Genomic DNA, 144,179 nt, shown 5'->3' with positions numbered 1-144,179 from the left:
TTCGGCCATCTCCGTCCAGGACAAATGTAAGTATAGACTTACTGTACTTTTATCCACAAACAGAGGAAAAATCATTTGGTGGCCCCTGTGAATATACTGGGTGTATAGTATACACGATGGAACCACTGTGATCACAGCAGCTGCACCTGCACTGGGGCCCGTGCGATGATGGGTCAGAGTTCACCTGGGGACGGATGACGCATATTTAATGAGCACATTGCCTGTAAAGCGGACAATTAGCATAGAGCGGTAACGGCTCATTTACTGATATAATTACATACGCTACAACCAATTAGACTTGGTGTCAAAATATTATTTACATATTCCCTGACCTCAGCTGGAAGCTCTGAGCCCCCCCTGTAATAAATCACCACGTTTATGTCCCCAGGCTGTGTAACAGGCGAGGGTCAGCGGAAACATCCGTTCCTACTTTACACGGGTTCCGCGCTATCCCGCCACACACACCGCAGTCTGCAAAGTGTAACAATATAGATGTCTAATGCTGCTTTCCCACTGCCTACCCGGGTAAAGACCCGTTTTTTTTAAACGTGTCTTTACCCGGGTAATAGCCACAAAGACCCTTTCCCACTGCAGCTTTTAAACGTTAAAATAACGTTTAAAAGCAGTTTTTGTCCCATTCACACTTACCCGTGTAAACCACAAAGCAACACGTTTAAACTCTCTAGTAAACCTTGCCTGTCATTAAAAACATCACATGCACCAATCATGTTCTTAACCTTTATTATTATTTCTAAATACCGTTTAAAACCCTTTCCCATTGCCAAAAAAACGGCTCTTACACGGTAAAAACACTGCTTTTTACCCGGGTAACAAATACCGGTATTTGTTACCCGTGTAAAGCAACCTGGAGCTTTCCCACTGCAGCTCTAGCCGTTTAAAAAGGCTAAAAAAACGGCATTTTACCGTGTAAAGCCTGCAGTGGGAAAGGGGCATAATGCAATGTTCTATCAGTCACAAGATCTAGCAATGGCCTCACTTCCAGTGTGTTCTGATCTGAGTTTAGACCTTTAGAAATGGTGTCTATTTGCTAGGCCTTGGGGAGAGATAAAGCAGGGTTGCCTTGGGGAGAGATAAAGCAGGGTTGCCTTGGGGAGAGATACTGTAAAGCAGGGTTGCCTACCCTCCCGGAATGGGATACAGTCACTAGGTCTACAAATATTCGGTTGACACCCCTAGTTCGACATGCATTAAGGTCGATGTGGCTGAAGGTTGACATGCAGGAATGTCGATATGACTGAAAGTCGACATGGTTAGGTCGAAAGGTCATTAGGTCAACATGGGGAAGGCCGACAGTCAAAAGGTCGACATGGGGTTTTTCGACATGTGCCAACAGGCGGTATTTCATGCCCTAGGGCGTGGTGGGAGAATAAAATAGTCTGCCGAGCGCAGCAAGCCATGCGAGGGGAAGCGGTGGTTCCCTTTTAGGGGCCATATCGACTGTGTCGAAATTCAGGAAAAAAAGTGAAAAACCCCATGTCGACCTTTTGACTGTCGACTTTCCCCATGTTGACCTAATGCTTGTGTCGAGCTAATGACCTGCCGACCTAACCCATGTTGACCTTCACTCATGTTGACCTTCCTGCATGTCGACCTTAATGCATGTCAACCTTAATGCATGTTGACCAAGTGGTGTCGTCCTAATACTTGTCGTCCTAGTTGCTGTCTATCTACCCAATGATCCATACCCCTCAGAATGGCTAAGAGGGTCCCGGAAATCGGGTCAACCTCCCTGTCCCCCGGCAAGGTAGACAAGCCTCCTGGAACCCCACCTGGCTGGGCACGAGGACGCGATGGCATTGGCCACACCCGCACCACACTGGTCATCCGCCCGCCACCCCGCCCCCATCCCACCCTGTCAGTGGCCCCGTGCCTCACTGAACTGGCTGCCCAGAGATAAAGTGGGCGTACAGTAGATAAAGTACCAGCCGCTCAGCTCCTAACTCCCATGTACAGATTAAGAAATGACAGTAGCTGCTTGGTTAATATTATATATATAAAAGGACCCCTACATCTATAGTTCAAATTTGCCTAAGTGATGTCTGTCCAAAGGTTTTAATAAGATGTATCAAGTACCCAAGCTGCGATGGACTAAGGTACAAGCCTAGCAAAGCTCAAACCACTTCATGTCCCTTCTGTTATTATTAGAAGCTCAGACATTTTCATCAGCAAGTCCTGTATTTAAACCATAAGGAAGCTGTTATGATCTCATTTTTGCCCAGTAAATACACCAGTGGCCAATGAGCCAGATATCAATCTCAGACCTTCTAGACATGGGCCCTTATTCAGATCTGATCGCAGTACAAATTTGTTCTCAAAATGGGCAAAACCATGTGCACTGCAGGTGGGGCAGATGTAACATGTGCAGAGAGAGTTAAATTTGGGTGGGGTGTGTTAAAACTGAAATCTAAATTTGCAGTGTAAAAATAATGCAGCCGGTATTTACCCTGCACAGAAACAAAATAACTCACACAAATCTAACTCTCTCTGCACATGTAAAATCTGCACCACCTGAGCACCCACGGCACGGGCCACGGCAGCGGGGTCCCAGCAGCAGATATGCTGTCATCAGCGGGGGTCTTTGCGGCGGATGGGAACTAGTAGCAGTATTAATACCGCTGCTAGTTCCCATCTTCCGCAGGGACCCTGCTGCTGACGGCATATCCGCTGCTGGGACCCCGCTGGATCCAGGATCCCCGACAGGTGAGTCCACGGGGGGGGGGGAGGGGAGCGGGGGTTGGGGTGGTAGTGTGTGTGGGGGGGTTGTTCTCTGTGGGGGGGGGGGGATTTTGTGGGGTGGGAGCACCCACCGGAAAAAATATAAATCAGCGCCTCTGTGTGTACGGCTACATCTAAGGGGAATCTTTTAAAATGACTTATATCCAAATGTGGATGAGCCCCAAAGCAGTTAGTAAGAGATACTATACTTGGTAATGTGCTGGGAAATGGTTGGCTAGGTGACATGAGGGAGATTGCTAGACTAATGAGGAAGAGAGGGAGATTGCTGCTATGGCAGGGAGTCTCCTGCAGAATGCAGGAGGGGAGGTAACTATGGTGTAAGTGTAATGTGGGCTAGGTGACATGAGGGAGATTGCTAGACTAATGAGGGAGAGAGGGAGATTGCTGCTATGTCAGGGAGTCTCCTGCAGAATGCAGGAGGGGAGGTAACTATGGTGTAACAGTGTAATGTGGGCTAGGTGACATGAGGGAGATTGCTAGACTAATGAGGAAGAGAGGGAGATTGCTGCTATGTCAGGGAGACTCCTGCAGAATGCAGGGGGGAGGTAACTATGATGTAACAGTGTAATGTGGGCTAGGTGACATGGGGGAGATTGCTAGACTAATGAGGGAGAGAGGGAGATTGCTGCTATGTCAGGGAGTCTCCTGCAGAATGCAGGTGGGAGGTAACTATGATGTAACAGTGTAATGTGGGCTAGGTGACACGAGGGAGATTGCTACACTAATCAGGGAGAGAGGGAGATTGCTGCTATGTCAGGGAGTCTCCTGCAGAATTCAGGAGGGGAGGTCACTATGGTGTAACAGTGTAATGTGGGCTAGGTGACATGAGGGAGATTGCTAGACTCGGGGGAGAGAGGGAGATTGCTGTTATTTCATGGAGTCTCCTGCAGAATGCAGGAGGGGAGGTAACTCTAATGTAACAGTGTAATGTGGGCTAGGTGACATGAGGGAGATTGCTAGACTAATGAGGGAGAGAGGGAGATTGCTGCTAGGTCAGGGAGTCTCCTGCAGAATGCAGGAGGGGAGGTAATTATGATGTAACAGTGTAATGTGGGCCAGGCGACATGAGGGAGATTGCTAGACTAATGAGGGCTAGAGAGGGAGATTGCTGCTATGTCAGGGAGTCTCCTGCAGAATGCAGGAGGGGAGGTAACTATGCCCCCCCCCCCCCCCCCCCCCCCGCACACACACACTTTGACCCTCCTACTGGTGACCATACTTATTAATCTACAGGGAACGCTAATCGACGCACTTGTATCACTGCCGGTCTTCCCGCTGCTGTGCACTGCAGAGTCACATTACTGCATTGGGGGTCAAAGGAGCAGTGCAGAACCCCAGTGATCGCCAGCACTCCCTGGAGCACCGATCAGCTGGCCCTGGGGAGGTGAGTATAAGTTGTTTTGGAGTTCTTTGTGTGTTTGTTTTTTTAACACCCAACTGATCACGCTGTCTCCATCCCTGCACAGCTTTCTCTGCCCAGTGCACACTCGACCTAGAAGTTGTCTTTTTTCTTTTTGTTAGAGGACAGGAAGTGGGCAGGGACAGCTCTGTTCTGAAGAGCAGTAGACACGCCCCTGAGGATCTCACATGGCATGTACTACCTGTTCTCCCTGTTATAGGGGCACTGAAAAAGCTTCATATGTGCAAAGCATGTTTTCCAGGCCAGCACATACATGTAAATAATCCCTCATAGGCCTTTAATAAATTCAACTATTTTGGACTTGAAGGATCAGATGAGATTCCGGCATTCCTCCCCAATGTAATATAATGGCAGTCATTAACAAGGCAAAACCAGGCATCAGTAATAAGGTCCAAATATCCCAAAACGAGAATAGGTCGATATAGGTCAACATGGTCGTTGTCGATACTGAAAAGGTTGACATAACCTTTTAACGTAATTTGACATTCGTTTTTTCAGATTTTTTGGGGGTAAATTTCGACACCTGAGCATGTCGACCCCCAATTAGTGTATCGGGAATGCTCACCACAATTCAGGTTACTTTACCCGTCTCAATTTGAGTCCATGTTGATGCAAATGTGTGGGAAAAGTTAAAAAATATGGAAAAAAATCATTGGTTGCCAGGGGCAACATCTCAACTCTTTTCACTGCTTGATAAATCAATCCCTAGATAAGAAGCAGAGCATCACGTGGCGACGCACCAAGGCAAATCCCAGGAGAGTAGCATCTGCTGCTTCTAGAACCCAAGTATCAGCTATGCACACAATGGGTTGGTATTGTTCTCCAGGCTTTGGGCGGGATATTGTAACATCGCCGGGCATTGCATTATTAATAATGGCATATGTTCTAACATATGCGGTTATTAACGCAAGGGACAGCTCCTGCAATAAGAGCTGTCCCTTGCGATGCGGCGCCGGTGCTGGACTTCTGGGTCTCTGACCCGGGTGTCCATCTGCGCATGCGCAGAGTGACGCGCCGACCGCAGGGCATGCTGGGAGGGATCCGTGACGGATCCCTCAAACAGCGCTGCGGTAAGAAGCCCATAGGCTTTTGCTGGCGATTCCCTCCGCAGCGCTGCCACTGCGGAGGCACAATACAGCATACAGAAATGTGGTAAAAACCCAGATAACGGGGTTTTTACCACATTTCTGTGTTCGAGAATCTCCCCCAATATACGTGAGATAGAGGCGCCGATTCAGACTAATCACACAGGACCCTCTTCCTATGGTGGGAGCTTGCGCATGCAAGTAGTCGGTAATGTATATGTGTAGGCCCCTTTGGCTTAGTTTTCATTTGCCGAGGCTCCCGCTGCCTAACAGACAGGGAGCGTTCCTGGGGGTGGACCCCCGGTGTTTTATGGGCGTGCCCACAAAGATGGTGGGTGCACCCATAGAAACGCTGGGTGGGTCCATGGCGAATTCACTTTGCAACAAGCAGCCACTGAGTGACTCCTGGGTCACGTGGCGGCTACGATGCCGGACAGAGGAGGAGAAAACCTTTGATGGTAAGTGACATCAAAGGATTTCTCCTCTGTGTGGGCGCTAGCGCACGGATGGGTACACGTTCACAGCCCTGCACATGGGTGCGTAAGGCGGGGTGGTCAGGCGTGCAAGCAGGCCTGAATGGGGCCCAGAATCGTGTACATGCTTCGGCCTAGGAGCTATAGGAATCTGCTTACGATTCATTCTACCAATTATCTGCAAATAGAAGCACTGAAGCCAGTTTACAAACCTCGGTTTCTTTTGGAGACTCCTAAAATGAGGACCAGGTGCTCTGGAAGATGTATGTGGTATTTTCTGTGACTATTTTCTGGAAATCATTTTAGAACTATTGAGGGTAATCGTTTCTCACAAAATAAGATGCACCTGCGACGCACAAGGGACCGTGCGCGCTCAGTCAGAGCTCGAGCCGATCCTGGGACGTGTGTGTGGACAGCATTAATGGGTAATTGTCTCACAGGAACCTCAGAGACCTACGGCTATGTTTCCACCAAGAAAATTTTATTTATTTTTTTTTACAAAAAAGTTTTGTGGTGTTTTTTTTGGTCGTTTTTTTAATTATTTATTTATTTAGCTATTGATGTCGATGTTGGTAAATGTTTAGGTTTTCAGTCAGTTGGTTCCATTCAAAATCCACTGCAAATATAAAAACCATAATTAGAGGAGAGGGCAGCCATATCCGCACAGAAGTGGGCGTGGCTTGCCAATGGGATTAAAACAGCGCAAGAGGCTGTGGGTCGAACCTACATGTTTTTTACCAGGGGTTTCATTCTCGTTGCCAGGGGATTACATGTTCATTGCCAGGAATTATATGCTCATTGCCAGGGATTACATGCTCGTGTCCGAGAGTTTCATTGTCATTGCCAGCGGCTACATGCTTGTTGCCAAGGGGCTTCTTCCTCATGGCCAGGGGCTTCTTTCTCATGGCCAGGTTTCATGCTCATTGCCAGTGGTTACATGCTCATTACCAATGGTTTCTTGCTCGTTGCCATTGTTTACATGCTCGTTGCCAGGGGGTTTATTGCTCGTTGCCATTGTTTTTATGCTGGTTTCTTTCTCATGGTCACGGGTTTCTTGCTTTTTGCCAGGGGTTTCTTGCTCGTTCCCAGTGGTTTAGTGTTTAAAGTCGTTGTTAAAAGTTATGCCACTGCTTATATATTATGTAGGGAGCCATGACAGTGATTGACAGTCATGTATGAAGGCCCAGCGGCAACACGATTAGCACCCAGGTCTGAATCAGGCACATAGTTGGTGAGTAGGACTCAGAGTCTTTGGTCTCCAGCATGCATTGCTATGTCAGAGATGTGACCACAGTTCCTACGCCCTAATACGGGTGACGCTTCCACAGCTTAGAACTATTTGTCCATCAGCAAGCTCATTAGAACGTACTTATGAAGCCACCTACTGAGCGTTATAATGTGGGACTGATCATGTGATCTGCTCTCTGCGCCACATCTAACACTGTATAATAGTGACCTGGAGGCAGAGGGCTTCTTATATGTTGTTTATCTTCCAATTAGGGGCATAATTATATATGCTAATGAGTTCCGGCAGTGGGAGAGGAATGCAGTAATAATATGTGGCAGCCCCTCTCACAGACTAAACACTGCGTCGGTCCCGCATAGAGGACGTGACAAATGTGACGTTTTATAGAACAAGTGCAGTAAATCCCAGATATCCAGCTCTGGGGATTGCAGCTCCTTCCACACGGCTGCTGGTGGACACTAGTATAAGATGCAGATGTGGCAAGGGTCATCTTACCCACAATGCTATGCACATATCACAGGTATGACTCATGGATGGATCATGGGTGTGAATATACCCACGTGGGCATCGCAAACAGCTAGTCATGGGTACAAATAGTCACCCTTTTGGATTAGCAAAGCTACAACTGAATGATCCTATATTTTAATATATCGGGGGAAATTTACCAATATGGATTCATGAAAAATAGGTGTATTCGTAGGCAGAAATACACCTATTTTTACACATTTGTATTTTCGGGATTTACAATCCCGAAAATACAACAATTCGTAGTCCTAAAGATGGAACATTCGTATTTGTATTTACAAATACGAATGTCTACACCATCGATAGGATACGACAGGAATCACCATTCAAAAGAATGGTGGTTCCTGATGTACTAAGCAGCCGTATTGATAATACGGCTGCTAAGTGTAAAACAGGCACCAAAATACGACAGGAAAATCCACCCTGATGTTCCTGTCGACGTAGTCCAAGGGGGTCTTGGCAAAAAAACAAACCGAGAAGCCGAACCAGATGAACAGCTGAGCCGCATGGGTACTCTGTGTACATCGTGCGGCTCCGTCCCCGAATGCCGCTATTGGCCGCCTTGCGGCCTAGCGGCCAATCAGGAGCCGCTAGGCCTCAAGGTGGCCAATAGCGCCATTCGGGGGCGGAGCCGCACGATGTACACATAGTACCGTGCGGCTCAGCTGTTCGTCTGGCTCGGCTTCTCGGTTAGTTTTTTTGCCAAGACCCCCTTGGACTACGTCGCCCTGGGACAGGTGAGTATGGTTTCCTTCCATAGGTTCCTCCATGGATTTCGTCGGACCCGGACGGCGACAGCGACGGTCGACATGGAGCCAGAAGACGACACAGGACCAGAAGACCAGGACATCAGGACCAGGGCTACCTACGGGCTGAAGATAGGTAAGTATCAGTATGTAAGGGCTTTGGATGTATTAAAGTTTTATTTTAAGTGTGTGTCAGTGTGTTTTATTTTACTATTTTTAATACTGTGGAACTACAAGACCCAGCGGGCCCTTTAATGCCCCGCAGGCTGGGACTTGTGGTTCTCCAAGTCCCAGCTTGCGGGGGAGGCTTGCTGGGACTCATAGTTCCCCAGTATTAGACAATAGTTTATTCTTTTTTTTACACTTGAATCAGCCCGATGCCCACCGCCCAGGGTCACTGGGGACAGCACCAGGCTTCAGCCTGGTCAGGTAAGTCCTGGAGGGGGGGGGGACCCCTTCATTGGGGGGGGTCCCCACTCCCTCAGGGCCCCTGGCCAGGCTGACTGGTCAGGGGGTTGATGTTTTGGCCGCGGGACCTTATATCATAAGTGTCCCCCGGCTGTGGCATTACCCTGCTGGCTGGTTTGGCCTGGGGCTGGTTCTTAAAATACGGGGGACCCCTAGTCATTTTGTCCCCTGTATTTTGGGAACCAGCCCCGGACCTGGAGCCTGGGGCTGGTTGTTAAAAATCGGGGAACCCCTATTTGTCGGGTTCCCTAAATTTTTAATTACCGGCCCCGGCTCCTTCAGCCTGGTGCTGGTTACGGCTGTGTGGGGGGGGACCCCACGCCGTTTTTTTTTTAAATTTATTTAATTTTCTATTTTTTTACACCTTGCAGCCTGCACGGATCTGACTGATCCGTGCAGACTGCCTGTACGAATTCGTATTAGCGGCCGTATATATGACCAGCTAATACGAATGGTTACACCATCGGAGGGTTACAAAGCAGTCGTATCAGAATTTGGGGGGGGATCAAGTGGGAAAAAAAAGAGTCAGATGTGGGAGAGGCAGAGAAAGTTACATATGGGAGGGGCAGATGTAAGATGGGCAGAGAGAGATTGTAGCAGGGGCATGTGTAAGATGGGCAGACTGAGTTAGATGTGGGAGGGGCAGATGTAGATGGAGAGAGAGATGTGGAAGGGTCAGATGTAAAATGGTCAGATTTTATTCTCCCACCATGCCGTAGTGGATGGCAGGGCATAAAATACTGCTACTTGTCAGCTCAAAAAAAAGCAAAAACTCATATAGATCTTTTGACTGTCGACCTTGCCATTGTCGACCTAATGTGTGTGTGTCAACCTTCCAACCCTGTCAACTTTAGCCCAGTCTACCTATTTCAGGTGTCAACATTATCCCTGTCGACTTTCCGTGGTCAGCCCAATGCGTGTCGACTTAAATAGGGTCGACTTATACCCCTTTCACACCAGCCTAAATTCCTGTGTTGGGTTTCAGGAACAACCCGGGACTAGCCCTGGTGTGAAAGGTTCCAGGGACAAATTCCTGGGTAAATTTTCCGGCATTTCAACCCTGCTATGTAGCTGGGTTGCTTCCGGGTCCTTCCCGGACTACTGGCTGGTGTGAATGGTGCAGGGACATGACCCTGCTTCCCGTGTTGCCTCCGCTGATGCTGATTGGCCAGCAGGGCAACTTCCTGTTGTGGTGGACGTTGAGAGACACGCCCAGAGACAGCATACAGCGTGCAGGGATGGCCATCGTTGCAATTGCCATCGATGGCAATTCTGCAACTGGCCATCGATAGTGCTAAACTATGCTATGGCTGACCATCGATATAATGTCTGCATTGGCAATCACACAGCATACAGGAAGGCAGTGTGCAAGCTCTGTGGCACAACAGACCCCAGCAGTGCTCTGTCACCCCTGAAAGCCTGCAATGTCTGCAAAGGCCCGCCCTCCCTCTCCCTTTACCCCTCTCCCTAATTACCTCATCTTTGTGGGCCTAAAAAAGGCCATTTTCAATGATACTCTCATAGAAACGCAGTTTCATCCCGGGTTCAGTGTGAAAGGTGCCGACCCAAATTGTCCCTGCTTCAAACGCATGTGTGAATGGGTCCCAACCCGGGAATGTCCCTGCTTGTCCTGGGAATTTAATTGACCATATCCCATACCTCCCAACTTTGCCAGTCTAGGAGGCGGGACGCTGCTGCTGCGCGGCTAAGGCGCGCCGAAATTTTCGGGGGTGTGGCCAAATTTAGGGGCGTGGTCTATACTCGCGACTCCCCCGCGAGGCCACGCCCCCATTGTGCCGCTATGGGGGCATGACCCAGAGGCTCTGTGAGCCTCTAGCCATGCCCCCTGGCTGCGGGAATAAACGCTGTGCGCATGCGCACAGCGTTTATTCCCCGCTGCTTAGCAGCTGACAGGGGGGACTCCCAACAGCCCCCCTCACCGCAGGACACTGCCGCCCGCGGGTGGGACAGCGGGACAGGCCCTGATAATCGGGACTGTCCCGCTAAAATCGGGACTGTTGGGAGGTATGATATCCCCCGTTGAGCTGTCCTGAAGCTTTCCTTTTGCCTCCGAAATGTCAAGCACAGAACCTCGTCACACCTCATTCCCAGGCCATGGTATATTCTGTGCAGAAACCTTATTGCGCGCGTATGGTGAAATATCGTGTTACAAACCCCAGCTTTGTATGACGTGACACAAGTGAACTCTGACTAGTTCTGCACTTCAATGGACTAATGATTTCCTCCTCACCGAGATGTTTATTTACTGATGATTATTCTGTATTATTTGCAAATGCGGTCGGAGGCTCAGCACAGCCTGTTCCACATTTCGGAGCGCGGTCCAACGGCAGTTTACATTAACACTGGAATAATTAAGTGACTTTGGTGGGAATCGGCTCGTGGCCTGTTACACTGTTTACACCATCGTTAGCATGCGAGATCATTAGCTAATATGACAAATAGGTTTTAAACTGCCTTCAACAATCGCAGCCCACATAAAAACCTCTCAGAGATGGGACGGTTGCCTTCCAAGCGCATATTTAAGGCAGGCTTCATAAAATTATGATAATAATTTTTCAAACAAATACACTAAACATGTCTGAGCGATGAGGAGACGGACGGCGATGACTGAGCTCGCAGCCATATGTGCCCAGAACGCCAGATTCATTATTTAAACACGATTTTCCAAACTATTCTCATTTATTTAAAAAAAAAAGTACAAAAAGTTTTTCCTCCTTTCATTAAAATCAGCTGTTCAAAGTAACGAGACTTCTCGTGGAGTTGATTTTATAAAGTGTGGCGAGCCACCGAGCCCGAAGGGTGGTGAGAGCAGCAAGCCCCGCGAAGGGGACACGGAATACACGTGAGGTAATCCGCGTCCCCTCACTGCGCTCGCCACGCTTTGGGATCACCACACTTTATAAAGTCAACTCTACGCCTTCGTGGATAGTGGGGTATGAACAGGTCGGGAGGACGCGTATTGCCACGCTTCGGGCTGGCGTGGTTTGAAAAGGAGGCATTTGCCAGTATGTACGCGTCCTTTATTGTGCATGAGACACACTTGCCACCACACCCCCTATGTGTACGAGACGCACGCGCGACCAAACCCCTAACCCTGACCGATTCCCCGAAGTGCTGTACCCTGCTGCACGAATTACTGAGATGCACTTGCGTATGAGACCCTCGTGCATCCCAGGCAGATGGGGCGCCTCTCCGCAGGCACCCGCATGATCACCTCTCTGCCAGCATCCGCCAGTGCAGGGGATCTGGCGGTTACCGGCGCTGTGTGAGAGGCGCTCACTAGGCTTGTCAGGGATGCCGGGGACAGAGCTGCAGCTTGTGGGGACAGTACGGTGACTAGCTGCCTGACAGGGACACTGCGCTGACTACGCTGGGCTGCCGCGGGGACACTATGCTGACTACGCTAGGCTGTCGTTGGCCTACACTGAAAAAGTGATGTTGCTTATATCAACCAATTAGATTATGGCCCTAATTCTGGTTGACTCACAAGGCTGAGAATTCCACAGCCTTGAGTCCACCAAGGGCCGCCCGCAACCCACACTGGCATTTTTTTTAATTTATTTTAATAATAATGATTGACAGTGAGAATGCACCTTAAGTATTCCTGCTTTAATTTGATTAGTAACCTAATTGAAGGCATTTAGGTTACACTTTATGCCGCTATGCCTCCCCTCCTCCGGTTTGTGCGGCCATATAGTTTAATGATCACAGTCACGGACATCCCAATGCCAGGAAAGATGATGCTTCGCCTCGCTTTGATTCTGGCGGGAAAACCTGAGTTAGCGCTTGGATTTACTCGGTTTAGTTACTACTTTACAGAAAACCGAATCCGCACATCTTCAGTTATTACCCATTCTTGTCATGCAAAGTGCAACAGAATATACTGGTGTCGCTTTATAAGGAACTAATAATAATTTACAGCGCCAGAATATTCTGATCTGCTTTATAGTTGGGAACAAAACCTTAAATAAAACACTCTGACACTCCATAGGGAAGTAGGAATGTGAAAAATGAGGATAAGTGCTACATATGGGGTGAGATTTAATAGGATGAGAGATTCAGAAAGTGAGAGTTTTGGTAAGAAATCTGCAGTTATTTTTTAAAGCGGCAATCATTTACACTGCAAAACCAGTTTGATTTTGCAGTGTAAAAGATTGCCGCTTTAAAAAATCTGAAAATTTCTCACCCTATGTATCCAATGATTTTTGGTGTGCATGGCATGTTACAGTATCAGCATGGTATAATCGGTGCACCTCCCAGCGGTCCCTGGTTAGCTGGAGATAACTGGCGCAACATCCTGAGGATAAGGGTATTTATTCAGATGCCAGTACGGTTGTAATTTTGCCCAACTACTAGCGCATGCCCATTTAATACCATCTAACAGTACCGGTGTGTTTGTGGCATTAAAGTGATATTTTCAGGGAGCAGTAAGAAGCTGGTAGGGTACATTGCTTTAGCTGGAAGGTACGTGTAAGCCCCCATGTAATGTGGCCATGTTCCCTTTCTCACGCTTTACACCGACACATCTCCAATGTTATGATCAGTAGAATGTAAAACCCGGAAGGTTTGTATCAGTGGCTGGCAGAGTATCCCATTATGAGACCCTATGGACATATTTACTTTATGCAGAATGCAACAGATACACGCGTGTGATTTCTCCGCCTGCGCACAAACACACAATCCAGGAATTGTGCTGGAGGGTGATACATACAGGCGCAGGTACGAGGACAGGACGGAGTGAAGGCCCTTACACACTAGAAGACCTGGCGGGGGGTTAAGGCATTGGCTAGTGCATACATAGTTGACAATGCCGCATGCGAAGGGGGGCGATGGCGCTGGGGGAAGACAACGCTCATGTTTGGACAAGGGCGTGTGTCGTTAATCGTTAACGATGTACAGTGTACACACTAGGCGATATTGTTCGCAATATCACTCAGTGTCCATGTTGATTGTGTCCAAATTCGGGACAAAAAAAATGCGAAAAACCCCATGTCGACCTTTTGACTGTGGACCTCCTCCATGTTGACCTAATGTGTGTGTCGACCTAACCCATGTCGACCTTCCTGCATGTCGACCAACTTGCTGGAGACCTAATGATCCATAGCCCTTTACACAGCAGCCTGGCTGTAACCCAGAGGTCGCGCTCCTTTCTCACTCTCCGCAGTCACATCAGGAGTTACACATCGGAAAATCTTCTCTCTCTCCAAGCTCAGGGTCCCCCACTCATATTCATACATGTAACGTGTAGCTGAAGGCCCCCGCCTGTGTAATAAATGGCCCCTTTGTATGATCCAAACACCACCTTGCAACGTGAGAACACGCCTGGAGCCTGACACACTGGCCACAAACCCTGTTTTTTTAGGAACATCCAGAACGGAAAGATTTTTACGTTATTTGAAATGAAACATTGCTGCAGGAAGTGTGAGCTGCTGGCGTGACACGCCGCAGACTATCGCTGCCATTAGGAACGTGCCGGTCCCCAGAGCCCCTGTGACCCTTACAGCACAGCTACAGACACTTGTGTCACTGGTCTGCGGAACGCGCTGGGATGCTTTATCTGCTTACATATTCATTTTATGTGATCGGAAGGTTTGTGCTGGTTTATCAGTTACAATGGAGATAAACATGACAGTTAATATTCTTCAATGAGTAATACCCAAGCTTGTTCCTGTGCAGGCCCACCATCAGAAATTTTGAGGCCCGAGACTTATTTCCAGACTGGGCCCCGGGCCCCCCTTCCTCATTTGACTTACCATTACCCGGCTCCAGCTCCCCCATCTCCTCTTCCTCTGAGCTCCAGCCCGAAGATCCTGGAGCGCAGGCTTCTTCGACTCAGGATGCCGACGGCCAATTAAAATGCAGCACCGACTGGTGAGCCAATCAGAGCGGCTACCGGTATGCGAGCATTTTAATTGGCCATCAAAGCCCTAGGTTGAATAAGCCTGCGCTCCGGGACCTGCTTTGTTCAGCTTAGCGGAGGCAGTCGGGGGGGTTGCGGTGGGCAAAATGAGCTGCCCGGGCCCTTCCAGAGGCCGGGGACAGCTGCACCCATAGGAACCCCCCTATTGGCGGCCCTGTTCCTGTGTATTTGATTGCATTGAATAACGTTGGAAAAATCTACTGTACATAACTAAATACAGGTCGAGTATCCCTTATCCGAAATACTCGGGACCACAAGGGATTCATCTGGATTTATTTTAAATTTCATACCCCCCGGCATCCACAGCGGCCTTCGGGTTCATCTTCAGAGGCATCCCTGGTCCCAAGGATGCATTGCGCAGTTGCAAGAGTGAAAACATGACGTCTCTGGCGCACCAGCGCAATGCATCCTTGGGACAGGGGATGCCTCTGAAGATAAACGCGGTGCCGCCATGGACGCTGTGGGATGTTGGCACATGTCGCGTCAACATGGACACCGAAACGTACCACCGCGTACGCTCGCCATGCATCGGGCACGGTGGCTTGCTACGCTCGGCAAACTATTTTATTCTCCCACTGCTCCCTAGTGCTCCCTTATATCGGGTCGTAAAACAGTAAAAAAAAAACATGTCAACTTAATGACCCTGTTGACCTAATGGTGTCCCAATGACCGTATCCCTGTAATAGGGTGTGAGAATCAGAAAGTAAAAGATTTTGGGAGAGTTTCCCCCCTTTTTTTTTTTTAAGCGGCAATCATTTACATGGCAAAATTCCCCCGGTTACCCAGTGTAAATGATTGCTGTTTTTATTTTTATTTTTTTAATGGAAAACTCTCCCAATATCCAGCTTTAGATGTAACAGTTCATGAGGTAAATTTACTAAGATGGGAGTTCTGTGGTAGATGGGATATGGTCTAATACAACAGCCAGATTCTAGACAATATTTTCTAGAAGGTGCTAAATAAATAAGTAGAACCTTATTGGTTGCTATGGGCAATGACCCGTATTCAGATCTGATCGCAGTACAAATTTGTTCTCAAAATGGGCAAAACCATGTGCACTGCAGGTGGGGCAGGTGTAACATGTGCAGAGAGAAATACATTTGGGTGGGGTGTGTTGAAACTGAAATCTAAATTGCAGTGTAAAAATAATGCAGCCAGTATTTACCCTGCACAGAAACAAAATAACTCACCCAAATCTAACTCTCTCTACACATGTTACATCTGCCCCACCTGCAGTGCACATGGTTTTTCCCATTTTTAGAACAAATTTGTACTGCGATCAGATCTGAATAAGAACCAATATCCCATCTTCCATAGAACTCCTATCTTAGTAAACTGACCTCTATGAATCAATACATCCAGTAGAACGGAGCTAAAGTAATTGTTCAAAAATGTTATTTAAAAAATGTCCTCGCTCAGCCTTAAACTTTTATCCCTCATCCTTTAATAAATAACCTTAAACTATAGCGCTATTCTCACAGGTGCCTAGTAATAAAACATGAACTTTTTAAACAAAAAAAAAAGGGGTTTTACAGTAATCTCCGATGAGTGCTGAGTAAAATGTTACAAGTGAAAATTGTGACTTATGCGGCAGGCGGCCATTTTTTTTATTTTACGAAACAAGACATCCGCGAACAAGAACCAGGATTAAGGCTAAGAAACGCCTGGATACTCTGCTTTATTTCATAGGCATACAGCGATATTCTGTGGCTCCAACAAAAACCTAAACGTTTCTGGTCCTTTGTGCGCGGTATCCGGTTCCTCTGATAATATTTTTCCAAGATATTTGTCTTTCTCCCTAAATCATTCTCCAAGTAACATGTGTAAGCCCATAAACACCGGGGCTTTAACTCCTGATCCTAGGCACATGGCATATTGCAGCACAGGCTTCTCTGCTGCAAGGCGGACAAGGTCTGCGTTCTTTGAAGAGTACAGGCCCACGCCAATGCACTTAGCACAGTCCATCCCGACACCAGGAACTGAGGTAAGATTTCTTGAAACATTCCCCATCTCCGGCTGCCAGCCTAAACAGGACACGGTATTTGTTCATCACCTCGAGAAAACAGTGCGATTCTGCTGATCTGACACAGGAGTTGCTGCGCGGCGCGCTAGGCCGCCGCAGGACAAAGAGTATTTTTACTAAAGCCATCGCCGTAGCCCCCAACACTGTACATTATTCTTCCATTTTCTAAATAAGGTCTGACAAGAAGCGTAAACAGCCCTGTCCTGAAATTTCCAGCACGAGGGTCCGGGACGCGAAGGGAAATTAATCTTTATTGTGGTGAACGCTACAATGATTGTACCATTACAGGAGGGGGGAAATGGCTATGAAAATGTCAACATGGATGAATGGTTATAGCAAATGTCTGAAGACCCCATATAACCTGGATTCTGCTGCTGAAACAAGCTCTTGACCTCTACAAGGTTAAACTCGTCCGAAACCCCCAAGAAACCAGTTTCCATACCAGCCCGGGTACTGGGAAAGGCATTTACAGTGTATATTTATTATCTAAGTCACTGAGGGTCAGATTTATTAAGGCCGGTGAAACGATAAAGGAGGTTATAACGCAGCAGCCAATCCGCTCCTGTTATTTTTCAAACCCAGCCTGTAACTTGACAATTAGGAGCTGATTGGCTGGTAATATATCTCCACCCACTTTATCACTTCACATCTGCCCCTGAATGCTCAAACATAATTGGCAATGGGGCAAGGCCTGATATACCACAAATATTTGGGTACACGGCAAAACAGGTAGTGTGGTGAATACATCCCTCGGAAATAACGTTTGGGGATAGATGGTTTAACCTCTTTGAGGTAATGATTTGGCACTTACTGTAATGTACCGATGTATCGCATGTAAAAAGTGCCCCCACAGGAGTTTGCTGGGGAAGTTGAATGTTGAAATGACTCAGCAGCCACCAATTTATTTGAACGGGAGTTTTGGTACTCCAATGAGCAGACGGACGCTGATTGGCTGAGAAAGCTCTCAGCCAATCAGCGGCTGTCCATTCATTTGAATGGGTGTTTCGAAATCTGCTGCCCAGTGCGCGACAGTTGAGGATACAGAGCAGGGCGAGCGCCGGGCACAATTGAGCATACACAAGTATCTCATGACATGTGACAAAAAGGACACCGGTTATGAGGAAATTCTCTGGATATTCAATTTTACTACAGCGCACAAATGGCACAAATGTGCTGTTCTGTGTGATAGGCAGAGACACAGGTATGTTGTGTAGCATGTCTCCTAAGTGTAGGTACGAAGCACATACACATAAGCAGTACATAATGCTGTGGTGATCAGTTGTAGGATAAAATAAATGAATCACGCCTGCAATAAATCAAGACTACAGAATCAAAACCAGCTCTACTGGAAATGGAGGGTTTTGATTGGATGGAGGCAAACGAGCATGTGAAAGCCAATAGAATAAGTTTCAGCTCCTTACTGTAGATGAGGTGAAAACTATTGATACTGTGTCAAACTGATGGCCCTCCAGCTGTTGTGAAACTACACATCTTAGCATGCCCTGCCACAGATTTTATATAATGGATTGCTAAAACTGTTGCAGGGCATGCTGCAACGTGTAGTTCCACAACAGCTGGAGGGCCATGAGTTTGATGACATTTTTTTGCCGATTTAATGCTTTACGATCTATGTGGACTACAATTGGGAATGGTAAAGTGTGCCGAGGGCAGCAAGGCATCGTGTGGGGGTACGCACTACACTCATTGTTCATCCATGTTGACAGGTGTCAAATGGCAAACGTAAAAAAAACATGTTGACCTCTGTGTCAACCTTTTGTTAATGTCAAACTTTTGGTGTCTACCTTTGATCCACACCCATGTGAGATAACTGCACCAGGAAGCTAACGAGTAATGGTGCCCACAGACGCATCGATCCCGGCGTGCCTTCTGTGCTTAACTAGCACACATAGCATCGATAAAAAGCTAGTACAAAAAGTATGTGCAGCACATACTTTTTGTACTGTGCGCAGGGCCGGCAACAGAAATCTTGGGGCCCGGTACACTGATATCTCTGGGGCCCCCTAGAGCAGAATATTTTAGTATACTGCATATTGAATGTGTTTTTTTATTATTACAAAATACACAATTAATAATCACTAATACTAGAGGGGTGTCTGGGTAAGTACCCTTACAGGAATCCAGGTGGGTGCCTTTATAAACCATTTCTAGGCACTGCACTGCCACAGCTATGCTTACAGCCATCAGAACTTAGGGGCCCCTCACAAACTTGGGGCCCTGTACAGGTGTCCCCTTTGACCCCCCCCCCCCCCCCCTGTCGCCTGCCCTGACTGTGCGATGAGGTGCCGCGGGAGCATGCACCTCAAAGCACCTCAAAGCACACATCGCACCGCCAGGATCGATGTGTCTGTGGGCACCTTAAGGGGGAGATGCAGCAAAGCTTGGAGAAGGTTAAAGTACTGGTCATGTTACAGGCTGTTGGGAACCAGTACTTTCTCTCTCTCCATGCATTAAACTGGAGAGAAGAGTGCTATGTTTCTTTGGTCATAACTGCTTTATAAAAGGATAAGGAGTCGTCCAGCCGCAGAGAGAGTGCTTTGCACCCAGGCTAGAGCGCCTGGTCCACAGGTAAGCCAGGAGTGGGTCTCTGCGGTATGATTGGGGGAAAGAAGGGTGGGCTCTCAAGCTTACAGCTGGTAACTGGGCTAAATGCAATGCAAGGGATAAAAACCTTACTACTGTATGTGTGCTACTCAGGCACTAATGCCTGGTAGGGGCCAGTTAGTAGGCCTAAGAATTGTAGCGCTAGGGACTCGAACTGCCAGTGCCCCAAGGCACACGGAGCGCTGCATGAACAAATATCTTTCTTTGCTTGATTATATGAAGCCTTGTTTGCTGTAAAGTGGATGTGTGGCTTGTATGTCCTTAAATACGTGCACAAATACTGAAAACTGCCTGCTGAATGGCAAACCTGTTGATACATACTGTACTGTATCTATCCATTTATTTATTGGGTACTTGTTTCCAAGCACGGCCACACCGATTTGCATCGGGGTGGTCGCGTCGGAAAAATCGCGTCGGTCGCATCGCATGCGACCAAATCGCATGTGATGCGACCGACCTGATTTTTTAATTGAATCAAATGTGAATAGGGTCCCTGGGACCCGCTTTTACATTGCATTCAATGTAAAATATCCCCTAGACCCCCAATTTTACACCCTCAACGCCACCCCACGATTGACGCGAACCCAAAGCGTGGCGAGCCCGCAAGGGGTGGCGGTACACGTCCTCCAACCTTTTCATACCCCTACTATCCACGTCGGCCTGGAGTTGAGAATATAAAGTGTGGCGAGCGTAGCGAGCCTGAAGCGTGGCGAGCCCCGCGAGGGGACGCGAATAACTTCACAGGTATACGCGTGCGCTCGCCACGCTTTGGGCTCGGTGGCTCGCTACACTTTATATTCTCAACTCCATGCCGACGTGGATAGTAGGGGTGAAAAGGTTGGAGGACGCGCACCGCCGCCGCTCGCCACGCTTCGGGTTCGCGTCAATCGTGGGGTGACGACGGGGCCATATACAATGTGAAATGGGTCATATTGGCCCATTTCACATTGTTTCCTATGTGAGATGGACTTAATCAAGTCCATCTCATCTTGTGCCATTATAATGGCACAAGACCGACGCGATGCTCCCGATTTCAATGTTAAAAAATATTTTAACTTTGAAGCCTATGGCAAAATCGCGGGCATCGCATTTTAACATTGAAGCCTATGGCAAAATCGCGATGCCCGCGATTTTGCCTTTGCCGGCAAAATGGACCTGATTTCAAAGAAAATCGGATCCATCGCGGGCATCGTGTACCTTAACTTTAAGGTACACGATGCCCGCGATTGTGGCCGTGGTAGGAAACAAGTACCATTTATTGATTTATTAGCAGTTTCTTATATAGTGCACACATATTCCGCAGCGCTTAACAGAATATTTGAACATTCACATCAGTCCCTGCCCCAATGGAGCTTACAATCTATATTCCCTACCACATGTACACGCACACACAGACATTCTAGGGTTAATTTGATGGGAACCAATTAACCTACCAGTATATTTTTGGATTGTGGGAGGAAACTGGAGTACCCGGAGTAAACCCACGCAAGCACGGGGAGAATATACAAACTCCGCACAGTTAAGGTGGCCATACACATGCAGATTTATCTGCAGATCTGTCTGGTTGGAACAAAAACATGGTTATGGATGAGAGCAAATGCTTGGATATGCTGGAAAACTGACAAACTGTCACTCATCCATAACCATGTTTTTGTTCCAACCAGCCAGATCTGAAGATAAATCTTACTAGTGTATGGGCACCTTTAAAGCCATGATGGGAATCGAACCTCAGCGCTGTGAGGCAGTAATTTTAACCATTACACCGTCCGTACTGCCCCGTATATATAACACATGATGGGAATCGAACCCATGACCTCAGCGCTGTGAGGCAGTAATGCTAACCATTACACCGTCCGTACTGCCCCGTATATATAACACATGGTGGGAATAGAACCCATGACCTCAGTGCTGTGAGGCAGTAATGCTAACCATTACACCATCCGTACTGCCCCGTATATATAACACATGGTAGGAAATCAAACCCATGACCTCAGTGCTGTGAGGCAGTAATGTAACCATTACACCATCCGTACTGCCCCGTAACCATTACACCATCCGTACTGCCCCGTATATATAACACATGGTGGTAATAGAACCCATGACCTCAGTGCTGTGAGGCAGTAATGTAACCATAACACCATCTGTACTGCCCCGTATATATAACACATGGTGGAGATAGAACCCATGACCTCAGTGCTGTGAGGTAGTAATGCTAACCGTTACACCGTCCGTACTGCCCCGTATATATAACACATGGTGGGGATAGAACCCATGACCTCAGCGCTGTGAGGCAGTAATGCTAACCATTACATCGTCCGTACTGCCCCGTATATATAACACATGATGGGGATAGAACCCATGACCTCAGTGCTGTGAGGCAGTAATGTAACCATTACACCATCTGTACTGCCCCATATATATGACACCTGGTGGGAATAGAACCCATTACCTCAGTGCTGTGAGGCAGTAATGCTAACCATGACACCATCTGTACTGCCCCGTATATATAACACATGGTGGGAATAGAACCCATGACCTCAGCGCTGTGAGGCAGTAATGTAACCATAACACCATCTGTACTGCCCCGTATATATAACACATGGTGGAGATAGAACCCATGACCTCAGTGCTGTGAGGTAGTAATGCTAACCGTTACACCGTCCGTACTGCCCCGTATATATAACACATGGTGGGGATAGAACCCATGACCTCAGCGCTGTGAGGCAGTAATGTAACCATGACACCATCTGTACTGCCCCGTATATATAACACATGGTGGGGATAGAACCCATTACCTCAGTGCTGTGAGGCAGTAATGCTAACCATTACACCATCCGTACTGCCCTGTATATATAACACATGGTGGGGATAGAACCCATGACCTCAGTGCTGTGAGGCAGTAATGCTAACCATTACACCATCCGTGCTGCCCCGTATATATGACACCTGGTGGGAATAGAACCCATGACCTCAGTGCTATGAGGCAGTAATGCTAACCACTACACCATCTGTACTGCTCCATATATATTACACATGGTGGAGATAGAACCCATGACCTCAGTGCTGTGAGGCAGTAATGCTAACTATTACATCGTCCGTACTGCCCCGTATATATAACACATGGTGGGGATAGAACCAATGACCTCAGCGCTGTGAGGCAGTAATGCTAACAATTACACCGTCCGTACTGCCCCGTATATATGACACATGGTGGGGATAGAACCCATGACCTCAGCGCTGTGAGGCAGTAATGCTAACCATGACACCATCTGTACTGCCCCGTATATATAACACATGGTGGGAATAGAACCCATGACCTCAGCGCTGTGAGGCAGTAATGTAACCATAACACCATCTGTACTGCCCCGTATATATAACACATGGTGGAGATAGAACCCATGACCTCAGTGCTGTGAGGTAGTAATGCTAACTATTACATCGTCCGTACTGCCCCGTATATATAACACATGGTGGGGATAGAACCAATGACCTCAGCGCTGTGAGGCAGTAATGCTAACAATTACACCGTCCGTACTGCCCCGTATATATGACACCTGGTGGGAATAGAACCCATTACCTCAGTGCTGTGAGGCAGTAATGCTAACCATTACATCGTCCGTACTGCCCCGTATATATAACACATGGTGGGGATAGAACCCATGACCTCAGCGCTGTGAGGCAGTAATGCTAACCATGACACCATCTGTACTGCCCTGTGTATATAACACATGGTGGGAATAGAACCCATGACCTCAGTGCTGTGAGGCAGTAATGCTAACCATTACATCGTCCGTACTGCCCCGTATATATAACACATGATGGGGATAGAACCCATGACCTCAAAGCTGTGAGGCAGTAATGTAACCATTACACCATCTGTACTGCCCCATATATATGACACCTGGTGGGAATAGAACCCATTACCTCAGTGCTGTGAGGCAGTAATGCTAACCATGACACCATCTGTACTGCCCCGTATATATAACACATGGTGGGAATAGAACCCATGACCTCAGCGCTGTGAGGCAGTAATGTAACCATGACACCATCTGTACTGCCCCGTGTATATATAACACATGGTGGGGATAGAACCCATGACCTCAGCGCTGTGAGGCAGTAATGTAACCATTACACCATCCGTACTGCCCCGTATATATAACACATGGTGGGGATAGAACCCATGACCTCAGCGCTGTGAGGCAGTAATGCTAACCATTACACCGTCCATACTGCCCCGTATATAACACATGGTGGGGATAGAACCCATGGCCTCAGTGCTGTGAGGCAGTAATGCTAACCATTACACCATCCGTACTGCCCCGTATATATAACACATGGTGGGGATAGAACCCAGGACCTCAGCCCACTGCCCAGTTAAATAGTTGTAACTCTGACGTGTTGGTAAAATGTATGCATGGTGGTGGGTCTGTACTTAACAATGTCAGGTAAAGTATACATACACTATATACAATTCACAAGAAAATCAGAGGTGAGATGCCCCTTGTCCCAGCCAAGCCCTGCTCAATTGCCCCCAGAACCATGGAGCCTCAAGCAGCTGCCCAGTGCTCCCATACGTTGAGAAGGTCCTGCCACCATCACCCACCAATAGCGCTCCATGGAAGAGGTTTTGCAGCTGTTTGGAGAAGCAGTGACCATCTACAAGGAAACAGAGTGTAATTCAACAGGAGAATCCTTTTCCAGGTGACAAAGGTGGGTCCTGGAGTCGGGGCACTTTCCCGGACAAATTCTACTAAGGCGAAAGCTCAACGGTTAAATACAGAGTGCAGGGATTTGTAATCAACTTCCAGGACTTATGGAAAGACCGGAATGTAGACAGACATACAAAACACCCCTGGAGTCGTTAACGCTGCACACTCATGAACATACATATGATCAAACATACATGCAGATAAAGGCACAGGAAGAATAACCCATTCATAGTTAATTAAGAAGAGGACAGCAAAAATAAATTTAAGATAGTCTTCAGTTTGAAAAGTACATTCAGAAACATGGGTAAAGTTTTGGGGTACATGGAACCTGAGATTTATTGAACAAAGTAAATACAATTGTATATTTACTGACATCCTCAGAAGAAAAAGAAGATGGCATGGAATTTAGCAGGGAGGGATGCAACCATTATAGCCTCATGCCAATTGTCGCGGACGTCAGGCGCCATTTTACTGCCAAGACAGAAAAATTGGATTTTGTCAAACCAAATAAATAATACACGCACTTATGGAATGTGATGTCCCAATCTGGTCCCCATCTGCACCCAGAAGCAGCAACATTTTGTGGCTGAAGAGCTTGTATTCATGAGGTGTCAGGTCACCATTTTCCAGTAAAGACAACAGGATATTGGCTTAGGCCACAAAATGGCTGCACTCATGATATCTAGGACAGGAAGCTGCTAAGGAAGAATATATATTATTTCTCTTTAGCATAATGTGCAAATCAACAACGCTCCTGTCAAAGATGTCTGCATGGAAAACCTCACGAATTAATATATTCATTACCTCATTTCATTTTGCCTCAGAATAAACAGAATTTCATCTCTCAGCGGCAAGAATTTAAATATACAGAAAAATACTACCCTCCACGCCTTACACCAGGCATGTCCAAACTGTGGCCCTCCAGCTGTTGTGAAACTACAAGTCCCACCATGCCTTGCCACAGCTTTGCTATTAGGGAATGCCAAAACTATGACAAGGCATGCTGGGATGTGTAGTTTCAAAACAGCTAGAGGGCCACAGTTTGGACATGCCTGCCTTACGCTGTACTGGAAGAGTCATAGGCAAACGCTCGACAAAGAAACAATCGTATTCTACCTTTACATATACATAGTAATACTGCGAATCAAAACTCTAAAAAAAAAAAAAAGAAAAACCACGAATGCTTTGCACGTTAATAAATGTATTTAAAAACGTAACGTCTGAGGGGAAAATCTTATGCACTTGGAATGAACGCCCAGAACTTCTTGAAATAAAACGAAAAGAAAAATATGAATTAAAAAAAATATACACTATAGCAATAAAAGGCTAATGAATAACTATCTGCCTGATAAATATGTATATGTAAGCGTATAAAGCTAGGGGAAGTGTCCAGATGATAGGTCGATAGAGTAGGTCGACAGTGGATAGGTAGACACCAAAACATCTACATGCATAAGGGTCAACATAGATATGTCGACATGAGCTCCGGCGTCGACAAAATGTGAATTGTGTCAACCTTTTCATGTGATGAACATTTCTATGTTGTCCTTTTGTCAATGTCGACCTATTGACTGTCCAGACATGGTGGGGTATGGGTCATTGGTCAACCAACATTAGGTCGAACACTGAAGGTCAAAATGGCTTAGGTCAACCCCTGAAATAGGTCGACAATGGTTAGGTCGACAGTCAAAAGGTCAACATGGGTTCTTTCATTTTTTTGTCCCGAATGTCAACATGGTCGACATGCTGCGCTCTCAACGCTTTTCTATTCTCCCTCCACGCACTAGTGGATGGTAGGGCATTAAGTACCGCATGTTGGCACTTTTCAATGTCTACCTAGCCATTGTCAAGCTAATGCTTGTGTCAACCTTCCATCCATGTCGACCTATTTCAGGTGTTGACCTTTGATGCGTCGACCTAGCAACCGTATACCACACGGTTAACCCTAAAATACAGAACCGCTAGGAAGACTGACCCATGTGTACATTATGTTTTTATCTTTTTTGGGGAGGGGTGGGGTGGGGGGTGAGGGTTTTTCGCTTTCAGGGAATGTAACAGAATGATTTTTAAAAAATGCAGGACTCCATCGCGGAAGTCCCACTGCCTCATGGTCATGGTCTCATGCGCTTCCAGTTGTGCAGGCCGTTACAGGTGGTGGAACGTCAAGTCAGGTCATGGAAGGGACTTTGTGAACCACCACAGCTGAGCGACGCCAGGTCTGTTCTCCGCTAAGACGATTGATCATTTGCAGCTACTAAACTTAAAAAAACAAACAAAAACGAAACAAAAACTAATGTGTAACATGTACAAAGAAACTAAACCGCATCAATGAAACATACACAGTCAGGATTAATTGATATTTAAGAGAGTGGTTTTTCTGTGTCGGATACAAATGCAGTAATGTGCAAAAGACAACTTGTCCTATATACGGTCGGTGGAACCGTCTACCGAAGCCGGCCCTTGGTTATTTGTCTGAACTCTTTCTCGGCCTGCAGAAACTGGACATGTTTTCATTCAGTGCATAAATTCTGCGGGAGAACTCCTCAAACTCCCCCAAGACCTGATCGTCACACTCCACCGCCACGGCGTGGTCCACCGGAATGCTGTTGAACGCCTCTAGCTGATCCCCTGAGGTGATGTCCGAGGCTTCGGTGCCCAGGATCTCCTCCGCCTGCTCCACCGCGCAGTGCAGATTGCAGGGAAGTCCATCACCTGTAAACTCTATACTTTCGTTCTGCAATAAAGTTCCGTTCACGGTGCAGGAAGAGTCAGAAAGTGTGTCGGCCGGGCCACGCTCCTGGTTATCCGTGGTCGCCGGGCTATCACCGTTAAGGCTCTCGCAAAAATCTTGGCAAAGGTTTCCTTTGGGTACATCTACGCGGGCATCTAGCAAAGAGGCGGACTGGCCTTTTTCGAATTGCGTTGCTGGAACCACGATTGCGATGGGATCTGCGAGCGCGGCTTTGTAGCTGGGAGGTGGCGTTCTGTATTGCATCTTTTCGTTCTCCGAGCTTGCACGTTTTCGCTGTTCCCTCTCCGGGGTCGAAGTCCGACTGGAGAAGCCAACATCGTGGCTACCAAACGCTGAGCTGGCCGGCCTTTTGGGTACAGGGATTGCACTTGACGTTGGGTGTCGATCACTAGAGGAAAAAGAAGGGGGTGGGTTATTACCGTTTGGGTGCAATACATCGCAAGCATTTTATTTTGGTCAATTGTTTTGTGTCAACTAATCGTAACTCGAAAAACAACCAACATTTACTAACACTTTCATGGTCAAATTATGTGGTGTGTCGACGTTTGCACTAATCATGGCCACAGACTGAAAAATGGACAAAGGTTTGGGCCCAAAAAAATTTCTTGACCACATCGACCTTTCAACATTGTCGACCGTAAGGAGTTGACCAATTGAATGTCTATCTAATTTACAACACCCTTAAAGCTTCAACAAAGCTCCAACAAAACCAAAAATCTGCATTTTGTTTAGGGGAAACTCAACATCCTACAAATATGCGCTCTTTATGCGCACGCCGCCTAGGCCGACAGCCATTAGGCGGACGCCGTCTAGGTCGACAGTCATTAGTTCGACACATGAAAAAGGTTGATACATATTAAATCGACATAGAAAAAGGTCAACATGAGTTTTCATGACCTAAGCTAATAACTGTCAACCTAGACAGGTTTGGCCATTAATGACTCATACCCATCCTATATAAGAAAAGGCTACCGCTATAGGGGGGTACTCAAGTGTTGTGCATGCTGGCAGCCACTAGATGGAGCAATTCAAATGTTGCTCCATTGGGGAACGCACAGCTGCCGGTGCTTATGTCATGGTTATGTTCCGTCATTGTTCTACCTAGCAGTCACAGAGGCTGGTCTTACATGTCAGATTATATCTGCGAGAACACAGGTTCCGCAGCTTCATGCATCTTTCCACAACGTCCCTGGCTGCAGACCGGACTAGAGCTGATCTCCACGGTCTGGAACCCGCCCAAACCCCACAACTACACAGGCTGGCATGAGTGCGCGCCTCTGCCAACATGCTTTCATCGTTTATGGTTTCAATCTTCCCTTTTATGGCAGGGCTGCGTGACATCACGGCAGCGAGAGCTGTAAATGCCAGTGTTTGACTTGGGCCCCGGCCATCTGTAAGGTTGCACACAGCTCCAAGCCAACGTCACGTCAATGCAACAAAAGGGAATCACAATCACTTCTCACCTTCCTGCCGGCTGCCTGAACAAGGGTGAAAGAAAGGAAAAGCTACAACAAGAGGGGCTAAGTGCTAACAGAGGAGTGACAGGAACAGGCACAGGGACAACACTCCTCTGATGACAACGTTGCTCGTGTTACTTCTGCCTATGGCTCCCGCTGGTCAGTCAGCGAAGTCTCCAAAAGTCATGTCAGTCATAGATCTGTCCTATGGACGACTCACCATCGGACCATCAGCCCGTATTCCATGAACGACTTGATGTTCGGGAGGGTCTGCCGTAAATCCGGGGTCCCCAATGAGTGTTGGTATCTCAGCTGGAAGACAAAGGGGAATTGTTAGGCGCGCTTTATATAAAGGGTGACAGATTAACCCCGCATTGCCTTCATGTTGACTACAGAGGTACTGAAAGCATTTTTATTAAGTGGGAATTTCGAATTTAAATAGAACTAGTAAAAATGGCAATAAAAGTGGAAAAACATCCAGCCTGATGGGGCCATTTGTGCAAGAAGCAGGTTCAGCCTGAACCGAAACCCTATGTACAAAACAGCCATTATGAGACGTCCTGCAATGTTCCACCAAACACCCCACATTACACAGGACGAGAACGTGTTCCACTTGATCATTACTGGTCAACAGACACCGTTGTGGTCACAGAGGCGAATTGTGTTGTAGTCATGTGTAAATTTACCATTTCGCTTCCGAGCACTATTTTGGCACTTTTTGGATTGGCCACCTTCCGAAATCAGTACCTGGATTTATTTTTACACGTAAGAGGGTTATGGCAACCAATTAGATTCTAGCTATAGGGGTTACTGTAATAGCCCCGGATCTGCAGACTGCAGAGGGTTCCGTGGGGGACTGCGTCTTAAAGTAGCAATCAATAAAAAGACAACACACAATTCTTTTAAAATGACTGTTCCTTTAAAACTGGGTCAGAATCCGGAACGTCCTGACAGTTGGAATCCTGGGCTGTTTTAGTGTCTTCCAACTGTAACTCGACAGCTGGAATTCAACGTTCTGGCTGTTGAGTGTCAGAAAGTCGGTAGATTCGCAAAAAGTCCACAAATTGTCTAAAAAATGGCTGTGACTTCGACAATCTGCGACCGTTTCCAGAAAAAAAAAAAACAGATCCAACTTTTTAAAATGTCGGATCGGACAGCCTTCAATACGGTCATTAATGGCCGCATTGAATAGGCGAGTGCCGATATTTCCCATCAGATTGAATACCCCCATTATCTTCTAGGACAGGGCTGGGCAACACCGGCCCTCCAGATGTTGATGAACTACACATCCCAGCATGCCTTGCATCAGTTTCAGCATGGCCACATAGCAAAACTAATGCAAAGCATCCTGGGATGTGTAGTTCATTAACATCTGGAGGACCGGTGTTGTACAGCCCTGTTCTAGGAGGTGCTAGATAAATAAGTAAGAAAAAAGGGGGTGTCGTAATTGTTGTATGTATTATATGTCATTTTTTATTTCGCTATTGGTTTTAAAATATAAAAATTAAAAGTTATATCTTACTGTGTCGTTTCTTAGGTGCACCACATAGTGACAATACTTTTTTCACCTTTGCTCAAAACTTCTTGCCTTCGATAAATAAGTAGAATCTAACTGGTTGCTATTGGAAACATCCCGCTTCTTAAAGCCTGCCCTTTAGTAAATTTATCCCTAAGGAGCAACATCAATGAGAAGATTGGGCTCTCCTTACTAAATGACATCTGTGATGCTGATCTGGTTATATGATGTAAGTAGCGGTATGCCTTGTCGATATGCTGGTGCCAGAATCTAGATAGGACACACCTGAAGACAGACATGCAAAAGGTGACTATGGTCGACACAAGAGTTGACATGACTTTTCATGATTTTAAGGGTCAGAAAGTGGTTCTCAAATGCTCCGCAAAAGTCCAGGTTTTAAGTATATATATGCTTAAACACAGGTGATAATTAGTACCTGTCAGTTTGATTATACCATCTGTGCACAAGCAGGGATATCCCGTTGAGGACTGTGCTTGGGAACCGGTTAAGGACTTGGGGGAAGGTTAGGCTATGGGAGGTTAGCAAATAGGGGATGGGTTAGGAAATCGGGGGAGGGGTACAGTTACTGCTATTGGAGTCTGTGGGTACCAGCATGGGGGCAATAGAGCACTCTTATGTCAAAATTTGGGAGAAAAAAAAAAAACTTGAAAAATGTTGAACTTTTGGACTTTCGACCTTCCCGTTGTCAACCTAAAGCTTGTGTCAACCTTAAGCATGTCGACCTAATGTATGTCTACTTTCATACTGTCTACCCCAGGGGTTCCCAATCTTTTTGGATTCACGGCACCCTAGAGAATCAGAATTTTTTTCACGGCACCCCTAGGTCCAAAATTTTTTAATTTGATTGGGTTTATATGCGATTCTTAGTGGCAGTTATGTGGTAAAGGGCAGGATTTGCTTCTGTTTGTACACATTCTATGATTGGCAGCCACCAGCACTGGTTTTGCTCATAAATAATTAACCATTAATAATTTGAGTTGGTCCTAGACCACCAACCCGCGGCACCCCTGCATGTGTCCCGAGGCACCCCAGGGAGCCACGGCACACAGTTTGGGAACCACTGGTCTACCCCATGACCCCTACCCCTCCAGGGTCTGAGCGGCAGGAAATACAAACGGTAAGGGCTTTCAGGTGAATCGCACTCTTCCTTGGCAGTGAGGGGGTTAAACGTATCTTAAAACCCCATTCAGCAACACAGACATTTATCTAGGGTACAGATTTGGGCAAGAGGTCCACAATAAGACAAGGTAGCGCCCATACATTCATCATGTAAATGGCTTAGGCAGACCTCTGGTGTTCTCATTGGGAGCCTGACCCTGCCAGGTCGTTTCCCGCATGATCGCATTCATATGGAACGGATAAAACGTCCCGAGGTACGAGATATTTATTAGTACTTCTAGAACGCAGATTAAGAAATTATACACAAGGTATTCATAAAAATAGTATTATTCGGGCGGTGTGTAATAGCGGCACAACGAAAGATATATGGAGTTCCTGGCTATAAATCAGCTCCAGAAACAGCTTATAAAGCATTGTTCTCAGAGCAATGACTCCACAGGAGAATGTTAGTGACCGATGCGTGTTACAGCCCCCCTAGGTTGCCTGTTCCGTGGTAGCGGATAGTGCGGTGGTACCGGAGATGATAGCGGTCTCTCTGAGCGATACACTGGTGTATCACCAGCGGTGTAGGAAGGTTCCTGAGAAACAGCAATGGACAATTACATTGAATACCTAACCCCCCTGGAAACAAGCAATTAACCCATACGGCAGCAAGCATGTATTCCCCTCTAGCAACAAGCATTTAACCCCTACAGCAGCAAGCATGTATTCCCCTCCCGGCAACGAGAATGAAACCCCTGGCAATGACCATGGAACCCTCTATGGCAGACATGTCCAAACGATGGCCCTCCAGCTATTGTGAAACTACAAGTCCCATCATGCCTTGCTACAGTTTTGCTTTTAGGGTATGCTAAAACTATGGCAAGGCATGCTGGGATGTGTAGATTCACAACAGCTGGAGGGCCATAGTTTGGACATGCCTGCCCTATGGCAACAAGCATGTTATCCCCCTTGGCAACAAGCCCACAAAACATTGGCCAGTGTGTACCCACCTTTACATATAGATATAGAGACAGGGGTTTGGGTACGAGGCAGCACTCAAACCGCTCAATGCCACGTGGTGCGGGTTAAATAATACAAGCACGCTTACCCCATCCATCTGGATAAAGCACATACCAGCACTCACATGGAAATTCAATTAGCCGTGGCAGATTACCGCAGACTATTTGAACCCATGGGGTGATTCTATTAGTCCTGAAGCCAGGAGATATTGGGGAATTTATTTCAACTGTCTACGACCTGCCAGGATGGTGTGAGCTCACGGATCCATGAACTGCTCAGGGATTCTGTGAGCCAACGTCCAATCAGGAGAAGCTAGAAGACCAAATGTGTGTACAACACTGGGCGATCAAATGAACGATATCGACCAGTGTATATGCTATACCCGAGGAACAATGCACACTCCTGCAGGTCGTTAACAACCCCCCCCCCCCCCCATTTAGAGATGTGGGAACATTATCGTTAACGAGACATGTGTCTATGCACTTGACACAGGCACCTGCCACCATGATATCGGCAGTGGTCAGTATCTGCAGGGTGTACGAGCCATTATTTAATAGCCTTGAAAGATCACGCGCAAGGCTACCACCAGTTTCCATTGGAACCACAAGAAAGCGGGCCCTGCTGTCACATCCAACCTTCTGTCACTTTATGCCAACAGTGATAAGCTCGGTCTTTCCCGTACTCCCATTAAAATAATATTCATCTTGCAACGGAGGTGATGTCAGACAGACACTTTCAGGTGCACATACATTACATTGGTTTATATAGGATAGGTCTACAGTGTGGCTCTAGCGTAAAAGGACGCTTCATTACAACACCAGGCCCAGGCTTTGACTCATGCCATGGATCGCTACGACCTTTAAATGAAAAACAAATGTATCACCCCTAAAATAGCACAAGAGTACAGCAAGTGAACCAAGATGCAGCTAAGCCTGCGAGGCCTCACTAACCACTGTGGCCATGTTTTACTACTTCAATGCAACAATTGCAGTTAAACAATAGGCATCAATAAAACCCCTATAATTCCCAATAAGCAGAATGAATTCACACAGGACAAAAAGTCCTTAAACACGTACAAGAAAGCAGGATATAGGCCCAAGCAACGACGATACCGCTGAACCGCGTCAGCGGGGAATTTGCAAGCGTACACTAGCGCTGCGAGTCATCCACCTCCAGCTGCAGGTAATATGGTTTTCATGCCTACATGAGGGCACCATGTCCACCCAAGTGTAGGTGGTAGGATCTGGCAAAGTGGTGCCACTCTGCTGGCCCGTGCAACACTTGAGGTGCGTTCGCCTTCTACTACAAGATTGTACGTTAAGGACTCCCTTTAAACAGATTAAGGCAGGCATGTCCGAACTATGGCCCTCCAACTGTTGTGAAACTACAAGTCCCATCATGCCTTGCCACAGTTTTGCTATTAGGGAATGCTAAAACTATTGCAAGGCATGCTGGGAGGTGTAGTTTCAAAACAGCTGGAGGGCCATAGTTTGGACATGTCTGGATTAAGGCAAAACAACATCAAAGCTGGAAATCGGAGAAGCTATTTAGAAGAGAGTTTGTCCTTTAAATCCAATGAACAACGATCTGTGCAACATTTGGCTATTTTACCAAATTCTTGGACAAAGATAATAGTGACAGATTCCTTCGTTTCCAAGGAGTAATTAAGACGGAGCTCAAGGAGTCATGTTCTTTTTGTACATAGTGAAAGTCATTTATTAAAAAAATCAGTTAAGAAAAACATCACCAAACGCCGTTGACGTCACCTCATCCAGATGCTGAGTTCTTTGGATATGTTGGAGTGCTAAAAGAAGAATTCAGGAACTTGTGGGCAAGGGGTATGGTATAAAAGTGTTTCGGTCGACCCAAAATGGTCAACATGATCAGCTTGGAAATGGTCGACACAAATGTCGATGTGGGCTTTTTGTGTTGTTTTTTATTTTTTTATTTAACATTGGTATCAGTCTGTAAATTTTGGCACAGAAACTAATTACTGCAACTTTGTTGTTTTTTGAAAAATCAGGTCAAGTATTTTGCAGCCCTTAAAAACAAAAAAGAAGAAGACTGCAGCAGATGGATAAATGACATAATAAAAAAAAAAATGGCTTTGACCCATGCCACGAGATCTTGGCCAAGGAACTCACATTTCTGTGTGATAATCTAATGTGTCAGGGATTGCTTTCCTTCTGTAAAGATGAATCGGTTCGAGCACAACATCAAGAGAAGTACTTGGCAAAATGTTTTCTCTGTCAACAACGGATCTGTGAAAAGGCTGCAACTTGCTCCAGTTATTCACGGAGAAACGGTTCCCAGAGAGAGCGAGTACAGACGATAACTAGATACCAGAGGGAGCGGAGAGCTGTTATTCTTGGCGCGGGAGAAGTCAATCGGACAGGACGGTATTAGACTGGTAAGTCCTGCAGGATCGCTCTATCTGACGGAGGGGAGATGTACCGAATCCGGTACAAGTCTGTGCGCAGGATGACTGCTTTCTGCCAGTGCGACTCCAATAGGACACGCTATAAAATGTATATATATATTAACAACTTAAAAGCACTGATTCTTTTGACCTTTGTGGCCTATGGGCTTCCAACAAGTAATGAGGGCCTGTGTCTGGTTTGATCGTTTCCCGGCATATTCGTAACCAGGGACCGATGTTTTGGCTCTGTGCATGCGTATACTCGCATATGCAGGACGGCTGCGCGGACTCCTTCGGTGACTTTCACACTTTTCGGCGCGTTTGCACAGGATGTGGTATTGAAGCCGCAGGTGGCTGTCGAATGGGGACGCCGGCCGTCCCCAAAGGAAGGCAGATGGGCAGCTGACGACACAGTTCACGTTTTCCAGGTCACCCAACAGGTGCACTCATTACACATTTTAAAAGATCCACAGGTAGAGCCAATTATTTCACTTGTGATTCTGTGAGGAGACCTGCAAAACATGCACCGTGAGAGGTGAGGTGAGGACCGACTTTGAGAACCCGTGAATTCGATTTTTTTTTATCATTTCTTTTGAGAAATATTTCTAGGGATCGTTTACGAACTTCAGAAACAAAATTTTATTTTCTGAATTTTTTTTATCTGTCGGTTTGTGCCGGCATCACGCAAAACCTGCTGAAATTTGGATGGCATTTTTCTGTTGCATGGCTTTAGTGACTGGGAAAGAAACGGCGGTCTGTATTATCTAGATGTGACATCAGAGAGAGGAGCAACAAAAAGGAGAATCAGAAAACGCTCAGGGCTGCTGGCGTAGACCTCGGGGCCAGATGCTTCTCTCGTGGGCAGCTTTACGTGGCTTTCCCACGAGTTGGTAGCCCCAAGCATCTTTGTGTGTCTGAAGGGAAAACTGCAAACAGTGCGGGCAGAGACATTTTGTGATGAATGTGTACAATATAAATCACAATGGCACGACTGTCTCTGTAATACCAGTTCTGCTGAGCAACAACAGGAATTCACATAGGCAAACGCTAGTGAAAGTATAAACTAGTCTTACAAGGGAGGTGATTCCGGTTCACTCGCAAAGCACATTTGGTTCGCTGATGGACAAAGCCATGTGCACTGCAGGTGGGGCAGATGTAAAATGTGCAGAGAGAGTTAGATTTAGGCAGGGTTTGTACTTCAAATTGAAAGCAGCCAGTATTTACCCTGCACAGAAACAAACTAACCTCCCCAAATCTAATAGCAAAGCAAGTGTTCAGGCCCAATGAGAGATGCGGTGGTAAAAATGATGAAACACATCTTGTAGACAATCAGAAAGCTAACGAGCAGCATGTGGTCCCCGGGACGCAGTCAATAGGATACACCCTTCGGCAGTAGACCGTTGTACTGCTGGTATATGTAATATACGGTATGCAGCATTTGCCAAAATCCTGCTACCTGCGTTCCAAGGTCCCTATAACTCTTACCAGGGGCTTACACATCGGCCATTTCCCATCAGTAACTCCAGTGCATAAATCCCATGTTATCATGTAAACAGTATAGTATTTAACAACATATTATATCATATATATATATATTTATATTTATTTTATAGGTTTCTGAAACACGTTCTTTCCAAACCAAGTGACCGCAGAGACATAGGAGGATAAAGGGATAGGATTCCAGGTTCTATCGGAGTGATAGTATTACAGTGTGTGGAAACCTTTCTAGACGGTGTTCTAGCTGAGAGCGTCCGTGTGCCAGGAAGCCGCGTCCTTCCAGCGCTCAGACGACAGGATAAAATACAGCGCAGAATTTACACGGTGCATTAGAGCCCGTTTCATCCTCCCGCAGCTGGTGTTTATTAGACAGCTCGATGATGACGGGAGATCGCTGCCAACATTCAGGACGATGGTTGGTTTTATTGCTGTCTTTTAACAACAAATAGTCCCTATTCTTAGCGCTCATAAAAAGTTATGGAGTAGATGGGGATGAAATGTGCATTAATCTGTCTCATTTAATGCATGGGATTCACTTGTATCAAGTACACGTTCCATCAAAACACTGCAAAGTCTGGGCTAGACCTGCGAAATAAGACGGGAGGGCCCTGCCCCACCAATGCTCACACTCAAACCAGACCTGTGCTATCCCCTGTAATGTACTACAGCTTGTTATGTAGAGCTATTGAAAAAAGGTTTCACAGTGCTTGTTACCCATTGGTGGATATAGTATAGGTTGTGGAATGTACACAGTGCTTAGTACCCATTGGTGGATATAGTCTAGGGCAGTGGTAGCCAACCCTAGCCCTCGAGAGCTACCAACAGTTCACATTTTCCAGACAACCTAGCTGCTGCACAGCTGCACTCATTAATCACTGACACATTTTAAAAGATGCACAGATGGAGCTAATTAGCTCACTTGTGATTCTGTGAGGAGACCTGCAAAACATGCACTGTTGGTAGCTCTCGAGGACTAGGGTTGCCTACCCCAGGTCTACGGTGTGGGCCGTACACAGTGCTTGTTACCCATTTGTGGATATAGTCTAGGGCAGGGATCCTCAAACAGTTTTGGGTACTTATGTAATATCTGGGCTCCTGTTTTTCTTAAGAGACCGCGTCCGCTCGCCACGCTTCGGGCACGGAGGCTCGCTGCGCTCGCCACACTATATAAAATCAACTCCATGCGTAGTTGGATAGTAGGGGTATAAAAAAATGGGGTCCATTTAACATGGGAGCACAGATAATACATAAGTATCCAGTTTTGCTCTGGGACCCCATTAGACAATAAAAATAATGACAGGACCCCAGCAAGTTACTGCAGAAGGTCATCACATCACATGTGTAGACAGCAGACAGTACATACATGGCAGCATTGTGGAGGCACAGAGTGATGGGAGGAGTCTAATATACCATAACCCATCACATCACGTGTGTAGTCAGCAGACAGCACATACATGGCAGCATTGTGGAGGCACAAAATGATGGGAGGAGTCTAAAATAACAGACAACACAACAGAGTTTTCAGACTCCTTGAATCACTGACTGATATTAAAAAAGTAATCAGCCTGATGGTCAGAAACATGGAGTCGCAACCCCATGCTGAGAAGGTCGGGACCCACAGTTTGAGAACTGCTGGCCTAGGGTGTGGACCGTACACAGTGCTTGTTACCCATTGGTGAATATAGTCTAGGGTGTGGACCGTACACAGTGCTTGTTACCCATTGGTGGATATAGTCTAGGGCAGGCATGTCCAACGTTGGCCCTCCAGATGTTTTGAAACTACACATCCCAGCATGCTTTGCAATAGTTTAAGCATTCTCTAATAGTAAAACTGTGGCAAAGCATGCTGGGATGTGTAGTTTCACAACATCTGGAGGGCCAACGTTGGACATGCCTGGTCTAGGGTTTGGACCGTACACAGTGCTGGTTACCCATTAGTGGATATAGTCTAGGGCAGGCCTGTCCAACCTGTGGCTCTCCAGATGTTGTCCAACTACAAATCCCATCATGCCTTGCCACAGTTTTGCTATAAGGGAGTGTTAAAACTGTGGCAGGGCATGCTGGGATTTGTAATTTGACAACATCTGGAGAGCCACAGGTTGGCCTGTCCTGGGCTAGGGTGTTGACCGTACACAGTGCTTGGTACCCATTGGTGGATATAGTCTAGGGCAGGCATTCCCAACCACGGTCCTCAAGGCACACCAACAGTGCAGGTTTTAGTGATATCCAGGCTTCAGCACAGATGGTTTAATCAGAATCCCTCAGATACTAATTAAGTCACCTGTGCTCAAGCCTGGATATCACTAAAACCTGCACTGTTGGTGTGCCTTGAGGACCGTGGTTGGGAATGCCTGGTCTAGGGTGTGGACCGTACACAGTGCTCGTTACCCATTGGTAGATATAGTCTAGGGTGTGGACCGTACACAGTGCTCGTTACCCATTGGTGGATATAGTCTAGGGTGTGGACCATAGATAGAAAAGGTGTAGCTCAACAGTGAATAGGTAGACACTAACAAGAAAGTGTGGACACATGAGAAGGCCGACATGAGTTTTTCAGCTTTATGGAAAAAGCCTAAAAATGTGTGAAAAACTCATATTGACCTTTTTTCTGGGCCCACCTATCATTTGGTTCCCTTGTAGAATGTGTCCATAAGGAATGAATGCAGTAATTGTTTAAAAATGTGACAGAAGGTAATGACTACACCTGTACACCAGCTAGGTGGTCCGGAAAACACGACCTGTTAGCAGATCTCATGGACTGCATTGTCCACCCCAGTATATATATGTTTATACTTTCCCGTGTACTTGTCTAATAGATATTAGAAAAGGATCGAAGAACTAGTTATTAGAAAGGTCTGCTTGCAAACAATAGTACAGGTGCCATTATCATCCAACCCCAATTCTCCCTCTCCTCCTAAAACTCGATCCTAAAACTCAATCAACAGTCAGGTGGTGTGACCTAGCACAGGTGCCTACTATACTGAAGTTTACAAATGCTGGGGGGGGGGGGGGGGGGGGGGGGGGGGGGGGGAATGACCCCTTAAACTGCAAGGTTCACAGAAAATTCAGTGGGCCTGCTGCATTTGTAGCGACCGCCGCCGTTTTGATGGCCGCACTCACAGTTTCCACCTCACGTAAAAGAACCAGCGAGGTGGAAACGGCAAGAGAAGGGGACGGCGTTGAATATGTTGATGGCGAGCGATCGCCAGTGCTTGCCGTCGGCATTGAATTTACCCCATTGTATTCTGGCTATGAAGTAATTGGGATGAGGACAATAAGACAAAAAGGCGGCAGACGTTAAACACCCAAGCTTGCTCATGTCCTGTAGAGGAATATCACGCAAATGCGTCTGAAACATTAATATTCAGGAGTAATCGGAGGAAAAATTAACTTCAAAGAAAGGGTAGTGGCCATGAGGACTAGCCTCCCATCAGAGGTGGTAGAGGCTAAAGGTGCCCATACATGTTGCGATTCTAGCATGCGTTTTGAACTTTTAAAGTTCAAAACACATTGCATGTGCTTATAAATCGCACTGTGCACCTGCGGGGATGTAATGCACATCCCCGCGGGTACAATATTGTATAGCACAAAAGTATGTGCAGGCAGTACTTTTTGTGCTGCATCGCATCACTTTCCTAGTACATGCAATGAGATGTCCATTAGGTGACTATAAACTTTAAAAAAAAAAAGAAAAAGCCTAAAATCGCATCACAACAGTGCAGTACATCGCATCGCATCCCATACAAGTGCCAAAATCGCACAGCACCAATAAAGTTCCAAACGCACAGCACACTAAAATCGAAACGTGTATGGGCACATTAAGGGCGGTAATCAAAAAGACTAAACGGTTTTGTAGGAAACGCGGTGGATTGTTGAATCCGCGTCCGTTTTTTCGACAATTCACGGACTTTGACACTCAGGGCCTTATTCTAGTTCACTCTTTCTGACAAAATCCTTCTTAGATGGACAAAACCATGTGCACTGCAGGGGGGCAGATGTTACTTGTGCAGACAGAATTAGATTTGGGTAAGTTATTTTGTTTCTGTGCAGGGTAAAAACTGACTGCTTTATTTTTACACTGCAATATATATCTCACTTTGAAGTAAAACCCCACCCAAATCTAATTCTCTCTGCACAAGTAACATCTGTCCCACCTGCAGTGCACATGGTTTTGTCCATCTAAGAAGGATTTTGTCAGAAAGAGTGAACTAGACTAAGGCCCTCAGTCAGAACATTGAGTCGAGTTAGTGTCGGAAGCCATTGAAAACAGTCGGGATTACTACTGTCAACGTTCCGACACTCGGAATCCCGTATTGAATACCCCCCAAGACCTCGCCCACGGATGGCGCAATTCTATCCTACATTCAGTATTTAATTCACCAAAGTCCTGAGCAAAAAATAAACATTTCAAATGACACGATCTGCATGTTAACGAAAATCCGAAATAAAATAATAGCAATAGTCCCTGCATATAGGTTGTTAGTGGAAATCATACAGTAACATATGGCACGGAACATATGGTGGGAATCAGAGAATTAATGTTTCCAATTATTGTGTTTCAGTTCCGACAAATCGTACACAAACTCGCAGCATCATAAATAACTTGTGTATATACTATGTGTAATCCTCCAGACTAATCCCTGTTACTGGGCAAGTGATCAGGCGTAGGCAATTAGCGGAGGTCTGTTCTGGAATCAAAAGGTGATCTGCTGGTAGGGTGTGCTGGGACTTTTAGTTCCACAAAAGCCAGAGACCCACAGGTACTGTAGCCCAATAATAATGCAAGATGTCCACTCGCCAGAAAGTCTTTCCTGAACCATCACAGCAAGAGATCAGTATGATAAAACCAGAGCAGTCTTAGTAACCTGTGGAACTACAAGTCTCATCAAACACTGTCAGCCACACGTTCAGCTTAACCACAACTGGAGGGACTGCCTGCCTATGGGTCACAGGTAGGGTGGCTAATCCCTGGATCGGCGGGATCTCGGTATTTGGCCCCAAAATGTCAGGGGTTTCAATCCAGGGATTGGAATATCCAATACAGGGATTTTGCATACCCAGTCTGATGTTGGGCAGCGTCTGAGCACTCGCTCAGACGCTGCCAGGCTGTTCACGAACCCAACGTACGGCTTGCGAGATAAGGAGATCAGGCTTCTAAAAAGCTGCACAAAATTTATTTGGCAGATGTTCTGGTAACACAAATTCAGGTCTAAGTTTTTACTTCTTTGAAACCTTAAATACATTCCACCTGCACCGGTGCAAATAGAGGTTACGGATTAACACCTGGTGACTGCTCCCATCATCTACCCAATGCAGAATAAGAGGTGACCCCTGAGTGCCTGGTGACTGCAGGTACAGACCTGGGCAATGTTCTTGTTGAGAAGGTAGACGCCATAATCAAATTGCAGCTTTTCACCTCCTTTGGGGTATAAAGGGAACCTAGAAAGAAAATGAAAAACAATTCAGCCTAGATATATCACTGAAATGGGGTTATACATGCCCTGGAAATGATCGCTATATAGACGTCATTAAATCACTGCTACACACACAATACAAAAGGCACCTTATACCATTCATTCAAGTTATTTTACCCTCTTGGAAACCAACAATCTACAATCCACATAGACTGTGAGCAAGGATCTCTGCCATCCTCTTCTCCATGCCAGTCCCTTCCGCACTCCCAACGCTCACCTGTCCAACATGACACTGGTCTAACCTGGATCGCAACCCATCTTACTGAACGCTGCTTCGGGGTCTCTTCTGTATCTCACTGCCATTATGGTCTAATAACAATGCCAGTTGCAGATATTGACTATTTTTGGCAAACAGGTTGGTTTTTGCACTTTGAATTATTGCCGATAGCATAATTACTTTAATTTGAATTATTTGGCCTAGCGCACACATTTAACACAGTTGCCTGCAACTCATAGGCCCATTCGATGTACACATACTTCCCTCTTTAGAACTCTATTCCCGAGGAGTTAATGTTTTCCTTCAGACTCCACCTCTACCACACAACCTGACCTTTCTACCACGGCCTCTCTCTGTTTCCAATGGGTTCTCTGCCATCTGCTCCTGGGTTTCACAATGCAACACAAAGCTGATTAGTCATCACCCAACCCACAATGCCTTGGTGCCACACGTAACCGTATTCAGCTTCGCGCCATGCATTCAGCTCGTTGCATGTTTGTGCCATCTCACACTGAGACATAGCCAGAATACCAGAGTTCATGGGGTACCCAACACCTCAGCCATTCTCGTCTATCCGGTTTCCACCCTCACCTATATATCCACACTGCTATCTGTGGTAAAGGCCAAGGCAAAATTCATCCACTTACAGTTACTGTACTACCTCTCTCCAAGACTTTTCCTGTCTAGTTCCCTAGTTCTGGACTTCATATCTCACCTTCCAACCTCCAGTCTGCCGAACGCTCACACCGTCCACCTCTTCTCTATAGCCTAAGGCTCACTGGTTACTATTCCCTGTATATGTACCATTGTGTCTGCCTAGTGCTACTCCCTCAGCATTATCCTCTCCCTCTAAAGCAGAGCCCTTCCACACCAGCATAATGTCTATATACCGTCTGCATCAGCCTCCCTTGTCTATGTACTGTTTCAATGTACAATTTGTGTTTCGGATGATCTTCTGTGACAGCGGTCAGTTGCCTCAGAATTTTGCAGCATCTTCTAAAACAGGGGTGTCAAATTCATTGGGGGCCGCATCAGCAGTTTGGTCACCCTCAAAGGGCCGGTTGTATCTGTAGGACTATGTGTCCACTCTTTATTATCATAAATTATTGTCACTGCATTCAATTATTGTAAATTAAGCAGCAGCATTTCCCTCCTGCTATTGCTGTGAACTGCAGTGCATTAGGGCACACGCTGCCTGCACAGGGGGGTAGCACTCAGTCTTAGGGTATATGTCCTGCTTATTATCATGGGACACAGCAATTAATGATGGGCTGCAATGTGCCAGTGCACACACACACATAGGCAGAGTTTGACACTTACCCGCTCTGATGCGTCCACTCCAGTCTGAGCTGCTCCACCACCAAGGACACAGATGCGCTCTCACACAGGCGCATTTCCCCCTCCCTCCTGTGAGTAGCGCTCCTCGCACTATCCAGGAGTGGGGGGCAGCGTGCTCCCGGTCACTGTGCAGTGCACACTCAGCAGTAAGTGACCTAGAGCGCACAGCAGCACCATTCACCATGACGGACCTGCTCTTTCCTCTCTGGCTCCTATACAGCAGGTGGGAGCGGAGGAGGGGTTGACGACCGGCGGCACTGCGCTAGAGGGCAGACGTTCTCTGGCTTGTAGGCTGCCGCACATGCGCTGAAGAGGCGGCTTTCTTGTTTAAAAAAAAAAAAAAAAAATCGAGAATAAAAGGTGAAGGCTGGCGGCGGCTGCGCGGGCCACATGAAGAGGTCTGGCGGGCCAGATTTGGCCCGCGGGCCTTGTGTTTGACACCCCTGTTCTAAAATGACAACGTTAACTGTAGGTAAACTTGGAAACGCAGATTGCAGCCATTGCTTTGAACTGAATACCTCCCACACACAAACACCAGAGCCTAGAATTCATAAACAGTCATATTCAAGGGTGACAGAAACTCCACTGCCTGGATGAGATAAAGGCTACGATGGAACCCAAAGGAATGATTCTACCTTGAATATATGGCCTGCAGGAAGCGGGATGCTGGCTTTTGTAAACTCCAGAAAACAAGTATATATTTTGCCAAAGAATCCGGTAACAACCAACATTCGAAGATGCCTGAAGGTAGCAAACCCCTCTAAACGACGATGGAACCACCAATGCGGATACTACACTCGGTGACCATACGTGAGACAGTTTGCGTTATGGTGAGCTGTAAAGGCTACATACAATTTTATTTGAATAATCTGGAGGTGTCTCTGTAGGTTTAAAACATCTGAAGATCTTTACAGTGATTTATAAACTGGTCTTTATGGTGGCCCCTCTCCAAGGGACTCCACTTTTATACGGCCGGCAAGAGATAATCAGCTCAGCTCGGCGTACTCCGCCGCCACCTGTCCGTCAAGCAGCCGTCACCGGAACGCAAACAATCACATCGCACAAACATAAATGCTCTCAGCTGGATTTAATTCTCCATAAAACATGTGGCTTACATCCTTTATGTCTCCAGAAAATCAGCCGTGTGCCAGCCTACCAGGATATCAGAGACTTCACAACACAAAATATCTGGTTAATTGGAGGCAATACAATGCTAAAGCCTATTAACGTCAAAAGCCTCGCAAGCTTTGGTATATCAAATACTATGCCAGCCGTGTCCTATTGTCCACTCAGCCAGATAACTACAGGCTGCCAAACTATAAAGTTTTACTATGTCTGCATTTCTTACTTTTATACAATGACTAATGCAGCCATTCCTTAACCCTTTCAGATGTGGGGTATCCTTGGTGTATGCCGACGTCTACTTACACCGACAAATCAGCTGTATTCTATGGCTGCTTCCATAACCGTCACAATCCAGCCTATCAAACTGCTAGGTCTAGCCACAGACCTAGCACGGACGGTGTAATGGTTAGCATTACTGCTTCACAGCGCTGAGGTCATGGGTTCTATCCCCACCATGTGTTATATATACGGGGCAGTACGGACGGTGTAATGGTTACATTACTGCCTCACAGCGCTGAGGTCATGGGTTCTATCCCCACCATGTGTTATATATACGGGGCAGTACGGACGGTGTAATGGTTACATTACTGCCTCACAGCACTGAGGCCATGGGTTCTATCCCCACCATGTGTTATATATACGGGGCAGTATGGACGGTGTAATGGTTACATTACTGCTTCACAGTGCTGAGGTCATGGGTTCTATCCCCACCATGTGTTATATATACGGGGCAGTACGGACGGTGTAATGGTTACATTACTGCCTCACAGTACTGAGGTCATGGGTTCTATCCCCACCTTGTGTTATATATACACGAGGCAGTACGGACGGTGTAATGGTTACATTACTGCCTCACAGCACTGAGGTCATGGGTTCCATCCCCACCATGTGTTATATATACAGGGCAGTACGGATGGTGTATCGGTTAGCATTACTGCTTCACAGCGCTGAGGTCATGGGTTCTATCCCCACCATGTGCTATATATACGGGGCAGCACGGACGGTGTAATGGTTACATTACTGCCTCACAGCACTGAGGTCATGGGTTCTATCCCCACCATGTGCTATATATACGGGGCAGCACGGACGGTGTAATGGTTACATTACTGCCTCACAGCACTGAGGCCATGGGTTCTATTCCCACCATGTGTTATATATACGGGGCAGTACGGACGGTGCAATGGTTACATTACTGCCTCACAGCACTGAGGTCATGGGTTCTATCCCCACCATGTGTTATATATACGAGGCAGTACGGACGGTGTAATGGTTAGCATTACTGCCTCACAGCACTGAGGTCATGGGTTCTATTCCCACCATGTGTTATATATACGAGGCAGTACGGACGGTGTAATGGTTACATTACTGCTGCACAGCACTGAGGTCATGGGTTCTATCCCCACCATGTGTTATATATACGAGGCAGTACGGACGGTGTAATGGTTAGCATTACTGCCTCACAGCACTGAGGTCATGGGTTCTATTCCCACCATGTGTTATATATACGGGGCAGTACGGACGGTGTAATGGTTAGCATTACTGCCTCACAGCACTGAGGTCATGGGTTCTATCCCCACCATGTGTTATATATACGGGGCAGTACGGATGGTGTAATGGTTACATTACTGCCTCACAGCGCTGAGGTAATGGGTTCTATCCCCACCATGTGTTATATATACACGAGGCAGTACGGACGGTGTAATGGTTACATTACTGCCTCACAGCACTGAGGTCATGGGTTCCATCCCCACCATGTGTTATATATACAGGGCAGTATGGACGGTGTAATGGTTACATTATTGTCTCAAAGATTACTGCTTCACAGCGCTGAGGTCATGGGTTCTATCCCCACTATGTGTTATATATACGAGGCAGTACGGACGGTGTAATGGTTAGCATTACTGCCTCACAGCACTGAGGTCATGGGTTCTATCCCCACCATGTGTTATATATACGGGGCAGTACGGACGGTGTAATGGTTAGCATTACTGCCTCACAGCACTGAGGTCATGGGTTCTATCCCCACCATGTGTTATATATACAGGGCAGTATGGACGGTGTAATGGTTACATTACTGCCTCACAGCACTGAGGTCATGGGTTCTATCCCCACCATGTGTTATATATACGGGGCAGTACAGACGGTGTAATGGTTAGCATTACTGCCTCACAGCGCTGAGGTCATGGGTTCTATCCCCACCATGTGTTATATATACGGGGCAGTACGGATGGTGTAATGGTTACATTACTGCCTCACAGCACTGAGGTCATGGGTTCTATCCCCACCATGTGTTATATATACAGGGCAGTATGGACGGTGTAATGGTTACATTACTGCCTCACAGCGCTGAGGTCATGGGTTCTATCCCCACCATGTGTTATATATACGGGCAGTACGGATGGTGTAATGGTTACATTACTGCCTCACAGCACTGAGGTCATGGGTTCTATCCCCACCATGTGTTATATATACGGGGCAGTACGGACGGTGTAATGGTTACATTACTGCCTCACAGCACTGAGGTCATGGGTTCTATCCCCACCATGTGTTATATATACGGGCAGTACGGATGGTGTAATGGTTAGCATTACTGCCTCACAGCGCTGAGGTCATGGGTTTCATTCCCACCATGGCCCTAACTGTGTGGAGTTTGTATATTCTCCCAGTGATTGCGTGGGTTTCCTCCCACATATACAAAAATATACTGGTAGGCTAATTGGCTCCCATCAAATTAACCCTAGAATGTCTGTGTGTGTATGTACATGTGGTAGGGATTATAGATTGTAAGCTCCACTGGGGGCAGGGACTGATGTGAATGTTCAAATAGTCTCTGTAAAGCGCTGCGGTATATGTATGCGCTATATAAGAAACTGTTAATAAATAAATATATTATCCATCTCTTCAGAGTTCCACGTAAGCCGCCTGCAACTAACTGGGTGTGTCCAGGCCTAAATGGGTGGTATGACATATGTACAATAACTGTGGCGTTTACAGATCTTCCCAAAAGATCCTCACTTGAGGTGCAGAATAATAGAATTTAAGAATTTCCAAAACAGTGTCACGCATGCGATGCGACTTCTCAGTCACAAAGCTCTATCGCATCGGAGAAGGAGTTTGCGCGTGACCCGGAGTATGTTCTGCGATTATCCAGCAATATGACCTGGAACGTTGTCAAAGCACGAGTCTAATTGGTTCCTCCAGATATTTGTGTTAAAGAAAAAAAAAAAGAAAAAAAACAAGGAAAAAATCTCAACTAAGAGCCAAGCAAAATATAATTGTTTTAATAAAACGAGGCTTTTGAAGACAGACTCTACCCATATGCAGCCATTTGCTGAATAATTAATCATTTTTAGTGAAAGATTTTTCTCGTTTGATGAGACGCACATGCTGGTGTGTTCTCGCCAACCCTACACATTGCAGATATACATTTTATATACTATATACACACACACACACACACGTTTATAGGATTGCCTTTCAGTGCCCAACTTGCATAAATGCCGCTTAATCCTCTAGAAATAAAAAGCGTTTATTTTTTAAAGGAATATTTTAAATTGTCCATAAGTCTTTATTCGTGCAACACATCTGGGTTCATATTCCTTTATATTAAATGCATTTTTTTGCTGCATATTAAGTGGAATTCACGGAACTTCGTTTGGAGTCTACAGGGCCGTAAATGACTGACAGCTCCCCAAATTGCTATATAAATGCGGTGCTCACAAAGTTCTCACAGTCCGGGCAGGTTATAAAGCGACTGTAAAAGGTGTTTCGGGAACCTTTAACACCAGGCAAGAACCCTATAAATCTCGGCCCCCTTTTCATATTTCCAGCTGCTTCGCCCCGTATTTTAATTTGACAAAGTGTTGGGCTCCGAAAACATCTCTGAAATCCCAACATATTAAAGCCATTATCAAATCACTGGAACTGAGGTAATTTTCATAGTTTGGCAGACGCGCATCACTTTCGGGAATTTTGTCTGGGAGGGGGGGGGGGGGGGCGACAATGAACACGATATGTGGGAATAGCAAACTGCAGCACGTTTACCAGGAGGTGGATTGAAGTGGTTGAAAGCGTTCTGCACTAGTGAAGAATTTGTGATGTGTAACATTGTAGCGGCTGAAAGAATGAGGCCGATTCAGTCCTGTTCAAAATTGGCCCCTGAATCAGGCACCAACGTGCTGTTCTATTGCCACAACAGTGAGCAAGCTTATGAGCCCAGGCCTTTGTACATTTCACATAGGTTATCTGATGGGCGCGCCGAAAATATTTTCTGTACAGTTTTGGAAGCAGGACTATTACTTACTTTGGACGGATGCCTCCTTTCTGTGCACCGCGCACACATCGCAGATCAGGTATTAATAGTTACAGTGCAGCTTCTATAAAACGCATTAAATCTTTCAGATTATGCAGAAGATCAAATGCTAGCACTTACCCTGGCCGGTTGAGGGTGCACTGGCGGTGTGACGTCACCACCGAATCACCGATTACCAGAGCGATGTAGTGCTGGTATACTCAGCCACACCAGTTTGCACATTGGCTCCTGGTCAGCACGGCAACAGCAAAGCGCAATTCAGCGCCCGATTGTAACTACGGGGCAGCGACACCACAGAATCATCTGTACAGCACCTTCTGGATTCGACAGAATGGGCAGGCATTGCTCGCTGGGTGATCAAGGAGGCCAAAACAAAACATTGGCGTGCAGAGGGGGTTAGACGTGACAGCAGGGAGACTGTACCATTCCTGTGACCTAACTTGCGTGTCCCCAGACTGCCCTGCAACCAGGCCCAGCCTTTACACTTCACAGACTGGTTCCTAAACTCTATTTAATTCTCCTTTTCGCACCTATGCCACGAGTGATTAAACACTAGTGCAGTGGTTCACAAACTTTTTGAATCACAGCACCCTAAAGTATCAGAATATTTTTCACAGCACCCCTAGGCCAGAAGTTGGTTACTAATTTCAGGAAAAATATTTAAAAAAGTTGTGATTTAAATGTTTTCTTTAGGTCCACTTATGTGGTGAGAAACAGGATTCACTTCAGTTTACCCACATGTTCTTAATTGGAAGCCACAAGCACTGATTTTGCCTATTTCATTGGCCTTAAATAACTTGAATTGATTCTGGATCACCAACCTGAGGCACCCCTGCAAGTGTTCCAAGGCACCCCAGGGAGCCTAGGCGCACAGTTAGGGAACCACTGCACTATGGTTACAATACTCAAACACACTGCACACTCCTCTCGGGATGATAACACTATGATAAAGGCGGCTGGCTCAGAGTCCTGTATAATAAGGTGACATCATCTGGTTGACCAATACATCAGTTATTTTGTATTTTTGTGCTGCATACAGCTCTGAGATACGCATACATGTGACCCGGGCCCTAAATAGTAACTGTATAAAATATATTCTCTTTATAGGACTGAAATGAATGATGGCTCTACCAGCACAGTTACCATGGTTTGTCTTCTCTACAAAATATTTTTTATTTTTTTTAACTCTCCTGTGAAAACTATACAATTATCTGGCCGATTTACCAACAAGTGGGTGATCGCCCTGTCTTTGGGAGTAGTGTGTAGGCATGAGAGTTTTGGCCTAGCGAAGATAAAACGTTCGCGAAAAAGACAGGAACGCTCGGCTTTGATATGTGAATCAGCCAGACTTACCAGCAGATAATGTCCAAAAGGTCCCCATATCGGGCAGTGTGTGGGGAATAATCTGCCTCTAGGTCTATGGTTTTGTTTGACTAAGACTGCCTCCACACACATGCACACGCACGCACGCACGCACGCACGCACACAATGCTGATATTGGAAGAAATGCAGAAAGAACTACAGATGGTCTGCTCAACCAAACACAATCGTATAGTGAGTACCTATCATTATCTTCCCAATATAGTAATATAAGATTTATTTTTGAAGGCAAGGTGCGTACGACCCATCAATGGGCACATGCATATAGATGGTGCCATCTGAAGAGTTAATGCATTGGTTTAAAGAATGAACGGTCTAAAAACACTAAACTATGGAATGAAGATCCAGGCTACTGCAATTTATTTAACCATTTATAAAACAGATTTGACCAATCCAAGGGCCTGATTCAGAACTACGCACAATAAAACGCCCGCGCAGATCCCAGGTTATGAGGAATCTGCACAGGCCCTGTTCTGCTTACGTGCACGCAGTCCCCTTTCTGTCTCTGCCTGACAAACAGGCAAAGGTGTTCGGTGGGTGGGGCGGAGGCTGGGATGGCAGTTATCACCCCCATTTTCCCAGAAGGGCAAAGCCAAGGTCTGCATCCCAGGGTGCATACATCCTGGCCTCGTAATCCACCCTGCGTCGGCCAGCCTGAGTGAGCTAAAGCTGAAGCGTACTCAGCTGGCCACTTGCGGGATACAGTTGATCCCAGGCTGCCACCTCTGACAGTACAGGGATCGCAAATGTAGTGGGCAGTGACTGATACCAAATTTTGATTGACAGCCCCATGGGAGAGTTCAGGTCCCAAGGGGGAAGTGAGAAGGGGAGAGTTGAGGTGCCGTCCCTTCCACTTGGATGAGGACACCATCCTGGTAATATGTCGTGTCTTACATAAGGATGGGCTGTAACCATTTCCTACTTACTCTCGCTCCTTCTCCGTGAGCTTGTCGTTGATATTGTCTTTGATGGCGGACCTGGATCCCTTGTGCAGAATGGGATACCGCAACGGTACTTGCAGGAAGAAGGAGATCATGGAGACGAGGTGAGCGGTGTATCCCAGGGCAACAGCCACGCTGCCGTCATCCTTAGCTGCAAACAAAGATAGTGTGCATAAACCAAAATGTTGCTGGTATTCTGTAGTATAGGAGGATGGGGAGTAATGTACATCTGTACGGCATTAGCACGTCTGTAAGTCAGAGATCAGCCGCTCACTGTTCTGTATGCAGGGAAGATGCCAACGTCCCAGGATCAGGACCTCCGAAGCACCACTAGCCCCCTTTCCCCGACCACATTCCACTTAATGCCTAACTCCACCCCACTGACTGTATGCGGGTAGCTTATCCCTTAAAATTCCAATTATGCTGTACATACAACCCACAGTAGGTCACGGTTCTGAATCCCACCATGACCCTAAGTGTGTGGAGTTTGTATATTCTCCCTGTGCTCTGCGGAATATGTGTGCGCTATATAAATAACTGGTAATAATAATAATAATAATAATAATATGCTGGGCCATCAATCTTAAGGACAATGGTAGCATAGGTGTGCGCACATTGAGTATTAGGGGTGCACAGGCACCCCCTAATGATGTGCCCACCCTTATGAACACCTCCCGCCAGTAGCAATACCTTTTACCAAAGACTTTTGCAATTTAAAGCTGTATTCTGTTAAAAGAAGCGCCCATCAATCAATTCTGTGTGTTTTGCATTGTTACTTGTACTAGACCATTGTCATATCACTCGCATGTACTGTTACACAGAGTAATTCGAAGTTTAAAACTGAAACAGGCCGGAGATTACGGTGCGGCTGAGAGACGTTTTATATTGTAGCGAGTGCAAATAGACAATGGTAGACAGGCCTGATTGGTGGTGTTAGACACACCCAATAGGTGGTACTAGACATACCCTTTTAACAGTGCACCCCCATGACTGGTGGTATAACATGGCATGCACTGGCTGACTGACTCCGAGATGGACTAAGTACCCGAATATGGTGACATCTGGCATCTAAAGGGTTTCCCTTAAAGAATAAATATGCCTGATGCCAGCTGGCAAAGACAGTTATGTCACAGGGCAACGCAAAGATCTAAAAGTACCTTGAAAATCCTCCGAATTTGGTAGTTTCACGCCACATATAAAGTAATCCTTTTGGTCATGCTGTGAAGAGAGATCTGTGTTACAGCAACGTCATAATCAGCACAAACGCACTTACACCGGAACGGAGAATGACTACTCTGCAATCCTTCCTCTCATCTACAGAGTTAAGCTGGTCATACCGCCTAAAGGTTTATTGTCTGATCTGGTTGGTTGAAACAAAAACCTGGTAACTTTGGGGCCGATTTATTAAGCCTTAACAAGAGATAAATGTAAGGGTGATAAAGAGATAAATGTCCAGCCAATCACATCCTAACTGCCATGTTACAGGCTGTGTTTGAAAAAAAAAAAAGTCAGTTAGGCAGTGATTGGCTGGACGTTGATCTCTCTATCACCCTTGTATTTATTTATCTCTTGTTAAGGCTTAGTACATCTGCCCCATTGAGAGCAAATGACAGTTGACCATTTGCTTGGAAAGGCTGGAGAACTGACAAACGCGGTCATTCAGATATTACCAGGTTTTTGTTCCAATCAGATTGGACAATACATCTTTAGGTGTATGGCCAACTTAACCCGAGTGTGTAAATGACACCTCTCCATGCCCTTTCCAATATTTCTGAAAGACTCTCACAGACAATGTCTAGGCTGACACTAAAAGGTCATTCATTAGGTTGACGCTGACAAAAGTATTAAAATGTCCAGCAACTTAATTATGTCTGTTAAAATGGTCAAATATAAAGCATAGGGTAGGTGAAAAGAGATGGAAATATTGTGTGTAATAAAATGTATCCAAAATGATCAGTCACCCCTTGTTCTGATTATATTGTTTAGAATTGCACAACGGCTCATTTATCATCAGATATTGTTTTGTTGCACTTCTCATTCTGGAGACCGCGCGCTTCTCACCCTGCTCATTGTGTAAACAAGGGAACATTTGTTTCAGATCATTCTGTTAATTGCAGTGTATCCAAACACATGTTTCCTCTATTACTCTGTGTGACAACGCTCAGTGTGCAGAACATGTATATTCATAGATCAGACGCAGCAGATGATATCCGAATATAACGGCAACATGTTCAATATATATATTATATTAAAGATGTTGGCAACCGGGACAAATAGCCAACGACCGTTTCACCAGCCGTTTCTTGCATCGGGCACAGCCAACCTACAGCTTAGTGAGCAGCGGGCACAGCCGACCTACAGCTTAGTGAGCAGCGGGCACAGCCGACCTACAGCTTAGTGAGCAGCGGGCACAGCCGACCTACAGCTTAGTGAGCAGCGGGCACAGCCGACCTACAGCTTAGTGAGCAGCGGGCACAGCCTACCTACAGCTTAGTGAGCAGCGGGCACAGCATACCTACAGCGTAGTGAGCAGCGGGCACAGCATACCTACAGCTTAGTGAGCAGCGGACACAGCCTAGTGAGCAGCGGGCACAGCCTACACCTACCTACAGCCTAGTGAGCAGCGGGCACCACCTAGTGAGCAGCGGGCACCACCTAGTGAGCAGCGGGCACAGCCTACACACATTTTTTTTTTAAAGTCTTAAAAGTGATTAGTTTAAATCAGGGACTCCTGACATGGGGCACTCCAGCCATTGTGAAACTACACATACCAGCATGCACTGCCATTCTTTAATAGCTTGTCGAGCACCCCTGGTGTAACCCATCTTGATCATTACTCACCGCGTCCACCGGATAAATATAAGAAAGCTCCGACAGTAACTGGCGGCAGCGAATGTTCAGCTGAGCGTTGGTCTTCAGGAACAGTTCCCTGGTGAAACACAAGGTGGCGACGATTACCATACAAAATCCAAGGACATGAAGGTACAGTACAGTATATAACACAGGGATGGCGTGTGATTACCTCTTTGCTGTACACTCTTTTCTCAGCTCATTCAGAGACTCGCTCTTTTTCTGTAACTTCTCACGCTGCACTGCAAACTTATTACCTTTAATGGGAGGGGAAAGATTTTGTTACCTACGGTACAGAAAGGGTGATTATAGACCAGTGATTTCATACACATTCGCCGCTCTGTGCAGCGTTAAGAACATGTGTCGTTTTGCATAATTTTTGCCTATGTCGGTTGCTGCCGGTCCAGCTGTGCTGGCAGAAGTCAGGCTTTTATGGTCAGCCGTAACGGGCTTTTGATGGCAGAGCCAAAAAGAAAATAAACGGGGGGCAGGTGTAGTGCAGTGTGTCAGATCTGCGCTCTGCGCTCCCTCAGAGTGTCAGATCTGCGCTCCCTCAGAGTGTCAGATCTGCGCTCCCTCAGAGTGTCAGATCTGCGCTCCCTCAGAGTGTCAGATCTGCGCTCCCTCAGAGTGTCAGATCTGCGCTCCCTCAGAGTGTCAGATCTGCGCTCCCTCAGAGTGTCAGATCTGCGCTCCCTCAGAGTGTCAGATCTGCGCTCCCTCAGAGTGTCAGATCTGCGCTCCCTCAGAGTGTCAGATCTGCGCTCCCTCAGAGTGTCAGATCTGCGCTCCCTCAGAGTGTCAGATCTGCGCTCCCTCAGAGTGTCAGATCAGCGCTCCCTCAGAGTGTCAGATCAGCGCTCCCTCAGAGTGTCAGATCAGCGCTCCCTCAGAGTGTCAGATCTGCGCTCCCTCAGAGTGTCAGATCTGTAAGTGAAAAAGATGTTCCAACATATGGCATCTAATTCAAACATTCAGAGAGAAAAATGCATTGCATGATCACGCTATGGGGAGATTTACAAGCAACGGTTTAATGAAAACAACCCAAACACACACACACACACACACACACACACTCACACTCACACCAGAGTAATGACTTCCAGCTCACACAATACTGGGTCCCGTCAGGAAAACCTGCCACTAGATTTGCACGTTTAATATGATCATTGAACTGCCGAATAAAGCAGATCACTGTAAGATTTTATGGTCACTTGTAATAAGCAACTATATATGGCCGTAACAATAGATCAGTGGTTCTCACACTCGGTCCTCGGGACCCCACACAGTTCATGTTTTCCAGGTCACCCGGCAGGTGCACTCATTACTGACTGACACATTTTAAAAGATCCACAGGTGGACCTAATTATTTCGCTTGTGATTCTGTGAGGAGACTTGCAAAACAAGCACTGTGTGGGGGCCGAGTTTGAGAACCTGTGCAATAGATGATGTGAAAATTAAAGCAACCATTATAGGGAAGGGGGGTACAGCAAATATGACTGTTGGAAGTGTAGAAGGGGAGCTGGATTCTGACCGTCAATACAGACAGACATCGGAATCCCAACTTAAGAGACTAGTCACCCTCATGGGGGTCAATGTCCCCCATAGAGGGAGAACAGAACCTGTGGCAAGCGCGGTGAGCCTTTGAAGCACTCGCTCTCCTGTCAGAGTACCAGCAGTAAGGATTCTAATGTCCGTATACTGACCATCGGAATGCCGACCGCCGGGCCGCTATACCACAACCGCTAAGCACATCCCATACTGCCCCTGTACTATAGACCTGAGGCTGCTACACAATTCCTTGCATAAGCCTGGTCTTACACGAAGACTACACTACAGTGAGCCTCTGCACTGCAGGCTACTAAGGCATAATCGCTACAAGATTTGTGTTCAACGATGCAAGATTCAGACCGACCAAAACGATCCATGAAAACAGCCAAAGAACCGCGCGCACACACACACACACACACACACACACACACACACACTACCCAATAATTGCAAAGTTGTAAATGATCACACAATTAAAAGTCGTCTCGCTGATACACTGCATTTTCCAAATGACCTCAAAACATCGACACAGCTGATTCTATGCGACAGTCAGCACCTTGTGCAGTGCACAAACTCATTTATTATCGGATCAAGGACCCAATATAGACAAAATCAGCCTGAAAATTCGATAGTATAAACCTAGCTTTAGGCTTAAAACCAACCGACAGTTCCTGTGTGACTTATTCATTCATTGGGGGAACTCTAATATGGCTCACGCCACCTGCTGGAAATCTATAGTAATAAAAGTCTATCGGAGCTATTCAATTGTTGTTCCGATCAGAAGCCCATTTCCCATGGAAAACACAGTTTTTTCCCTCGGCGTCAAAGGAACAATTGAATAGCTCCGATAGATGTCCATTAGCATAGACCTCCAGTGTGAAGAGAGAGGGGGGTGGAAAAATTGAATCAACATTTTACAAAGATGCAGGACCAACTCAATCTCATGTGCGATGCAATACGCAACACAAATGGGAGGGGCCTCTATTGTGTACAAATTAAAAGCCAGGCGGAATAATGGCGCAGCCCACAATATGGCCACTCTACTGCATGGGAGTCACCGGTACTTATAAGTCAATCTCACTAAGTGCCCACGTGGCATACTGTAGGCTACGCAGTAACAAACGGGGGCGACTCGGAGGAACTTACGTTTGACGCTTAGTGCATTGCGCTCCTTGTGTAACAACTCCATCTCCCGGCGCAGAGCTTTCTTCTGTCTCTCCAGCTCGTCTTGGAGCACCAGTATTTTCAGGCGTAAGCACTCACCCTCTTTTTTCTGGGGAGAACCAATAAGATGCAGGTATAGTTCACTAGAGCTTTCAGAGGAGTATGCTCCGCTATCCCTAGCACGCAGATTGCTATTCACAAGCTTGGATAGAACCAAATCCCTCCTCCCAGAAGCCCATTCAGCCCTGGGATATGGTCACCAAGGTGGTACGTCACACCGAATACTGGACACAAACTCATAAAAAGGTTACGGTGTTATTTAACCCAGTTTCAACGCCAAACAGACCCACTTCAAGGGTCCCATTCAACGCCAAACAGACCCCATTTTCCTAGCCCCGATTGTCGCTAAAGCATCGTTGCCGAGTAGAAAATAACGCTTACCAGCTCGTTGCTGGACGAGGACAGGCGCAGTTTCTCCTCAATCTCTTTCCCAATTTTCTGGACAGTCACTTGGGTTTGCTTGATTGCGCACTGGGCCCGGTGGAGCCTGTAAGAGAGGAACCGCGTAACTTAGGAATTGATTTTTTGTTTTCATTTATACATGCGTTACTCATGCAGTTCTAGTGTATATAATATAATATAGTATAGTATATATTATATAGCATTTGAATGAATACAAAAAAATAATAACAATAAAAAAAGAATAATAATAATAAAAAATAAAATAATAATAAGACCACAATGAAAGTGGTACTGAAAGAAATATTGGTACTTGTGGAGTATCACGGCTCCCACGATGTGCATCCTATGCTAAAAAAATCACATCGCATGCGATGCGATCGCATGCGATTTTGCACTGAAATGCATCCAAATGCATGGACATGTGTTGCAAACATGTTAAATGGCCCCAAATGTCATTTTTCAGAGTGTACCACCCCCACTATCAACGCCAACCCGAAGCGTGGCGAGCCCCGCGAATACCTTGACAGGTATACGCGTCCCCGCGCGGGCTTTACAGGTGTCCGCGTCCCCTCGCTACGCTTCGGGCTCGGTGCGCTCGCCACACTTTCTATTCTCAACGCCGACGTGGATAGTGGGAATATGAAAAGGTCGTAGGACGCGTACCGCTGCGCTCGCCACGCTTCAGGTTGGCGTTGATAGTGGGGGTGGTACACTCTGAAAAATGACATTTGGGGGCATTTAACATGTTTGCAACACATTTCCATGCATTTGGATGCATTTCAGTGCAAAATCGCATGCGATTTTTGCTAAAAATAGCTAAAAACTGTAAAAATCGCATGCCATCTCATGCCACTACATATGGCATGCGATGGGAGCCGTGATACTCCACAAGTACCGAAATATTTAGTGTTTCCACTAGGCTTCTTTTGCAGGGTGCCAAGCCCTGCCCGTTTTTTAAGCTAGTTAATACGCCTTGCCCTTCCACTGCCCCCCATCCACCACCCCACCCGCTGCTGCCAATGTTAGCTCTTCTAGCTGCTGTTTTCCTCCTCGCCGAGCTGACTCGCCGCTGGACGTGTGACAGCTCTTCGGAGAATGGCGCATGTTACAGTACGAGCAGTGGCTGCCAGGTGTCGCTGTTCTCCCTCCTCCGTTCCCACTCGGAGCCCTAGTAATAGCTGGGGTGGCGCAGCTGAGGAGGGAAAGCGAGATGCTGAACCGGGCTGTGGGGATCCGGGACAGCGAAGCCTAGGCTCCAGGGGAGGCGGAGAACAGGTGAGGGGTGAGATTCCTCGTATATAACATCTATGTCATATGACCCCTATATACTGTATCACTGTGTAGTATGTCTGTGTCCTATTACCAGCGTGTAGCGTAGGGATCTTACACGCATCCAGCGGTGAGTCACCACCCAGCCCTAGAGTGTCCTTCATCATCCAAATAGTGATCAAAAACAACATGCTTTAGGGCCGATTCCGGATCGCTTAGTGCGATCAGAATTCGGCCCCAGACCCGATTGTTGGGGTTTGTGGGCATGTGCATACCCCAGCAGCAAATGGCTTCTCTGTGAGTTACTCGCCGTGCTGTTCGCTGTGTGGAGGGAGAGGGGGGGGGGGGGGGGGCGGACACTGAGCCCAGTGTTTTATGGGCGTCCCCGTGAAACTGCTGACCAATCCCCTGGGAACAAAGGCTGACGTCGTATGACCTCAGCACCCGCCCCCCTCCTCTTTGGCGGAAATAAAAGTTTAGACCGACTTATTTCCAAAGGGGAGAGTAATCATACGATACGTTGACCTTTTGACTGTGGACCTTTGGACACTGTCGATCGTAGCCATGTCAACCTAATTTAGGTGTTGACCTAATGATCGTTTCACACACGCACAGCCACGGAGCACAAGGATGTACAGACTCAGCGTAACCAGGACAGTTATCTCAGGTGTAACGCCCGGTAACAGCGTACTAATTGCTGAAGATCTCACACAGATGTATTAAGCCCTAACAAGAGATAAATGCAAGGGTGATTGAGATAAACGTCCAGCCAATCAGCTCCTTACTGACTTTTTTCAAACACAGCCTGTAACATGGCAGTTAGGATGGGATTGGCTGGACGTTTATCTCACCTTAATCACCCTTGAATTTATCTCTTGTTAAAGCTTAATACATCTGCCCCAATATTACAGGCAGCGAGAGGGAAAGTTAACAGCTGAAAACGGATACAGAGATCGTACTCCGATACACCCTTCATACGAACCAAGCTGAAACATATGGTTACAGCAGCTTCACTCAACCGTCTCAGATTGCAGTGAACCATCAAGAAGCAACTTGCTGTTAGAGGGGGATCTCCTGCGAGGGCCGGGGGGCTTAGGGAAACCATCACAGGGTATTAATAATGACTGCATCAGTGACAGGCATTCAGTCAGGAAGTAACATTGCAAACGTCTAAGAAACATGCCTCCGGCAGCCATGCTCAACCGGCAGAGGAAGGCGCTCGGGCTCATGTACACGCAACACGCGGAGGTTCCTGGGCCGCCACAAACGTGAGACGGAGCCGTGTTATTATAGGGATTCAGCTGGAATTCCGTAGTTAGCACATTACACAAATAATTACTGTGCAGCTGGCAGGAGCACAAAGGCCAGTATTGCTTTATTCAGGCGCGGGACAGCGCACAGTATTCTCGCCCGGCATGGGGCCGTACGAGGGGTGCGCCGCTGCTGTGTATAAAGAGGCAGCTATTCCGGCTACACAATGGTCTACGGGGGTCACTGGTCTGCCAGGGTGGGCTAAGGAGGTGGCTATATTATTTTATCACTATTACCAGTTATTTATATAGTGCACACATATTCTGCAGCGCTGTACAAAGAATATTTGAACACTCACATCAGTCCCTGCCCCATGGAGCTTACACTCTATTATTTCCTACCACATGTACATGCACACATTCATTCTAGGGTTTATTTTGCCTCTTGCCTTTGGCCTTACTACCATCCACTCCAGGGGTGGGCAATTATTTCAGCAGATTTTCCAGCAGATTTTCGAGGGCTGCACTCCAGAAATAGGGGGTGTGGTCACTCAAAAGGGGGGTGTCTTTGAATGTATTGTAGCACACCATATACCCCTTTTACACATAATGCAAAACAATAGTAGGCCCCTTACATAATATGCCGTACAGATTGAGCCAAAAGTCACATTATGCCACACGGAATGAGTGAAATTTCACAATGAAGTAGTAAAAATTCACATTATTCCAAACAGAATGAGCCAAAATTCCACACACCAGCCCCCCCCCTTTAGTTATTCCACACAACTGCCCCCATTAGTTATTCCACAAAAATGCCCCCATTAGTAATGCCACACACCTGCCCCTCTTTAGATATTCTAAACACCTTGAAAAATGGCGCTGATTGCAGCCCCCCATGCAGTCACGGTGACGCACCCATCCTCGGCAGCGGCGCTGCGGCTGTAGTGACATGTGGCTCGGCGCTGCTGTATGTGTGTCCGATGGCGGCTGTGTGCGCACGGGATGTAGTCCTGTGGCCTTTCGCACATGCGCCGGGCCTGGTGACTGCTACACACAGGCTGAGCGTCGGCTACACAGGACTAGGCTGCGCACACACACAGGGGCCAGTCAGGAGCTGTTCAGCCCACGGGCTGCCTGTTGCCGCCGCCACCGCCCCCCCCCCCCCCCCCCTGCTCTACTCTATACTCTCCACAACAGCCCTTTAAATATTTAATTACAATCCCACATGAGACACCACTTCTGTTGGTAAAGGCATAAAAAAGGTGCGCTACCTTCAGATAACTTACTTCGCTTAGCCTGTACATGCCCTCTTGGTTTGTTTTAACTGTGTACTTTAAAATCTAGCCTTTAGTTTCATACAGAGCGGCGTCATTTTTGTCAACCAGAAGTGTAACGGATAACGGCGGATATCCTATTAACGCTGCCGCTAGGTTCGCCAGGGGGGCTAGCATTAAAACCCTGACGCCAGCGTCCATTAGCCTGATACTCACTGTTATTGGGTATTATGAGAATATGAATGATAACTTACAAACTTTTCTGTCACTCATGGTTAGTGGTTGGATGAAGCCTTTTATAGTCAAACAACTGTGTTTACTCTTTTTAAATCATAATGACAACAGAAACTACCCAAATGACCCGGATTAAAAGTTTACATAACCCAGTTCTTAATACCGTGTATTGCCCCCTTTAACATCAATGACAGTTTGAAGTCTTTTGTGGCAGTGGATGAGGCTCTTTATTTTCGCAGATGGTAAAGTTGCCCATTCTTCTTGCCAAAAAGCCTCCAGTTCCTGTAAGTTCTTGGGCGGTCTGGCATGAACTGCACGTTTGAGATCTCCCCAGAGTGGCTCAATGATACTGAGGTCAGGAGACTGAGATAGCCACTCCAGAACCTTCACTATATTCTGCTGTAGCCAATGACAGGTCGACTTGGCCTTGTGTTCTGGAACATTGTCATGTTGAAACATCCAAGTATGTTCCATGCCCAGCTTCCAGGCTGATGAGTGCAAATTTCCTCCAGTATTTTCTGATAACAGGCTGCATTCATCTTGCCATCAATTTTGACTAAGTTTCCTGCGCCTTTGTAGCTCACACATCCCCAAAACATCAGTGATCCACCTCCGTATTTCACAGTAGGAATGGTGTACCTTTCATCATAGGCCTTGCTGACTCATCTCCAAATTTAACATTTATGTTGTGGACAAAAGTTCAATTTTGGTCTCATCACTCCAAATGACTTTGTTCCAGAAGTTTTGAGGCTTGTCTCTGTGTTGTTTGGAGTATTGTAATTAGGATGCTTTGCGTAGTAACGGCTGTCTTCTGGCGACTCGACCATGCAGCCCAGTTTTCTTCAAATGCCTCCTTATTGTGCATCTTGAAACAACCACGCCACTTTTTTTTTTTTTTCAAGAATCCTGTATTCAGCTGAAGTTATTCGGGGATTTTTCTTTGCATCCCAAACAATTTTCCTGGCAGTTGTGGCTGAAATTTTTGTTGGTCTACCTGACCGCGATTTGGTTTCAACAGAATCCCTCGTTTTCCACTTCTTATTTAGCGTTTGAACACTGCTGATTGACATTCTCAATTGCTTGGATATCTTTTTATATCCCTTTCCTGTTTTATACTGTTCAATGACATTTTCCCACATATCCTTTGACAGTTATTTTGCTTTCCCCATGACTCAAAATCAGTTTGTGCAGCACTGGATGAAAGATGCAAGGGTCTTTCAGGAGACCAGAAACTCACTGACCTTTTATATATACACACACACTGATTACAAGCAAACAGATCACAGGTGAGGATGGTTACCTTTAGTAGCAATTCAAACATGTTTGTGTCAACTTGTATGCATGTTATCAGGCCAAAATCTCCAGGGTATGTCAACTTTTGATCAGGGACATTTGGGTAGTTTCTGTCATAATTAAAAAAAGAGTAACCACAGTTGTTTGTCAATAAATGGCTTCACCCAACCACTAACCATGAGTGACAGAAAAGTTTGTGAGTTATCATTCATATTCTCTGACAAATGGCCAGAAAAGCACAAATTCTGCTGGGGTATGTAAACTTATGAGCACAACTGTATATATCCCGTTTCAAACTGCAGACTTTCCGTGTAATCTTCTGTTGTCTTTAAACATTTACAATGTAAATAACGTCAAAGAGAAAATGAGGAAGAAATGAGGTTCCCAGTAATTGCTTACAAATTAGCGCATTAAGTGTTCTGTATTTACGTTTCACGAATCCCTTTGAAGGATCTGCAGAGAGCGGATCAAGCCAGCAGTGCATTCCTAGACAACGACTTTCCATACTGGCCTATTAAAGGTCTAAGTGTCTTTGAGAGGGAGAGATTCATCTTGTCAAACGTATCAAGCGATAGCCTAAATTTAATACAACATCAGATGTGAGTGACAGTCTGTATGGGCTGCTCTTAGGAGGCTCTTCAAACACGGGAAAGAAGAAAAACAAAAAACACGCAGCTGGGATTACCCGAGAACATAAACTTACTCTCACGCAAAGGTCAGGCGGCTTATTTAAAAGGACATTTCCATGCAGGCTAAACCACCAATAGCAGGAAGGCAAGGTTTTACTGAGGACTCTGTATTGCTTATAATCAGATAACACGAGGACAGGGATTAGTGCAATATACACTCTACAGCGTGTTACACAGTGTGGCAGCACCACCTTGTGGAGATTTCTATGTATGACAGACTATTAAATTATTTATTTATTAACAGTTTCTTATATAGCGCACACATATTCCGCAGCGCTTTACAGAGAATATTTGAACATTCACATCAGTCCCTGCCCCAGTGGAGCTTACAATCTATATTCCCTACTACATGTACACGCACACACAGACGTTTTAGAGTTAGCTTGTTGGGAGCCAATTATCCTACCAGTATATTTTTGGATTGTGGGAGGAAAACCAGAGTCCCCGGGGGAAACACACACAAGCACGGGGAGAATATACAAACTCCACACAGGGTCACGGTGGGAATAGAACCTATGACCTCAGCACTGTGAGTCAGTAATGCTAACCGACCTTTTGACCGTCAAACTTTCCATTGTCGACCTAATACTTGTGCCAACTTTCAGACCCTGTCGACTAAGGCCTGTGGACAATCAGTGGTCGACCCGATGTCTGTAATTATCATGGGAGACTTTAATCTACCGGATGCGAACTGGGAGCTGCCTGTTGCAAGTTCCACCAGAAGTAGGGACATTCTGAATTCCTTGCAAGGAGCATCCCTCCAACAATTGGTGAGGGAGCCCACTCGTAAGGACGCAATATTAGACTTAATACTTACAAATGGTGACGGAATATCTGACATAAATGTGGGTGAAAATCTGGGATCCAGTGACCATCAAGCAGTATGGTTCAAAATAAAGACAGAAACCGACTCATAGCACACAAAAACAAAGGTGTTAGATTTTAGGAAGGCTGATTTTGTAGAGATGGGGAAACTCTGTAAGGGATTCTTTGGCAGAGAGGAGGAACTTGGGAGTGCAGGAGAAGTGAGAAAAATTAAAAAGTGCAATACTAAAAGCAACAGAAATTTGGGTCATAAGAGTTAGGAAAAACACAAGGAAAAGGAAGCCAGTGTGGTTTGCGAAAGAAGTAGCAAGTACAGGTTGAGTATCCGTTATCCAAATTATTCCGAAAACCATACATTCCAGAAAGTGAAAAAAAAAAATCTTTCTAAAAGCAATATTGGAGACATATGTAACCGGCACTAAATATGTGCAAGATAAATGATTGCTTGACATTTAAATTCAGTATCTGAGATAGTATTTTGGATAAGGGATATTCAACCTGTATTGTGAAAGCAAAAAAGCTCGCCTTTAGGAAATATAAGCAGACGCAGAATAATGAAGACAAAGAGGTGCATCTTGTTAAACAGAAGGAGGCTAAAGCCCCGTACACAAGGGGGACATATATTTTGCACAGTGTCTCCTTTTCGCCAGCGACCAGAGATGGTCGCTGATGAAAGGGAACCCCTGCCGGCGGTGCCGCAGAGGTAATCAGCTGGTCGCAGGAGCAAGCTCCCGCAACCAGCGATTAGAATGGGGCTGAAAACGGGAGCGCACACCCGGTGATTTATCGCTGGGGCACACTCCCATCACTGGCAATATGGTCGCCTGCGACCATATTTCCAGCGATTTCAGCCCCTATCGCCCCCGTGTGTACACAGCTTGAGAAGGTAATCAGATGTGCAAAAGTACAGGCTGAGGAGAAATTGACCCAATCAATGGGTACAAGGGGGGAAACATTTTTTTTTTTTTAGGTATATAAGTGAAAGGAGAAAAACAAAATGTGGAGTAATAAGACAAAAGACAGAGAGTGGAAGTCTTCTTGAGGGAGACAATGTAATAGCAGATCATATTAATAATTATTTCTGCTCAGCATTAGCCGCTAAAAAGAGAGGGGGAAGGGGCCACAGTTAAGTTGCAAATATATTCAGAAATGAGGGAGAAACAGAAAGTCCTCACAGAACTCTCAAAACTGAAAGGAGACTAAAAGAGCTTAAAAGGGGAGCTGGTAAAACATTAACAGAATTATTCGACCAGTCACTAGCTACTGGTGTAATCCCAGAGGACTGGAAAATAGTGAATGTAGTCCCACTGCACAAATGTGGAAGCAAGGAAGAGGTAAGCAACTACCGACCTGTAAGCCTTAGATCAGTAGTAGAGAAATGAATGGAAACACTCTTAAAACAAAGCTGTAGAATATCTCAAAACCATCAATTTACAGGATCCTAAACATCATGGGTTTACTGGGCAGAGATCATGTCAAACAAACCTTATTGACTTTTAACTGGGTGACTAAAGTAATAGATCAAGGGGCAGCTGTAGATGTAGCTTATCTAGATATTAGTAATGCTTTTGGCACTGTCCCACATCAGTCAACTCAGACTGTTAAAAAGCTTGGGATTGGATTCTAAGATAATTGAATGGATAAGATCTTGGTTGCAGGACAGAAAACAAAGAGTTGTAGTAAACAGAGTGCAGGGAAAGGAGGGAAAGGTTACAAGTGGAGTAACCCAGGGATTTGTACTTGGACCAGTGCTTTTTAATATCTTTATTGGTTGATATTGCAAATGGAATTGAGGATAAAATGTGCCTCTTTGAAGATGACACAAAGGTATGCAACAAGGTAGACACACCAGGAGGGGTAAAACAAATGATTGAGGATCTAGGTAAATTAGAGGAATGGTCAAGAGCATGGCAACTACAGTTTAATGCCCAAAAATGCAAAATCATGCACTTGGGTCTCAGAAATCCAAAGACTAAATATAGTATAAATGGCACTATAATGGAAACTACTGAGGAAGAGAGGGATCTAGGTGTCACTATTTCAGGGGATTTAAAGGCAGGTAGGCAATGTAACAAAGCAATGAAGAAGGCAAGTCAGATGCTTGTTTGCATAGGGAGAGGTATCAGCAGTAGAAAGAAAGTAGTAATAATGCCACTGTATAGGTCATTGGTACGACCTCACCTAGAGTATTGTGTTCAGTTCTGGAGGCCATATCTCCAGAATGATATAAATACATTAGAGACTGTACAAAGAAGGGCAACTAAAATGGTGCATGGCCTACATCACAAAACGTACCAGGAAAGACTAAAAGATCTTAATATGTATACTTTAGAGCAGAGAAGGGAAAGGAAAGGGGGGGCATGATAGAAACTTTATCAAGGGTTTATTAAGGTACAGGTGGGAGACATTTTTCACAGGAAGAGGAGCAACAGAACACGAGGACATGCACTGACACTAGAGGGAGGAAGATTCAGGGGAAATCTGAGGAAGAATTACTTCACAGGAAGGGTAGAGGGTAAATGGAATAGCCTCCCATCAGAGGTGGTAGAGGTAAATACAGTAGTATAATGTAAACATGCTTGGGATAGGCATATTGATATTATTACAAAGAAATACGGATCAAATATGGTTTGAGGTAACATATTAACAAAGGGGCAGACTAGATGGGCCAAGTGGTTCTCATCTGCCGTTCTATACCGCTGTAAGACAGTCACGTAGTAATAGCAGTTTCACAAGGTTTGTTGCATAGCCATATGACTAAACTTTTCTAATCACAAAGACCGGCAAACACATATGCGCACGACCCTGAAGTGCGCCACATGCTGGAGAGCTACTAGTACTGCTGGGAACAGCACTTCCTCCATACGTGGAGCACTACAACACTTTCCTCCGATTCTATCCATTTCTTTCCATGGAAGCATCAGGTATACTAGTGTCTCTATTGTGTTCATTGTCCCTGTGGCAGGGAAATTAGACTGTAAGCTCCAGTGACCCACAATCTACAGCACTGCTCCACGTGGGAGGCAGACACTGCAAGTGCAAATGTAGATTTAAAAAAAATCCATTGCGCCACGTCCGCATTAATGTGTGTGCAGTCATGATCTGAGCAAAAAGAGTGGGGCCCCGGCTCATTTTCTGCTCTGGGAATCAGGGCATTAAATAGAATATACTGTTGTAGACCAAATTCTATATACTAAGAGGCTGATGCTGCTCCGCACCTCTATATGGGGGGGGGATTCAAGTATTCTGCGCATCAGCAGTCACTAGGTGGACTTCGACAGAGCAATTCTGTTTGTGCGTGCACAGCTGCTGACATTAATGTTAGGGTAGCTAGTATACTATAGGCCAGCGGTGGCCAATCCGGTCCTCATGATCTACCAATGGTACACTTTTCCAAATCACCTAGCTGGTGCACAGTTGTAGCCATTACTAACTGTCACATTTCCTAGATCACCTAGCTGGTGCACAGGTGTAGTTATTACTTGATGTCACATTTTCATACATGCTGCATTCATTCTTCCTATATATCCACAGGCGACTAGATGGTAGATCTTGAGGAGAGGTTTGGCCTATAGATATGTAAAGTTACTGATCATGTGACCTTGCTCTGCGATTTGAGTTCACCAACCAGATCAGCGCAGCTCACTGTACGGAGTATTCTGTAGGAAGCCTGTTACACCGGCGCTCTGTTACCATCAGTTATTTATAAAACCACTTTACTATTTTGCACGCTACGTGTTTCGGACAATTGTGAAAGAAACCATACATATTAACTGTGTGGAGTTTATACATTTTCCCACAATCTGCTGTGAATGGCCAAATATTCTCTGTCAAGTGATGTGGATTATGTGTGCACTATATAAATAAATGGTAATCAATAAAAATAAAGCTTATCCACATCAGAAAACCAAATACAATTACAACTGCACCCCCTGGTGGTGATGGACGGCACTGCTCCCCATACGTATTCAGATACACAAACACTGACAAGCTGAAAGATCACATAACAGAGTGAAGAGGCTTATCCGTAGGATCTTAGGAAGACTGTTCAACGTATAATTTATCAGGCACTTACTGCTATGTACAATAAAACTAGCTGCTCCATGGTATAAATGTATCAAATCTAGGCTTTAGTAAGGTATTTGATGCGGTTCCAAATTGCAGACCGCTAAACAAACCCAAAAGTGTGAGACTGGATAAGAACCTGGTTGCAGGATAGAAAACAGATGTAGTAAATGGAGTGCATTCGCAGGAGGGAAAGGTTACCAGTGGTGTGCCCCAGGGATCTGTATTGGGACCAGTGCTCCTTAAGAACTTTATTGGGGACTTTGCAAATGGTATTGGAGGGTAAGTATGCCTTTCTGGAGATGACAGAAAGGTATGTGACAGCGTAGACACACCAGGAGGTGTAACACAAATCACTGATGATCTAAAGCAGCGGTGGCCAACCCGCGGCTCACGAGCCGCATGCGGCTCGCTACGCTGTAATGTGCGGCTCCCGTCCCATCTGCGAAGCAGGGTTTTGAATTCGGCTGCCAATTCAAAACGCCGCATCGGCAGCCAATAGGAAACGGCCGCGGTGAGCCAATCAGCGCTCGCCACGCCGTTTCCGCCCCCGGCGTCTGACATCAGACGCCAGCGGGAGGGCGAAAAGTCGTCTCCACGCCCGCGGAGCGCTCCTGAAGACGCGAGAAGCCGGCGGCGGGGAGAAGAGTTCCGGCGCCGCTGAAGAGGCCAGAAGACGCCGGGATCAAGACAGAAACGCTGTCGGTAGGGTTAATGTTAATGTTTTGGCCGCGGGACCTTATATAATAAGTGTCCCCCGGCTGTGACATTACCCTGCTGGCTGGTTTGGCCTGGGGCTGGTTCTTAAAATACGGGGGACCCCTAGTCATTTTGTCCCCCGTATTTTGGGAACCAGCCCCGGACCTGGAGCCTGGGGCTGGTTGTTAAAAATCGGGGAACCCCTATTTGTCGGGTTCCCTGATTTTTAATTACCGGCCCCGGCTCCGTCAGCCTGGTGCTGGTTACAGCTGTGGGGGGGACCCCACGCTGTTTTTTTTTTAAATATATATTTTTTTTCTATTTTTTTTACACTAAAGCCTGCACGGATCTGACTGATCCGTGCAGGCTTAAAGCAAATACGACAGGGAAAGAAAGGTATTTTCCTGTCGTATTTGCGTGAGTGTTTTACACCACTTAGCAGCCGTATTATCAGTACGGCTGCTTAGTAAATCAGGAACCACCATTCTTTTGAATGGTGATTTCTGTCGTATTCTATCGATGGTGTAGACATTCGTATTTGTAAATACAAATACGAATGTTCCATCTTTAGGAATACGAATTGTTGTATTTTCGGGATTGTAAATCCCGAAAATACAAATGTGTAAAAAATAGGTGTATTTCTGCCTACGAATACACCTATTTTTTACGAATCCATTTTGGTAAATTTCCCCAAATGTCCAGTTCTGTATAGGTCATTGGTACGGCCACATCTAGATACAATGTCCAGTTCTGTATAGGTCACTGGTACGGACTCATCTAGAAACAATGTCCAGCTCTGTATCGGTCATTGGTACGGCCACATCTAGATACAATGTCCAGTTCTGTATAGGTCACTGGTACGGCCTCATCTAGATACAATGTCCGGTTCTGTATAGGTCACTGGTACGGCCTCATCTAGATACAATGTCCAATTCTGTATAGGTCATTGGTACGGCCTCATCTAGATACAATGTCCAGTTCTGTATAGGTCATTGGTACGGCCTCATCTAGATACAATGTCCAGTTCTGTATAGGTCACTGGTGCGGCCACATCTAGATACAATGTCCAGTTCTGTATAGGTCATTGGTACGGCCTCATCTAGATACAATGTCCAGTTCTGTATAGGTCATTGGTACGGCCTCATCTAGATACAATGTCCAGTTCTGTATAGGTCATTGGTACGGCCTCATCTAGATACAATGTCCAGTTCTGTATAGGTCACTGGTGCGGCCACATCTAGATACAATGTCCAGTTCTGTATAGGTCATTGGTACGGCCACATCTAGATACAATGTCCAGTTCTGTATAGGTCATTGGTACGGCCTCATCTAGATACAATGTCCAGTTCTGTATAGGTCATTGGTACGGCCTCATCTAGATACAATGTCCAGTTCTGTATAGGTCATTGGTACGGCCTCATCTAGATACAATGTCCAGTTCTGTATAGGTCACTGGTGCGGCCACATCTAGATACAATGTCCAGTTCTGTATAGGTCATTGGTACGGCCTCATCTAGATACAATGTCCAGTTCTGTATTGGTCACTGGTGCAGCCTCATCTAGATACAATGTCCAGTTTGTATAGGTCATTGGTACGGCCACATCTAGATACAATGTCCAGTTCTGTATAGGTCATTGGTACGGCCTTATCTAGATACAATGTCCAGTTCTGTATAGGTCACTGGTGCGGCCACATCTAGATACAATGTCCAGTTCTGTGTAGGTCATTGGTACGGCCTCATCTAGATACAATGTCCAGTTCTGTATAGGTCATTGGTACGGCCACATCTAGATAAAATGTCCAGTTCTGTATAGGTCATTGGTACGGTCTCATCTAGATACAATGTCCAGTTCTGTATAGGTCATTGGTACGGCCTCATCTAGAGTACTGTTCCCAGTTCTGTATAGGTCACTGGTGCGGCCACATCTAGATACAATGTCCAGTTCTGTATAGGTCATTGGTACGGCCTCATCTAGATACAATGTCCAGTTCTGTATAGGTCACTGGTGCGGCCTCATCTAGATACAATGTCCAGTTCTGTATAGGTCATTGGTACGGCCACATCTAGATACAATGTCCAGTTCTGTATAGGTCACTGGTGCGGCCTCATCTAGATACAATGTCCAGTTCTGTATAGGTCATTGGTACGGCCTCATCTAGAGTACAGTGTCCAGTTCTGTATCGGTCATTGGTACGGCCACATCTAGATACAATGTCCAGTTCTGTATAGGTCACTGGTACGGCCTCATCTAGATACAATGTCCAGTTCTGTATAGGCCATTGGTACGGCCACATCTAGATACAATGTCCAGTTCTGTATAGGTCATTGGTACGGCCACATCTAGATACAATGTCCAGTTCTGTATAGCTTATTGGTACGGCCACATCTAGATACAATGTCCAGTTCTGTATAGGTCATTGGTACGGCCACATCTAGATACAATGTCCAGTTCTGTATCGGTCATTGGTACGGCCACATCTAGATACAATGTCCAGTTCTGTATAGGTCACTGGTACGGCCTCATCTAGATACAATGTCCAGTTCTGTATAGGCCATTGGTACGGCCACATCTAGATACAATGTCCAGTTCTGTATAGGTCATTGGTACGGCCACATCTAGATACAATGTCCAGTTCTGTATAGCTTATTGGTACGGCCACATCTAGATACAATGTCCAGTTCTGTATAGCTCATTGGTACGGCCACATCTAGATACAATGTCCAGTTCTGTATAGGTCACTGGTACGGCCACATCTAGATACAATATCCAGTTCTGTATAGGTCACTGGTGCGGCCACATCTAGATACAATGTCCAGTTCTGTATAGGTCATTGGTACGGCCTCATCTAGATACAATGTCCAGTTCTGTATAGGTCATTGGTACGGCCACATCTAGATACAATGTCCAGTTCTGTATAGGTCATTGGTACGGCCTCATCTAGATACAATGTCCAGTTCTGTATAGGTCATTGGTACGGCCACATCTAGATACAATGTCCAGTTCTGTATAGGTCACTGGTACGGCCTCATCTAGAGTACAGTGTCCAGTTCTGTATCGGTCATTGGTACGGCCTCATCTAGATACAATGTCCAGTTCTGTATAGGTCACTGGTACGGCCTCATCTAGAGTACAGTGTCCAGTTCTGTATAGGTCATTGGTATGGCCTCATCTAGATACTGTGCCCAATTCAGAGGTGGTAGAGGCTAATACAGAGGAGCAGTGTAAACATGCATGGGAAAGACATACAAATACCCTTACAAACAACTATGGATCAGTCGTTCTTAACTGCCGACACAGGTTCCGAGTTCTGCCTCTTTTAAGAACGATGTGTAATGATGTTTTTTTCTTGGGTCCCAGCACATTTTATGTACCAGACAATAACACTCAGACGTATGTATACCACATGTGGACAGAAAAAAAATGATCACAAAATTAAACATTTATTTGGGCCTATTCAGACCTGTACGCAGGGCTGCAAATTCACAGCCCTGCAGATTATCAAAATACTGCGTATGCGCAAGCCAGCCATGTGAAGAAAAGCCAGCTACAGCTAATCTTCGCAGACCATTCGCAGATGATTGACAGGCGGCCAGCGTTTGGAGGAGGGTCCCGCACATTTTTAGAATGGATCAGGGAAAATGCAGGAGTGACCCAGGCAGTTTCAGGGAAGGCGTGTGACGTCAGCACCAGCCCTGATTGGTGAGTAAATCCTAGGCTACTCAGCCCTCTGCACACAGTAATGGGGGGGGGGGGGAGTTTGCTCTGCAGGCTCGGCAGGTGCCAACGCTCGTTAACATGATAAGGCATAAACACTAGAAGGCATTGGCCTCAATATCGCTCAGAATCCTCTTTCTGAATGATATCGATGCCAATATCTTCTAGTGTGTATGGGCCTTTATTTTTGTAAAACAATGTCTTTTTTTTAATTATGAACTGAGTGCCATCATCTCGGTGAGTCTAAAATATAAGCTAAAAATTAAAGCGTCGCCTCCTATTGGTTATATTAATTCAAATAAGAAAAGTTGTGTAAAAAAAATCCTATGTAAAAAGGTAAATATTGCAGCGGACTATGATGAATACAATGTTTGTTTGCCAATTTTCACACCTATATTCACAAATTCACTTGGCACTCAAAGGGTTAAGTAAAATGCCAAAGGGGTACATAATTCTAGCCAATGTATCTAACCAAATATATCTAATCAAATAATGAACAACTAATTCCTGTGCATGTAATAAAAGTTCTGGGTTTTAGTAGTAACAATACTTTTCTTCTTCTAAAGAACTTCTTACAATATTTTACCTTTATCTTTCAGGAGATTCCAAACAAAGGGCCTTATTCTAGTTCACTCTTTCTGACAAAATCCTTCTTAGATGGACAAAACCATGTGCACTGCAGGTGGGGCAGATGTAACATATGCAGAGAGAATTAGATTTGGGTGAGTTATTTTGTTTCCATGCAGGGTAAATACTGGCTGCTTTATTTTTACACTGCAATATAGATCTCACTTTGAAGTAAAACCCCACCCACATCTAATTCTCTCTGCACAAGTCACATCTGCCCCACCTGCAGTGCACATGGTTTTGTCCATCTAAGAAGGATTTTGTCAGAAAGAGTGAACTAGAATAAGGCCAAAGTGAGAAAAGTATCTGGCTGGTATTCCTACACAATAAGAATACTGGATTCAATGGAGCTACAGCACTGTGCATTACAGTTAGTGATTACTGGTGACCAACGCCCGCTGCCACCAAATCTGACAGTGTTTAGCACTCAGATCTGCAATGTGCATTCTGATCAATCCCTTTAAATAGATCCATTTAATTGGGGGGGGGGTGTCAGGTCCGGCACACAAGGGGCACGTGGCAGCCATTATCTATAAATGCACAACAGCTGGGCAATAGAAAATACAACGCCGAGTGTTTCTCTCTATCATACACACATAAGCCATTAATCATTGCAGAGACCGGGCAGAAACATCACTATCACTAGAACGCCTCACAGCCAACAGAGTAGTTGCGGGGTCCAGAAAACTGAGGGGTAGATTCATTAAGCTCGGTGAAGTGATAGTGTTTTTGTCACCGGCCAACCAGCTCCTACCTTTCATTTTTTAAACCAAGCCTGTTACTTCACAGGTAGGAGCTGATTGGCCGGTGATAAAAGTACCAGCCACATTATCACTTCACCGACTTTAATAAATCTGCCCCTGAAATTCTACTTTACACTGATCCAGGTACACATAACGGAACGTCTCATTTTGCTGTTGCTTCAGTTGTACATATGGAAACGTCTATAGTAAATGACGGCAGAGGTTCTGATTCATGGAGATATAATGCGATCCATGGTTATAATTGATGTGAATAAGGGAGACGTGTGTAACGTCAGAACAGGAAAGTAGATTGTACAGAGGGGTGCGGTATATTAGGTAGACGATGAAACGTCCGACAAACAAAAAGGTCAACACATGTTGAAATGGAAATGGTTGACACATGAAGAGGTTGACCTTTTCACCACGTCAACTATATCGTGTGGATCTATCATACGAATACCTGTACAAATCCCACACTGCTGTCTGATTCCATATTAAACATATGGGATACACGCTAGTCCCAGCCCAGCCCCTGAGCCTGAGGAAGATCACACCTTGCCATACATATCTGTGAGGTGCGTGGTTATATGACGGTACTATGGGTAATAATCAGACCTTACCTGAGCAGCGAGAACACGCCGTAGGAGTTCCGCACCGCATTCTGCTCTACCTGCAGGTGGCTGTTCCGGCATGCCTCTGTATTACTCTGGGGGGACGACACGTGAAGAGAATTATTAACCGCGATAAATTACAAAGTCTCACAATAAACAAGGTATTCACGTGGAACATTACTGACAATGACTCTGAGGTGCTGACGTCATGTGTTCCCTGGGGCCTGCCATTATTTCTGGTGGGGCACCAGTAGTAGAAGGACAGGATGCAATTTGCCCTTTAAAAACAGCCTTTTTAGAACACATGATACAACACGCGTCACATCAACTGCAGGGTTCCACCAGATAGGGAATTTGGGATCAGTATTCAGTAGGCATGGTACAGTGCTTCAATCAGCACCAATTTAAAGTTGACAATGTATATATGAAGTCTATAATATTAGAACAATCAGCTGCAATGGGTCAGGCACATAAACACAGCGGAGTTGGACGTTTTGTGGACAGATCCGGTAGGCAGCCTATCAAACTGCTGGCAACAAGTGACATCACATTCATGAGGTGTGTTGGGTAACAGCAGACTGGGCTCAGTGTGTGGAGGTCACATGACCACTTCCTGCTGGGACCAGAACAATGCAGAGAACAGCAATGACCAGGTCCGCAGTGCACCGGTCCATCGGAGACCACAGGTTAATGTATAGTGACCCAAAGCCAATGCACAATCCCTGTACTCACCTTACTTTCAAATGAGGCTCCATAAAATCCATCATTTAGACCAAAAATGATTTCATTTGGGTTACACGCATGAATCTGCGGAGGAAAGGAAACAGCCCGATGTGACCAAGACAATTATGGAAGCAACAGATTTACTACAAGCTGGTAATATAGTTAATATATACATAATTAATCATTCTGGATTAAAGATAAAAAATGCTTTATTTCATGGAATCCTGCTAATATACTGTACATATGCTGTGATACTACAGGGGAGACTTGGGCCTACTGTATATGTGTATATATATATATATATATATATATATATATATATATATATATATATATATATATATATATATATATATATATATATATATATATATATATATATATATATATATATATATATATATATATATATATATATATATATATATGAAGTGGTGACTTATTGGCAGGCTGGAACTGAGAACTTACAGCAGCACTAAATCCCCTGTTGCTTCCTTGGGTATAATTTATTACCTATGTAAAAAATCATGTATTAAAAGTGTATTCTAATAGGATGTAGGTTTTCCTTGGTTGGAGATGGTGCGGTTAGTGGCCCTTATTCTGGTTCACTCGCAAAGGCAAATTCCTTCTCAAATGGACAAAACCATGTGCACTGCAGGTGGGGCAGATGTAACTTGTGCAGAGAGAACTAGATTTGGGTGGGGTTTTACTTCAAAGTGAGATCTATATTGCAGTGTAAAGATAAAGCAGCCAGTATTTTCCCTGCATAGAAACAAAATAACTCACCCAAATCTAATTCTCTCTGCCCAAGTTACATCTGCCCCACCTGCAGTGCACATGGTTTTGTCCATTTGAGAAGGAATTTGCTTTTGCGAGTGAACCAGAATAAGGGCCAGTGTGTATGAAGCATACGGCACCTGCAGAAATTTGGAAGCAGAGTTCTATTTTACAAACACCCCGCAATGAGGACAAGTCGCCGGCAGGGAGATAAAGAGATTGCTCGGAGTCATTGTGATACTGCTGGAACCACCCACTGAGGGGATTCATTATTTATACACTTTCCAGTGCTCTGTGGCCTCATTTCCTAAGCAGTAAACCTTCTAGTGTAACTACTGCGGGGACAGAGCCAGAGAATAATATAGAGCTTATGTAGATCCTGTACAGGCACAAACATAATTGTGGACGTTCTCATTTAAATGCTACCAGAGAGCAAAAGCTGAACTGCTATGGTGAAGTGTCACAAGGAAGCCTTTCTATACAGCACTGCTATGGTGAAGTGTCACAAGGAAGCCTTTCTATACAGCACTGCTATGGTGAAGTGTCACAAGGAAGCCTTTATATACAGCACTGCTATGGTGAAGTGTCACAAGGAAGCCTTTCTATACAGCACTGCTATGGTGAAGTGTCACAAAGAAGCCTTTCTATACAGCACTGCTATGGTGAAGTGTCACAAGGAAGCCTTTATATACAGCACTGCTATGGTGAAGTGTCACAAGGAAGCCTTTATATACAGCACTGCTATGGTGAAGTGTCACAAGGAAGCCTTTATATACAGCACTGCTATGGTGAAGTGTCACAAGGAAGCCTTTCTATACAGCACTGGCTCAAGTCATTAATAGCGAGCCTTGATATGCCACCGGGCCCGGTCACACCCGAACCCCCCCCCCCCCCCCCCCCCACCCCAACACGCAGTGCCCTGCCCCAGATAATACATTACTCCCATAGTGATTTTTTACCTATTGTCTATCTATATTATAATCAACAGTATATTAGCCGATTAATCACCCACCTGACCGCGCAGCTTTCCTTCCTTTATCCTATTACTCCTATAGTATCTTGCCCCAAACCACCATCAGTAACTGTGCACCCACTGTATTGTTGCATTTCCTTACCTGCGGGCCCAAATACTTAAGCCCATCGAGATTCACCTTCCACTCAATTAGCAGCCGATAAACCTCTTTTTTCCCGCCCCATATCCTGACCACGAAGCACGACACAGATGTGTCCAGCCGGTCCGGCATTAATCCGAAATCCAGACTCCTCCAGGTAGGATTCTGCAGGGATAGACCGGTCAGAGTCAGTACACACTTGCAGTCGCTGGGATAAAAAATATTTAGAGAAAAAACAAAAAAATGCAACAAGTTTTAAACCCTCACCGCACAAATCCATCCCAAGCATTCCAGTTTAAAAGTGAACCATACCAGAGATAACTAAAACCACTGGGGACTAATTAAGCATCACTAATTAAACATACTGCATGAAAGTAACACATCGTTATGCTCCACTGGCTGAAAACAGGACTTCTTAGTATTTGTGGACAGGGCATGATCTTTAACATGTCCGGTACCGTGCTACCTGTACCACAAGCCAAGGATATCTTAGGTCTAATACGTGGTGCGGACTGTATTCGTTTTTACTATTATTTAAAGCATGTTATGAAATCCAGGTGAAGGATGAAAATGGCTTCTGTGGCAGTGTAGGTGGCTGCTATTTATAGGACGTGGACATAAGACTCATACACACTGGGCGACTTTTAGCTGAAAGTTCAGTTTTGACGTTTCAAGTCAAAAGCCGCCTAGTGTGTATGGGGCAGCGATGAGCGGCGAGTGTGTTGCGCGCTCCGGCATCATCGCCGGCCACCGCCGCCCATCTGCTGGGATTACCAGCAGATGAGCAGTAGGGTGGACGGCTTTCCATAGCGTCCCGCTACAGGAAGCCGGTCCAACCCTGGGAATATCGTCTTGGACGGGTTAAAGTCGCTCAGTGTGTATGCACTGTGCGATTTTCAGCGCAGTGACTTTCCCCATTATCGCTGTGCATACACGCTGGACTAAAACGCAGTGTGTATGCACCTTTATAGCGAAAAGTAACCAAAATATAGAAGTTTCTGTAGCATTCCGCAAAGGAATCTAATAAACAGGGACCTCAGCCCGAGATATAATTCAGGTGTTAAACAATTTTCTTATTTTTTTTTAAATCATGATTGCAGGAAACATATATGGAATAAAATATCAGCATAGTAGGAAGGTCCGTTACCATTATTTTAAACAAGCACCTAAAAAATGAGCAAGCGGAATGATTTGTATAAATATACACACACACACACACACACACACACACAATACTGTGCAAAAGTTTTAGGCAGGTGTGGAAAAAAAATGCTGCAAAGTATGAATGCTTTGAAAATTTAGCCGGGAACAGGCCATGTTGAGGCAGAATAACAACCTTGTGGGAAATGTAATAGGATGATAGATTCAGAAAGTGAGAGATTTGGTAAAATTCTCCAGTTTTTTTAAAGCAGCAATCATTTACACGGCAAAACCAGTTTGACTTTGCCGTGTAAATGATTGCCGCTTTAAAAAAACTGGAGAATTTTACCAAATCTCTCACTTTCTGAATCTCTCATCCTATTACATTTAACCCCTTGTGTCTTACTGCGGTGTTCAGTCTTGCCATGATGTAGAACTAGTGATATAAAACGGCCTTCCAAACCTTCGTAGCAAAATTTGACTGTTCCTCATCCAGTTTTTAAACCTCCTATACAGCTGTTTCAGTTAATGAGTGTGTTTCAACCTACATATAAAGAATAATTTCCATTATCACCTGTTTGGAATGACCATAATCTTACAAAAGATTGCTGCCCTGCCCAGGAATTTATTTGGTTTATTGATTTGAGTATGAAAGATCAACAGGAGACCACCGGGGACCCTAGATTTAGTGCCATCCTTCTACCGCTCCACACAGTCCAGCAGGACAGCATTACCCTTACAGCTCCATTGATTCTGCTTTGCTGATGTAAAGGACATCAGGCTGATCCATAACTGTATATCACCATGACATAGATCGGAGAGAATCGCGTGTTTGTTGCTATTTTTGGTGTCACTCAGAAAATGCGGCGGCGCCGCCCGCTGGGAGGATGTGATGTTTTATTTGGTGCAGGAGTAAACTGGTGATTTCCCAGAAGAGTAATGACAAATGTCATGGAGATAAAGCAGAGACGTGGCTATGTGAGAAGAGCATTGTCATTTAACGACGATCGGTAAACATTGGCCGATTTTTCGAAAATCGGCCAAATCATCGTTCTAGTGTGTGGGCACCTTAAGGAGAGCAATCGCAGCCTAGTTTGTGGTGGATTTGGAAGTAATGCAGAAGATACTGAACTTACCAAAGAGTCCTTCACCACCTCACTCTTGTAGAACTCTGCAAGACAGAAACATAATGTAAAACAAGGCATTTAATAACATTACTAGTGGCCAATATCTGACGTAACGGTAATAAAAGGCTTAGGCCCCCACACACTAGAACGATTTTTTGGCCGATTGTCCGATTTCCGACCGATCGTCCGATATATCGGGCGGTTTTTTGCCGATTATTGGTAAAAAAAACTGGCCGATATATCGGATGATCAGTCGGAAATCGGACAAAAAAAAAATCGTTCTAGTGTATGAGGGCCTTTACATACAGAGGAGGATTTAACATAATCCAGCAGTCACCTTGAGGTGCCCCCAAACTACAGCGATTTTTCGGCCGATCTTCTGAATCGGGTATTCATGCATTCGGGTATTTGGGATGCTCAGGAGCGTGTTCGGATGCTTGGATAATCGCATGGTTGGGTATTTGGGAGTTGGTGTGCTCTGGCGAGTTTGGTCGCTCAGGGATTCGGCTGCGTTCAGCCAGATTTGCGCGCTTATGGATTGGGGAGTGTTGGGGCGTCTTCATGCGCTTGGGTGAGTTTTGCTGTGCTCGGGCAAGTTTGGGCACTTATGGACTCGGGAGTTTGCATACCCGGTAAAGTGAGGGTGCATTTTCGCAGTCGGGTGTCTGGGAGATTGGGCACATTTCTGCGCTCAGATGAGTTCGGGCGCGCTTGGGTGTTTGGGGAGAGTTCAGGCGCTCAGGTATTCAGGTGGTCAATTGGTATTCAGGCGACTGGGCGCGGTCGGGCACATCCGGAGGCTCAGCTGTTCAGACGCGCTTGGGTATTCGGGCAATCGAGTGTATGGGCATCAAGGCAATCGACGGGGGGAGCTCCGGTAGGGAACAGGAATCCGATAAGGAGGCAGAAGTACACACATACATACAAGCACGGCAGACATGCGCACACCAGCTGACCAGCAACCACATACTTGTGATGTACTCGCGGTAACAGACAACACCTCAGGGATGGATTTTCAGGCAGACAACTGAAGGCCTCCAGAGCAGAGATACCGCAGATCCCAAACAGGGCTATTACCACTACAACCACGCCAAAGTATCTTCATAGCATTAACCCACTAACTGTGCCGTAACCACCAGCTACCAAAGCATTGTATAACTGCAACAGGATGGATCCTGCTAATTGCCCATAGCTAGATTATTTTTTATACTTTATTTTTTTTTTTTAAGTCTGCTTATTTCTATTCATTTTCAACACAAACTGGAAAAAAATAAGTACACGGAACGAAAAGCAAATAAATAAATTTATATATATAAAAGTTTTTCTATTTTTTATTTTGCAACCCACCTCTGCAAATTTTGGAGCCATCACATAAGTGAAGCGTGAAGTACGTGTCCAGCAGGCGGTAGCCATTTTTGCTGACGATGTTCCGTGCCGCGATATTCCGAAGGTGGCGGAGGCGTCTCTAAACATAACGATAAAGGGTAAGGAATAAGAGAGGTTTTATGAAGAATGTCGTACAATTAGCAATGGTTACTTCCAGATGTAATAATGCAGGTAAATAGGAATATAAAGTATGTATAACGCTAAAAATACTACTGTCAAAGTCGGAAGTAATAGAGGTTCTATGTTAATGGTGGAACACAGATGTTTGTGATAATTAATAAGTCATTGGAACCCTGGGTTTTGCTGGTTGGGATACTAGTCCAATATTGTAATAAAACATTTCTAAACCCAACTGGGAACTGAAGCCAAGACCTGAGAGCAGCTGCCCTACCCTGGAACTCGTTTCCTATACCTCATTAGTGTTCATTCTAGCACTCGCCATATTTAAAACCCATGCAGTTCCTCTTCCCTGCCTGGGGTGTCGCTGTCTGCTGTAGTGCTTCTAGCACAGTGTGGTCTGTATATCAGCACTGATATGCAAACCAGACCTATGCTAGAAACTCCACAGCAGACAGCGAGGCAGAGAAGAGGAACTGCATGGGATCAAATATGGCGGCTGCTAGAATTAACACTACTCATGCTGCTTCACACAAGCTCTGCTCACCCTCTAAGCTCCCAAATCTCTGCACTACCCCACTACGTTCTTGCTAGATTATCTCTCCATTATACCCGACTCCCTTGTCTGTAAGCTCTCACAAACAGGGCCCTCAGTCCCCTGCTACATTCTAGGACCTATCCTTGTCTGCAGTGTTCTCCCATTTGTGGTTCTAGTCAATTATTCTGCTCACCACTGAGTACTGCAGCCATTTACACTGGGTTGGGTACGAAATCACAGAAGTTGCACTCCCAAAAGTCAGGATCCAGGGAAGTCAAAACCCTGACAACTATTATAACCCTACCCCTAACCTACCTCTCCCACAGCTTAACCCTAATTGTCCCATCTAACAGCGTAACCTTCCACCTAGCTCTAACCCCAGTACTAACCAACTAAGGGGGCAGTTCAGACCTGATTGGTGTGGGCCAAATTCGCACCCCTCGGGCCGATGACTGGATTATGTATACTGTATGTACAAGCCTCAGGAGTCAGCGCCTTCGGTGAGTTGTGCATTCGCTCCAGGATGGGTGAACAGGGAGGGGGCAGGCGCACCCATAGAAACGCTGGGAGTACCTGCTTGATAGGCTCTGAATATCCGCTGCGTAGGCCTGAATCGGGCCCCTTTTGTCATTATTCTGACTGTCGGGATCCCCACCGCACAAAAACAAAATGTGACGGCAGATAAAGAACCACGTTGCCCATATAGACACATACCAAGGGCTATGATTTTGGGGGGTGTTGTGAGCCAATTAACATACCAGTACATTTTTTGGGAGTGCTGAAACCCACGCAAGCACGGGAAGAATATACAAACTCCACACAGTTAGAGCTGTGATGGGAATCAAACTCAAGACCACGTCACTGTGAGGCAGCAATGCTGACCATAGCACCAACCGTGCATTCCATTAAATTAACCACAAGTGGGTGAGCGGACATGGAAACGTGGGCAATGGCATGAAACGCTGCCTCAGGCTCATCCTATGGGGCTGCAAACAAAAATCAGTGGGTCGCACATAGGCAACACAACCGACACTCCACCATCGGGCGATAAACTGTCACTTAGGAAGCTGCACATTGTTTAAATCGAATACATTGCCTTTTATATGTTTAATCTACCCCATTATTGTGTTCTCTCTGTACTTAGTGTATTGGAGAGGTTGTGTTTCCAATGTCATCCGTATGGACACTTGGCAGCACCGTATAAATCTTGGATGATGATAATAAAAGAGAATACTGTGCTGTGGAACGTAGGGTGTGTATGAATCACTTAGGCTGGGTACACAGCTTACATTGCGATACATCGGTCAATATTGTTAATGATGCACACTTCCGTGCATCGTTAACAACAACAACCTCCCCCCCCCACACCACCACCACCACCACCGTCGTCATCGTCTGCTCATTATGGCAATATTGGCAAAGCCTGCATGTACAGAGCGGGTGATGACACTGACCGATACCGGTCGATGTTAATGCACTGATGTTCTACAGCGGTGCCAAAATCGTTCAGCGGCTGCAGGATTTGCCAAGTGTCTACCTGGCCTTACAGCAAATGCAGCTAGAAAACAGTAAATAACACTGAAACACACACTGGGTAACAATTTTGCACACGTACAATGTCGATGTTCATCCCTTAGCAAGGGGCGGATCACATGGCACTAAAATACTCTGTTATTAGGATAAGGCTCCCGCTGGCTTTTTCCCCGAAGGATAAAAAAAAAAAAGTTAATCAGCACCATGTGATTTGGGATAATATTAGGTCACGGGACATCGCACAAAGAACAGAATTGTGAGCACCGCCAGTGCCTCCGTGACATAGAACACTGGACAGAGATCTCTGGGGAGTTTGCCGCATGGATTATAGGGCCACGAGTTACCACCGAGCCCAACTCCTTTTCCACAGGCCTGGTCCTAAAAAAAAAATACCCTCTGTATATTTCTGCACGATATGCCAACCCAGGGCAGGGATATGCGGCACAAAGACTGCGCACCCGTTCCCCTGCCAGGTACTGTAGTTCTCAGGACCTCTCCATGCTCGGGTTGGTAACCCGTGGGCTGTATGAAGGCACCAGGCATGACCGTTATGAGATGCTCGGTCCCCAAGTACCCCTACAGTGCACGTTTTCCAGGTCACCCCGCAGGGGCACTCATTACTCACTGACACATTTCCAGGCCACCCGGCAGGAGCACAGGTGCACTCATTACTCACTGACACATTTCCAGGCCACCCGGCAGGAGCACAGGTGCACTCATTACTCACTGACACATTTCCAGGTCACCCGGCAGTTGCACAGGTGCACTCATTACTCGCTGACACATTTCCAGGTCACCCGGCAGTTGCACAGGTGCACTCATTACTCGCTGACACATTTCCAGGTCACCCGGCAGGTGCACGCATTACTCACTGACACATTTCCAGGTCACCTGGCAGGTGCACAGGTGCACTCATTACTCGCTGACACATTTCCAGGTCACCTGGCAGGTGCACAGGTGCACTCATTACTCGCTGACACATTTCCAGGTCACCCGGCAGTTGCACAGGTGCACTCATTACTCGCTGACACATTTCCAGGTCACCCGGCAGGTGCACGCATTACTCACTGACACATTTCCAGGTCACCCGGCAGGTGCACTCATTACTCACTGACACATTTCCAGGTCACCCGGCAGGTGCACAGGTGCACTCATTACTCGCTGACACATTTCCAGGTCACCCGGCAGTTGCACAGGTGCACTAATTACTCGCTGACACATTTCCAGGTCACCCGGCAGGTGCACGCATTACTCACTGACACATTTCCAGGTCACCCGGCAGGTGCACAGGTGCACTCATTACTCGCTGACACATTTCCAGGTCACCCGGCAGGTGCACAGGTGCACTCATTACTCGCTGACACATTTCCAGGTCACCCGGCAGTTGCACAGGTGCACTCATTACTCGCTGACACATTTCCAGGTCACCCGGCAGGTGCACGCATTACTCACTGACACATTTCCAGGTCACCCGGCAGGTGCACAGGTGCACTCATTACTCGCTGACACATTTCCAGGTCACCCGGCAGGTGCACAGGTGCACTCATTACTCGCTGACACATTTCCAGGTCACCCGGCAGGTGCACACATTACTCACGGACACATTTTCAGGTCACCCGGCAGGTGCACAGGTGCACTCATTACTCACGGACACATTTTCAGGTCACCCGGCAGGTGCACAGGTGCACTCATTACTCGCTGACATTTTCAGGTCACTCGGCAGGAGCACAGGTGCACTCATTACTCACTGACACGTTTCCAGGTCACTCGTCAGGAGCACAGGTGCACTCATTACTCACTGACACGTTTTAAAAGATCACAGGTGGAGCTAATTACTTCACCTGTGATTCTGTGTGGAGACCTGGAAAACGTGCACTGTTGGGGTTCCTGAGGACTGAGGTTGACAACCACTGGAGTAAGGGATTAATGGATTTCTATCCCACTACACCTTTGCACGCTTTTATTAAAAGGTGAAAGCTGAATTTTTACAACAGAGTCCTTAAGGTTTGGGTCAAAGGATCGACAGGCATTAGGTCAACCACTAAATGACAACAGGGCTTACGTCAACAAATGAAATAAATAAACATGGCTAAGCGACAGTGTCGGAAGGTCAACAATAAAACGGTCGATAAGAGTTTTTCACGTTTTTTTATGTTTTAAATTTGTACATCCCCAGTGGATGGTAGGGTATGACATACCGACGGTCGTCACAAGTCGGCTCAAAAAGATATGAAAAACTGCGGATGGCTTTTTGACTGTTGACCTTCCCATTGTTGCCTTAATGCTTGTGTCAACCTTCCGACCCTTTAGATTTAAAACAGTGTCGACATAAGACCTGAACTAATGTATGTCGACCTAGTGACCATATCCCAAATCCTTAAATGGCTGCTCAGATAAATCACTTTATCACCAGCTACAAGAAACCTGCGGTACAGCCCAGATAAGGCTCAGCCACGGAAACGCTGCTGCTGCTGTATTGGAGATGATGGAGTCATTGTCTGCATGGCAAAGGAAGAAACCCAACCTGGCGTGTGGCTCCGGTCACCCCTGATGGACAGTGCATGCCAGTCCCTTCTGCCGGGGATTGAACAGAACAGGAGATCAGGATGCTCTCAGTAGCCTGGGACACATGACTTCGGCACAGACAGTAATATTTTGTTTGCCTTGTTACTTAAAAAGGTTATATTTAAGCAGTAGGTAATGCACTGTAACATGCCAGAGGCGGGTCCATTACATTAACTGCAGCAGGCTGCTATGCTAAGGCCCCAATGCACTAAGCGATTCTGGTGGATTGCGCTGACAAATCGGGTGATATCGGCCCAAATCGCATAGTGTATGACATCCGATGCACATCAGGTCGGAGGTCAGACCTGCAGAACATAAGATAAAATAGACTGACTCGTCAGCGGCACTGCACGGGTGATTTTTAGGTCGACACAAGCTTATGGGCGACATTAATAAGGTCAACATCAATTTTTCACTTTTTTTTTTTTTTTTTTTAAGTGGTTTTTCAAACTTTACTATACAAATGGGTATAGAGTGAGAACATAAGTGTGCCAAGAGCAGCGAGGCACTGATCCCGTGCTAGAAGACCCAGTACACTTATACAGTGTTCATTTTGCCTGAAAACCCATGTCAACCTTATTCACGTCGACCATGAATAAATCGACCATACGTTTTTGTGTCAACCTTTTATCAATGTGGGCCAGTTCAAGGTGTCAACTTAGTCACTGTTGACCATTAGTGGTCCACCTAGTGACAGTCGACCCAGACATTGTCTACCATTTATACCGTAACCGTTAACAAGATGCAGTGGTACAGAAATCTTGTTCATTCTGTAGCTCCGGGGAGTTCAAGGGAAACCATCAATATCGTTGTTGGCCTTGACCGCACAGTGCGTACGAGACTTTAGTGTTCCGTGAGGACTGAGTTCGAAACCACTGCCTTAAGCTGGATACACACTGGGCTCGACTCAGACGGGCTGTGAATTTACACAGGGGGGGCTCGTTAGGCTCCGAACACTCGCAGCTCAGCAAGAAGGTCTGAATCAGTCCCACTCTGCCATACACGGCACCTGACATATTTTTAACTATACCGGTGGTGCAAAATAACAATAGTGCATACACGATGACAGATCTCGCCCACAATGTCTATCATTGACATCCATCCCCAGCTCCGACAGACAACAGGGGGGGTTAACGTTGCGCAGCAGCACGCATCGTTAACGATATAGTGGGTAAACACTGAGCAATTTGAACTATATATTGTTCATGATATTGAGATAGTCCATATGGTTAATGATATATCTTCCAGTGTGTACCAAACTTTATATCAAAACTTCAAGTGAGACTAAATTCCAGAACCAGTCATAGAACCTTGCGTTCTGGTGGAATCGATGCAATAAAGAATACAGTATCTATCCTTATGTATAAATGCCTATTTCCCTATAGATTGTAAGCTTGCGAGCAGGGCCCTCCTACATTTTGACTGTCTGTAAATACCCTATTTTGTTGTATCACTGTCTGCTATTGTAAAGCGCAACGGAATATGCTGCGCTATATAAGAAACTGTTAATAAATAAATAATATATGGGGGTTGGACATTCTATCCCTGTGGTAGCGAAACCTTTCCAAATCATCCCGAAAAATGCATCTCACAAGGTGATGCAACTAGGACACACCAGGAGACTATGCTGATTAATTACATGACAGATGTACCTCTGGGTGCATCAGAGTCTGTTATCGAAGCACAATGGAAGCTGCGGCATCAAAGAACTTCATATACAGTACTGAACAGAGCAAGATGCAGTCGCACACATATCCCATTAATCAGCGCAGTCCCCTGATGCATCTAAGTCATTTCACATTTTTTGGACCAAAAAAATTCATAGTGCAAGCAAAGTGGCGCTGCACCTGGTGCGACAACAGCAGCTGTTTGGGGTGACTGCAGCAACAGTGAATGAAGAGACAAATACTATTTATTTACAGTTTCTTATATAGCGCAGCAAATTCCACTGCACTTGGCAACAGGAGCCATGATATTCATTTACAGGTTTGCCTTCAATCTCCTGTCCTTAGCTATTAGCCGGCCCTCTATTTGGCTGATCTGACAATCAGCATGTATCAGAGTCCAGTCCGCACGGACTAATGTTTACATTATCCTGCGTTACACAAGCTGTACACATAATGTGTGTCCTTTCCTCAACACAGCTTGGGACACATTACATACAGAAGCGCAACTCACACTTTGCTTTCCAAACCCTGGATTGTTACTGAAAGAAACCACTTCTATCCACCTCCTGTCCCCCAACACACAAAGGGCCTTATTCTGGTTGAGTCGGATAGCTCAGAATGCGGGCGGACGGACAGCCGATGGTTGGTGGTTGCGCATGTGCAGAGGCGTATCTGCGTAAAATCTGTAATGAAAACGATCGGTCGGAACAATCCAAACAGGGGGTGGAGAGGGGCGTGAAGGGCTGTTTGGGATCATTACCATATGCGTACGCACCGTGTTTTGGGCGTACGTATGGTAATCCGGCCGTGACGCACGTGTGGGGGGCGGACCGCTGACATAGCCGGATGCCAGCTGCCTGCCCATATCCCTGCTTTTGCACGGAGAAATGCCCGAGTGGTCTGGAGCATTCGGTGCAGCCTGACCGCTCGGTCCAGCATTCGATGGTCGGCGATCATCGGAGGATGGGGGAGGTTCCCACAGATGGAGGAGGTGTTCACATGAAACATCCACTTGCGGTCCGTGTCTTATCGCATTCAGACGGTGTGAGCGATCCGTACGGAAGGCGGGGCTAAGAACACTCTGTTCCTGTCCGAAAATACGCATCCGTCCGATTCAACTAGAATAAGGGCCAAAGTGCCTGAGCAAGCTGCAATATCCCCTGACTGCACATGATCGGCCAGCATCTACTCATCTGACCCGTCATTACCCCCTGGGCCCATGCAAGCTGTAATTGTGCAGTGTAGACAATACTTGGCTTTCAAATCCACTTCAAATGCTCTATTGAAAGCACTTCTCGCTAATATCTGTGACATCTCCTGCATCGGGCTGTTAGTACATAGCAACAATTCATAACATGACGCAGAAACCTCTGCTTCTGCATAATTATATGAAAATCAATAAATGGATAATAATCCTCTAAACCTAGGTACGTACTCTGCAATACTCAGGAGTATACTGTAATACTCAGCAACATGCTAACGAAGCAAACAAACCAAAATCAGATCGGAAGTAAAACATACGATCTGACACATTTCACACAATTTATCGGCCAGATGCATTTAAATCATGTGAAAAGGGCCCAAAACGCAATATCGGAGCCTTAAGAATAGTAGGAGTGACATATTTTTAGGAGGTCGTTGTCTGAGCGGGGCACATTATATAACAAATGAAAGTTCTTGGTCCATAGATGTGCAGAAACCTTGACGTTGTAACTGGTTGCTTTGTTACGGAGTTATGCCTGCATAACAAAGCATCACCATTGTGCTCTGGAGAACATCACCATTGTGCTCTGGAAAGCATCACATTTGGTGAACTCTCTCCTGTGCATCTACTGGGTAATTGGAGCATGTGACCTGGTCTGTCGCCTGGAAACTGTAACAGATATTTGCAGACACCCATCGAACCTTTACCCAGAGCACTTTAGCTAGTTTCCTATAAATAGAGGAAAGACTTTAGCAACAGTGGTTACAAAACATAAATTAGACGCAGAGAATGTGATGCAAGAATGTGACATCATTGAACGCCACCGAAGGCCGATCTTATTATTAACTATATCGGTGGCAGCCATGGTCGCCTAGTGTGTATGGGGCTTAACGATGGCGATTAATGACAGCCAGGTTTTATCTTCCCAGCTGCAAACACCACAATAAAACACAAGAGCCTTGGCAGTGCGTTATACAGACAGCTTGCTGAGCGGTCCTGCATTATTAATCTAATGACTTGTAATGCTAGCATCACTGGCAAGAGGTACAAGGAGGAGACGCACATCCAACAGCACGGCTCCCCAGATAGATCAAGTGACAGCAACAACAGACACATAACCCAGTACACAGAGCCGGCGACTGAGGTGGTGTTTGTAAGCAATGTAATCCCCCACGTGGTACGCACGGCACCAGTCACTGCATGGGACCCGCTGCACAGTGCTGCAGTATTACAGGGACTCTTGTATCAGACAATGTCCAGATTGTGGATACAGATAGATGGCAGGGAAACTACAGGCCTGTTATTTACTACAAATCAAAAAGACGCTATAAATATATTTTAGGACGTTATGTGCAGATAACGGTGTGGATGCATTCAATTTACTTTCTTACAGTAGTTTAGTGATCATGTTGTGGATATTTAAAGTATTTTGTAACAAAGTCACTAGAACCGCACTACTGCAAAGAGCCGTGGGACAGGCAAGATGAGAGGAGAGCTGAAGGGACCAGTTTAAAGGGCTCAGGTTGGTGTCATTGTTATAGTGGACGGGTATGTGGAGATCATGTCAGGAGCGGATATCCTGAACACACCAGTTATACAATCAGCTATTTCTACATAAAAGGGTCAGGAGAAAAGCCGTGTTCAGGAAAGGAGGTCACAGCAACAATATCCCTGGAGAAGAGCCATGAGGAGGGTTACATAGCGCTCTGATAATAGGAACACAGAATGCTAGAATGCACATTCCTGGTGTTTCTGATGTATTAGGATAAGTGGGAATTGGCACAAACATCTGCAAGTTACACCCACTCTGAAGGGCTGAATCCCACTGGCATCTGCAAGGCTAGTATACTGTAGGTACATACACAGGGCGTTTCTGTATGCGGAGCGATCATGTGAAAAATCACTGGCCGGAAAATCGCTCAGTGCATACACACCAAGCAATTTTCCCCTGGCCCAGAGATTTTCACTGGGAAAACTACTTTCCACAGTAGGAAAGTTACTGTTATTGTGTGACACAAGTTCTCAGTGGCTGATCGCTCAGTTAACTCCTGAGTAAGCTTGTTAGTACAGCCTTATATTCAGGTTAGTAAAATCTTTAAAAAAAAATATTAATTTGTGCAATCATCCTTGATACAGGTGTTGTATTTATGAGGTGCACTCAGGGATACAGTGGGGACGGGGCAGTCATAGCACACAGCACACCAGGAGGGGGGCAGGGGTTGCACAGCGCAGCCAGGGACAGAGGTGGGGGGTTCACAGCGCAGCCAGGGGTGGAGGGGTGCACAGCGCAGCCAGGGGTGGGGGGGGGGGGTGCACAGCACACCCAGGGACAGGGGTGGGGGGGGGTGCACAGCGCACCCAGGGACAGGGGTGGGGGGGGGTGCACAGCGCACCCAGGGACAGGGGTGGGGGGGGGTGCACAGCACACCCAGGGGTGGGGGGGTGCACAGCGCACCCAGGGACAGGGGTGGGGGTGCACAGCGCACCCAGGGGTGGGGGTGCACAGCGCACCCAGGGGTGGGGGTGCACAGCGCACCCAGGGACAGGGGTGGGGGTGCACAGCGCACCCAGGGGTGGGGGTGCACAGCGCACCCAGGGACAGGGGTGGGGGTGCACAGCGCACCCAGGGACAGGGGTGGGGGGGGGTGCACAGCGCACCCAGGGACAGGGGTGGGGGGGTGCACAGCGCACCCAGGGACAGGGGTGGGGGGGGTGCACAGCGCACCCAGGGACAGGGGTGGGGGGGGTGCACAGCGCACCCAGGGACAGGGGTGGGGGGGGTGCACAGCGCACCCAGGGACAGGGGTGGGGGGGGTGCACAGCGCACCCAGGGACAGGGGTGGGGGGGGTGCACAGCGCACCCAGGGACAGGGGTGGGGGGGGTGCACAGCGCACCCAGGGACAGGGGTGGGGGAGGGGTGCACAGCGCACCCAGGGGTGGGGTGCACAGCGCACCCAGGGACAGGGGTGGGGTGCACAGCGCACCCAGAGACAGGGGTGGGGGGAGGGGTGCACAGCGCACCCAGAGACAGGGGTGGGGTGCACAGCGCACCCAGGGACAGAGGTGGGGGGGGGGGTGCACAGCGCACCCAGGGACAGGGGTGGGGGGGGTGCACAGCGCACCCAGGGACAGGGGGGGTGCACAGCGCAGGCAGGGGGGGGGTGCACAGCGCACCCAGGGACAGGGGGGGTGCACAGCGCAGGCAGGGGGGGGTGCACAGCGCACCCAGGGACAGGGGTGGGGGGGGTGCACAGCGCACCCAGGGACAGGGGTGGGGGAGGGGTGCACAGCGCACCCAGGGGTGGGGTGCACAGCGCACCCAGGGACAGGGGTGGGGTGCACAGCGCACCCAGAGACAGGGGTGGGGGGAGGGGTGCACAGCGCACCCAGAGACAGGGGTGGGGTGCACAGCGCACCCAGGGACAGAGGTGGGGGGGGGGGGTGCACAGCGCACCCAGGGACAGGGGTGGGGGGGGGTGCACAGCGCACCCAGGGACAGGGGGGGTGCACAGCGCACCCAGGGACAGGGGGGGTGCACAGCGCAGGCAGGGGGGGGTGCACAGCGCACCCAGGGACAGGGGGGGTGCACAGCGCAGGCAGGGGGGGGTGCACAGCGCACCCAGGGACAGGGGGGGGGGTGCACAGCGCACCCAGGGACAGGGGGTGGGGTGCACAGCGCACCCAGGGACAGGGGGTGGGGTGCACAGCGCACCCAGGGACAGGGGGTGGGGTGCACAGCGCACCCAGGGACAGGGGGTGGGGTGCACAGCGCACCCAGGGACAGGGGGTGGGGTGCACAGCGCACCCAGGGACAGGGGGTGGGGTGCACAGCGCACCCAGGGACAGGGGGTGGGGTGCACAGCGCACCCAGGGACAGGGGGTGGGGTGCACAGCGCACCCAGGGACAGGGGGTGGGGTGCACAGCGCACCCAGGGACAGGGGGTGGGGTGCACAGCGCACCCAGGGACAGGGGGTGGGGTGCACAGCGCACCCAGGGACAGGGGGTGGGGTGCACAGCGCACCCAGGGACAGGGGGTGGGGTGCACAGCGCACCCAGGGACAGGGGGTGGGGTGCACAGCGCACCCAGGGACAGGGGGTGGGGTGCACAGCGCACCCAGGGACAGGGGGTGGGGTGCACAGCGCACCCAGGGACAGGGGGTGGGGTGCACAGCGCACCCAGGGACAGGGGGTGGGGTGCACAGCGCACCCAGGGACAGGGGGTGGGGTGCACAGCGCACCCAGGGACAGGGGGTGGGGTGCACAGCGCACCCAGGGACAGGGGGTGGGGTGCACAGCGCACCCAGGGACAGGGGGGGTGCACAGCGCACACAGGGACAGGGGGGGTGCACAGCGCACACAGGGACAGGGGGGGGTGCACAGCGCACACAGGGACAGGGGGGGGGTGCACAGCGCACACAGGGACGGGGGGGGTGCACAGCGCACACAGGGACAGGGGGGGGGTGCACAGCGCACCCAGGGAGGGACAGGGGGTGGGTGCACAACGCACCCAGGGACAGGGGGTGGGTGCACAGTGCACCCAGGGACAGGGGGTGGGTGCACAGCGCACCCAGGGACAGGGGGTGGGTGCACAGCGCACCCAGGGACAGGGGGTGGGTGCACAGCGCACCCAGGGACAGGGGGTGGGTGCACAGCGCACCCAGGGACAGGGGTGGGTGCACAGCGCACCCAGGGACAGGGTGGGGGGGGGGGGTTCACAGTGCACCCAGGGACATGGAGGGGGGTGCACAGCTCACCCAGGGAGAGGGGGTGCACAGCGCACCCAGGGACATGGAGGGGGGTGCACAGTGCACCCAGAGACATGGGGGCACCATTCCCACAATGCACCGGGGCAGCAGACTATACCCACTGAGAGGAGACGTGGCCGGTAATAACGGGATGAGGGATTGGGTAGTCGGCTTACCTGCTGAGAGTGCAGCTCTACGTGCAAAGACCGGGATACTGCAGGCCCGGCCACCATGCCAACCCCGGGGGGCATAGACGCAGGGGCCAGAACGGGCATGGTATCCCTCCCGGTGCCCCTGCCCGGCCCGGAGACGCTCATGGCGTCGGTGTCACTCCAGGGATGACAGCCAGCCTGTCACAGTGACGGGAACGCAACCGCCGCTTCCTCTTCCTTCCGGGTCCGCAGCCGCGCGCACTCGCGCGCCCCCGCCGCCACACTCTCTGCTCCCGCGCTCGCCCCGCCCCTGCTGCCCTCACGGAAGGCGCGTTCCAGAACGGTAGAGACTAGATCCCCTTCAGTTTTAATTACAGGATGTGACGTTCAGTGAGGGCGGAAGTTGTTAGATGCCCTCACAACGTTTTTTATTTTATCTGTAATTCATCTAGGGGGGTGGGGGGGATGCACGCTCCTGACCGTCCAGGGGCGTGTTCCTTTCGTTCGGGGGCGTGTCTGTGGAGCTTGATTGCCTGAGGCAGCGGCAGGGAGATCACACATAGGGATGGTCATCGTTGCCGTTGCCATCAATGGCAATTCTGCAACTGGCCATCAATAGTGCCAAACTATGCAATGGATGACCATCGATATTTTTACATATCGATGGTCATCCATTGCATACCTCCCAATTTTCATAAGATTAGAATAGGGACACTCGCGCGGAAAAGGGGGCGTGGTGCATGCAAATGAGGGTGCGGCTTATGCTTGTTTTCAGACACGAATAGCACAGCGTCTATTCTGTGAGATTGGGGGGGACTCCCAACTGCCCCCCCCCCCCTGCAGCGGGACACTGCCGGCCGCGGGAAGGATGGGGGAACGTCCCCAAAAATCGGGACGTTCCTGCGTTTAGCGGGACAATTGGGAGGTATGCCATTGTGTTTGATTGATTGGCCTATGGGCCAATCAAAACATGGGGGCGGGGCTTCGCGGGTGGCGGGGGGAGAGCTATGCTCCGTGTCCCGGCACTTCAAAAAAAGGGAAACATCTGGTACTCCCCCATCGATGGCAAAAGTATTCAACATCGGCCATGAACCATCGATGAGATTCATCGATGGTCGATGGCCATCCCTAATCACACAGTCACACGGTCCGTCCCCAACCTACAGTGGAGGCAGGGATGTACTGTAGCCTGATGCCCAATGAAAACATTCTGCTGTGCGCCATATGCCCCACAGACCACTGCAAACACATATAAGTATAATAAGTAAAAAAATAAAAATAAAAAATATATATATAAAAAATGAAGAATTCTTTCAAATAAAAAGTGAAAAAATTTATTTTTCCAAATAAATCAAAGGTAAATCTCCCATCATCGTCAGAGGTCAAAAGAGCAGCAGGAGCAGCAGGCGTGGAGCAGGAGACCAGCGGCAGCCGGAGAGCAGCAGCCGACCAGGGGAGCAGGGAAGCAGAGTCATTGTTGGCTGGGGAGCTATCGAATCGGGAGGCCGGCGCCGATGAACGGGATACCCGCCGATCATGGTCAGTATGAGACCCCCTGCCTCTCCCCACCCTCTCTGCTTCTACCTGTCACCTCACCCCCTCTCGTTCCAGTCAGATAATCCCCTCTTGCCCCCCCCATCAGCTCTCCCCACTTCACCTCACCCCAGGACCTCACTCCCTTTCATGCCCTAATAGGGAGGGTACGGTGAAAAATTTGGTGCCTAGGGGCGGTCTGGCACTAAAATCCGGCCCTGCCCGGACATGCAGACAGTTGTTGACACTGACACACAGACAGCCACTGGCACACTGACATTTTCAGACAGATACTAACATACAGACAGGTGCTGACATACAGACACACACATGGACGCCTACACACAGATTCTGACACACTGACAGATGCTGACAGGAGGACACTGACAAAGACATGTAGAAATATGCTGACACTAACACAAACGCTGAAACAGGCAGCAGTTGACACATGGACAGGTGCTGACGCAGAGAGATGCTGACACACAGATAGATGCTTACAAGCTGACAAAGGTGCTGAAATACAGACACTGACAAGATGCCTAGGCACGGTGCAGCACGGCGGGTATGTGTTCCCTGTGTGAGAACTGTCTCTGCTTATATTGTTACCTACCTGGCTATCGCAACGACCAGTGGCGCCGCTGATGGCTGCCTAGACCAGTGATGGCTAACTGTGACACTCCAGCTGTTGTTGAACTACACATCTCAGCATGCCCTGCTACAGCCAAAACTGATGCGAATATATGTTCCCTGCGTCTATAACCCCCAGGGTACATATAGCCTGAACCTGTATGTGTTATATATATATCTGTACGGTCACTGTTTAACTGTACCTACAGTAACTGGCTGTTGCACAGCAATCCAAATCTAATACCTAGTATACGCAAGTATACCTGGCCAATAAAGCTGATTCTGATGAATAAAACATACACTGACACATAGATGCTGGCACACTATGACAGCTATCAAATTATAATAACACACATAGCCTCTTAAACATCTAGCTACATGTCAGTACCATACAAGGGACGCAACCATTTATAATGGCAAAAAGCTAGACACCGATCTTAATCATATAACCATGAATACCCAATTGTAAGGATTAAGTTAACAATATCTGAGTGTCTTTCTCGTTTCTAGACACATAAATTATAATAAATAAACAACGCAGCACATGCCCCCGCAATCCCATTGGTACAAACATATAAGAACATCTGACAGAGTACTATTGGCTGTGGCAACCAAACCCCCACAATCGTATTGGACAGCATGATCTGCTCAATCCATGGTGGAATAACCTCAGATAGCCGTTCCCGGTGCCAGATTGGGGTGCAGTCCATGTTAGATAACTGTTCCGGGTGCTAGATCAGGGCGCAGAGCACCTTAGATAGCAAAACCAGAGCTGGTGGCTGCCAATCCTAATATACAGTATGTGGGCAAACAGAAGTACAGTCCTGTCCCCACCACATAACTGACCCTATGGATGACATAGAAGCACAAATAACTTCCTGCAGCCCACACAGATGGCCGATAGCTACTGTCAGGCCACCAAGAGCTACCTAGTGTTCATTCTAGCACCCGCTATCTTTTAAAACCCATGCAGTTCCTCTTCCCTGCCTGGGGTGTCGCTGTCTGCTGTAGTGCTTCTAGCACAGTGTAGTCTGTTTATCAGCACTGATATGCAAACCAGACCTGTGGAAGAAGAACTGCATGGATTTTCAAAGATAGCGGGTGCTAGAATGAACACTACTACCTATAGCCTTGATGGCTAACCTTGACACTCCAGCTGTTGTTGAACTACACATCCCAGCATGCTCTGCATCAGATTTAGCATGCCCAAAATAGCAGAATTGAAGTAGAGCATGCTGGGATATGTAGTTTAAAAACATCTGGAGTGTCGAGGTTAGCCACCAAGGACCTATAGCTATTTACAGTATCTGCTGCTGGATCTCATGAGTATTACAATTGCCACATTTCATTAGCAAAACTGGAATCTGACCGAAGCCTCCTACGTTGACTGTTTGTGCTTGATTGGATATATATTTGATATAAGAGACATATGCGACAGCTGCTTCCTGAGATGTTTCTGCATGCCCAAGTAATTGCACCATGTTTTTCTGATTTTCTTTTTTTTTTTTTTTTTCTTCTAGATTTTCTTTGTGTCTTTCTGTGGCCTCCCCCTAGATGGCACCAGCACATTGTATGTAATAGTATTTCCAAATTGTGTGACAGAGGATTTGTGCAAATGATCAAGTGTTTATTTGTAGTATTTTTGGTTCAACTATTATTGCAAACTTTTTTTTTTAAACATAAAAACAGCTAAAAATCACATTTTTTTTTTTCCTACAGTATAATTAATCTCAATTCTGAACACCTCACAATATTGTTTTAAGGCCAAAAAGTTGCAACAAGGCAGCTGGATGACTATGCTCAGCGACATAAGTGGGCAGCAAAAACACTTGGCCCATTTAGGAGTGGCACTTAGGGTTACCACCTTTTTGTTGAGAGATTCCCGAACATTGGCCCGCCCCTTGACACACCCACTGACCCATCCCAGCCCCACCCCCAGACCCGCCCCCAGACCCGCCTTATGTTGATTTTTTTTTAAACCTTTGCTTCCATTTCATTCTTGATTTTGCATACCATAATTCCAGTTACATGTTATATCACATACATTAATGGCCATTACAAGTTATGCCACACATCGTGATGCTAATTCCGTGTTATGCCATATACCGCAATGGCCATTACACATTATGCCAGGACTCAACAGAATTTTTGCACAGGATGGACAACATGGACAGTGCGCGCCGAAGGCGCGCGTCAAATTTTTGACATAATCCCTACACACCGCAAACCCATTATATAGTATACCACATGCCATAATGGCCATTACAAGTTATGCCACACATCGTGATGCCAATCACGATGTATTATTCCATGTACTGCAATGGCCATTACACATTATGCCAGGACTCAACCAAATTTTTGCACAGGATGGAAAACATGGACAGTGCGCGCCGAAGGCGCGCATCAAAATTTTTGTCATAATGCTGACACACCGCACACCCATTATATAGTATACCACATGCCATAATGCCCATTACATTTTATGCCACACACCGTAATGCCCATTGCACGTTTTAATGAACTTTGTAATTCCGATTACTCATAAGCCCACACATGATGCCCATGACATACTATATAACACACCGTAATGCCCATTACATACTATATAACACACCGTAATGCCCATTACATACTATATAACACTGCAATGCCCATTACATACTATATAACACACCGTAATGCCCATGATATACTATATAACACCGCAATGCCCATTACATACTATATAACACTGCAATGCCCATTACATACTATATAACACTACGCAATGCCCTTGACATACTATATAGCACCGCAATGCCCATGACATACTATATAACACCGCAATGCCCATTACATACTATATAACACTGCAATGCCCATTACATACTATATAACACTACGCAATGCCCTTGACATACTATATAGCACCGCAATGCCCATGTCATACTATATAACACCGCAATGCCCATGTCATACTATATAACACTAAGCAATGCCCATGTCATACTATATAACACTAAGCAATGCCCATGACATACTGTATAACACACCATACACATTTGACACATAAGTGCCACTTACCTATATGCTCAATGCCAGGGGCTTCATGCCGATGCCAAGGTGGACTGAATTTGCTCGTTGCCGAGGGGGATAGATCTGTGCCTCTGTGCTCGGTGCCGAGGGGGATAGATCTGTGCCAGTGTGCTCGTTGCCGAGGGGGATTGATCTGTGCCAGTGTGCTCGTTGCCGAGGGGGATTGATCTGTGCCTCTGTGCTCGTTGCCGAGGGGGATTGATCTGTGCCTCTGTGCTCGTTGCCGAGGGGGATAGATCTGTGCCTCTGTGCTCGTTGCCGAGGGGGATTGATCTGTGTCAGTGTGCTCGTTGCCGAGGGGGATTGATCTGTGCCAGTGTGCTCGTTGCCGAGGGGGATTGATCTGTGCCAGTGTGCTCGTTGCCGAGGGGGATTGATCTGTGCCTGTGCTCGTTGCCGAGGGGGATTGATCTGTGCCAGTGTGCTCGTTGCCGAGGGGGATTGATCTGTGCCAGTGTGCTCGTTGCCGAGGGGGATTGATCTGTGCCAGTGTGCTCGTTGCCAAGGGGGATAGAAACCCCCTCCCCCGCCTGCGGGAGGCAGACAGGCTTGTCAGTGTGCCTGTGCCTGCCTGCCCGTCCCCTCACGTCTCCCCCGCTGTATTCGCGGGAGAGACGTGCTGCTGTGCTGTATGATTTTAACATTTCTAACTCCCGCTGCTGGACTGCTAGCCAATGGCCGTTCGCGGTCCAGCAGCCAATCAACTGGTGGCTGCTGGACCGCGAGCGGCCATTGGCTAGCGGTCCAGCAGCATATGCAGCACCGCAGCAGCACGTCTCTCCCGCATACACAGCGGGGGAGACGTGAGGGGACGGGAGCAGGGGAGCGGGGAGACGAGGGGGCGGCGGCGGCGGGCGGGTTATTCCCGGACTATGTATAGTCCGGGAAAGCCACCCGCCCGGACTCCGGTCTTAATTACCGGACTGTCCGGAGTAATCCCGGACGGGTGGTAACCCTAGTGGCACTGCAATGGTAATTTTGAATACAAGGCCCCAAAGAGCACATACTGCAAAGATAAAAAGGGTACTTGTTTCCTAGCAGGGCGCCCAGATTATCTACGTTCGCAAACGTAGTCAAATCACATCGCATAACGCATAGTACTAGCCTGCGATGCGATTTTGACGTTCCCGCTCTCTGTGAATCCCACCCCCTGACAGATCCAGACAGAAATCACTCTGAGGTGATTTTGTGTAGAGAGAGGAAGCATAACTGAGAGCTGGTGATTTTTGGAGCGTTACGACTGATTTATCGCTATTATTATCGAGATGGCTGGATCGATGAATATGTTTTCGCTGCTGCACACGGAGGAGGCTGTGGCGTTTTTCCAAGCCCACGATCTTCTTCCTGTGGCGATGAATTGCGAAAATGGGCACGCCCTGCGACTTTCTTTCAAGGAGTCAATGTGGCGCTGCCATGTCCGAGTGTGTCGGCTGAAGGTGAGCCTGAGAGCGGCACACTGGTTTCCAGGGTGCCGCTTGTGACAATGCTGCGGTTTATTTACTCGTGGGCACAGGAGCTCACCTCTATTGAGTACTGCAGCCAGCAGCTGGACATCTCTAAAAAAAACCACTGTCCTCTATAACCGGTGGATGTGTGAGGCGTGCACTCTGGATATAATGGTGCAGCCCCAGCGGCAGATTGGAGGACCGGGCCTAATCGTCGAAGTGGATGAGACCCTCTTCGTGAAGAGGAAGAACAACGCTGGCCGCATTCTTCCACAGCAGTGGATATTCGGAGGGATATACTGGGAGACAGGCCAGTGTTTTCTGCAAATGGTGCCCAGGCGGGATGCCACTACCTTGATGGACTGCATCCAGGAGAATGTAGAGCCGGGCATGACAATCTATACAGAACAGTGGCAAACGCAGGATTTTCAGAAGGGGGTTTCCAGAGGGGCGGAGCAAAGCACGGAGATGGACACTTAGGTGACCCAGTATATGCCGGGTCAGTTAAAGTATTATAGATAGACCAAATGTATATAAATAATAATAATATATATATATATATATACATACATACATACATACATACATACATACATACAGGGGCGTCAACAGCAGTGTAGACCCCTGGGCATAGCAATGTATTGGGGCACCTACCGTTCCTCCAGCGGTAGGGGTGGGGGAAGCTTTGATGTCCCCCAGGTGGTAGGGGGTATTATATCAACCGCTCAGCATGTAGGGCCTGGATCAGTAATTTCCACTAATTACCCCTTTATTGCACAGATGGTGGAAGATGGGGGGGGAGAAGGGGGCATTGGGCTGAATGAAGGGGCCCTGATACATAACTTCCAGGGGGGTAGAGGATGTTCAATATGCAGAGGAGAGGTGTATATTGAAGTGGGCTTGTTATTCATAATTTTCTGGTGGGAGGACAGCTTGCTTGACTGCAGATATCTCCAGTTCCCAGAAATAGATTTCTTAGATTTTAATGGAATTAAAAACTAGAGAATCCCACCTACCAAATGGTACTGGGGACTAGGAGATCAGAGTTCAGGAGGCAGAGCAATCTGCCAACGAGTATATAAAACTACATACCAGGTGTGTGGAGCTGGAGCAGTAACCAGCTGCTGGAAGGCTGATATCTCTGGTTCTGGGAAAAGTAGAGACAAGCTACTAGTGTTCATCAAAGGGGGAGAGTCCCAGCTTTATATACCCTCAGAAAAACTCTAAGTCAGACAGAACCGGAAATATCTGACTGGGAAGAGCAATTAACAGGCTTGGATGGGGACCACTGCTTTGAAGTCAGATATCTCTGGTTCCCAAGGGCCGATTTTTAAAATTCTTATACCCTTAGAAAGAGGGGACCCTCAGCTTTCAGCCTAGGGCCCTTAGACTCCTGGGGGGGGGGGGTTCTGGGTACTCAGAAACCCCCCCTGCGTGCGCTACTGCAGAATGTTGGAGGACGTATTCTACCGCCCAACTTGAACTGGCTGGATATCAGCGGTAAACCACCGATTCAATTTTATTGATCTAGCAACAGGGGCCCACACCCAAAATGTGGAAAGACTTTGGGGTGCTTGTAAGTGGCGAAATAAGCGCCAAAGAGGCACTTCGCGTCATGAGCTGCAGTCATACCTTACGGAGTTTATGTGGCGCAAAACTTTGGGGGCTGAGGACCCTTTTCTGCGTATTAAACATATTCTCATTTATTATTATTGTTCTTTTTATTCGTGCTGTTCTGTAATCATTCCCGTTTCTGATTTTAACGTTATTATATTGTAATTATTAATGAATGTTCTTAAATTATTTATGCTCATTGATCAAATTTGTTAAGTACATTAGTTCTTAGTTCACACATGTCGTCATTACTTTGTCAGCTGTATAAATGTGTAGGTGTGAATGTGTTCCTAAAACACCAGCACTATCCACGCCACCCCGAAGCGTGGCGAGCGGCGGCGGCGGAACACGTCCTCTGACCTTTTCATACCCCCACTATCCACGTAGGCGTGGAGTTGATTTTATATAGTGTGGAGAGAGCAGCGAGCCCCACAAGGGGACATGGATTACTTTACATGTATTCCGCGTCCACTCGCCGCGCTTCGGGCTCGCCACACTATATAAAAACAACTCCACGCCAACGTGGATAGTGGGAGTATGAAAAGGTCGGAGGACGCGTTCTGCTGCGCTCGCCACGCTTCGGGGTGGCGTGGATACAGGGGGTGACGCAAAACAATGCCAGAGGTGCTTACAATAGTAAGCACCCATCACATGTCATACTATGCACACATCACATGTCATTGTAAGCACCCATCACATCTCATGGCATGGGTGTTTGTACAATGAAATATCGCATCTGGTGCCATGCGATCCTATGCGATATTTCATTGTATAAGCACTCCTGTGCACTTAATATGGACATCGAATCGCATCGCAAAGCACTATACACGCTACGCGATGCAATTTTCCTACGCAGAATAGCCCGCTAAGCTATTTGCTTAGTGGGCGCCATGCTAGGAAACAAGTACCGATAAAAGTTTAATAAACACATAATTTCAGTGACAGGTTGTCCCCCAGGAAAAAGCTGGCCAGGATCTCCGAATCATGCAACCTTTTATGACTTTTCACATTCTGAGAAGCAGATTTTTAAAAAACACAATTCTTAAAAAGGATGCTGTTGAAACAGGATGATTTAAAAAAAAAAAGATGCTTTTTAAAAAGAGGATTCCTGAAAAAAGATGATTATTAAAAATGATGCGGTCGAATCATACAACCTCCATTTTTGATGACTTTTCACATTTTGAGAAGCGGCAAGGGGAAGAAGACAGTGAGGACAAAACCATCTGCCAAATGACACCAAGGCCCGTATTCAATGTGGCCGGCAACAAGTGATCCTTGCTGTTTAACCCCCTCGCCGGCCGCTCACCCTATTCTATGTTCCAGGGAAATCCTCGCTGTCAGAGGACAGCGAGGATTCCCCAAACAGCGAGGCTCACGGCTAATGCAGTAAGTCTACTGCATTTAGCTGCGAGTCTCGCTACTTCTGCGGCCGCATACGCGGATTCCCCCTTGATTCAAAAACAGAGCGAGGGGGAATCGGCGTATCTGGGGTGGACAGTTGAATACTGACAGGGCAAGCTGTCACAGCTCGCCCATGGCATTGAATATACCCCCAAATGGCTAAGAAAGGCTAAGGTCTTGGCCTGTGTTTATGCCTTTAGTGTTGCTCCAGGACCACGGACCGCATCTTCAGTTGCCTTCTTCCTTTATCCCACAATTGTCTGGATTGTACACCAGTCTTCAACCACCTCTAGTTAGTACACTGCACAGCAGTCAAGTAGCAGCACCCCTGGACTAGGGAGGCCAATCCCGGGATCGGGATAGGCAGGATCCTGGGATTTTGGCCTAAAATTGTCGGGATTTGAATCCCAGGATTGAAGCTTTCAATCCCGGGATTTCGGGATTAGTACCCCAGTGCAAAATTAACTTTTTTTTTTTTTAAAGCCGGGCAGAGCTGAGCACTTTAGAATAATGGCTCAGATGCTGCCCGGCTGACTGCTACGTACTGACCCCCGGTGGACGGTTGGTTCCGCTGTGTGCTGTGATGACAGGCATGATGGCGCCCAGGCTGTGCAGCATGACCCCTGACATCACTCCATGCTGTGCAGCCCGGCTGTCGCCATGCCTGTCAGTGCACTGCAGCACACTGTCAGGGACCTGGACGCTCAGCCACATGCCCGCTGTGCTGCTACCGCCTGCCCGGCCGCTGGAGATGGATGGATGGTCGGTCCTGCTGTTGCCTGTCACCACTACCTCTGTAAGTGACAGGGCAGGGGGTATGGGGAAGATTGGCGGGCGGGCAGGCAGGCGGGGTGGAGTTAGAGGGCAATTACAGTGACATTTGGGGGCGGTGAACTGGCCACAAGGGCACAGTTGTGACAGGGTATTGACTAATACCATGAGAAGAGGCGCAGGGTTTAACCCGCCGGTGGTTTTCGGCAGGGAACGCCGCAAGGGGCTTTAGTCTTCATTGCCCCAGCGAGCAAGTCGCGACTCTCTGTCCTGGTCCCCTGATCCAGACTGTGTGTGACAAAGTCTTTTTTTTATTCCATCCAAACAACTAGTTGGGTGGTTGGAGGAAAAGTTGGTCTGATGTGTGGCCAGCATTACTGTACGTGATGAGGACACACAACTAGGGCCGCCACTGGGAATCTTGGCCCCCCCCGAATACCATTACTTACCTAGCTGCGGCGGCGTGGCATCGCATACCCACAGCACCCCCCTGTTGGAAGCCCTGGGCACAACTCCTCGGGTGCCTTCTGATAACTATACCAGTTACAGCAAGAACGCATTATCCCATCTATAATACATTTTCTCACTTTCACACTTTCAAATAGGCATCAATTGAACAGGACAGTGGGGGCACTTACGCCAGGGAACCACGCAAGATTAGAACTGTCCCACATGACGTCAGCGTCCGCCCTGAATTCGGAGGACATGTGAGGGGATGTGCAAGTGTACACATCCCCTCGCATGCTAGCACAGCAGGGGTGGGCAGGCATTTACCCTTTCGCTAGGCTGCGGCTACATGCAGCCTATCGAACAAATTTGAGTCAGGCCCAATATGTGTCAAATTCTTTAAGTTATTTGCAATAACAATAATAATTACAATAAAGACCTTTTTCTGCTGATCATTTGTTTTCAAATTACCGGAATATAAATTTACAGTTCATCACAAAAAAAAACGTTATCTTCCACACATTGCACACACAAACACATTAATTATTAGCAGCACGTTACCAAGCAAGGTTTGCTCAGAACAATGACAGCAAATTCCTCAAGTTCCTTCTGCCCCCGAAGCGCGACAGTCAGAAGTAAACACGCGGATCGCGCTGCCTGTCTGTACAGCGATTTGTGCATTGTTACCGCTAGCTTTGGTCTTCTGCTGTCACCACCTGTCCAGATAGGGATATAGGCCCTTATTCTGGTTGACTCGCAAAGGAAAATTCCTTCTCAAATGGACTTGAAAACATGTGCACTGCAGGTGGGGCAGATGAAACGTGCAGAGAGAGTTACGTGTGGGTGGGGTGTGTTGAAACTGAAATCTGAATTGCACTGTAAAAATAATGCAGCCAGTATTTACCCTGCACAGAAACAAAATAGCTCACCCAAATCTAACTCTCTCTACACATGTTACATCTGCCCTTCTGCAGTACAGCATGGTTTTGGCCATTTTTTAGAACAATTTGTACTGCGATCAGATCTGAATAAGGGCCAGAATCTCCCAGACTAACAACGTACAAAGCTGATTGCAAAGCCCGAAAAATCATTCACAAACAGACATCACCTATTAATATTACAGTAGGAGATATAGAAGGAAGGTGCGGAATTTACCATATAAATATACCAGAATTTATGGCCCTTATTCTAATCGCACGGGGAGCGATGTTGGGCAACTGTGTATAAACTTTTATGCGCTTATGCAGCCGCTTTATCCTCTATAGGAGCTATTCAATTGTTGCCCCAATCTAACAACCGTTAGCATTTTATGCAGCTGACAGCTTTGTAGAAAGCTCAGCCAATGTTCCCGCGTAGGCATCTAAATATCCAGTTTTTGGGGAATGGGATGATTTTGGTGAACTGCTGAGAATCTGGCGGGAGCACAGTGAAAGGCAGACCCCATTTTTATTTTTACTGGGGCATAACATTCACTTGCCAGACAAACAGGAGCAGCAGCTTTGTAAATACCAAAAGCTACATCGGAACAACGTTTTTTTTCATTCATTTTATTCTATTTCCCAGTTAGAACAAACGCCGCTGAAGATAGTCACTTTGCCGACAAACATTGGAATTTTCAGAAAAGAGTTCTGGGGACCAGCCACTAGGAAGATGGGTTTGTATGGGGGAATACTGAAATTCAGGCTGCTCTGAAGAACAGACCACAGGAGACAGATTTGCAACATTATCCATCGCGTTATCTATTTCATCCCTGTTGGTCTTCGTACAGTGCGGCTTCGTTACCGTACTTCCTGATTCATTGCCAGGCCTGTTAGAATAACCTTGGGTACCACAGTTTTTTTTATTCGCCAAGATCCTCTTTCTCCTTGTGGATTTACAGATGGACATTGTGCGTCTTTGCTTTAGGGTCCTCAGTGACACCTGTGCATTTGGAAACGCTGTAACTGGGGAGTGGAGAAGGGGGAAGTTATCTGCGACCGCACCGAACATGGTGGATCTGCGCTTTGACGAGGATGGTCCGGTGTTCTTAAAGAGGAAATTGGTAAAGGAGCCATGTGACTTTCTCCCTATGGAAAGCAAAGACAATGCGACATTGGAGGTGTTACTACAGAGCCACCCGTCAGCGGGAAGGCAGTTAGCTCCGGAGAGTCGCCTGAGCACCGGAGTAGACTGTAAACACGGGACAAAGTGACAACCGTTATCTGCACCGTCTCCGTTCTCCAGCACGTAGTTAGTAGTTGTGTGGGAAGGTCTATGACAATAAGGAATAACATCTGTACAGGGCGATTCCTGTAATGTGTATTCTTGAATTTGGTTTCCATGTTTTTTAAGCGACTGTGGATGTGGGACCACCGGTAATGTCCCCTCTGTGTTATTGCTAGTGCTGAATAGATCGGATGAAGCATTAAAAATGCCAGTGTCTTGGTCTCTGTGATTCAGGTCATTGGTGCAAAATGCCTCTGCGTCCACGTCCTCCCATGTGCAATTCATCCCATTTTCTGAGAGACTGGAAAAGCTGCCCTCCCCTAATGACTTGACACACGTATGTATGCTCTTTACAGGATGGTGAACGTTAGACATTGCAACGCTACCCTTGTCTTCTGAGCAACTATATTCCCCGTTTCCATTCTGTGGTGGGGATGATGTTCGTTGTGGGGTCAATGAACTATCGTACGAAGCTGAGGATATGGAACGCGAGTCCGTCGTTATATAACCAGGTTGACGGCTGTTCTCTAGTGATCTTTGGGGATTGCTCGATGGCAAAATGTGCGGTTCATAAGGAAAATTGTTGGTTACGTCAATTTCACAGGAGTGGCTTAGAACAAGGGTCTTGGACCCATCGCTCTCATCCAATCCATACCGTGCTGTGTCTTCCATCACTGTGCCGTGCTCGGATTTCTCAGCTGACAGTAGTAATAAGACACCTGGCGGTTTAATACAGTCAGAATGTTCACCGAAACGTTTCCCGTAAGACCCTTCTGAATAGGATTCATTCTCTGTAATGCAGAAGGGAGATCTTGTGCCTTCGCCATTCTCAATTCCTACTAGGAGCTTGCTCAGGCTTTCGGAGAATGGAAAGTCTTCCCAGGTTATGTCCTGGCCTTGATGGGTTTCCGCTGCCGTCACATTCTGGGGAAGAAGCTGCACCCCGCCCGCTGGGCTGTCTTGGCATCGTCTACCTCCTGAGTTACTAATGTTCTGCAAATCGCCATCTTGCCCAAAATTCATTTTCAATTTAAAACACGGATTGGGAAAATGCGAGGAACTTTGAGGTTGGTAGTAATGCATAGAATTAGGCGTTCTGGAAATCCTTAGCGAGGAATGAGTGGAACAGAGAGGAGTACTGGTACATCGAATGCTGCGGGGAGCGGTAGTGAGTTTATTTTCCTGGGACTTGTGCTCCTCCCCGTGGGATAACTGCTCTGGTCTGCTACACCGACATTGTCTGCAATTGCAGAGAGCAGATTCCTCTGAAGCGCTGGCCGGGGTCGAGGGTGATAATCCCAGAGACTGTTGCCAGTAACCCGCAAACAGATTCTTGCTTTGACTAAGGCTGTGGCTGCCATTAGAGAACCCCAAATCACTGAGCGTGGTATCGGCAGAGATTTCAGTATATGTCAAACTGTTCCTCAATCCGGACTCTGCCAGACGATTAAAGTGGTTTAGGATTGTGCAGCCAATGGGGTCATCGTTCGGGAGAATAATCTGGCACGCAACTATGCCCTGGCGCCAGCCGGACAGAGACACCGCATCGCTTCTGCTCAGATCCCCTGGTATCTGCAAAACACAGAACAGCACAACAGGGAATTTACTACAACGTAAGGCTAATGGAATATATTCATCTGTACAGACGTGGGCCCCAAACACACCCATTATCCTATATACCTCCTGCATGGTTCCAACCTCCACTAATTCCTAACTATTACCCCATAACCTTCTCCTGCGGCTGAAGCCAGTGGCACTGGGTATGGGTCATTGGGTGGACCAATATTAGGTTGACATGCATAGAGTCAATCACTGAAGGTTTACACAATCAATAGGTCAACAATGGCCCAGTCGACAGTCATAAGGTTGACATGGGATTTTCTCATGTTTGTCCCGAATGTCGACATGGACACCCTAGTGGATGGCAGGGCATGGAATACCGCATGTTGGCTCAAAAAAACAAATAAAAAAAACAACAACACGTTGACCTATTGACTGTCCACCTATGTCATGTGTTGACATAAACCATGTCGACCCAATAATGCATGTCGACCATACACTGTGCCACTGAATAGACATTACTCAGTATCTCTCAACGGTTCCCAAATTAGTCATGTATACAGGGACTACACATCAGTCCCTCAATTTGGGATTGTCCTACTTAAATATTTACTTCCGACCCACTCGCCAAGCAGCGTCCGTTCGAGTAAATGCCGGCCGAGGAAAACGCCCATCCCACGCCAGTATGCGAATGCCTACCCACCATCCGCATGTGGACGTACGAGTGAAAAATCATTCGATGGTCACTGAACATCGAATGATTTTTTTCCCCGTTTCAAAAAGAAAGTCAGTCAAACTGACTTTTATTTGCCTCGGAAATGGGCGAGAACAGAGGGGGTGTTGACATCATGTGAAGTCAGACGCCCGACCCGTGCAGGCTTCGCCGCGCCTGTGTTTGCATGGGGACACGCAGCGTTTTTCTGGGCACACCCACCGTTTTCTGGAGACGCTGGGTCCCTGCCCGCCCCACTGTGAGTGAACGCCTCGGCAACTGGGATAGTCACCAAAGACGTTTGCACATGTATATATTTGCCGATACGCATGCGCAGACACAAAACATCGGTCCCACAGCGGATTCGCAGGGGACCGAGTAAACCTTAACAAGGCCCTTACTTGTTGGTAGGTTTACAAGTGCCACAAACGTGGAAATATAAAAGTCCATGTGATCAGTACGTAAAACACAATGGGATTATTAACTGAGGAAGTGTAAAACCACAGCAAGCGGCCGGCCATTCGCCGTCATTACCCAGATCCTGATGTGTAACGCCACTTTGGCTGTTAGGAGTTGAACATTATCAGTAATTACCCTTGATGTGAACTCTTAGCAGTTACATATCACCAGTCACAAAGCCTCTGAATCTTGTGATTTACCTTCACAGAGAAGATGAAGCTTCGGCCGATGAGACAACATTCTGCTGCCTGATGTAGTAGTTCCTGTGCTCTGCCGCTTTCTAGAGAGCCTGGAAGTTGGGCCGAACCCAGCAAGTGCCTGGAAAGGAAAACAAAATGCTTACAGGTGACGCAACAGACCTGAGAGTATAAGTGATAACGAGCTGGATACTCCTCTGATAATGACCAGAGGTATTCTATAGATTAGCAGTTCCCAAACTGGGGTACACTGCAGACCGCTTGGGGGTCCTTGATAAGAATATTGGTAATGATGGAAGACGAGGAAGAAGTCTTCCGATGGCGGAAGAAGTCTCCTGTTGCCATGGGGATGAACCACGGTTTTTAACTTCTAATTCCGTCTGCAGTGTCAATTCGTGCCTTTGCCCGACCAGCAATCCACTGGGAGCTACCCGCGCTGCCCTCAGATATCTGCGATCATCTGCCCCGCGCTGACACGGGTGGAGGAAGCAGCGGCATTAATCCTACAGGCGTTAGCGGGAACCCTGGACCGCACACTACTCCTCAGCTACCAAAGACAGTACACAGCCAGCTGCCAGACACAGAGGGACCGATTTCTGACCACACACTACTCCTCCGCTTCTCCTTAATATAAAGACACACATACCGCTCACTTCCACTCTACTCGTCAGTATTGTGGATATTTCAAACTGAGATGAGGGGTACTGAAATAAAATAGCCTAATCAAGGGGTACGGGAGAGAAGAAAGGTTGGGGACCGCTGGCTATAGTTCATCCCACACCTTTATAGTGCACTGCACACTGTACTACATTTCTTACTGGGGACCGACTCTGTGTTGGGCACAGCCATGCCAGGGTGTGTGCCAGTTTCCCATGTAGCGTCTGGGACTATGTTATTACCGGTAACAGCACGATTTTTAGAAGGGGGTTTCCAAATACATCTACATTCTCTGCGGAACATTAGAGGAGTGCGGGTGTCTGGGGGAGCAGTAGAAGACCTTAGTAATGACCCCCGGCATTAATGTAAACATTGGTCTTTTTACACACTGGATACTGTATGGGATTATTAATAGCAAACACTATAGATGGTCTATAGTATATACAAAGGTTAAACACGCCATAATAAATACATAAACAGAACAGAACCAGTACTGCACTTTCCAAGCTCACTTTCTCCCACCTCATGGAAAGGCTCCTGTCTCTTCTTCCTGGTAGCTGCTCTCTAGTCCAGTGCACTGATTGAGGGCTCAGATCCACACACTGAGCATATACAGCAGCTCCGCGCTGTCCCTTATGCTACATGATGTGGCGGCAGCTCTAGTAATAATATTATATACCAGTGCTATAAATGTCATAATTTGAGCCACTTGCCAAGAAGAGGGGGGATTCTGGGTATTAATCACCTCTCCTTACAGAGTAAGCCGTACCTGACAGCAGCTGATATAACAGTCACCATTAGATCCAGTGCGCAATGATCTCTTGGTACTGACAGATATCTACATGGCCCTCTCTATCCACAGGGCAATCTGCGAATTGGGTCGACCCAATGAATTAAGATCATCTGACATATTGCTATTCGATACTGTAGCTGCCATCCGCCAATCAGAGTCCTGGACAGTTTAATGAGAATGAAAACTTCCAACGCTGTAATAGGCACCCTCCGCGATGTGATGTTACACTACCTGTGGGGTCTTACCTGTGCAGGAAATCGGCGCTGGCCCCGAACACCTTCTCCAAACATCTTCCGAAGATGGTGATCGTATGAAGCTTCTGGTCTTCAGCCACTTTCACACACAGCTTATATCGGTGGGTGGCGGTCTTGCACGTCGTGCCACACCGCTGGCACTTGTACCTGGTGAGTGTAGCATATGAGAGGACTTCAGAAAGAGACACAGATAAGAAACTAGTGATGGCCAGATGGTTTCCCTCCATCGATGGCACAGCAAAACCGATGTTTTGCTTTTTCAAAGTGCCGGGACACAGAGCACAGCCCGGCCCTTGACATCCGTGAAGCCTCGCCCCCATGTTTCGATTGGCCCACAGGCCAATCCGTCAAACAAAATGGGAATCGGGAAGTGAGAGATTTTGGGAGAGTTTTCCCATTTTTTTAGAGCGACCATCATTTACACTGAATAACCAGGTTGAGTTTGCCATGTAAATGATTGCAGCTGTCAAAAAATGGGAACAATCTCCCAAAATCTCTCACTTTCTGATTCTCACACCTTATTACATTTGGCCCCATCAGGTTTGTTGGTACGCAGTCATTAGATCTATAGTGTCAAGATCGGCAGTCAAAAGGTCGCAACCGGTTCGTGTTGCTCTCTGTGCAGATGCCATGCGCCCTCTGGTGGCCGACTGAGTATGACACAGAATAAAGGATGAAGCTTTCCTACCTGCTGCCTGTATCTATCAGCCGGGAGAAGCAGTCCGGACAAGCGGGATACGTGAAGCTGGTGTTCTGAATGGAGAGCACAGTACCAACAAGCAGCCTCTTGGTGACATTCATACAGGCGTTCTGGTTCCTATAGGTGGAGAGAGACTTCAGCATTAAAGGAAAGAAAAAAGAGAATATAGATGAGCGATGTGATGTTACACTACCTGCAGCACCTTCTCCCCACCTATTCCGCATGACCAGCTAAGTACCGGTAAATACTGTATGGATGGGCGATGTGATGTTACAATATCCGCGGCACCGTCTCCCCACCTATCATGCAGGACCAGCTTAGTACTGGTAACTACGGTATGGATGGGCGATGTGATGTTACACTACCCGCAGCACCTTCTCCCTACCTATCCCGCAGGACCAGCTTAGTATGTATGTACCAGCTTAGTACTGGTAACTACTGTATGGATGGGAGCTGTGATGTTACACTACCTGCAGCACCTTCTCCCTACCTATCCCGCAGGACCAGCTTAGTACTGGTAACTACGGTATGGATGGGCAATGTGATGTTACACTACCCGCGGCACCGTCTCCCCACCTATCCCACAGGACCAGCTTAGCACTGGTAACTACTGTATGGATGGGCGATGTGATGTTACACTACCTGCAGCACCGTCTCCCCACCTATCCCGCAGGACCAGCTTAGTACTGTAACTACTGTATGGATGGGCGATGTGATGTTACACTACCTGCGGCACCGTCTCCCCACCTATCCCGCAGGACCAGCTTAGTACTGTAACTACTGTATGGATGGGCGATGTGATGTTACACTACCTGCGGCACCGTCTCCCCACCTATCCCGCAGGACCAGCTTAGTACTGGTAACTACTGTATGGATGAGCGATGTGATGTTACACTACCTGCGGCACCGTCTCCCCACCTATCCCGCAGGACCAGCTTAGTACTGTAACTACTGTATGGATGGGCGATGTGATGTTACACTACCCGCAGCACCATCTCCCCACCTATCCCGCAGGACCAGCTTAGTACTGATAACTACTGTATGGACGGGCGATGTGATGTTACACTACCTGCGGCACCGTCTCCCCACCTATCCCACACGACCAACTTAGCACTGGTAACTACTATATGGATGAGCAATGTGATGTTACACTACCCGCGGCACCGTCTCCCCACCTATCCCACAGGACCAGCTTAGTACTGATAACTACTGTATGGATGGGCGATGTGATGTTACACTACCTGCGGCACCGTTATCCCACACGACCAGCTTAGCACCGGTAACTACTATATGGATGAGCAATGTGATGTTACACTACCCGCGGCACTGTCTCCCCACCTATCCCGCAGGACCAGCTTAGCACTGATAACTACTGTATGGATGAGCAATGTGATGTTACACTACCCGCGACACCGTCTCCCCACCTATCCCGCAGGACCAGCTTAGCACTGATAACTACTGTATGAATGGGCGATGTGATGTTACACTACCCGCGGCACCATCTCCCCACCTATCCCGCAGGACAAGCTTAGTACTGGTAACTACTGTATGAATGGGCAATGTGATGTTACACTACCTGCGGCACCGTCTCCCCACCTATCCCGCAGGACCAGCTTAGTACTGGTTACTACTGTATGGATGGGCAATGTGATGTTACACTACCCGCGGCACCGTCTCCCCACCTATCCCGCAGGACCAGCTTAGTACTGGTAACTACTGTATGGATGGGCGATGTGATGTTACACTACCTGCGGCACCATCTCCCCACCTATCCCGCAGGACCAGCTTAGTACTGTAACTACTGTATGGATGGGCGATGTGATGTTACACTACCCGCGGCACCGTCTCCCCACCTATCCCGCAGGACCAGCTTAGTACTGGTAACTACTGTATGGATGGGCAATGTGATGTTACACTACCTGCGGCACCGTCTCCCCACCTATCCTGCAGGACCAGCTTAGTACTGGTAACTACTGTATGGATGGGCGATGTGATGTTACACTACCCGTGGCACCGTCTCCCCACCTATCCCGCAGGACCAGCTTAGTACTGGTAACTACTGTATGGATGGGCGATGTGATGTTACACTACCTGCGGCACCGTCTCCCCACCTATCCCGCAGGACCAGCTTAGTACTGGTAACTACTGTATGGATGGGCGATGTGATGTTACACTACCTGCGGCACCGTCTCCCCACCTATCCTGCAGGACCAGCTTAGTACTGGTAACTACTGTATGGATGGGCGATGTGATGTTATACTACCCGCAGCACCATCTCCCCACCTATCCCGCAGGACCAGCTTAGTACTGATAACTACTGTATGGATGGGCGATGTGATGTTACACTACCTGCGGCACCGTCTCCCCACCTATCCCACACGACCAACTTAGCACTGGTAACTACTATATGGATGAGCAATGTGATGTTACACTACCCGCGGCACCGTCTCCCCACCTATCCCGCAGGACCAGCTTAGTACTGATAACTACTGTATGGATGGGCGATGTGATGTTACACTACCTGCGGCACCGTTATCCCACACGACCAGCTTAGCACCGGTAACTACTGTATGGATGAGCAATGTGATGTTACACTACCCGCGACACCGTCTCCCCACCTATCCCGCAGGACCAGCTTAGCACTGGTAACTACTGTATGAATGGGCGATGTGATGTTACACTACCCGCGGCACCATCTCCCCACCTATCCCGCAGGACAAGCTTAGTACTGGTAACTACTGTATGAATGGGCAATGTGATGTTACACTACCCGCGGCACCATCTCCCCACCTATCCCGCAGGACAAGCTTAGTACTGGTAACTACTGTATGGATGGGCGATGTGATGTTACACTACCTGCGGCACTGTCTCCCCACCTATCCCGCAGGACCAGCTTAGTACTGGTAACTACTGTATGGATGAGCGATGTGATGTTACACTACCCGCAGCACCGTCTCCCCACCTATCCCGCAGGACCAGCTTAGTACTGGTTACTACTGTATGGATGGGCGATGTGATGTTACACTACCTGCGGCACCGTCTCCCCACCTATCCCGCAGGACCAGCTTAGTACTGATAACTACTGTATGGATGAGCGATGTGATGTTACACTACCCGCAGCACCGTCTCCCCACCTATCCCGCAGGACCAGCTTAGTACTGGTTACTACTGTATGGATGGGCGATGTGATGTTACACTACCTGCGGCACCGTCTCCCCACCTATCCCGCAGGACCAGCTTAGTACTGATAACTACTGTATGGATGAGCGATGTGATGTTACACTACCCGCAGCACCGTCTCCCCACCTATCCCGCAGGACCAGCTTAGTACTGGTTACTACTGTATGGATGGGCGATGTGATGTTACACTACCTGCGGCACTGTCTCCCCACCTATCCCGCAGGACCAGCTTAGTACTGATAACTACTGGATGGATGGGCGATGTGATGTTACACTACCCGCGGCACTGTCTCCCCACCTATCCCGCAGGTGTGTGGGATAAATCACATCTCCAGCATCTCAGTTGCGACGGCCATTCTGTTCAGTTACGAGATCGCAGAAATCCCAGCTGTTGTGCATATTTATCCTGATCCTGTATCTATGACAGAATTAGCGCAGAGATCTGAATCAGACCCAACCCCCCAATGCCCAGGATTAGTTAAGGGAAACAGAACCCTATCCCCCCCCTCCCCAATGACTTATAACCAGTCACTGAAAATAAGTGTAGCTCAGATTTGCAAGCACCCCCTGCATTGAGCAATAAGGTGATATAGACCTCCTCTAGGCAGCCTATGCCTCGTCTGCTGCTGTGGGACTACAAGTCCCAGCATAGCCTTTCTCCCCGCACCTGGCATGCTCCACAGCAGTTAGATGAGGGAGAGCGCTCTTATCTGCGGTGATATTACACGGGATACATATATTACTGGATACCATGTTACACTCACCATACACAAGCCTCTGTGATTGATTTCTTCAGGTCAGGATTTATTTTAAAACCAGCGCCCAGGATCAAAAGCATAAACTCCAGAGGAGAGGACACAGCTGAGGACCAATCACCGCGTCTCTCTCATAGCTAAATAGGAAGTAAAGCGATCCACCATTGGCCGTGTCTGTCTGACACTAGAGCCCTCTACCTTCCGTTACTTATTGTCTACTCCATTTTCATGATGTCCGTGGAGTGTACTGAGAGGTCTTCCACAAAATGGCCGCCGAATTACAATTTTTTTTTTTTTTTTTTTATATTATATTATATTAATATTATAGAAGACGCATACCAACATGACCCTCTCCAGGAGGGACACATTATTTGCTCTTCTCCTGGGATGTTGGGAGGTATGTAGACGCATTTTAGTAAACCTGTGTCTGCATACCTCCCAACATGACCCTCTCCAGGAGGGACACATTGCTCTGCTCCTGGAGTTTCTTCTTAATGCATGATTACCTTCATCTGTGTGTAACAGTTGAATTGATAAGAAAGGTGCTTGAACACAGGTGATGGCAATCATGCATTAAGAGGGAAATGCTGGAGCAGAGCAATGAGTCCCTCCTGGAGAGGGTCATGTTGGGAGGTATGTGTCTGTGTCCAGCCCATGGGAGTTTATAGTGCTTTGTGAAATAAAACAGCTGGTGACAGGTGCATTGGGCAAAGTGTAAACAATGATGTTGTTGTTGTTGCATACCCTCCAACATTTTTAGGGCAGAATTCGGCACACACATTCGGAAAGGGGGCGTGTGCATGAGTAAAGGGGGGTGGTTGAAGGGTTAAATTTGAACCCATGTAGCATATAAGAATTTGCACGTAGAATGCTCTCATTTTCAGTAGACTGTTTCTCTATAGCTACATTTCAAGGTTACAGAATAATAAGTCTGTGTGTCTTATCACTTCCTCACTGAGCTTCTACTTTTAACCCCCCCTTTGGAATTGCTATGCAGTGTGTTCATGCTTAAACTCCTCTATAATCGAAAACCCCCCTTGTTACTCATTTTCTTTGTGTATGATATTTTGTATGCCCTCCTTCCCTTCCCCCCTGTTGAATTTGCCCTGCAGACCAACAGACCAATCAGAATGTAACACATACATATTGTATACTCCCATGTATTATGCTTTTAACTAGCTGCCTTTGTGATATTAAACAGAGTGTTTTCTTAACTCGCCACCGTGTGTTTGGTGTGTAGGGTTAATTTACATTCTCACTGGTACCTAAGGGGCCACCAGGTCGAGGGGCTACACATTTATCCTTACAATTTGGGGGCCAGTCCGGGGTCCAGACGATCGTCCCCTGATCGGTAAGATAGAGAATTACTTGTCTGTCTTTTTCCGCTAAGGGATTGCGACCATCTACTGGATCTGAACTCACTCCGTGTTCCGGGAACACGTGACAAGGTAATATTTAAGTCCGGGACTTAATATTACGTAATTGTATGTAAGGAAATTTATGACGCCATAAATGTATCAGGGATACAAGGAGGACCAGGGGTCCACGTCATAAAAAAGGACCTGGGGTCCACGTAAAGGTAATTCAAGTCCGGGACTTGAGATTACGAAACAGGTATCCGGGATACCGCAATTGAACCAGGGGTTCACAGAGAAAGCCTCCTCGATCTGATCGCCTAAATATATGTATGTACATGTTTGTCTGTTAATGTTGCAACTGTGTATTTGTTTTAAACACTCAGTGGACGGATGGTAAGTGTACGTACGCTGAAGTGTTCTGTCTGCCTTACTGTATGTTTTGTATTAAGAATACTCAGTGGACGGGTGGTAAGTGTACGGCCACTGAGTGTTATTGCTGTTTAAAGTGATTCTAAGTAGATTTGCAAAGTGATTTGGCTACTGAATGTCATTTTGTTTAAAGTGATTCTAAGTACAATTGCGACTTGACTTGTGACAGATATTATTGTGACTATATTGACTGACATACTGTTATATTATGGGATTATATTAGAGTAAAGAAACAGAATATTCCCCGCTTTTACCAGGAGAGACATGTAAAGAATATGTTGCCCGTGTCTCCCCCACAAATTACTATTTTATTAACTCTTGAGTAGACAATTTAGCGGGATAGATAGGATAATTAAAAATTGTCCCAAAACAATAATAACACCAATAGGATGTATAATATATTTAAAGAAAGCATGCAAAGGACGCAGTTTTACCCAAGGAGATATGAGACTCATTGTTAATGATATAATTGACCATTACAATAAATGAGACTGAAAAAAAGTTCCACTTATCAGTGTACCCTCAGTCACACAAACAACTGTAGGTTACCCACTTAATAGACAAGAAGGCATAGATGCTATGTGGGATCAACTTGCTGCACATATAAATGAAGTGTTTAAAGCACGCTCATCTCTCCCCATAGCTGTAAGTTGTAAACAGAAACAGTACAAATTTCTGGAAAAGATTCAAGAAGTGCGGGACCGAGGAAGCAAGTCTGCCGCTTCTGCATAATGATAATTTACTTGTTTCCACTTTCATTAATAATCTGCTGCCGATGTATAGCCTCGCTGTGAAGCAGAATGTTTCAACTTAAACCTCTGATACAGTGAAGGATTTTGAAAAAAACATTTGTATAAAAAGGAAGCAGCAGATTGTTTTGAAGTTAAAAGAAACACTGTCACACCACCACATACCCCGTTCACACGCTTCCAAAATCAAAACAATCCTAGGAGACAGAATAAATCATTCCGTTCTCCTAGAGACAGGCTACCTCAGAGGGCTCCTGCGGGACCCCCACCCAACAGGCAGACAAGCTGCTATAATTGTAAAAGGGATAGCCATTGGGCTAGAGACTGTCCGTCCCCTTCAAACAAACCCCGACAGGTCAGTAACCCCATGCAGCCCAGCCAACCCAGACCTAGAGACAACCCCAGATTTCAGATTGACTGTGAAAGAGACAGACCTTAAAGGGCCATGACATAGGAAAGGGAATTGATGTTTCATCACCACACTTGCTCATGACTGACAGTTCTGACCCAAACACAGAATTAGACACTGTAAATCCTCAGACATGGTCAACAGGACCTCAGAGCAATAAACCAATTAATTGTTCCCATTGCACCCATTGTACCTGATATAAACTCACTCATCTCAGCCATCCCTGTAGATGCCGCCTACTTCTCAGTAACCGATTTGAAAAATATATTTTTTAGCATATCTGTGGACACCCAGACACAACTGTTATTTGCATTTTCTTTTGAGGCCAGCAGTTAACATGATGCAGGAGTATATTGACTCCCCTGTTGTGTACAGCATCGTGCTCCAAGCCACAACCCCCCTGGCACCCCCCCTATGGTTCAGTCCTGCTACAGTATGCAGATGATCTGCTTATCTGTAGTTCAACAAAGGAGGCATGCTGTCACGAACCTGACTTGTTTCACATTTATTTCCTGATGCTGGTCTGGTTCCTAGCTGCTGCTGTTGCAGCTGCTTTCCATTCCTCAGTGATTAACTCCAATGAAGCTTCCTGAGTTCTGCACTAGTCACATGTTCCAGGTACTCAAGGTATAATTCTTAGTTCTGGCTGCTGCTGCAGCTGCAGACAATTAGCAATCACCTGGAGGAATATAAGCCAGCTTCCCAGAGTCCTCCTTGCCTTGAACAACTGTTCATTCTGCTTCCTGAGTGGTTACCCCAGAGACAGAGAGTTCCAAGGCTCCTGGTTATCCAGTCTCCAGTGATCCCATCTCCAAGTGTCCTGCTGCTTCTGCTGCTACTTACCTGGTTCCGGTCATCTCCAGAGACTCCTGCTAATTCCATCCTGCGGTTGAGTGAGCAAGCCATTCCCTGCAGAGGATACCACTGGCACTGGCTAGCAATCTCCACTAGCTCTCAGGCTAGACCCCTTGGCTTCCAGGCCAAACTACCTTCAAACCTATCAGTGACTTTCTTCCATCTCGGTCCTGATCTGCCGACAGGCACTGTCTACCTCACAGTCGACACTCAGCTTCTGCCGTCTATCCCTGACTAACAACATCTGCGTCATCCCTGGCATCCATCAGTTGCTACATCTGAGTATTGTCACGTTATCATCTATTGTCGACATTGTGTCAACTGTTTCCCAAAGGGCCTCCAGAGACTCTGTGCTTCCGTCATCTCCTGGTGACTAACAACATCCGTGTCATCTCCGACGTCCATCAGTTGCCGCATTCAAGCATTGTCACATCTTCATCTGTTGTCGACATCCCGTGTCAACGGTTTTCACAAGTGTCTCCAGAGGTTCTGTCACTCTCTCCAGGTTATCTACCTCATGTACTGACGACTCCCAGGTCATCACCACCGGCTCCCAGGCCATCCCGCAGCTCCCAGGCTGCCAACTGTCATCACCGGCTCCCAGGCCGTCTCGCAGCTCCCAGGCTGCCAACTCCGGCTCCCAGGCCATCCCGCAGCTCCCAGGCTGCCAACTGTCATCACCGGCTCCCAGGCCGTCTCGCAGCTCCCAGGCTGCCAACTCCGGCTCCCAGGCCATCCCGCAGCTCCCAGGCTGCCAACTGTCATCTCCGGCTCCCAGGCCGTCTCGCAGCTCCCAGGCTGCCAACTACAACTCCGGCTCCCAGGCCGTCCCACAGCTCCCAGGCTGTCTACTATCTTCCCCGGCTCTCAGGCCGTCTCCAAAGACATTTCCTCATTTCTCCAGTGTCCTCACTCCCAGCCCGCGTCCAGAGGACCAGGACAGGGGGCCGCGACCTGCTTGCCAGACGCAGCCAAGCCCATAGTTCCTTGCGGGACTTCCTGGTGAACACCGCTGGCAAGTTAGACTCCGCGCCCCTGCTTCTGGTCTCCGCCAACCCTCTGGTTCGCTCTGCTCGGCTTCCCAGTCTCATCAGAGGATCCATCCTGTTGCTATACCGGTGCCTCCAGTCGCCTCACATCTGACTGCCGACATCCTACGTCGACAACTCCCGCAGCTTCCAGACTGTTCACTGTCAACCTCGGCTTCCAAGCCGTCTCAAGGCACAACTCCAGCCTCAGTCCCAGCCTGTACCCAGAGGGCCAGAGCAGGAGGCTGCGCCCCTGTTCCTGGTCGTTGCCAACACTGAGTTACTGTGCCCTGGTTTCCCTGTGTAGGTCACATACCTTCTATATCCTGCTACCCAGCGCCCTCCACTGGCCCACCACGGTCACAGCTGAGTACACAAGAACCCTCGCTGCTGACAGATTGTTCAAGGCCGATGTACTTGGCTCACGACCCAAGTGTGGGACCAGCGGCTCTTCCAGGTGTCTCCGGCCATATGAAGATCCAAGAAGCCACTCAGCAAGGGATAATGAAGAGTCTCCAGGGAGTATCCACCCGATTGGATACTATACAGCAGTCGTTGACACCTCTTGCGTCGACTGTCAAAAATTTTTTTGCGTCACCTGTTGCCACTTCCAGTTTGGATGATCTCCATCAATTTCTGGGTACTTCTAGTCCACGTTCCAATTCAACACCGGTTGTTCCAGTAACCTGTCCCCGGTCCCCCATGGATTGTCCGCAGATTTCCCACTTCCCTTATCAAAGGGATTTTGAGCCTCTGAGTGTTCTTCATAAATTGTTGGAACAGCTGCAAAGCCTTCTGTCCACTATAATTCTGCTAATACCAGAGATTCTTCAGAGTACACAAGTTACCGCAAGAAGTTCCGTGCGAACCACTGCAACGAAACAATCTCCTGTTACAAACTCTCTTAGAAATAATCTATTCTCTTCCATGCAGTGTGAAGACAAAGTCAGGAGGTTCTCGCATCCCAAATGCTCGGAAGCTGAACGTCAGCGTCGCAGACAGCTCCACCTATGCTTCTACTGTGGTAGTGCTAGTCACCTTATTAGAGACTGTAACCTCTGTACATCCAGGAGGGGTGACAAGCCCCAATACCGCACTGCTCTTTTGCATAATTCTTCTGAAACATCTGCTCCCGCCATCTCTGCTTCAGTCACGCATATTCCTAGTTCCAAGTCTGAGAACCAGAGGAGGATGTACAAGTCTTGCGTCACTAAAAGGGTCTCAGATTCCTTAGTCCCAAATAAAACATCTGTGTCCGTAGCCTCGGATGAGGTACCTGATCCTGTAGCTTGTGTTGGGACATCTGTAGCTACAATCCAAGGAAGTGTTTTGAAAATATCAGCCTCCAGCGAGGCATCTGATGCTTTGACCCCAGAAGAGGTTTCTGTTTCTCCAGTTCCAGAAATGGCACCCAAGCCATTTACTCCAGGTCAGCCTTCTTCCTGTGCCATTATGTCTACACCCTGTGTAGTCCAGGTCCAAGACGGACCATCTGTATACCCGGATTCTGTCCGTTCCGGTTCCAGCCCGGACTCCGCCTGTTCCAGTGTCGAACTTCAGTCTAATCCTCTTAGTAATGGTCTTCCCATTATGAACCTAAAAGGAGGTTCAGGTTCAAATTCTTCAATGGACCGTCTACTCCCAACGGATGAAGTTGTTACCATAATCCCAGAGACTTCCTCCATCAGCCTAAATACTGAAGATTTTACTGTAAGTAGTTCACCATTGTACTTTGAGGGTGATTTTGCCCAGTTTCGCTGTATTCTCCAAAAAATCCTCGCACAGATGGATTCTGATCCATCAGTAGTCATAACTCCTGCTAACGCAGTTAGACTTTTACTACTCTTCTTCAAAGGTAAAGCCTTGGAATGGGCTAATTCCCTCATCGAATCTAAGGATCCCATACTTAGTGACCTCCCGGCATTTCTAAAAGCAGTTCAAAGAGAATTCCCTCCAAAACCAGCTCCTTTGGGACCTTTGAAAGGTTCCGCCAGGGTCACTGAGAGCTTATCCACTACTGCACCATCATTTTCCGAACAAGATCAAGTTATATTGAATCAAGGCATATCTCAATTAAAAGATTGCAATTCCTCCACGGTATATCAGCAGTCTCAAATTTCTGGAGTATCCAAACTTGAACAAGACCAGAGACTACAGGATCCGTATATTAACAGTCATCATATCTCCAGAGATAAAGATGTTTCTATACCCCATTCTCCTGACTTAAGGTTGGGTGTAGTTTCACTCTGTTCTTCGGCAGGTTATTTTAGGAATTCTAGCCTCATGGATGTACCAGCTAACATCACTTCGGTCCCTAAAGAGAGGAATACTGATCATTCAGAGTCTGCAATCTGTATTGGTTCTTCTACTTTACATTATTCACATGACTCTCTAACTGATATCTCCAAGAGAAAGGATCATATATGTCCACTAGAATTGGACTCAGATTCCGATTATGACCCAGTTTATGATGAAACTCCCTATCCAGGAGGTTTTATCCTTCCCGACCATGTTTTTCTCCAAGACGATACTCCAATAAATTCAGTTTTTTTTGATGATGGATGGTCCACCTGTTCCGAAGATGAAAACTAAGAGGATCTGTGAAAAACTCAGTTGTGAGTTCTTTAGTTCCCCTGCCAAGTTCATTGGGGTGTCCGGAGTCCACCCTAAAAAGGGGGGGTACTGTCACGAACCTGACTTGTTTCACATTTATTTCCTGATGCTGGTCTGGTTCCTAGCTGCTGCTGTTGCAGCTGCTTTCCATTCCTCAGTGATTAACTCCAATGAAGCTTCCTGAGTTCTGCACTAGTCACATGTTCCAGGTACTCAAGGTATAATTCTTAGTTCTGGCTGCTGCTGCAGCTGCAGACAATTAGCAATCACCTGGAGGAATATAAGCCAGCTTCCCAGAGTCCTCCTTGCCTTGAACAACTGTTCATTCTGCTTCCTGAGTGGTTACCCCAGAGACAGAGAGTTCCAAGGCTCCTGGTTATCCAGTCTCCAGTGATCCCATCTCCAAGTGTCCTGCTGCTTCTGCTGCTACTTACCTGGTTCCGGTCATCTCCAGAGACTCCTGCTAATTCCATCCTGCGGTTGAGTGAGCAAGCCATTCCCTGCAGAGGATACCACTGGCACTGGCTAGCAATCTCCACTAGCTCTCAGGCTAGACCCCTTGGCTTCCAGGCCAAACTACCTTCAAACCTATCAGTGACTTTCTTCCATCTCGGTCCTGATCTGCCGACAGGCACTGTCTACCTCACAGTCGACACTCAGCTTCTGCCGTCTATCCCTGACTAACAACATCTGCGTCATCCCTGGCATCCATCAGTTGCTACATCTGAGTATTGTCACGTTATCATCTATTGTCGACATTGTGTCAACTGTTTCCCAAAGGGCCTCCAGAGACTCTGTGCTTCCGTCATCTCCTGGTGACTAACAACATCCGTGTCATCTCCGACGTCCATCAGTTGCCGCATTCAAGCATTGTCACATCTTCATCTGTTGTCGACATCCCGTGTCAACGGTTTTCACAAGTGTCTCCAGAGGTTCTGTCACTCTCTCCAGGTTATCTACCTCATGTACTGACGACTCCCAGGTCATCACCACCGGCTCCCAGGCCATCCCGCAGCTCCCAGGCTGCCAACTGTCATCACCGGCTCCCAGGCCGTCTCGCAGCTCCCAGGCTGCCAACTCCGGCTCCCAGGCCATCCCGCAGCTCCCAGGCTGCCAACTGTCATCACCGGCTCCCAGGCCGTCTCGCAGCTCCCAGGCTGCCAACTCCGGCTCCCAGGCCATCCCGCAGCTCCCAGGCTGCCAACTGTCATCTCCGGCTCCCAGGCCGTCTCGCAGCTCCCAGGCTGCCAACTACAACTCCGGCTCCCAGGCCGTCCCACAGCTCCCAGGCTGTCTACTATCTTCCCCGGCTCTCAGGCCGTCTCCAAAGACATTTCCTCATTTCTCCAGTGTCCTCACTCCCAGCCCGCGTCCAGAGGACCAGGACAGGGGGCCGCGACCTGCTTGCCAGACGCAGCCAAGCCCATAGTTCCTTGCGGGACTTCCTGGTGAACACCGCTGGCAAGTTAGACTCCGCGCCCCTGCTTCTGGTCTCCGCCAACCCTCTGGTTCGCTCTGCTCGGCTTCCCAGTCTCATCAGAGGATCCATCCTGTTGCTATACCGGTGCCTCCAGTCGCCTCACATCTGACTGCCGACATCCTACGTCGACAACTCCCGCAGCTTCCAGACTGTTCACTGTCAACCTCGGCTTCCAAGCCGTCTCAAGGCACAACTCCAGCCTCAGTCCCAGCCTGTACCCAGAGGGCCAGAGCAGGAGGCTGCGCCCCTGTTCCTGGTCGTTGCCAACACTGAGTTACTGTGCCCTGGTTTCCCTGTGTAGGTCACATACCTTCTATATCCTGCTACCCAGCGCCCTCCACTGGCCCACCACGGTCACAGCTGAGTACACAAGAACCCTCGCTGCTGACACATGCCGAGAGGATGGTATATCACTGTTAAACTGGCTCTGTGAATGTGAGCACAAAGTGTCAAAAAGCAAAAATGCAATGGTGCAAAAAGAATGTTGATTATTTAGGTTTTGTCTTGAAAAAGGGAGAGAGGAAAGTCAGCCCACAACGCATACAGTCTGTACTGGGTCTGGTCCGCCCAAACACTATTATTGCAGACAGTGGATTTCTGACTGTTCCTACTATGATAACATTTTGAGACAAGCCACACTCAATGACAAACCTAAACAGATACAATGGTCACAAGAAATGTTAAATGCATATGAAAGCCTTAAAAATGTATGTTGATGAAAAGTCCGGCATTGACCCTCCCAAACTATGTACAACCATTTCATTTATATGCAAGGGACAAAATGTAAAACCATGGCGGGTGTGCTGACACAAAAATATGGAGGTAAGCTGCGCCCCGTGGCATTCTTTTCCAAAGTGATGCCGGTGTCGGTCCAAGGTATGCCTGCCTGTCTTCGGGCACTGGCGGCCTGTGCAATGGTAGCTGAGATGGCAACCACACTCACCCTAGGCTCACCCACTGTTCTCCATACCACACATAATGTTGTAGCATTACTTAAAGGGCTACACACACAACATGTCAGCCCAGCGTCTTAGTGGAGATGAGGTCCTGTTGCTAGGAAGCCCCTCACTCACCATTAAGTATGCAAACGCATCCTCAGGCCCCGTACCCATTCTAAATGCACTTTTAGGACAAAAGGGCCACAAGATGACATTCCTGACGATCATGACTGTTCTGCATCAATAGAGTCAGAGACCTCCCCTAGACTTGACATTTCCCCTGTACCAATACCAGGTTCTGACCATGTATTTGTGAATGGTTCTTGTAGTAGACCCAATGACTCGACATATCAGGCAGGCTACGCAGTGGTACGCCTCCCAAATGACATTTTAGAAGCGAGACCCATTCCATATCAATCAGCACAAGCTGCAGAACTCATAGCGCTCACAAGAGCTTGCCAAATGTAGAAAGATAAACCTGATCACTGAACTACAAAGATCAGCATCACAAAAAGACTTGGATGACTGGTTATTTCCAATATTGCAGAAAAATCCTATAACAGGATTGATCTGCAAAGAGGGGAGACCATGCATACTACAATCAAGCGCCCCATTGTTCATTGCTCACTACCATGGGGTAGGACATTATAGCAAAATCACCACAGCCATACTTTTGAGCAAAGACTTTTATATCACAGATGCAAAAACAGTTGCACGCATACTAACACAAGAAATCATCCCTAGATGGGGATGCCCGCTCCAAATAGATAGCAACAAAGGCACTGCCTTTACAGCAAAAAAATCACACAAGCTTTAGTGAAAGCACTTCAAATAGAGAGGAAATATTCACATTCCCTATCATTCTCAAAGTTCAGGGATAGTGGAGAAAATGAATAGGACTTTAAAAGGACAAACTTAGGAAAGCAACAGGAGGAATATTTAATAAATGGAAACAAACCCTCCCCATAGTCCTAGCAGAAATTAGAATGACCCCCCCAACAGACTCTGGGTTATTCACCCTTTGAAATTTTAATAGGAAGACCTTTCCCCCTCATCACCAGACTTAGTGAAATTGAACATGGTGTTATTTGTAAAAATCTTTTTAATCCACAGGAATCAACACATCCTTTCCAGATCGGAGACAAGGTCGTTGTGAAGGTTCTCCCCAGGAATAAAGGTCCAGGAGATTTCACCCATGGTCCAGAAACAGAGATCGTAGCAGTAACGAGGACGGCTGTCCTTACAGAAGAGAGTCCAGTGTGGATACACGCATCCAGAGTAAAGAGAATCCCGAGTAAAGTCCCGGATAGAGAACAGATCAAGGCGAGGTACTAATGGGGGCAGACAGCCCTAACCTCCTACATGATGGAGAAGAGGATCCATCTTCTGATGCCACAAGCCCTGAGCCACTTTCTGGCCTGGACCCTGATGATTTTGTTCGTCATTACTCCCTATATCCCTATGTATAAGACTGAAGTAGATATAACCCAAGATGGTGAACTACTAACCCTATGGTATAACTCATCTAACACTTATACTGATATATTGATGCAATAGGGGTCCCAAGAGGGGTCCCAGATGAATTCAGGGCCAGAGATCAAGTTGCGGCTGGCTTTGAATCCATCATACCCATAATCACCGCAAACAAGAATGTTGCTTGGATTAATTACATTTACTACAACCAGCAGAGATTTGTAAATGATACAAAAGACGCTTTAAAAGGCATTGCAGAACAATTAGAAGCCACATCACAAATGACATTTCAATATCGTATGGCTCTAGATATGATATTAGCAGAGAAAGGAGGAGCTTGTGTTTATATAGGGAAAGTTGAAGGATGTTGTACATATATCCCTGACAATACAGGCCCCAATGGTAAAGTTACTCTAGCTATTAAAAAAAAAAACTGGAGGATTTATTAATAGAATTGAAGAAGAACTCAGGCATCGATAACCCATGGAGCCAATGGTTTGGATGGTTTGAAAAATGGTATAGAACAGGCCCTTGTTCAATTAGCAATCTATATATTGATTATTCTTACAATTATCTGTATTGTTGTTTTTTGTATTATACTATGTTGTAGAAAACTTGCTACCAAAGGTATTATGTATGAATCCATTGCCCCTGCACACGCAAATTCCCCTGAAGGTTACAAACAATATCTCGCTAAGCACAGAAATAAGGAATTTGGTAAGAAGAATCATATCATCTAAATTCATGATTCTAAGAGGGGATTGAAGGGTTAAATTTGAACCCATGTAGCATATAAGAATTTGCACGTAGAATGCTCTCATTTTCAGTAGACTGTTTCTCTATAGCTACATTTCAAGGTTACAGAATAATAAGTCTGTGTGTCTTATCACTTCCTCACTGAGCTTCTACTTTTAACCCCCCCTTTGGAATTGCTATGCAGTGTGTTCATGCTTAAACTCCTCTATAATCGAAAACCCCCCTTGTTACTCATTTTCTTTGTGTATGATATTTTGTATGCCCTCCTTCCCTTCCCCCCTGTTGAATTTGCCCTGCAGACCAACAGACCAATCAGAATGTAACACATACATATTGTATACTCCCATGTATTATGCTTTTAACTAGCTGCCTTTGTGATATTAAACAGAGTGTTTTCTTAACTCGCCACCGTGTGTTTGGTGTGTAGGGTTAATTTACATTCTCACTGGTACCTAAGGGGCCACCAGGTCGAGGGGCTACACATTTATCCTTACAGTGGTCATGCCCCCTCTCCGAATGTATACTGGGCATTTTTTTAGATATGTATTTAAATATGTATCATAAGCAGGGGCGGATTTAGGGATGAGGGCGCCCCTAGGCACAACAATAATGTTTACTAAGTAGGACAGTTACAGGGGCAGTATCTGCATGTCCCATACATTTACACTCTATTTAAGATGGAATACAGTACAGTACAGTGGGTATTTTGCAGTTATTGGTACATTTTGGGCTGACAGTACTATCACAGGCATCCAAGTGCCGCCCCCAAACATGTGCCGCCCCTAGGCCGGTGCCTCACGTGCCTAATGGGAAATTCGGCTCTGATCATAAGGGAAGGGAAGGGGGCAAGCCATGTTGGAGGGTATGAGTCAAGTCACACTGTGTGGAGATTTATTATTTAGTAGTGTAGCCTAAGCTGCAGCCACTTACAGTCAGACTCACTGTGCTGAAGACGTGGCAGGCTGGGCTAGGAGCCTCCTCCGATGCCAAAATTTCCCCCAGTCACGCGTGCCGGGGCTGGCCTGCCACTGCACCCCTCTCCCTCAGGCAGATGGGTGGGGGGGAGCCGGCGGCGCACCACAGACATGAGCACACGGAGCCGGGGCCCGGGAGCCAGGAGGAGGATGCGGCGCACACGAGAGAGTGAGTGAGACAGTGACGCCGTCTCAGCTGAAATGTCTATAAATCGGTACATTCGGTACAGTTATAATTTGCTGGTACAGACTGTTAAAAACCTGTACTATACCGGCAAATTCGGTACAGTTGGAGGGTATGGATTTTGTAGTACCATGTCATACCTCCCAACATGACCCTTTCCAGGAGGGACACAATGCTCTGTTTCTGGACTTCCCTATTAATATATAATTGCCATCACCTGTTTTGAACAGGTTAATTAATAACAAAGGCGTTTCTCCACAGGTGATGGCAGTCATACATTAAGAGGGAAGTCCAGGAGCAGAGCATTGTGTCCCTCCTGGAGAGGGTCATGTTGGGAGGTATGCCATATTATAGAGCATAAGATAACTCTGTTATAAAGTAGTCTATTCAATATCATACTTGCCTACCTGACCCTCTTCATGAGGGAGAGAATGCTCTGTTCCTGGGCTTCCCTGGTAATGTATGATTGCCATCACCTGTGGGGAGTTAGGTAATGGATAAGGAAGGTGTCACCACAGGTGATGCCAATCATACATTACCAGGGAAGTCCAGGAACAGAGCATTTTCTCCCGCATGGAGAGGGTCAGGTAGGCAAGTATGCTATTCATTTACCCAGTGTTTCTCACAGACATTTTACATGGCAGTGAGACAACTACAGGGAATGGAATCTTCATACATTCTAATTGTTTTTATACAAAAAAAGGCAAAACATGAATATGGCGTATCTCCCAACTGTCCCGATTTTCGCGGGACAGTCCCGTGTTTTTGGGATTGTCCCACATCTCACCTGTGGTCGGTAATGTCCTGTGGTGGGCAGTGCCAGATTAAGCCTTCGAGGGGCCCCGGGGCACTTTTGACAGGGGGGCCCCCTTGCACTTGTCATTACTGGCAGCAAACTGCATGGGGGAATATTACACTGTCAAAACACAGAGTAAAGGCAGTATAAACTTGGTCAATGGGTAACTTCAGGGGATATATATGATGACGGCATACCATGTGCCGAAACAGCTGTTGAGCCAGACTGATCCTGCAGTGATGTACCTGTGATTCTTTGTACCTGATGGACATGCTAAGTATGGATTGCTGTTTTATCGCTGTTCCACTGCATTATGGATCTTTGAAAATTTTCATCTTATAAACTTTCATTTTTTATCGCAATGGTGTGCCTGCCTCTAATTGCCTACCTACAAACCTTTTATATGGTCTGAGCACCCACCTGGTGAACCTTGAGGAGTGTGCAAATTGCCTTTGCCTGGTTATATATATATATATATATATATACACACACACACACAAACATACATACATACCACATGAAAAGCCTGTGTTTGTCCCTCTGCACCTTACTCTGTAGGAGACCTCACAGTCCCAGTGCTGCCTCTGATTAAAAACCCTCCCATGACTAGGCTGCTGCTGCTGTTATCCATGGGCCTGAGAAGCATGTAATGAGCTCCACCAATCAGAGCTCAGCACAAACGTCTCAGTCTCTGCCCTCTGGTGCAAAGTGTCATGGGACTTAGTCAACTCCCAGTAATGCACTGCATACTTGGCTCCCAAAGCTCAGCACCGTTAATCATTGTCACATTGGCAGATAGGTGAAGCTGCAGCACTACCCCACTCCCAGGCACAAAACCTTTAGCTTAAATTTTTTTTTTTTTTTTTTTTAAATACTTGCCAACCACAGGGCTAGAGGGGGGCCCAGGGGCACTGACCCCTTGTGCCCCCATTATAATCCGGCCCTGGTGGTGAGGGAGGGCAGTTGGGCATCCCCCTGCCCGCCGCTGCTCTGCTTAGCATTCTGTTAAGCCGTGCCCAATTTATCCTATCACACGCCCTTTTCAGGGTGTGCGCGGCAGGGCTGCACAGAGAGTCCCGGCTCGGCGCTCTAGAATGTTGCTATGTATGGTTATATTTGCCCATTGAACATCACAGGCAAAAACACTCCCCTTCCCCAGCCACCAAAATGGCAGCAGAATGTACCTTCCCGTAACAATCACTTCATAATAATTAGAGCTAGATACAATTTCTTGTAAAATAGGCATAAATCTGTATTTTTATTCTGTTATTTATATTGCCACAACTTTGGAATGTAATAAATAATTATTATTTCTATTAAAATATTTTATTTATATTGGACCACAAAGGTCCTATAGCAATATCCACAGTGGATGGAACATACAGGAAAATGTTCATGGGGATCAAACAGGATAATTCATAAACCTAATTAAGAACACAATACTAAACACATCTGGTTTTCAGCTTTTTTTTATCCATGTTCACTGCTAATATGTGCAAATTCAGAACGGTGATTATTTACTGGGAATTTTAAATTGTATTTTTCAAAAATATTAATATTTTTTTTTATTGATTTAGACATAATATATTAGAGACACAGATATACTTAGTACATTCGGTGCTAAAGAAGAATAATACCGCTTATTGCTGGGTCAACCCGGGTCAGGGCTCAGTGTAAATGCGCCCTCGAAAAATAATTTGACAAGGCAATCCTTCCCAAGAAATTTGCCAGGGGCAGTGTAAACTGGACCCGTTTACATCAATGAGGAGCCCATACCTCCTGACCGCAGCGTCCTGTGGTCAGTACGGAGGTTGGGAGAGGTGGAATACAGTGTCCGCTGCTGTCTGCTGTACTATACATACAGCAGCGGAGTCAGGGAGGGGAATGGATGCTGGTGTGCGGCATCTGTTCACCTCACGGGTGGAGAATGGGCACATGGATGGAGGCTGGGGGCAGCCCGGCAGCTACAGTATCCAGAGTGCTTGGCTGCACAGCACACAGAGAAGACTTTGGGCTAGAATCTCTAAGCTTCAAAAGTGATAAAATGGAGAATGATAAACAGCCAGCCAATCAGTTCCTACCTGCCATGTCACAGACTGTGTTTGAAAAATGTCAGACAGGAGATGATTGGCTGGCTGTTTATCACTCTCTATTTTATCACTTTTGAAGCTCAGAGTTGTCCACCGGAGAAACAGATAGACGGGGAGTGCCTTACCACCAAACCTGCGTGATTGTGTGACTTGTGGTGCGCCCTCGTGAGATGTGACCATGTCCCCTTGTTGTGAGGGCAGAGTAGACTGCCAAAGCTGTTGTAAAACCTCAGTCTATTCTTGGGGGGGGGGGGGGGGGGGGGACACACGTTGTAGAGCCCCAGTCTGCTTATCAGGGCTGCCCCAGCTGTCCCAGGCTCCGGCCTCTGGCCCAGGCAGCTTTTAAATGGATGCACAAGCTCACCAGTCAATGCTACATTTTAACTGTCCACCGGTCTTATTTATAAATGTTGCTATAATATAGGCTGCCCCAAATTTTTTAATTCATTTTCAGTCCCTTCTGGTTTATACTATTGAGTTGGTTTGCACCCACTAACATTGGCATTGACATCTGCAGCGCTTAGGAAAGGAGGAAGCCGGTGTGCAGCCTCCTCCGGCCGGACCCCTCCTCTCTGTCGGGAGCAGCGTCCCACTGCCCAGTGCAATAGAGTCTGAGCACTAGAGAGCTCAGACTCTATTACCCATGTGCAGACCACGGCGGCCATTTCTCCAGTGATTCTGGCAGAGCTGATGCCTTCATTGTGGGATTCCGGAAGGTAAGTGGTGCAGTGTCAGTGCCACTGATTGACATTCATGGACCATAAACTATCTGCAGCTTATTTAAGCTATTTGGAAATACGATTGGAGATCAGATGTTTCCCATAGCGACCAATCAGATTCTACTTCTTATTTAGTTATAAAATACCTTGCAGAATTCCAAAATCTCACTTGTCCAGCTTTTGTTGGCGATACAAACCCCCCCTTCCCCCGTCGCGGTAACCTGGCGATGGGGTTTTATTGCATTCCAAAATGCGGTAAAAACCCAGCTAACGGGGCATCCCGCCCACTATCCCTTTACGGCTACCTGGTTTTAATAAACCGCAGAACCTGTTTAATTCATGTGTGCCCTAGTTTAAAGAGACAGTATGGTTAGCCTAGTTATGCCCCTCCCACAAAGTCACACCCCCTTTTAGAGTCTCTATCATACACAGCTCGGATGTTGGGAGATACAGTATGGAAAAAAATGAAGTCTGTAAAATAATATGTATCCAGCAATAAACCTCGGTTAATAGTAACTGTGAACAGAACAGTGTAAATGAGATGGTAATTGAAGCTGTATCTGTAGACACATCATGCACCAATGGCGCACGGCGATGCAGACAGGCAGGACTCAAAGCTTGCTCTGAAAGACTGTCTCAGGTGATCGCTGCAGACGCCACGCATTTTGGACTTGATGTCCTGCCTTATTAAGCTCTCCAAAGCTTTGCAAGTCTCCAGATTGTAGGTAGCTCTGTATAGCTGGCTGGAGGACAGTGATAGGAATACTAAAATTTAAATGGGGGTACGTGGCTCCTGTAGTGTTATCTCTGGTGTTACTGGCAACAATACCTACAATAAAAATGAGAAAGCAAGTTATTAGAATGTATTTTACCCCAAGATGTATCTCCTGCACTATGTGCTCCAAACAGACCCTCTGCTCAGCAGAAAAGTTGGGACCACAGAAAGATGGAAGTACTGTATTGTCTTTTTACAGTATTTTTATGTAGTGATTCCTGCAGAGTGCAATGCCTAGTCTCACCACAAGGGGGGGGGGGTGCGAGCTGCATCCGGGTGTCTCCGCCAGAGAGGGTGATAGCAAAATGCCGGCATTTCCACAGTGACAGGAGACTGGTGCTGCAGTGTGTCATTGTCCTGCAGCACTCGGCTCTTGAGAAAGATCTGGTGCAGGGACGTGCAGTGAGGTAAATGGCTGAGGAGTCCCTAGCAAGTACCAGAGCCAGATTTGCACACAATATATGAGCCATGGGGTACATGCCGGCATTATACACATGTGCAGCAGAATACACTGCTGGAGATTCGATAAGAGATGTGCCGAAAAGATAGCCAGGTGAGGCACTGCCTCACCTGCCATAGACTTTTTACTCCAGAGTTTTGACTAAAAATTAGAATAATAAAAATAATAATTTTTTTATATTTTATTTGTATTTTTGACATTTTAAAAATTCAAAACTCTGGCATATACGTTAGTATGACAGGAAAGGCTGTGCCTCCCCTGCCTCACCCTACCGCACGCCACTAGGGCACACCAGTAATGTAATCGGGAGGGAGGGGGTTTCCGCTATGCCCCATTCCTAATGTCAGCAGAGGAAACCTGCAAGACCGCGATAACTCATGGGATCGGGATCTTATCGCGTGATCGCGGTTCCTCTTTCGGTTGAAAAATATGGCCACTAATGGATACTGCAATAATGAGCATCATTTTTACTGCGCAAAATTGGATTGCGTTTTAATTGGATAAAACCCAATGAAGGAACCAAAAATTTGTTTTGTTTCTATTGCGTTTGACCCAAACATTACTATACTCTAATACAGGCCAGGACAACCCCGAACGGGGCCGTACTCTAAAAGTATCTAGAAGTAATCTAAACATATGTAACAATATTACATCTGCTTCTCAAGAAACAAAAGAGAATGAATAGCTGCTGTATATATAATAGGGAAGCTGGAATATGTGTTACCTAGCAGCTCTCCGGACTGGGCAGAAAATAGTGGTCCTCCGCTAGAACCTCCATGTACAGCGCAGGATGTCTGCAGCATAACCGGGGCATTGCCTACAGAAATCACTGCCGATAGGACCCCAGAAGTCACAGATGGACCACAACTGTCCCCGAAGGCCCCAAATCCAACAATGAGGACATCCTCGCCTGTGAAACAGAAGAAGCATGAGTGTGACGTATAGGGCATTGTCAGCATTGTCCACCACAACCCCGTAACAGTAGGAGGACCTCCCACTGAACGGACACTTCCCTTGATTGTTGTTTTATTAAAAGGGGACCACACCCCCTCTGGTGGATGACCACACTCCTTAAGCATGGGCCCCTTTGACTGTATTCTTGGGATGGCCATCAGTGTGGTTGTCATCAATGATTACAATCAATGGCAATGTTGCAAGTGGCCATCGATGGTTACCAACTGTATAATGGATAACCCTCAATGGTTTCAACAACCTATGGTCATCTCTGTTTTTGACTGACTGGGCCACTGGCCAATCAAAACATGGGGGTGGGGCTTCACAGGTGCCATGGGTGGAGCTATGCTCCATTTCCTAACACTTGTAAGGAAAAAGTATTCAGTTATACTGTGCCATCGATGGAGGGAAACCATCTGGTTCTCGACCATCGATGGCAAGGAAAAAAAAATCAGCCCTAAACCATCAATGGTTGTGACGATGGCCATCCCTACCGTATTTGAGTGGGCCTTTCATGCCCCACAATATACGAATAAGTAGCATACCTGTGCTGTAGCCAGAAGCCCAAACCGGTTCACGAACACCAGGTAAGGCTTCATCAAGTTCAACAACGGCAATGTCATAAGGAGATGATTCCGAAGTAGAAAACACCACTCGGCCTCTGATGGTCTGAAACCTGACAACGTGAGTATAAATGATACAGTCAGTAGCTATTCTCTCACGCAGCATTGTTCTATAATGGCCTTCTGAGGAGAAACAACCGCAATCGGAGAGAGATGCCCTCTCATGGCATAATTCCTTGATTTGCGGGTCTCATTTTGAATCAGCGCGTTCCCACTTATCCACAAATCATGGCATTATGTTGCAAGGGGTGGATCCTAATGACAGAATTTACCTAGTTCCCACCCCTTACAAGAGCTGCTGCCTCAGGAGAGGGGAGGGGAGAGGAGAGGCTGGGAGGGGAGGGGAGAGACCTCCATTTTAAAACGGCAATAGAAACCAATCCTTAGGAAGACTGGTCTACTGTTGATTTCTGTTGCCATTTTAAAGCTAATCGGTCCAAGTTGACAACGATTAGCAGCTTGGAGAACTCTCATTAGTAAATCTACCCCTTTATGTAGTGAAAAAATACCTTTTCCAGCAATTGTATACCTTCCATCATTTATTTGAACTCATAAGAAGGACGTGTTTTCATTTTGCTGACCATACATGCTGCAATCAACTCAATATTGGAATTTATAGTCTGAAAAAGACTGTTGATATTCATTGGGCCCTTTAGAAGTATGATCATTGTTGGGCATGTACGGTAACTAGGTCAGAAGACGTCCACAGAAGAACCAGCCTGTGAATGTGGACATATTCTGGCCAAGCTAACAGCCCCCATTTCTGCTGGAAGTTATCCAATCATAATAATGGCCCCAACCTCATCAAATGTGCACCTATACAGGTCTATGGCAGAGTTGGTCATTGCGGCTGTCTTCTGAGACTTCTGCTGGTCCATGTATGGCTGCCTTTCATTATTTATAACTTTTTGTAGGTCTTTAACTATTGATGAAATGACTGCACAGACTCCTTGTTGCTCCTCCTAGATAGATCTACAGTGTCTACATAGACAGTCAATATGTCTACCCAAAAAGACCACTCAACGTGCAATAGGTCGACGGGGCCAAAATGACGACATGAGAAAGGATAGACACACGACACGGTGGACATGAGTTTACATTTTTTAATTTTTTTTACCTTGGTCTTACGTCACCATCCATGTCGGCATAGAGGAAGAACATGGTCTTACATCACCATCCATGTCCGCATGGAGGGAGAACATAATCAGTGTGCCAGCCCTGAGCCATGCACGGGTAAGTGTTACACTAATTGGAAAAACTCATGTCTACATTTTAATGCGTCTACCTTTTTTCATGTTGACATTTTTACTCTATTGCATGTTGAATTATGACCATCTAGATAATTAATAATCCACACCCCCTTCAGGTTGGTCACCAGCAAGTTGTTAGACATGCATTTAGGTCGACATGTTTCTAGGTCGACAGGGTCATTACAGTAGGTCGACATGGGCTTTTTCACCGTTTTTTTTTTTACCTGAATGTTGACACAGTCAACATGGACACAGGTTAAAGTGCACTGCTGCGCTCACCATGCTTCAGTCTTGGTGTCTCGCTACGCTCGGCACATTATTTTACTCTCCCACCACGCCCTAATGGATGGTAGGGCATGAAATACCGCGTGTCGGCACATGCCAGCTCAAAAAAACAGTGAAAATGTCGACCTTTTTACTGTCGACCTAACCCAAGTCGACCTAATGACCCTGTCAGCCTAATCCATGTCGACCTACAGTCATGTCGACCTAGACATATGTCGACCTAATGACTGTCCAACAACTTGCTGGTGACCCAATGACCGTATCCCCTTCAGGGAAGCTTCATTCCCTGGAGCAAGATGGCTACGAGGCTACTACACCTTGCCTAAAGTGTGGCGATCTAAGGGCCTTATTCTGGTCGGTGCGGATTTTACCGCATGCGGACGTCCCGCCGATGGTAATCGTCTGCGCATGTGCAGAGGTCACTCTGCGCATGTGCAGGCGATTTCGCCGCACGTATTCTTGACACGCCGCACAGGGGGCGTAGAGGGGCGTGAGGGGCTACTTAGCCTCATTACCCTATGCATACGCCCCGCGTTTCATGGGCGTTCCCATGCAAATGCGGGGCGTATGCATGGTAATGAGGCCGTGACGCGTGTGTAGGGGGCGGGCATCTGACATCGCCGGATGTCAGCTGCCCGCCCCCATACATGATTTCACACGGACAAGTGTCCGTGTGGTCTAGGGTGGCGGGCGCTGGTGGAGCGTGCGGCCCTGCATTCGATGTTCGGCGACCATCGAATGCAGGGGCTGCTCCCAAGACGGAGGAGGCGTATCCCCGTCCAATTTCATGCGGATCGCCACATATCCGCGTACGGATGGAGGTGGCGATCCGTATGGAAGGCGGGGATTCGCCTGCACGGTCGTGGCCGCATATTCTGATCGGGCCGCACCGATCAGAATAAGGCCCTAAGTGAGGCTGTGAGCGCACACGTTTCCACTGACTGTGGTCACATACGATGAAACATACAGAATGAAACCCCAAAACACATGTCGACCATTGTCGAGCCAATCGTCTGACCCTGTCGACCTTACCCACGGTCTCTGTTGACCTAATGACACTGTAAATCTTCTACACCATGCCAAGCTGTATGACAGTCCGGTCTGTTCATGTTCCGCTCTGTCTACCAGTGTGTATCATACCGAGCCAGCATTATGCAACAAACTTTATTAGTTCAGCATTATGGGATTATTACCATTGGATGTCCACCTTACAAAATCACACCTCCCAACTTGTGTAACATTAAATTCGGGACTCTACGCTCCCGAAACTTGGGGGTGTGTCCTAGTAGCAAGGGGGCATGTCCTATGCTAACAGAGGTTTTTGCGAGGCCACGCCCCATTTTTGCCGCTGTGGGGGCATGGCCAGAAGCTCTCAGAGGTGTCGGCCATGCCCCTCAGTCATGTACACAGCATCTATTCACACCTGGTCTGCTCAGCAGAGCAGCGCCGGGCAGGGGGTCTTCCAACTGCCCCCCCACGGTGGGAAACTGCCTACCCTGAACAGGATGCAGGACAGTCCCCCAAAAAAGGGACGGCCCCATGAAAATCAGGACAGTTGGGAGGTATGCAAAATATATATGTAAGCCACATATGTCCCTTCGTTAAAACAACAATGTGTATTACTTACCTTTTATAAGTGTGGTGTTGTCTAGGACACTGGATCTTCACAAGCACTTTGGATAAATCTCTAACGACATGTCGGCATGTCAGTACAACTTTCTGGTTCAGCAAAGCTCCGGAACCCCAGGCTTGGCCGGAGTCCACTAAAACAGCTGCTTCCAGCAGACGCCCAACTGGCCTGGGACCTCTCTGCCGATTGGGCAGAACGTTGTTTCCCAACTGTAAATTCAACAATCGACTTTTAACAGCACCACCGACCTTGTGAGAGGCCTTAATGATGTTCTCAATGATATGACTCATAGAGCAAGCCAATGTCAACCCTACCCACTCATTCGTCTTCCAGCAGAGTGGTGCCACTATAATACCTGCCAAATGCAATACACCTTGTTCAAATAGAAAGATGCCCCCTCCTTCCGAGCCTGGCAAACAACGGGCATCAGTCAGCAGTACGGCGTTACGGTCTCCTGCCGTGTTACTTAGGACACCTTTGCTGATGGTATTCAGGAAGATGTCCGGGTAAAATGATCCGAATGGAGATCCGCAGGCGAATACGGTACTTCCTTTTACCAGCAGGGAAGCGTCCATGATGCTCGTACAATGAGGCGTTTTAGACAGTGGACTTTGAAGGTGCAAAACAGCAAACCAATGAAGGTAAGCGAGATCCTTCTGGAACTCGCCATACTCCTTCTTCTCTTCCTCGCTGGAGAACACCCACCCGTCTTCTTTCCGAAACAGTCTAGAAAACGCAGTTTGGAATTCCGGACAAGGGAAAAGCAGGAGGAGGTCAGCCCGGAGTTGCATCCGCTCAGCTCGCGGAGTTGATACGGGAACATTTGCAAGCTCTGGCCTGTGGTCCAGGCCCTCATTGCAGATTCCAGCTCCATACTTCGCATTTATCTGTGATTCTAACGGGCATTCAACCCGTATGGATAAATCCTGATGGAAGTCGTCAGCGGACAGAACCGACTGATCCGAGGCGGCAAAATCATTCCCGGTCGTTTTCAAAAAAGGAAAAAATATGGATCCCTGACAGACGACAAGACCCGGATTCCTGTTTACGATCACGCCACTGCAGCTCCACTGCCCGTCTCCCTCCGCTTTAGGGGTGGCCTGACTATAGGGCTTACTCTCACTCTCCGCAGCACTGGCATTTGCGTTTCTTTGCTTCGGAGATGCTAGTTGTGCCCGGGAGGTGGTTACAACACAACCGCTGAACTCTGCTCTCAACAACTGCGGCCTAATCATGGCCAAAGGGAGATCGTCCGTATACAGTATATAAAACTGGCATTTACAAATACAACTGCAGCGGCAACAACAAACTGCAGATACAGTCAATCTCCTCACAATATTGCTTAGTCTGCATTAAATGGGAGTCTATTCAGTGACATCCTAATATGCATCTCTGGAAGACCACTTCAGTACAGGCCGTGCAGCATCATAGAAAGCAAACAGTGCAATAAGTATGCAGTATGTGTATGGATACAAAGTGCAACCGTGACTGACAGCACCAGCAGCAGCAGGAAGCAGTCATGGCTCAGAAGCCATGTGACTGGCTGGGCTCCTCCCCCTATTATCATGGCTGCACCATTCATTGGCTGCATGGCGACTCCCAGTCAGTCAGCCTCCCGCCCAGAGTGGGACTGACAACGAGTCTCTGTGTGTAGTTCACAAAATATACACACAGGGTTCTGTCAGGATTGCCGTAATATCCCTGTAATTCAGGAAACCTATGATTTACACCTGAATTTAAGGCTGCATTTTATCTGGTTTTAATCATCCACAGAACCTGGATTATAGGGATGTTATGGGAAGTTTGTATATGTCTGAACTTTACAGGGAGGGGGCAGGTTTACCTCAGGGAAGTTGACGTGAGCCACAGTATTGCAGCAATATTAACCCTTATGTTGCCAAATAAGTTTGGGGGACGGAAGGAGAATATAAAAGTGTGCCGAGCGCAGCGAGCCATGCGAGGGGATGCGGTACACTGATAAGGTGTCCATGTCGACTTACGGGACGAAATTCGGGACAAAAAAACCCTTTTGACTGCTGATGTTCCCATTGTCGACATAATGATTGTGTCGACTTTCTGAGCGATATGTTTTACAATATCCTCTAGTCTAGTGTGTATCCAGCTTTACAAGATGTCTGCGCACGGAGAGTAAATGAATTAATGCATTTCTTAGCGATGCCAGTCCTGAGGCGTTTTTTCAATACCGGCATTTCGGGATTGAAAAATGCTCAATCTCGGGATTCCTGGGGTCCCTGGGATTGAGTTAGTCAATATAAAGATGGACTAATCCCCGTCACACAGTGGTGATGATAGACAACAACGGGACCATCTTGTGTCTTCTTGTGCCCACACAGCGGGCGGGCGTCTGGGAGGGGAATAGCGTGCGGGCGGACGGGTGTGGTACTGCGGTGGCCGGACTGCACAGTGTGACCCCTGACATCACAAAATGCTGCCCTGATACCCACATGCGCATACTGGCCCTTATTCAGATCTGATTGCAGTACAAATTTGGGTACTTATGTAGTATCTGTGCTGCCGATTTTTTGATTGTATGCCTTAAGTTAAGGCATACAATCAGATGCGATATCGCATCGCATCGCATACGACCATTTTGCATGCGATGCGATGTGATGACCCGATTTTTCCATAGGATTCAATGTTAAAATGGACTGAGTGCATTTTAACATGGAATTCAATGGGAAAAAGGGGTCCTTTTCATACCCCTACTATCCAAGTGGGCATGGAGTTGGATATAAACCTGTGGCCACCGAGCCCGAAGCGTGGCGAGCGAAGCGAGCCCCGGGAGGGGACGGTATTCTGTGTCCCCTCGCGGGGCTCGCTACGCTCGCCACGCTTCGGGCTCGGTGGCTCGCTACGCTCGCCACAGGTTTATATTCAACTCCATGCCCACTTGGATAGTAGGGGTATGAAAAGGACCCCTTTTCCCATTGAATTCCATGTTAAAATGAACTCAGTCCATTTTAACATTGAGTCCTATGGAAAAATCGGGTCCATCGCATCGCATCGCATGCGATCTGGTCGGGTGCGATGCGATGGACCCGATTTCAAAATCGGCAGCCCAGTTACTACATAAGTACCCAAATTTGTTCTCAAAATGGGCAAAACCATGTGCACTGCAGGAGGGGCAGATGTAACGGATTCAGTATGAAATCCCGACCGCCGAAATCCCGACAAGGGGGGGCGTGGATCGCCCCCCCTTGCGGGCTCGCTGCGCTCGCCACGCAGCGGGCACGGTGCCTCGCTACGCTCGGCACGCTAATTTATTCTCCCTCCAGGGGTGTCGTGGACACCCACGGAGGGAGAAAGTGTCGGGATTTCGGCGGTCGGGATTCCAGCGTCGGGATTCTGAACGCCGGGATCCCGACCACCGGGATTTAAACTGCATTCCGATGTTACATATGCAGAGAGGGTTAAAACTGAAATCTAAATTGCAGTGTAAAAATAATGCAGCCAGTATTTACCCTGCACAGAAACAAAATAACTCACACAAATCTAACTCTATCTATTCATGTTACATCTGCCCCACCTGCAGTGCACATGGTTTTGCCCATTTTTGAGAACAAATTTGTACTGCGATCAGATCTGAATAAGGGCCACTAATCCTGGAATCCCACCAATCCCTATCCCGGAATTGGCCTCCCTACTGCAAGAGGCTTCACATTCTTTCTGTTTGGAGATTAACTTGTTTATGAAGCCTGGTTATATTGTTTCTGCTTTCGGGTTTACCTTGCTGTTTGTCCCTATTTGTGCTTTAGAAACAGAAATTAAAATATACTGTAAGCAGGAACCAATCAAAATATTTATTTATTAACAGCTAGATGGCGCCATTGCTGCACCATTATTTCAAGAGGATTTTACAAGATGCTTCAATTCAGATGTAAATATACCAAAATTGAGTATTTTGACACTCCTCAGCTAATATATGAGTGGTAGCTCTGTCATTTGTGTAGGTACTCGCATAACAAACCAAACATACAAATAACAGTAACCAGTGCCTACTAGTGTGCACAGGGCAGTAAAGAGAATAACCGGGCTCAGGTGCTTTTCAGGGGCGTGACCAAATTGTAGGGGCATGGCCATGCACCATAAAGGTGCCCACACACGGTAAGATTTTTTAACCAAATGGCTGTTTCTGACTGATCGGAATGACCAATCATTTAAAAAAACGCTTGTGGGTGTCTTGGTAGTGTCAATAGGTCACCGCCAAAAAGGTCAACATGCAATATGTCGACTTTGACAAAAGCTCAACACAAGCAAAAGGTTGGCAGGACAATGGTCGACACTTGGAAAGGTCAACATAGTTTTTTCACTATTTTGTTGTACTTTTCCATGCGTTACCATCCACGTGGACTCCGAATAGGAACGGTAAAGCGTGGTAACGCAACACTAATTGGGGTCCACATGTCCAGGTTTTAACGATGAAATAAAAGAAAACATGAAAAATTAATGTCGACCTTTTCCTGTGTTGACCTTTTTCATATCCACCTTTTCCTGTGTCGACATTTTGTCGCCAGCGAACTACTGTATTGCATGCCAAACTTTTATACATCTCAACCTAGTGCAAGAGGAGTTTAATGTGGGCAATGTTGGAAGAAATGAAGGGGCCGATTCGGACCCGTTCGTTCGGGGACCTGTTTTCGATGCTCCCCAGTTCCTTTGTACGCTGTTCTGTATTCCTATGTATTTGAGTTTAGAGGGTCACAGCTTTGTTTGGATAAGCCGTGTGTCTCTAGACCTTTGGTAGTGTTACGTATGTGTTCTGCTAGTCAAGGTTTCCACTCACAAATGTTCCTTCCTTTATACAGTACTGTACAATACATGAGCCTTGCAGCAAGTCTACAGTAGCACCCATTGCGTCCCGCTGTAGGTGCCGAAGCCTGTTCCGCTGTCATGCGGGTCAGGACAGTTATGGTGTAAAGGGTCAACAGTCCAAATGTCAACAGTGCCTATCGAATGGTTCACGTGCACAAGGTCAATATAGACAAAAGGTAGACACAGGCGAAATGTCGACATAGAAATGGTCAACACGTGAAAGAGTCGACATGAGTATTTTTATGTCCCCTCGCTTTGCTTCACCGTTCCCAATCAGTGTCCACATGGACGATAAAGTATAAAAGAGTTTAAAAAAAAACCTGAAAAAATATTTTTTTTTCATGTGTCGAACATTCAATCCTGTTGACTATGTCGACCATATTCATGTCAATTATATGATGATGACCGATTGACTGTCGACGCAGACACTGTTGACCAATTGACCCGTTATCATTATCCTGATTCAGAATGAGCAGGGACATTTTTACAAATGAGGGACAAGTTCCTCCGTGTGTCCCAAGAATAATGAGCGCAGGCACCGCACATATCTGCGTACTACATTATGGTAATGAGTGAGCCCCTCTCTATATATATATATATATATATATATATATATATATATATATATATATATATATATATATATATATATATAGAAAAGGGAGTCCAAACCGCGCACAGCCAAAAGTAATTAAGAGTGCGTCCTTTTCTTTCTTAGTAGTATTTGCAGCTTTCTCCAGGGAACCAGACCACGGTTCAATATCCCACAAACATGTAAAAAGAAATGGAGAGGGAGCGCACCATGAGCATAAAATTCAATACTTTACTTGAAAGTGTAATAAAGCTCACATACATGAAAGTAAACAGAGATCTGCTTGCCAGAATAAACCCCCGCACCACGCCAACAGCTTCAGACCGGGACCAGCCGTAAACCGTCTGTGGACATCAGGTAGGTCAGGAACAGAATTGCACAGCGTCGTCAATCAGGCCACGCCCAACCGGTTTCGTCATAGGTAGACTTCGTCAGGGGGTGTTTCTATTCAGTGTGCAGGTATGGTATATATAGCTGTTATTCAGCTGGAAACAATTGACCCTCTCACGATCAATCAACATCCTAGCTCTGGTTACAGCATTATAAATCACTCAACATATATATGGCAATATAATAAAATTTACAAACATAGTAATAAAAAGAAGAATTGATACATAGTATGACAATTTACAATAATAAAAAAGTTTTATACATATATAGGTAAACAATTTATAATAACATTTAAAAACAGTTTTTTTTTTTTTTTGTTTTTTTTTACTGATAAAACACGTATCTGTGCAAAATTTAGCAATTTAGACCGATGTTGTTCGTTTACTAAAGAGAGGAGCAGAGAGAACAGACGTTAATGACACAAGCAATATAAATAAAACAATCAGAAGATTTTC

The 144,179-nt window shown here is 47.0% G+C and overlaps 3 protein-coding genes and 1 long non-coding RNA gene across 4 annotated transcripts; 1 reads left to right on the top strand and 3 right to left on the bottom strand.

The window, feature by feature from the left end:
* Positions 1-26,026: 26,026 nt before the first annotated feature.
* UVRAG (UV radiation resistance associated) lies at positions 26,027-92,993 on the bottom strand. The gene is made up of 15 exons (XM_083170254.1): positions 92,721-92,993; positions 80,135-80,252; positions 78,797-78,831; positions 76,524-76,685; positions 74,641-74,715; positions 73,918-74,003; positions 56,592-56,697; positions 56,133-56,259; positions 53,608-53,692; positions 53,427-53,514; positions 51,743-51,803; positions 50,571-50,736; positions 41,159-41,237; positions 28,445-28,536; positions 26,027-27,155 (listed from the first exon to the last, which is right to left on the bottom strand). The coding sequence occupies exons 1-15, from the start codon at positions 92,859-92,861 to the stop codon at positions 26,480-26,482; spliced, it is 2,097 nt and encodes a 698-aa protein (XP_083026380.1). The 5' UTR covers positions 92,862-92,993; the 3' UTR covers positions 26,027-26,479.
* A 10,829-nt stretch (positions 92,994-103,822) lies between these two features.
* DDIAS (DNA damage induced apoptosis suppressor) lies at positions 103,823-115,404 on the bottom strand. Its single transcript, XM_083170253.1, has 5 exons — positions 115,091-115,404; positions 111,135-111,263; positions 110,438-110,593; positions 108,746-108,863; positions 103,823-107,386 (listed from the first exon to the last, which is right to left on the bottom strand). The coding sequence occupies exons 1-5, from the start codon at positions 115,162-115,164 to the stop codon at positions 105,173-105,175; spliced, it is 2,691 nt and encodes an 896-aa protein (XP_083026379.1). The 5' UTR covers positions 115,165-115,404; the 3' UTR covers positions 103,823-105,172.
* Positions 115,405-115,896: 492 nt separating this feature from the next.
* Positions 115,897-127,570, top strand: LOC146058176 (uncharacterized). Its single transcript, XR_014469826.1, has 2 exons — positions 115,897-116,313; positions 126,054-127,570. It is a non-coding gene; the product is annotated as an uncharacterized LOC146058176 (long non-coding RNA).
* A 3,690-nt stretch (positions 127,571-131,260) lies between these two features.
* TYSND1 (trypsin like peroxisomal matrix peptidase 1) lies at positions 131,261-139,423 on the bottom strand. Its single transcript, XM_083170252.1, has 4 exons — positions 137,907-139,423; positions 134,667-134,797; positions 133,892-134,077; positions 131,261-132,761 (listed from the first exon to the last, which is right to left on the bottom strand). The coding sequence occupies exons 1-4, from the start codon at positions 139,142-139,144 to the stop codon at positions 132,544-132,546; spliced, it is 1,773 nt and encodes a 590-aa protein (XP_083026378.1). The 5' UTR covers positions 139,145-139,423; the 3' UTR covers positions 131,261-132,543.
* Between the last annotated feature and the right edge of the window lie 4,756 nt (positions 139,424-144,179).

This window comes from Crinia signifera, chromosome 2 (genome assembly GCF_055691185.1).
Source record: "Crinia signifera chromosome 2, ASM5569118v1, whole genome shotgun sequence".
NCBI lineage: Eukaryota > Metazoa > Chordata > Amphibia > Anura > Myobatrachidae > Crinia > Crinia signifera.
Note: the sequence above shows the minus strand (reverse complement) of the source record. Positions and strands in the feature narration are given on the sequence as shown.

What these genes read in the sequence shown, in the direction of transcription:
- DDIAS (XM_083170253.1), bottom strand. Translation starts at nt 115,164, where the DNA reads ATGCTTTTGATCCTGGGCGCTGGTTTTAAAATAAATCCTGACCTGAAG. An exon ending in ATCACAGAGGCTTGTGTATG is followed by an intron (nt 111,264 to 115,090) that starts GTGAGTGTAACA and finishes CTCCACCTATAG; the next exon opens with GAACCAGAACGCCTGTATGA. An exon ending in AGCGCCGATTTCCTGCACAG is followed by an intron (nt 108,864 to 110,437) that starts GTAAGACCCCAC and finishes TTTCCTTTCCAG; the next exon opens with GCACTTGCTGGGTTCGGCCC.
- UVRAG (XM_083170254.1), bottom strand. Translation starts at nt 92,861, where the DNA reads ATGAGCGTCTCCGGGCCGGGCAGGGGCACCGGGAGGGATACCATGCCC. An exon ending in CCTCGTCCAGCAACGAGCTG is followed by an intron (nt 56,260 to 56,591) that starts GTAAGCGTTATT and finishes GGTTCTCCCCAG; the next exon opens with AAAAAAGAGGGTGAGTGCTT. An exon ending in ATATTTATCCGGTGGACGCG is followed by an intron (nt 51,804 to 53,426) that starts GTGAGTAATGAT and finishes CTCTCTTCACAG; the next exon opens with CATGACCAAAAGGATTACTT.
- TYSND1 (XM_083170252.1), bottom strand. Translation starts at nt 139,144, where the DNA reads ATGATTAGGCCGCAGTTGTTGAGAGCAGAGTTCAGCGGTTGTGTTGTA. An exon ending in CAACACCACACTTATAAAAG is followed by an intron (nt 134,798 to 137,906) that starts GTAAGTAATACA and finishes TCACGTTGTCAG; the next exon opens with GTTTCAGACCATCAGAGGCC. An exon ending in GGCTTCTGGCTACAGCACAG is followed by an intron (nt 134,078 to 134,666) that starts GTATGCTACTTA and finishes TCTGTTTCACAG; the next exon opens with GCGAGGATGTCCTCATTGTT.